Below are 144,179 nucleotides of genomic sequence, written 5' to 3'. Positions count from 1 at the left end.
AAATAAAGAAAGACCCACTGAGAATAGCGGCGAGGTATCCCAAGAGAAGGCACCCGATCGGAACATCATAGATATTCGTTCGAATCAGGGAAACCAACTCTCCCCAATAATCTACACTCAAGACGATGTACAACCTTTACCATCTATAGAGGAGGTGCACCCTCAACCCTATCAATACACAGGAACAACTATACTCTATTGGAATGTGGCAGGCCTAACTAATAAGATCAACAACGAACTCTGGGTGAATTTCATCGGGGATTTTCCCTGTATTTGTCTTCAGGAGACCTGGACACTAAATCCAGTTCACATAAATGGGTATAAGACATTCCATACACCAGCTGTACAGGTTAATCACGGCAGGCCAAAGGGAGGCTTATGCACATATATCTCAAACAAGGCACGGCTAAATAACCCAAAAATGCAAATTACAAAAACCTATTATCAAATGATTGAATGTAACTTGGATCAGAACACGCACCTAATACTCATCAACTTCTATAATAATGCAATCCACAGAGAAGTCCCCAAAATTTTAACAGAGATGAGTGAGGACCTAGAGGAAATATGCGCGAGCAATAGACGCGAGACCCTCATTATATGGGGGGGCGACTTCAACGTACACCTCTGCAAGGAACTTACAGGAAAGGTGTGTGGCTGGGATACCGAAGATCTTGGCCTAGGATTGCACTTCTCACATACCATTCAAGGAGAGGCAATGAATTCAGTGGCTCAAAAATATAATTTGTTTTTTGTAAATGAATTACTGACTAAAGAACTACAGCTTAAACCAACCTTCAATGGAAGGGGTGCACACACAATCATTGATTATATTTTAATGTCAACACATTTTTTACACTATTTTTCTAACTATACAATCCACGATATTGCAATAAGCGACCATTTCCCCCAAAGCTTGGAACTTTCATTAACCCCGCCCACACAGGCTAAAACCAGAGAGGTAATGATGGCAAACGATATTGAACTAGCCCCGGGTAATGGCTATACTTTGAGATGGACTCAGACTGACCCACAGGCGTTATTGAAAGACATATTACGTGAACATACCCAAGTGTTCTTAGATTGTCTTAGTGAAGACACGGACCCTGGACAACGCCTAAGTGCCTTTCAACAGATAACCTATGCTGTAAAAAACACCCTCACGGTTAGGACTGGAGGGGCAGGGGGCAAGAAAAGGGAAATCGGTTGGTTCGACCACGACTGCACGAAAGCGCACACAAGATTAAAAAAAGCCCTAAGCGCCCCCATAAGATGTCAGTCTGAAATACGCACCTGTAGACAGGCATACAAGATAGCCACAAAAAAGAGGAAACTCGCCTTGAGAGAGAAGTCATGGGACAACCTACACAGAGCCAGTCTGACAAAAGACAACGCCCTCTTCTGGAAAACAATAAATTCTCCCGTTCTAGGGGCCAATAATACCCCCAGCATGGAAATTGCAATTTCGGAAGAGGACTGGATTACATACTTTTCTAAAATATACTGTCAACCCAATGACAGAGCTCCCCCGGACCTTTTAAAAGTCTCAGATCCTGAAGAAGTTTGACACCTAGCAGTATCACCTCAGTTTACCTTAGGGGAGGTAGTAGAAGCCATAAACACAAGCAAAGCTGGGAAAGCGCCAGGGCCTGATGGTGTCCCAATTGATCTATATAAAGCTAACATTGACTTATGGGGCCCCCTACTGACGCAGGTACTGAGGGCCATTTGCTCACAGGGCCCACCATCAACATGGCGTCATTCTATCATCATACCCATATACAAAAAGGGCGATCTTCTAAACCCAGCCTGTTATAGGCCAATCTCCCTCCTTGATACATCAGCCAAATTAGCAGGGAGAATAATTTTAAACAGACTCCAAATATGGGCGGAAGAAAATAATATTTTATCCCCAGTGCAGTATGGCTTCCGCACAGGACTAGGCACAGTGGAACAGGCTCTGAACTTAACTATTCTAGTGGGGAAGTATACGAAGACTAGAGAGGGTAATTTGCATCTGGCCTTTATAGACTTGTCCTCAGCATTTGACTGTGTCCTGCATGAAATGTTATGGGACATCCTAACAAGTATGGGAGTTGAACCAACAATAGTCCACTTTATAAGAGAACTGTATACTGGGTGTGGAGCAAGTGTAAGGTACGGGATAAGAGGGGAATGCACTAAGTCTTTTGGTATATACAAAGGGGTGCGTCAAGGCTGTGTTTTAGCACCACTACTATTTTCATTATATATAAATAACCTAGAAAATGAATTGATAAACAAATGTAAAGATCTCCCACAAATAGGTAACCGCCCCGTCCCTGCACTCCTTTACGCAGACGATGCAGTACTCATAGCCAGGACACCGCTAGCCCTCCAAAAACTCCTAACCTCCTGTATAAATTACATGACAGCCCTGGGCCTCACAGTTAACCGCTCGAAAACGTTTATAATGAACTGTGGCAGGAAACTGAGTAAGCCCTATAAAACTACTATTCAAGAGGACAAAGTGAAGATAGCTCCCACCTTCTCATATTTGGGCATAATGTTTGACAAACAGGCCACCTGGGCTCACTGTGTGAAAACAAAAAAAGACCAGATTATTAAAACAACGGCGGCTTTGAAGATTTTCTCCAAAAAACTAGGGGGAATCTCTCCGTCAAACATGGTAAAAATCTACAAAGCCAAATGTATCCCGGCGGCTACCTATGGAGCATGCATTTGGGGGGACACGAACTGCCATGCAATACAGTTGGTGGAAAATGACTTCCTGAGATATCTACTAATGGCACCAAATAGCACGTCATCATATATTAGCCATTCGGAACTTGGGGTCCACTTTGTAACTGATTTAATCAAGATACAGCCTTTATTATTATGGCACAAAGTGTGGACCTCTGAGCATACCGGACTAAACCAGGCCATACTATCCGATTGAATGAATCTAACACACTTGTATAGAGTTCCCTGGCTAAAATATATCATGACCTTTTTCAAAAATATGGGCTGCGAAGCGTATTATCTAAACCCACAATCACTGGAAAAAATAACCAGGAGAGACTTGAGGGCTCTGACTTTGAAGTATTTGGACGATCAGAGATGGGAAGTGGAATCAAAAAAACCAACAGTAATGTTTAACCAACTAATTCTGTCGACGGACTCAGTCCAGCCCTACCTAGTAAGCGTGGTAAATCCCCGACATCGATTTGTTCTCACAAGATTCCGCTTAAATATCTTCCACCGGCTAGTAACTTTTCCGATTATGTGTGACTGGAGTACAGTCTTAAGAGTATGTCCATGTGATGCGAAAGCTCCCCAATCTACAATGCATGTGGTCCTCTTTTGTAAATTTTATGATATACCAAGAAAACGCTTTTTACTGCCTTTTTTAAGATCAACTAATATGCGCAAGTGTCACGACGCGTATTTTAGCTTACAGATTTTATCCTCTATTGAAATATGTGGAATTTTAGCACATTTTTTATGTACAGTACTCTCTGTAAGGAAGTCTATGGGTGTACTGAATTAACCTTACTTGAAAATCTGCAATTCCTGGCAAACTCTTTACCCCCCCCCAAAAAAAAAAGCACTGCAATTGAACTCGTCTTTGCACCGATGTATATTTATCAAGTTTTATATATATCTGTTCTTGAATGAATTAAGGATGTGTCTTATAATCTTACTTATTTTATGTACAACCCTTCATATATATATTTATTACCAATGTGCTATTACTTGACACTTTTATGGCTCGTTGAAAGCCGAATAAAGTTTTGTTTGATTTGAATTGATTTGAAGGTGTTCTGCTGTTTCTTCCTTCAGCCTGTCCTGGAGTCGGACATGATTTATTTTTGGGCAGGAGGTCTGTTGTGTACCAAAGTTTTTGTTGTGCATCAACTTTTGTTGTGTAGCAGAGAGCGTTACAAAAATAGAGTTAGCCTTTCTTTTCCTATGCATTTCTTTTATAATCCTTTTTGTATGGAGCGTAGCCACTCGTAGTTGACCGAACGATCAGCAAATGTGGCTTGACCCTGAAGCATATTTAGGCTGCATATTGGATGGATGCATGTAGGTTCCAAAGCAATAGAGTATGTCTTCGTGATTTCATTTTTAAAATCTCCTGCTTTATCGAGGTACGCTGCATATGTATACATTATCCCTGTGGTTTTCTTCTGAGAGTTTTGAGATTGCATAAGTAAGCAGTTCAACATGATTAGGTTGATATAGTCCGCTTGCCGTAGTTTGACTATCCTGTCCTCCGCTCCAGTCTTTGTTTATCAGTGTGTAGTAATTTCTAGTTTCTCTAAGGCTTCACTCCCATCTTTTTGTTACAGGAGGGGTTATTTATGCACAGTTTCTTCCCTTACGCATGACAGTGTTCTTCCAACAATGCTTTAAATGGACGGTGTGATAGGATGTACAATTATCTCATTAATGAGTTATGTTTGCTACCCGATTTTAGACTATTGATTTAAGAATCTATATTTGTCTCCAGTTTGTTTGTTTGGGAGATCTGTTTTTGAAGTTAACAGCCATAACGTAGGGCAGTTGCTCAGGCTGCATTTTATGAGCATGGAGGTAAAAAAACCTAAAGTACAAGCAATCCAAAAGCGTGAAGTCATAACAGGTGGAGAAACACTGATAAAAGGCTTGAATCAAGTTAATTGATGCCCACATAAACACTGGAACTTTCAAGACAAGACAAGGCTTGGTATGGTTTCTTCTGGGAAGAGGAGATTGAACATATTAATTTGGTAAGATTAATTTGTGGGTGTTTGCTAGTGGAACGTGTGTAGCCTTTAGGGTGCTTGTATCAAATTACTTCGGGGCTAACTTAAGCATTCGTCTTTCAGAGGGTGATAAACTGAGTACCACTGAGTTGGGTAAAACAAGCATCCTTTTTTAATTCACTACAAAATGTTATTGTACAAACAACAGACTTCACTTGGATTGTCATCGCAACTGGATTGAATGCAACAATTTCGTTTGGAATGTGGCTTGGTTGTGAACCGGTAATTCAACTGTACATTCTTTATTCTGTCTGTCAAGTCCACACTTTCTCAATTTAATCTCCTTAATGATTTCAGTAACTTTTGCAAGCGTTCCATACAGGAGTGCACTATTCAACTGCTTGTGATGAAGAGCAATTTTCTCAAAGTACAATTTCTTACTAGGTTGCGTATTTGGTGCGGTGAACAAGAAGCATTCGCGTATGAGGGAAAGTTCTGTCACAAAATGCTGAAAAGAAGCTAAGGGATGTACCTGTAAGTTCGACAGTTTCCAGATTTTACAGGGATTGAAAGCCTGTAAATATCTGAGGTTTTATTTTAATTTTGCTTTATTGTATTGGTTAAAAACAGCTTTATTTGCTAATTAACTGTTGTCTGATTCTGTAACGATCACAACACTGTCATTCAAACACAGGTGCTGGACGACGACTTTGTAAAAACCTCATCATGTTACTGTGTTTCTTGTTCCTTGGAAGTAGTTGTTCTTTTGCAACAGGTGTGTCTTCTATCACCCGAAAAGCATGTGCTCCTCTATCCATGACAGATGCTAAGGCTTTTGTTTGTTTTGTTTTCTGCATTAAAGAAAGACTTTGTGCTGGATGTGTTTTTACACTCTCCTTAAAAACACATTTCAGAAATTATAATTGTCTGTTTTGTGTCTTTTGTGGCTTATGCAATTTAGTGCCCTGAGTAAACTATCTACATTTTTCAGCCCTGAGTGCCCAACTGATGTCTGAATCCCTAATGCTGATTTTTGTTGTCTAGGCAACCACAGATCATGCATGTGCTCCATGAAATAGGCCTGCCTCATGGATTGCGGCCTTGTTGGACCCAGAGGGGTGCCCAAGGTGCTACCCTCATTGTGGTGAAAAACAACTTCCTTCAGCAGGAGTAAAGCAGCACAAGTGCAGTGGTGACAGCATGACGAAGTGATCAGTAGGAATGAGCAGATCCTTTTTGACTTGTGTCACTGGAGTGAGGCCTACAGGCTCACTCACTTTTAAAGGTCTGCTGCTGTGGGTCAACTCACCCTTGGTCTACATCGGATTGGTGATTAATAGTGCATGCATGGATGATGCAAGTGCTGGATGTGCATGTGCCAGTACGTGGAACAGTATGGAGAATGTAGTGCTGTGCAGTGCATGCAGGATAAATTCAATGTGCTTGGTGTATTTGTACCTGTGAGAAGCACAATACATGAAGGGCACAGTGGATGTTAAATGCATATGCTGAATGTATGTGTGTGTGCCCCTGAGTGATACATTACCTAAAGGATATAGAGCTGGTCAGTGCGTGGAGGTCAAATGCATATGCTGAATGTATGTCTGCTATGAATGGTGCAATACATGAAGGATTCAGTACTGTGCAGCAGTGGATGCTGTATGCATGCACTGGGCATATGTGTGCCTATAGATGGTACAAAACATCAAAGTCCTGGGTTTCATTTTGGGAGAGCTAGGTCTACAAGGTGATTAATGAAGAGGAGTTAGAGAAATGCTCCCAGACAGGTTTGTGTATTACTGCATTCTTGTAATCTGGGTGGAACACACACACTGGGGAGGGGAGGACCAGCCTTCCCCTGTACACTTCAAAGGGAGCTCTTTGATTCAGTGAGAGATCAGAAAGAAGGGGCCTGATGGATTAAACAAATCTATAAAACAGCATCAACAATAAAACATTAAGATACAGGGGGTCATTATGACCCTGTCAGTCTTCTGACTGACAGGGCAAAGGTGGTGGTTTCATCACCAACAGGTTGGCAGTGAAGACTGCCACATTATGAGTGTGGCGAGTTGGCCTCTGCCAACCCGCCACAACTCCGATCATACCTCCAGGGCAGTCGGGCCCGCTGGGCCAGAGATGAGCATCTCTGACCCGGCGGTCCACAGCAGACCGATGGTGGTATTAGGAGCCGCCTTTCCACCAGAGTTTCCACGGCGGTAGCACCGCCACGAAAACCCTTGCGGAAAGGCTACCGGTGACAAGTAATTTCTTCCCTGTCACCGGTAGACCCCCCCCTGCAAGCACAATACCCTCCCACTTCCTCCCCCCTCCAGGTACAGCGCCCCCCATAGGTACAGCACACCCCTCCCCACATACATGCACACGCACAGACACCCACACGCACCACGCATACACTCATTCACCTACAGTTACACACGTGCATCCATACTCGCATTCACCTCAGCACTCATACATGCATTCAACCACGCATGCACACACCCATCCAAACACACATACACACACCCATACATACACGCATACACACCCAGACAAACACCCACTCTAACACACAGACAAACACGCAAACACCCACTCACACACACAACAACCCCGACCCTCCCACCCCCCTCCCCTGGCGGACAATCAACTTACCTGGTCCGGGGAGGAGCTTGTCTGGCAAGGAACGGGAACGGGCACTTCCACCTCCGGCAGCACCCTGCCATCAGGACACCACCAGGCTGTATTATTACACATAATACGGTGGGCGGTGTCCTTCTGGCGGGACAGGGCCAGTGGTGGAACCGCCCATGCACCTCCGCCCGCCAACACGACTACCGCTGGATTTCCACCCAAAGTGTGGCTGAAATCCAGCAGTACCCATAATATGGTGGGTGGAAGACTGCCAACACTGGCGGTCTTTTGGCACCCGCAGCTTTGACAGTTTCAAGGAAGACCGCCAAAGTCAAAATGAGGGCCACAATGTCTAAAACCCTATTCATAGCAATAGCAATAAAAGCAGCTTAGCCGAAAAAGACATTTGTCAGAAAGCAAAGGATAAAAACATAATAAATAATACAAAAGACTACCCAAGTTCAAATTGAGAAGCACTCCCATATTAAGGGATTTATGACATCTACAAGCACTAAGGGACTTCCGCTGGCAGGATATCATTTACACGGCTTTGTATGGTTAAATACAATTTGACCAATTTAATAAAAGTGTAACATGCAGTAGCCATTCACAATACTGCAAACGATTGCTAGGTAAACAGCTAACCATAAGAATGTATAAATGCTAGCTATAAAGTGCAAAGCAAATCACCTATTATTTACTTTGCTAGATCTTAACATACTATGGTCTAGATCCTGCCCAGAAACCTTGCAACAGCGCACGCGTAGAAGTGTCTAGGGTCAGACTTTAATATTTTCAGTGCTGCTCCGCAGTTCCTTACTCCTAGCAATAGGCAGACAGGCTTAATCCCAGTCTGCCTCAGGCATGAGTATGCAGCACAGACAAACAAAACATGGGCTACATTTTCATTGTAGCTTCAACAGCCCGGACAAATCAGTGAGGACCCTGCTTGGGTTGCTCATTTGGCAGTAAACACCTTAAGTGGTAGAGAGCCTATCCTGAACGGAGTGTGTAGCTTCCTATCTACAGGATTAGTGATACTGCCCAGGTATTGCTTATACAGTGGGCTTGGCTTAAATAGGGCAAGATCCACAGAAGGAGACCCTCTGATGCAATTTTGGGCATTTTTCTGGGCCACTTATTGCCAATATAGCTCCTTAACTTGTTCTTTTGAAGGTAATGGCTCAGAATTAGTGATTTCCAATACCCTCAACAGGCCCAAAGCAAATGGGACCTTTTTATGTTCTTGCACAAATCAATTTTGTGAAATCTGTTTAGCCTAATAACATCTTGAAATGCCTCCAAGTAATTAGCTTATTCCGGTGTGGTGCCAAGTCTCTGCATTTAGCTTTCTACCCATGTCAAGATCAAGCATGTAGGAGGGTGCACTGGGTTCTAAGGTTCTTCTAAACTTATGTGTGGTTTTATCCATATCGGAAAGATTGCAAAAGTCCCAAAGTTCAGCGCTATAGAGCGCTGCAGCCACAGCTCTAGAGTCGTAAATTTGCAATGGGAGCGCAATGCGCTTGTTTTATTATACACAATGTTTCTTCAAAATGGCGCCTGCTGTTATGTTTGAGTTTGAAGGATGCTTTGTCTACGTGGTGTTACCATGACATGCTGTAGGAAAGTACCATCTTGTCTGGCATGTTACCCCCATATTTCACTGTATATATGTTGTTTTAGTTGTATGTGTCACTGGGACCCTGCCAGCCAGGGCCCCAGTGCTCATAAGTGTGCCCTGTATGTGTTACCTGTGTTATGACTAACTGTCTCACTGAGGCTCTGCTAATCAGAACCTCAGTGGTTATGCTCTCTCATTTCTTTCCAAATTGTCACTAACAGGCTAGTGACCAATTTTACCAATTTACATTGGCATACTGGAACACCCTTATAATTCCCTAGTATATGGTACTGAGGTACCCAGGGTATTGGGGTTCCAGGAGATCCCTATGGGCTGCAGCATTTCTTTTGCCACCCATAGGGAGCTCTGACAATTCTTACACAGGCCTGCCACTGCAGCCTGAGTGAAATAACATCCACGTTATTTCACAGCCATTTTACACTGCACTTAAGTAACTTATAAGTCACCTATATGTCTAACCTTTACCTAGTAAAGGTTGGGTACTAACTTACTTAGTGTGTGGGCACCCTGGCACTAGCCAAGGTGCCCCCACATTGTTCAGGGCCAATTCCCCGGACTTTGTGAGTGCGGGGACACCATTACACGCGTGCACTACATATAGGTCACTACCTATGTGTAGCTTCACAATGGTAACTCCGAATATGGCCATGTAACATGTCTAAGATCATGGAATTGCCCCACCAATGCCATCCTGGTATTGGGGAGACAATCCCATGATTCCCCGGGTCTCTAGCACAGACCCGGTACTGCCAAACTGCCTTTCCCGGGGTTTCACTGCAGCTGCTGCTGCTGCCAACCCCTCAGACAGGTTTCTGCCCTCCTGGGGTCCAGCCAGGCTTGGCCCGGGAAGGCAGAACAAAGGACTTCCTCAGAGAGAGGGTGTTACACCCTCTCCCTTTGGAATAAGGTGTCAGGGCTGGGGAGGAGTAGCCTCCCCCAGCCTCTGGAAATGCTTTGATGGGCACAGATGGTGCCCATCTCTGCATAAGCCAGACTACACCGGTTCAGGGATCCCCCAGCCCTGCTCTGGCTCGAAACTGGACAAAGGAAAGGGGAGTGACCACTCCCCTGACCTGCACCTCCCCTGGGAGGTGCCCAGAGCTCCTCCAGTGTGCTCCAGACCTCTGCCATCTTGGAAACAGAGGTGCTGCTGGCACACTGGACTGCTCTGAGTGGCCAGGGCCAGCAGGTGACGTCAGAGACTCCTTCTGATGGGCTCTTACCTGTGTTGCTAGCCTATCCTCCTTCCTAAGTAGCCAAACCTCCTTTTCTGGCTATTTAGGGTCTCTGCTTTGGGGAATTCTTTAGATAACGAATGCAAGAGCTCATCAGAGTTCCTCTGCATCTCTCTCTTCACCTTCTGCCAAGGAATCGACCGCTGACTGCTCTGGACGCCTGCAAAACCGCAACAAAGTAGCAAAGGCGACTACTGCAACCTTGTATCGCTGATCCAGCCGCCTTCTCGACTGCTTTCCTGGTGCTGCATGCCGTGGGGGTAGTCTGCCTCCTCTGTGCACTAGAAGCTCCGAAGAAATCTCCTGTGGGTCGACGGAATCTTCCCCCTGCAACCGCAGGCACCAAAGAACTGCATCACCAGTCCTCTGGGTCTCCTCTCAGCACGACGAGCGAGGTCCCTTGAACTCAGCAACTCTGTCCAAGTGACTCCCACAGTCCAGTGACTCTTCAGTCCAAGTTTGGTGGAGGTAAGTCCTTGCCTCCCCACGCCAGACTGCATTGCTGGGAACCGCGTGTTTTGCAGCTACTCTGGCTCCTGTGCACTCCACGAAGTTTTCCTTTGTGCACAGCCAAGCCTCGGTCCACGGCACTCTAACCTGCATTGCACGACCTCCTGAGTTGTCCTCCGGTGGCGTGGGACTCTCTTGTGCAACTTCGGGTGAGCACCGTTTCACTCCACTTCGTAGTGCCTGTTCCGGCACTTCTGCGGGTGCTGCCTGCTTCTGAGAGGGCTCCTTGTCTTGCTGGGCGCCCCCTCTGTCCCCTTACATTATTGGTGACATCCTGGTCCCTCCTGGGCCACAGCAGCATCCAAAAACCCTAACCACGAGCTTTGTAGCTAGCAAGGCTTGTTTGCGGTCTTTCTGCGGGAAAACACTTCTGCACGACTCTTCACGACATGGGACATCTATCCTCCAAAGGGGAAGTTTCCAGCCCTTGTCGTTCATGCAGAATCCTCAGCTTCTACCATCCGGTGGCAGCTTCTTTGCATCCACAGCTGGCATTTCCTGGGCATCTGCCCACTCCCGACTTGATCGTGACTTTTGGACTTGGTCCCCTTGTTCCACAGGTACCCTCGTCTGGAAATCCATCCTTGTTGCATTGCTGGTGTTGGTCTTTCCTGCAGAATTCCCCTATCACGACTTCTGTGCTCTTTGGGGAACTTAGGTGCAATTTGCACCCACTTTTCAGGGTCTTGGGGTGGGCTATTTTTCTAACCCTCACTGTTTTCTTACAGTCCCAGCAACCCTCTACAAGGTCACATAGGTTTGGGGTCCATTCGTGGTTTGCATTCCACTTCTAGAGCATATGGTTTGTGTTGCCCCTATCCCTATGTGCCCCCATTGCATTCTATTGTGACTATACATTGTTTGCACTGTTTTCTATTGCTATTACTGCATATTTTGGTATTGTGTACATATATCTTGTGTATATTTGCTATCCTCATACTGAGGGTACTCACTGAGATACTTTTGGCATATTGTCATAAAAATAAAGTACCTTTATTTTTAGTATATCTGTGTATTGTGTTTTCTTATGATATTGTGCATATGACACTAGTGGTACTGTAGGAGCTTCACTCGTCTCCTAGTTCAGCCTAAGCTGCTCTGCTAAGCTACCTTTTCTATCAGCCTAAGCTGCTAGACACCCCTATACAATAATAAGGGATACCTGGGCCTGGTGCAAGGTGTAAGTACCCCTTGGTACTCACTACAAGCCAGTCCAGCCTCCTACACATGCTATCTGATAGTTTAATTCCCAGATACTCAAATGCATCCACTCCTCGCCACCCTTATACATTTTCCCTTTGAATGATTTTTGCAGATTAATTGTTAGAACTTTAGTCTTAGATGCATTTACCTCTAAGCAAGGTGTTGTCTGCAAAAAGAAGAGTGGGTACCTTTGTAGGAAAGTACCAACTTGCCTGGCATGTTACCCCCATATTTCACTGTATATATGTTGTTTTAGTTGTATGTGCCACTGGGACCCTGCCAGCCAGGGCCCCAGTGCTCATAAGTGTGCCCTGTATGTGTTACCTGTGTGATGACTAACTGTCTCACTGAGGCTCTGCTAACCAGAACCTCAGTGGTTATGCTCTCTCATTTCTTTCCAAATTGTCACTAACAGGCTAGTGACCAATTTCACCAATTTACATTGGCATACTGGAACACCCTTATAATTCCCTAGTATATGGTACTGAGGTACCCAGGGTATTGGGGTTCCAGGAGATCCCTATGGGCTGAAGCATTTCTTTTGCCATCCATAGGGAGCTCTGACAATTCTTACACAGGCCTGCCACTGCAGCCTGAGTGAAATAACATCCACGTTATTTCACAGCCATTTACCACTGCACTTAAGTAACTTATAAGTCACCTAATGTCTAACCTTCACCTGGTAAAGGTTGGGTGCTAAGTTACTTAGTGTGTGGGCACCCTGGCACTAGCCAAGGTGCTCCCACATTGTTCAGGGAAAATTCCCCGGACTTTGTGAGTGCGGGGACACCATTACACGCGTGCACTAGACATATGTCACGACATATGTATAGCGTCACAATGGTAACTCCGAACATGGGCATGTAACATGTCTAAGATCATGGAATTGTCACCCCAATGCCATTCTGGCATTGGGGAGACAATTCCATGATCTCCCGAGTCTCTAGCACAGACCCGGGTACTGCCAAACTGCCTTTCCTGGGGTTTCACTGCAGCTGCTGCTGCTGCCAACCCCTCAGACAGGTTTCTGCCCTCCTGGGGTCCAGCCAGGCTTGGCCCAGGAAGGCAGAACAAAGGATTAACTGAGAGAGAGGGTGTTACACCCTCTCCCTTTGGAAAAAGGTGTCAGGTCTGGGGAGGAGTCCCTCCCCCAGCCTCTGGAAATGCTTTGATGGGCACAGATGGTGCCCATCTCTGCATAAGCCAGTCTACACCGGTTCAGGGATCCCCCAGCCCTGCTCTGGCGCAAAACTGGACAAAGGAAAGGGGAGTGACCATTCCCCTGACCTGCACCTCCCCTGGGAGGTGCCCAGAGCTCCTCCAGTGTGCTCCAGACCTCTGCCATCTTGGAAACAGAGGTGCTGCTGGCACACTGGACTGCTCTGAGTGGCCAGGGCCAGCAGGTGACGTCAGAGACTCCTTCTGATAGGCTCTTACCTGTGTTGCTAGCCTATCCTCCTTCCTAAGTAGCCAAATCTCCTTTTCTGGCTATTTAGGGACTCTGCTTTGGGGAATTCTTTAGATAACGAATGCAAGAGCTCATCAGAGTTCCTCTGCATCTCTCTCTTCACCTTCTGCCAAGGAATCGACCGCTGACTGCTCTGGATGCCTGCAAAACCGCAACAAAGTAGCAAAGGTGACTACTGCAACCTTGTATCGCTGATCCAGCCGCCTTCTCGACTGCTTTCCTGGTGGTGCATGCTGTGGGGGTAGTCTGCCTCCTCTGTGCACTAGAAGCTCCGAAGAAATCTCCTGTGGGTCGACGGAATCTTCCCCCTGCAACCTCAGGCACCAAAAGACTGCATCACCGGTCCTCTGGGTCCCCTCTCAGCATGACGAGCGTGGTCCCTGGAACTCAGCAACTCTGTCCAAGTGACTCCCACAGTCCAGTGACTCTTCCGTCCAAGTTTGGTGGAGGTAAGTCCTTGCCTCCCCACGCTAAACTGCATTGCTGGGTACCGTGTGATTTGCAGCTGCTCCGGCTCCTGTGCACTCTTCCAGGATTTCCTTTGTGCACAGCCAAGCCTGGGTCCCCGACACTCTAACCTGCAGTGCACGACCTCCTGAGTTGTCCTCCGGCGTCGTGGGACCTTCTTTTGTGACTTCGGGTGAGCTCCGGTTCACTCTTCTTCATAGTGCCTGTTCAGGCACTTCTGCGGGTGCTGCTTGCTTCTGAGTGGGCTCTTTGTCTTGCTGGACGCCCCCTCTGTCTCCTCATGCAATTGGCGACATCCTGGTCCCTCCTGGGCCACAGCAGCATCCAAAAATCCTAACCGCAACCCTTGCAGCTAGCAAGGCTTGTTTGTGGTCTTTCTGCACGGAAACACCTCTGCAAGCTTCTTCACGACGTGGGACATCCATCCTCCAAAGGGAAAGTTCCTAGTCCTCTTCGTCCTTGCTGAATCCACAGCTTCTACCATCGGGTGGCAGCTTATTTGCACCCACAACTGGCATTTCCTGGGCATCTGCCCACTCCCGACTTGATCGTGACTCTTGGACTTGGTCCCCTTGTTCCACAGGTACTCTCGTCTGGAAATCCATTGTTATTGCATTGCTGGTGTTGGTCTTCCTTGCAGAATTCCCCTATCACGACTTCTGTGGTCTCTGGGGAACTTAGGTGCACTTTGCACCCACTTTTCAGGGTCTTGGGGTGGGCTATTTTTCTAACCCTCACTGTTTTCTTACAGTCCCAGCGACCCTCTACAAGCTCACATAGGTTTGGGGTCCATTCGTGGTTCGCATTCCACTTCTAGAGTATATGGTTTGTGTTGCCCCTGTACCTATGTGCTCTCATTGCAATCTATTGTGACTATACATTGCTTGCACTGTTTTCTATTGCTATTACTGCATAAATTTAGTATTGTGTACATATATCTTGTGTATATTTGCTATCCTCATACTGAGGGTACTCACTGAGATACTTTTGGCATATTGTCATAAAAATAAAGTACCTTTATTTTTAGTACATCTGTGTATTGTGTTTTCTTATGATATTGTGCATATGACACCAGTGGTATAGTAGGAGCTTCACACGTCTCCTAGTTCAGCCTAAGCTGCTCTGATAAGCTACCTTTTCTATCAGCCTAAGCTGCTAGACACCTCTTCTACACTAATAAGGGATAACTGGACCTGGTGCAGAGTGTAAGTACCCCTTGGTACCACTACAAACCAGGCCAGCCTCCTACATTGGTTGTGCAGTGGTGGGATAAGTACTTGCAACTACTTACCACTTTGTCATTTTGTACTTTCCATAAGAGAAAAATATACAAAACAAGTTCAGTGTATGTACACCTAACCAAAAAGTTTAGCTTTTCTTCTCTTACTCCTTTGCTAAGTGCTGAAAAGTATTTCTAAAACTTTCAAAAAGTTCTTAAAAGCTGGCACATCTGGTGAGAGATTAGCTGATGGTTCACACTCTGATTCTGGGGCACCCCCAGTAAAAGTGTTAGAAGGGAACCTTCCCAACCTGCCCCTTAGCAGGCCACCTAGCAGGGCTGGTACTGATGTGAGTTCACATCACAGTAGGGAAATTACTCCTTTAGGCCAGGTTGTTAGAGTGCCATCTGTTAGGGACAGGTCTCCCTCTGTTCATTCACACCATTCTTCTGTGTCAAGGCATGCCCAACCCACCCACCCTGAAGACAGAGTGTTAGAAAGGGAACCCAATAGATTGAGAGTGGAAGAGTCCAGGCTGAAGCTGAAAAAGCAACAGCTGGATCTAGACAGGGAAGCATTTGACTTAGAAAAAGAAAGACAGAGGTTGGGGTTTGGACCCCATGGTGGCAGCAGCAGTATTACAGATAGTAATCCTGTAAAAGAGCATGATTCTAGGAATCTGCACAAGATAGTTCCCCCTTACAAGGAGGGGGATGACATTAACAAGTGGTTTGCTGCACTTGAGAGGGCCTGTGTTGTACAGGGGGTCCTTCAAAGGCAGTGGGCTGCTATCCTATGGCTATCTTTCAGTGGAAAGGGTAGGGATAGGCTCCTTAATGTTAAGGAAAGTGATGCCAATAATTTTACAGTTCTTAAGAATGCACTCCTAGATGGTTATGGCTTAACCACTGAACAGTACAGGATCAAGTTCAGAGAAACCAAAAAGGAGTCTTCACAAGACTGGGTAGACTTTGTTGACCATTAAGTGAAGGCCTTGGAGGGGTGGTTACATGGCAGTAAAGTTTCTGACTATGAAAGCCTGTATAACTTAATCCTGAGAGAGCATTTTCTTAATAATTGTGTGTCTGATTTGTTGCACCAGTATCTAGTGGACTCAAATCTGACCTCTCCCCAAGAATTGGGAAAGAAGGCAGACAAATGGGTCAGAACAAGAGTGAACAGAAAAGTTCATACAGGGGGTGACAAGGATGGCAAGAAGAAGGATGGTAAGTCTTCAGACAAGGGTGGGGACAAATCTAAAAATGAGACTTCATCAGGCCCACAAAAACACTCTGGTGGGGGAGGTTAGCCCAAATCCTCTTCTAATCAAGTAAAGAAACCATGGTGCTATTTATGTAAAGTAAAAAGCCATTGGACAACTGATCCCAGTTGTCCAAAGAAAAGCACCAAGCCTCCCACAACCACAACCCCTACTGCGACACCTAGTGCCCCTAGTAATAGCAGTGGTGGTGGGAGCAAACCTACTAATAGCCAAACCAAGGGAGTAGCTGAGCTCACTTTTGGTAATTTAGTTGGGGTTGGTCCTGTTAGGGAGACCACAGAGGCTGTGTTAGTCTCTGAAGGTGCCATTGATTTGGCCACCTTGGTTGCTTGTCCCCTTAATATGGATAAGTACAAGCAACTTCCCCTAATAAATGGTGTTGAGGTTCAGGCCTACAGGGACACAGGTGCCAGTGTTACCATGGTAACAGAGAAACTGGTCCACCCTGAACAACACCTACTTGGTCACCAGTACCAAGTGACTGATGCTCATAACAACAATCTTAGCCACCCCATGGCTGTGTGAATCTCAACTGGGGGGGGGGGGGGGTTTACTGGTCCAAAGAAAGTTGTGGTTGCCTCAGATTTACCTGTAGACTGTCTACTAGGGAACGATTTAGAGACATCAGCTTGGGCAGAACTGGAGTTGGAGGCTCATGCAGCAATGCTGGGCATCCCTGGGCATATTTTTGTTTTAACAAGGGCTCAGGCCAAAAAGCAAAAAGGACAGGGTGACTTGGATCCTGGAACAATGGACCAAGTGCTCCCTAAAGCTAGGGTTAGTAAAGGTAAAACACTACCTACTATCCCTCCCTCTACAGTGGATTCAACTTCTGAGGAAGAATAATTTCCACCCTGTGCAGAACCTACACCAGAGGAGCTTGAAGCAGACACTGCTGAGCTTTTGGGTGGAGGGGGGCCTGCCAGGGAGGAGCTGAGTGTGGCACAGCAGACCTGTCCCACACTAGAGGGTCTAAGACAGCAAGCTGTCAAACAGCAAAATGGGGATGTCAGTGACTCTCACAGAGTTTACTGGGAGGACAACCTCTTGTATACTGAGGCAAGGGACCCTAAACCTGGAGCAGCCAGGAGATTGGTCATTCCCTTGCAATACAGAGAGTTCCTCCTAACTCTAGCCCATGACATTCCCTTGGCTGGACATTTGGGACAAATGAAAACTTGGGACAGGCTTGTTCCCTTGTTTCATTGGCCAAGAATGTCAGAGGACACAAAGGAATTTTGTAAGTCCTGTGTCACCTGTCAAGCCAGTGGCAAAACAGGTGGCACCCCTTATTCCACTGCCTGTGGTTGGGGTTCCCTTTGAAAGGGTAGGGGTTGACATAGTTGGCCCCCTTGACCCTCCTACTGCTTCAGGCAATAGGTTTATTTTGGTGGTAGTGGACCATGCCACCAGATATCCTGAAGCAATTCCTCTAAGGACCACTACAGCTCCTGCAGTGGCAAAGGCCCTCCTGGGAATCTTTTCCAGGGTGGCCTTCCCAAAAGAGGTGGTATCAGACAGGGGTAGCAACTTCATGTCTGCTTACTTAAAGGCCATGTGGAAGGAATGTGGTGTGACATACAAGTTCACTACACCCTATCATCCACAAACAAATGGACTGGTTGAGAGGTTTAATAAAACTCTCAAAGGAATGATAATGGGACTCCCTGAAAAACTCCGAAGGAGATGGGATGTTCTGTTACCTTGCCTCCTTTTTACTTACAGGGAGGTACCCCAGAAAGGAGTGGGCTTCAGCCCCTTTGAACTCCTATTTGGACACCCTGTAAGAGGTCCTCTCACACTTGTAAAGGAGGGTTGGGAACAACCTTTAAAAGCTCCTAAGCAAGACATAGTGGACTATGTACTTGGCCTAAGATCCAGAATGGCTGAGTACATGAAAAAGGCCAGTACAAACCTTCAGGCCAGCCAAGAGCTCCAAAAGCAATGGCATGACCAGAAGGCTGTTCTGATTCAGTACCAACCAGGGCAGAAAGTGTGGGTCTTGGAGCCTGTGGCCCCAAGAGCACTCCAAGACAAATGGAGTGGTCCCCACAATATTGTTGAGAAAAAGGGAGAAGTCACCTACTTAGTTGACTTAGGCACTGCCAGGAGTCCCCTTAGGGTGCTCCATGTCAATCGCCTGAAACCCTACTATGACAGGGCTGATCTCACCCTGCTCATGGCAACAGATGAAGGACAGGAAGAAGAGAGTGACCCTCTCCCTGATCTCTTCTCTTCCACAGAACAAGATGCTCTAGTAGAAGGTGTAGTTCTAGCAGATTGTCTTACTGCTGAGCAGAAAGACCACTGCATAAATCTCCTGGGTCAGTTTTCTGAACTCTTTTCTACTGTGCCAGGCACCACTTCTTGGTGTGAGCACACTATAGATACTGGAGACAGCCTGCCTGTCAAAAGTAAGATCTATAGGCAGCCTGACCATGTCAGAGACTGCATAAAACAAGAGGTTCAGAAAATGCTTGAACTGGGAGTGGTGGAGCACTCTGAAAGTCCATGGGCCTCTCCTGTGGTACTTGTACCAAAGCCTCATTCCAAAGATGGGAAAAGGGAAATTAGATTTTGTGTTGACTACAGAGGTCTCAACCAGGTAACTAAAACTGACGCTCACCCTATACCCAGGGCAGATGAGCTAATAGATACACTGGCATCTGGCAAGTATCTAAGCACCTTTGATTTGACTGCAGGGTATTGGCAGATCAAGTTATCAGAGGATGCAAAAGCAAAAACTGCATTTTCTACCATTGGAGGGCACTACCAATTCACAGTAATGCCCTTTGGTTTGAAAAATGCACCTGCCACTTTTCAGAGGTTGTTGAATACAGTCCTGCAAGGGCTGGAGGCTTTTAGTGCAGCATATCTAGATGATATAGCTGTCTTTAGCTCCAGCTGGGATGATCACCTGGTCCACCTATGGAAAGTTTTTGAGGCCCTGCAAAAGGCAGGCCTCACTATCAAGGCTTCAAAGTGCCAGATAGGGCAGGGGAAAGTAGTTTATCTGGGACACCTGGTAGGTGGAGAACAGATTGCACCACTTCAGGGGAAAATCCAAACTATCATAGATTGGGTTCCCCCTACAACTCAGACTCAAGTGAGAGCCTTCTTAGGCCTCACTGGGTACTACAGGAGGTTCATAAAGAACTATGGCTCCATAGCAGCCCCTCTTAATGACCTCACTTCAAAGAAAATGCCTAAAAAGCTATTGTGGACAGCTAACTGTCAGAAAGCTTTTGAGGAGCTGAAGCAGGCCATGTGCTCTGCACCTGTCCTGAAAAGCCCATGTTACTCCGAATAAATTAATTCTCCAAACTGATGCATCTGAATTAGGGGTAGGGGCAGTCTTATCACAACTTAATTCTGAGGGCCAGGATCAACCTGTTGCTTTTATCAGCAGGAGGTTGACCCCCAGAGAAAAGCGTTGGTCTGCCATAGAGAGGGAGGCCTTTGCTGTGGTCTGGGCACTGAAGAAGTTGAGGCCATGCCTGTTTGGCACTCACTTCATTGTTCAGACAGACCACAAACCTCTACTTTGGCTAAAACAAATGAAAGGTGAAAACCCTAAATTGTTGAGGTGGTCCATATCCCTACAGGGAATGGACTATACAGTGGAACATAGACCTGGGAGTACCCACTCCAATGCAGATGGACTCTGCAGATATTTCCACTTAGACAATGAAGACTCATCAGGTTATGGCTAGTCTTATTGTCCTTCGTTTGGGGGGGGGGGGGTTGTGTAGGAAAGTACCATCTTGCCTGGCATGTTACAGTAGCAAAGACGACTACTGCAACCTTGTATCGCTGATCCAGCCGCCTTCTCGACTGCTTTCCTGGTGGTGCATGCTGTGGGGGTAGTCTGCCTCCTCTCTGCACTAGAAGCTCCGAAGAAATCTCCCGTGGGTCAACGGAATCTTCCCCCTGCAACTACAGGCACCAAAAGACTGCATCACCGGTCCTCTGGGTCCCCTCTCAGCACAACGAGCGTGGTCCCTGGAACTCAGCAACTCTGTCCAAGTGACTCCCACAGACCAGTGACTCTTCAGTCCAAGTTTGGTGGAGGTAAGTTCTTGCCTCCCCACGCTAGGCTGCATTGCTGGGTACCGCATGATTTGCAGCTGCTCCGGCTCCTGTGCACTCTTTCAGGATTTCCTTTGTGCACAGCCAAGCCTGGGTCCCCGACACTCTAACCTGCAGTGCACGACCTCCTGAGTTGTCCTCTGGCGTCGTGGGACCTTCTTTTGTGACTTCGGGTGAGCTCCGGTTCACTCTTCTTCGTAGTGCCTGTTCCGGCACTTCTGCGGGTGCTGCTTGCTTCTGAGTGGGCTCTTTGGCTTGCTGGACGCCCCCGCTGTCTCCTCACACAATTGGCGACATCCTGGTCCCTCCTGGGCCACAGCAGCATCCAAAAACCCTAACTGCGACCCTTGCAGCTAGCAAGGCTTGTTTGTGGTCTTTCTGCACGGAAACACCTCTGCAAGCTTCTGCACGACGTGGGACATCCATCCTCCAAAGGGGAAGTTCCTAGTCCTCTTCGTTCTTGCAGAATCCACAGCTTCTACCATCCGGTGGCAGCTTCTTTGCACCCACAGCTGGCATTTCCTGGGCATCTGCCCACTCCCGACTTGATCGTGACTCTTGGACTTGGTCCCCTTGTTCCACAGGTACTCTCGTCTGGAAATCCATCGTTGTTGCATTGCTGGTGTTGGTCTTCCTTGCAGAATTCCCCTATCACGACTTCTGTGCTCTCTGGGGAACTTAGGTGCACTTTGCACCCACTTTTCAGGGTCTTGGGGTGGGCTATTTTTCTAACCCTCACTGTTTTCTTACAGTCCCAGCGACCCTCTACAAGCTCACATAGGTTTGGGGTCCATTCGTGGTTCGCATTCCACTTCTAGAGTATATGGTTTGTGTTGCCCCTGTACCTATGTGCTCTCATTGCAATCTATTGTGACTATACATTGCTTGCACTGTTTTCTATTGCTATTACTGCATAATTTTGGTATTGTGTACATATATCTTGTGTATATTTGCTATCCTCATACTGAGGGTACTCACTGAGATACTTTTGGCATATTGTCATAAAAATAAAGTACCTTTATTTTTAGTACATCTGTGTATTGTGTTTTCTTATGATATTGTGCATATGACACCAGTGGTATGGTAGGAGCTTCACACGTCTCCTAGTTCAGCCTAAGCTGCTCTGCTAAGCTACCTTTTCTATCAGCTTAAGCTGCTAGACACCTCTTCTACACTAATAAGGGATAACTGGACCTGGTGCAGAGTGTAAGTACCCCTTGGTACCACTACAAACCAGGCCAGCCTCCTACAACCTTGCATTGGCCAGGGTTGTAGCATTAGCAGAAATAGCTGCAAGAAAGCCCATTACATCTTTTAAATAGAGAGATACCCGGAAGGAGCAAGAACACACCCCTGCCTAACTCCCTTCCTGGCAGGTATTCGGTTTGTGAGCTGCCACTGTTCTCTCCAGCAAACTGGCATAATTATCCTCATGTAGCTGGATGCTGAGTGATAGTATGCTGGGGGGCATTCCCATTTGATTCAGTACATGCCAAAGCTTTTGCCTGGGGACTAGGTCAAAGCAGACTTTAGATGTACAAAGGCAACATATAAAGTGACCCTTGCCGGTAAGCACTGTTTTCCAGTAAAGAAGAAGAAAACGAAAAGCCTGGTCAACAGTGCTAGTTTTTTCCCTAAAACCAGCGTGATAGGGAGAAAGTATATGCCCTTTGTTGACCCATTTATAAATGTATGGATTTTTTGTAGTACAGCTAGACAGAAGACCTTCTGAACAGAATCTTAACAGGCTAATAGGTCTCTAGTTCGATGGGAGGCTACGATTTCCTTTTTTGTAAATGGGTATCACTTCAGCCATTTGTCATGATTCGGGGATTGGCACTCCCTTACCTATTGCGGTACTCAAGAATAGGATGTAACTAGCCCATCTAGGTTTATCAGGAATGCCACCCGGTCCGGGGGCTTCCCCCCAAATGATAGCTCTTATTGCAGATTCTAAATGAGGGAGATCAAAAGTCGACATACAATCTGTGTGAACTGTAATAGTAAGGTTCAGCTCCTCAGCGGTACTGTCGGGCAAACCATCGCCATATAAAGCTTGGAAATAGTTAACTCAAGCTATGGTAGTAATATGATTTGCTGATTGGGTGGCTGCCTCAATCCTCCCCATATAAGATAATCATAAAGAGTAGGGCTGGGGTCCCTGGGCTAACCTTTTGATGCACGTATTACGGTGGCTGCCATCCAGGTATGAACTCTAGTCAATCCCAAGGCCTGTTTTGGGTCAGCTCTGGAGACACTTCTGCTGTGATAGACGAAAGGAAGAGGGAGCAGAGAAGTGGGTACTTCGAAGGAAGCAGACCCCCAACATAAAACTTCAAAGACTCAAGCCCTAGATCATATTTGGGGCCTGGAAATGGAAAATAGGAGGTTGAGACCCCAAAAAGTGTCATCTGCCAAGCAGCCAGATGGGCTGCATGAGGAGGGGAAGCTCTGCAAGACTTCTGCCTGTGACCAGGACTAGAGACCAAGGCCTAATAGTCTCCCTGGTGGGTGAGGGGACATCACCCAGAGAATCGAAGATCACCTACCCTGGCGTAGCAGTGCCTCTCCCTACTTGCCAAGACCAGAGTACTGTGTTACTGTGTGACAAAGAGGAGAGCATTGGACGGAGTGAGGTCTAGTAAGGAGCCAGGTAGACTCCCTGTGCGAGGTGTGATGCATCATCTGCTGTACTGATTGTATCATTGTCCATGTACAAGACAGAGTCAGTGACTCCTGTATGCCAGGAAAGAGCTCCTGTAAACTTAGTCGTGTGTCTTGCAGCACTGGTCGGACTGCAGCTGAGCGGCAACCCTATATTCCAAGAGGGTCCTCCAGAGAAAGACTGCTGTGGAGAGAGGGGCCGTAGCCCTGTGGAAAGCAGAGTGGCAACCCTGTTTGCCGGGTGGGCAAATGGAGAAAGACTACTGTGCGGAAAGGGTCTGGTGTTCTGTGCGATAGTGAAGTGACAACCCTGTATGCCAGGAGAGACCACCATGGAGAGTACCAACATGCTTATTGGGCCAAAGCCAGTGGACTGTGACATGCAGTGACCCTATATGCAGGAGAGGGTCACCAGGAGTATCAAACATTGCAACTTGTTCTGCCTGCTGGAGAAGTGAGGTCTCTGTGGGAGCACTACCACCCAGAGGAGGAACCCTGGTAGCCATTCCCCATCAGGAGCCAAACAGACACTTACCCCACAGGAAACCTTCCAGTCTCTTCAGGAGCGCGTCTGTAAATGAGAGATTATACACCCACTGAGTGCAGCTGCCTGGTCCGCGTGCAGATTACTTACCTAAACTATGCTGCAGCTCCTATGCGCACCCGTGGACAGGGTGCACTCAAGAACTCTGAACACTTACCTGTTGCTACAGCAGGTAAGGCGAGTTTCAGGTCTGTCGGCCCCAGGGGAACTTGCTGCTAGTTACGCTGCAATGCTAGAACACTGCTAACTTTAATTGAGAGTCAAAGTTAATCCTGGAGTCTCAGACTGCTAGTAGAGCATACCCTGGATACTACCAATGGTGAATGGGGAATAGCCACTATTGCTAACACAAGGAGAGTGGTTCAGGGAATTGCTAAGTAAACAATAGAACCGGAACCTCAGGGAGAACGGTATATAGAAAGGTGTTAATTAATGTAGTTGTGCCACATTTCAATAGAAACTCCATATTGGGTAAAGTGGATGCTGGTTTGATCCTGCTCTATTATACACTCCTGTTTCCCCACGTTCCAACCCGTTCTGCATTTTCTCTCTCCACAGGCTCTGCAGAAGCAAAGACAAGCTGATATCATGGAATTTTTATCGTGTGTGTCTTCTGAATGAACTTTCTAGTGTTCCTAAATGTAGCAGTTCAAAGGTCTTCTGCTGTAGTTCCGTTGCTGGCCTAGTCCTGTTCATTTGTGTGAATTTTTATTGTCTAAATCTTGCATGTTACTTATAACATCTCTGGATAACAATATCACAGATGATGCTCGATGTTTTTTTAATATGGTATACTGTTATGAACGTAATAGTGACTTTGATTTCTCTTATTTGTTGAAAACGTGTTAATTATGGTAATGCTTTGACGAGACTGTTTTTCTTACTTTGTTATTCAAGACTTGTACTTAACAACCCCTTGATTTTGGGCTAGAGAGATTTTTTATATTATAATTTCCTACTAGGTATGCTGCTCGATGATTTTGCTGCTCATTTGATTAGAATCGTTGTGATTTTAACAACTCTGGATAACTTTGCATTTTGAGCCTTCGTGGTTTTTTAAATTTTGTAATAATTTTTTTTACCTTTTCCTCTGATCTAGAACTCAATTATTGAGTGATTCTAATGATTTATTTTGCTACTCTGCTAATCTAATATGGCGGAGGGTGCCTTATTTTTTCTCCATATCTTTACTGAGTCTTAAAACAATGCAACATGTCGTTCGAATTGACAAACAAAAAAACATTGCCTGCAGTATTACATGTGTAGCAGATGTCATCTGTACAGAGTCAAAGGCATTGGTCCAATGGCAATTCATCACTATAAATATGAGACATGAAGAATAAACAGTAAACTAATAAACAATATAAGGCTCACTTCTGATTTTGAGAGTGTCTTATAAATCAAGATCAACACAACTGACTGAGATAAATTTTGGGGTGATCTGAAATGTTGGGGTGTCTTGAATGTTGGGGCACAGTTCTGCTTTCACAAACATATACAGGTTGGCATAGAAAGTGGTAAAAAGCCAGGAAAGGTTGTGAATTAGAGAGAGAAAAACGATTGACAGTGAGAAAAACATAGCTAAGGGAAACAGTTAAGAAAGAGAGCGAAAGGATAGAATAAATGCTAAAATGAATAACAACCATCGGCAAAGAGACAGAGGCCTTAATTGAAGGGTTCTCTCTCCTCACTACTCCTGACTCCACTGCGCAGCCCTGAAAGGAAGAACAAAGACATCAAACGAGAGAAAGAATAACGAAAAACAAGAGAAGAAAAAGGCAGAAACAGAAGAAATACCAGTCTCTTTATCTCCCCCATGATCTGATCCCAGAAGAGGAAATCCGAAAACCTCAATCCTCTGTTTTTTTCTCAAGGCTGACCGCAAGCTTGAGAGGGCGGAAGAAGTGAGAAGAGCAGGAGTCCCACCCGAGAGACAAGGATGCAGCAAGGTTCCCGGGAGGACCTGCTGTTCAAGGGAGCTAAAGCCAGTGAATCAGAGAGGTTCCGCTATCAGTAAAAGGCCCCGTCCTAGTTTTGACTGGACTGGGAAGGTGCCAGCCTCCTCCACACTCCAGGAGGAGCGTGGCTGTTGCAGGAAGGTGCTGGGTAGGTAGTTGGGCTCAAAACTTGGCACGCCTTTATGTGGAATTACGGGCGGTCCCATGAGTAAACAAATGCAACTTCGACACCAAATTAAGGGCGCATATTTTAATTGGTCAACCGATTATAAGAATGAAAGTTTGAGGGAAAATATTTCTTCCCATTAGATCACTAGAAAGCAACGTTGCAAAGCGAATACCGAGCTGTTTATTTCAGTCTGCCTTACACATGAGGGTAAATATAGAGAAGCAGAAAGTCGATGCCAAACACTAACAGGGAATCAAACATTCAACAGTTAGCTAATTTTGTTTTGGGAATTTCTAATTCTGTGCTATTTTCTAATTTATTGTTTGTGCTACAAAGCTTGTGTGGCAATTAGCCAAAAGTAATCCAGCAGAAAGAGGGTTGCTGAGCTAAGGGAATAATTAACAGAAGGAACAGGACAGGTAGAAAGAGAGAGGGGACTTTTTATGTTCATAAAATACAGTTTGCCTGATCCATGTCCTTTTTCTGAAGACGGAAGAACTGAGGTCCAGTCTAACAAACGAAGAATAAAGGAGAGAGAGAGAGAGAGAGAGAGAGAGAGAGAGAGAGAGAGAGAAAAAAAAAAAAAAAAAAAAAAACTGGCAGAAAGCCAGGATTATAAAGTTCACAGACATAACTGGACATAAGAAATTTAGGATTTGGAATTAGAGGACCCACTTCCCATTCATCAATTTTCCCACTAACCTTCAAATAATCATGAATGTGTGAATAATGACCACTATATTCAAGCATACAGAGCTCTCCTTTCTTTGATGAAAGAACCCAACGCCTACGCTAACCCAGAATTTTGTTTAGGTAGTAAACACCATCACTTGCTTCATTTTAACTTCTCATTTCTTCTATATTCACACTAAGAAGACCTTCTTTTAACAGTATTGGGGACTTGCAATTCTCTGGAAACGTGTGTGCCTCTACAAATTCAAGTTAATGTGCCTGTAGTAGATGTTTGGTCTGTTGTCAATTTTAGAAACTGTCTAACCATGTGATAGGGCGTTAGAATACCATTCACTCAATTCCCACTTGCTGCATAATCACACTGCTAACATCTTACTTCTGCAGTTTTGTCCCCGCGTTTCTCATATCTCTGAAGGAGTGTAACTGCCTCTCTTCTGTGCCGTACACTGCACCGTACTTTCTTGGAAGTTTGACATAATTGATTGGTTATTTGCCTGATTTTTTCCTTACATTTTGTGTGCACGTTTTAATGAACTGCTCAATGTACCTGCAGAAGTCTTTCGCTCTGTTAGTAATTTTTAAAACATCTCGACCACATGAGTGGGTCACTGAATGCCATCACTTAATTCCCTTTGACTTCCCACTTGCTCTATATTCACACTATTAGCCCATACCTCCCACAGTTCGGTCCTTGGGGCGGAGTGCTCTGAGATCTCTATTAGACTATTCTTCAATAGAGTAACCTGCACACACTATAGCTTTAAAGCCTGCCATAGTGGGCTATACCGGAATGTAAGGCCCCTTCCAACCTTAAAGGGCCTTTAAAGGGAGCGGGCCTTTAGCAGCCGGTACAGCCCAGCTACGGAGGGATAAAAAGCTATTATAACATTCTGCCTCATGAGGGCAGAATGTTCTAATTAGAAAAACAAAAGCCTCTCGGAGCCTGAGGGGATTGCTCTACTCCTCAGGCTCCGAAGCCTTTGTTCACAGCTCCTGTTGTGAACGTTCTACAGTAAACAGCTGCGCGCAGGGCCAGGATGTTAGCTGTTGAACATTCACAGCAAGAGCTGAGAAAGGGGGCTGAAGCCAGACCCTGGTTGTCCCCAGGCCAGCTGGACTACTTTCTATCGTTCAGCCAAGCCAGGGACACTCAGGAGATGGGCAGCGTTCACTACTCCCTCGTATTGAAGCCCTAGTGACACTGAGCTACAGGAGGAAGGAAGGGTGAAGGCTGAGTGTGTCCTCCTGCAAGGCCTCTGCTTTTCGCTTTCCTCTGCCTAATTCGTATTTTTTCGACAGGCAGGAGGAAGAGAAAGGAAAGGGCTTAGGACATTGAAATGTTTAGGTTACTGCTGCTCCATTGTTTTCAATGGAACGCTTACCATTCCAATGTTCTAATTTCATGTACAATAGGCTAAAATGAGTGGTTATTTCCTTAACTATCATCTGCCATTCTGTATGCAAGTTATCTATGTATACTTAATAGCCTACAGTACAGCTTTGACCCATTGTCAGCTTCAGAAACCTAAACTACCTCACAATAGGATGAAGTCTCAGAAAAGTCCCTCAATTCTCTTTAACTTTCCACTTGCTTGATAATCACACAGTTACTGTGCGAGAAGTAGAGGTAAGGTACGTTTGAAACTCCCTGAATATATCAGTAGGCAACAGAACACAATCACTCACCTTTATTTGACTTTCCACTTACTCCCTAATCACACTGTTCCTATCTTACTTCAGCAGCCTTTTCCCCTGGCCGCAACTCTCTGGAGGAGTCTAACCGTGCCTCTAACAAGCAGCAGAGTGCACAGCATTTTCATGCAAATTTGACTAGTGCGTGGGTATTTCTCTGAATATTGTCTGACATTCTATATACAAGTCACAGTAGCCTGGTTAATGTATTTGCAGTACACCTTTGCTCTGTTGCAGTTTTGCAAACCACCTGATCATATGACTAGGTCTCAAAACAGCATCACTCAATTCTCTTTCGGTATCACTTCTTCTGCATTCACACTAGCATCTTCCTCCAGCAGTTGTCTGACTGGGGTATGCTGAATTTTGTAACGTGTTTCACTCTGTCTTCTACGCAGTATAGTGCACTGACCTTTTATGGAAATTCGACTTAAATGAGGGGTTACTTGCATGTTTACTATCATTCTATGTTGAAATTATAATACCAGTGCTAATGCGCCTGCAGTAAAGCTGTTCTTGGTTGGCACCACTAGAAACCACCTGACCCTATAACTTGGCATCAGAACACTGACTCGGATCACTCTAACTTCCAACATGAATAACCACAACGTTAACATCTTACTTCAAAGGTTTTGTCCCTCTGGTCCCTCAAATATCTGGAAATGTTTTACTGTCACTTTTTCATTGCAGTACAGTGGACCATACTTTAATTCGAATTCGACTAAAAGAAGTGGTTCTTTGCTTAGGAGTTCTCTGCCATTTTTTGTGGAATTTACAGTACTATAATATATATGCCTGCTGCAGTGCTTTGCACTTCAGATAACCACCCCACTATAGCATTTAACTTTATTTTTCTTTCGCTTTTCACTCATTAAATAATCATCGTCTTAACACCTTTATTCCTTGCATATGCTATAAATGTAGAGATGAATCATTGAAACTCTCCCTTACAATTTACCTTTGACTACATGCGGGAAATTGCAAGTTAAGTATAACAACTGTTGTGTAAGTTGCTCCTTTCAATTGCCTGTGAACATTATATAAATACAGCCAATGTTCATGCTGCAGCGATTTGAGTTTAAAATTTACAATGTCTCATGAGCATAGTATATAATCTCAAAAGAGAATGTGTTAATTTCCATTTATGCTGGTCTTTGCTGAAGTTGTCCTGATATTCCCTGTGAAATTTGTATTTCCATTGTCTGTTGCAGAGTTTCCAACAATTACAGTTTAATAAAGCACCACACTGCACTCAAATGCATCACTCACTATTACTTGACTATCTCCTTCATTTTTACCTCACCAAACTCTCGGCTCAACATTTCAAATGAAGAGAACACATCATTGCTGTGCTGCCCTGCACCAAAGGGAAAGGGCAGGAAAGCACCATATCTATGCAATGCAGCACATTCCTGTCCTTTCCCACTGTGCTGGTGCCATTTTGGCATTTTAGCGCCACAGCAGGAACCCTTGACACCATGGTGGAAGGGCTTCTGTGTTGTAGTCAGGATTGTTTTTGTGCAAGAAGGGACACCTTCCTGCACAAAAACAATCATGGGAGGCTTTTTTTCCTCTTTCTCTGTGTGGTAAAGAATGCACCAGAGAGAGAGAGAGGAAACAACAAGGAGAAATAAAGATATTTCTCCTTGTTGTGCTTCCCCTGGGGAGGCGTAAGGTTTTGGCGTAGACCCAGGTTTATGTGGCCTTAAAAATCTTGGGATGTGTAAAAATTCATGGGTGTTAGGTGGAAACATCCACCGCAACACGCATCCCTAACACAGAGTAAGGCAACGCAGAGATGTGTGCTGCCTTGCCTTACTCCATATCTATGTGTGCATTCGAAGCCATGCAGAGTGGCTTTACGTGGCCTCATAGATGTGGTAGGAAGATTTGCACTGCTGTTGCATCACTAAAAGTGATGCAACGGCGGCTCAAGCCTCTCATAAGTTTGGCCGTCAGGGAGAAGGAAAGAGGCAAAAGCCTCACAGGATTGTTTTTGTACAGGAAGATGTCCCTTCCTGTACAAAAACAATCCTGCCTACAACACAGACCCCCTTTTACCATGGTGCAAGGGTGCCTGCATTGGCGCTAGGCATCTAACAGGGTGCCAGCGCAGTAGGAAAGGACAGGAATGTGCCGTATTGCATACATATGGTGCATTCCTGCCCTTTCCCTTTGACAGGGCAAAAAGGTGACCAAAAAGTCATAAATCCGCCCTTGATTGACTTCATGAAAATCTAAGTGGTGCTAAAATTGCACATTCTTCTAGCTTTTGGAGAAAATCTCGGAGTTGCTTTAAGAACCTTGCAAAGCAAATCACAGATGTCTGTTCTTCTTCTCAGTAAACTGATCTCAGCTTCATAATAAATTCTACTCTCAGGTGATTCTCCTGGGTGAGGCTGTAGCATCCAATTAGAGATAGTTGTTTTTGGTGTAAACAAAGACATTTTTGAACTTGGAATAATCTAAGCCATTACACAAAAAGGAAAAGGTCCCTTTCAACTGTACATCAGTTTCCAAAGTTACCTCATCAGAACATGCACTTAGTTTATAGTCATGTCAAAAATTCACCATGCAAGCCTCATCGACAACAGACTCCCACTTTATATATTAATTGGTAGATCTTTTTATTACCTTATCAATTTGAATCATTTGCTGCACAGACTAACTTTACACTATATGGTGCTCAGTTTAAAAGGTAAAGCTGTGTTTTTCAAGAAGAGACAGCCACAATCTATTTGGTACCTTACATTGTAACTTTATTTGTAACCTACCATTTAGTTGGGCTTCACAGAAAGCAACTAATCACATTAAAATTACATGACAGTAATCAGAGATTTTTTTTATTTTCTAATTCCTAATTCTTTGTTTCCCCGTCACGCCCTTTGAGATAAGAGATCCATGATACCAGCAGAAGATTCGCATAATCATGAAAAAACATGTTTCTGCAGGGTTTCACTGTGTCTCACTAACTTTTCAAGATTCGTAATACCAATTTAAGATTTGCAAATGCTATAATTTTTATTGTCAGTGAATGGTTCATTACATCGAAGGATTCCCCATGTTTATCTCTATATTCTAAATATGATCCTTCTTATCTGTGTGCATTGGTTGTTGGCATTGCTAACGCGTCCCTTTATGTTAATTTATACACATTAGGACTCGTTTTAGGCCGATGAATCTTTTGACCCAGTGGTAAGACACCGTAGAACGAGATAACTGATCAATATGTCAAGCAATATGTCAATGATGTTATCAACATATATCACCACAATATATTTCACTTTAGACATTGGTTAAACTACCGACGCAACCATGACCTTTCAGTCATGAATAACCACACCTATGTTGAAGTTTTGTGAATTTTATTCCTTATTGATTACAATCTAATAGCAAAGTATTAATCTCAAACCATGAAGCAAAGAACATAGTCACGATATGGCAACTGTGATAAGATTTTGACAACTCAAAAGATCACAAACATGAACATCGATATATAAGGCACGTAGATCAGAATGTATAGAATATTATATACGGTTAGTTCAACATAGCACAATGTCAGTCACATCTGTTGGTGTCAGTCAAAGTGAATACCTAATCTAACCACTAATTGGCATCAGCATGTTGGACTTCATGCAAAACAATTTAGAACACCAATTTGGAAAACATCTAACTAGGGTCTCTAATCAAAAATACAGCAGTTGGTACCTAGAAAGGAAAAGCATTAAGACAAATTACGATAGCAATTGTCATAGTTACCCTCCTCGGAATGAGTCAGCATACAGGATCAGTCTTCGTCTTCAGGACATCTGTAAGAGCGCCAATAGTCTATATCATCTAAGGACAGGGGACACTTCCCTCATAAGGAGGGAAAGTGTAATGGGGCAGTCTATGGGTGAGGAAGATTTTGTCTAAGCCTCAAATCACCAAATAGAGTGACAGAGTTTCTGGATGCAATCGATATCATTCACTACCTAATGCTCTCGAGTCTCCTGTGTCATGAGTGTTTATCCCTTTTTCATAATACATTCCCCCAAAATTCTATTGGATAATCACTACACCCCACTATCTTCAACCTATCAAATTATAAATTAAGTAATGCATTTGTCATTTCATGATAAATTAGAATACTTTGATTGGTCTTTATATTTGACGTTTTCGTAGGTGGCACATCCGGGGTTACTTCATTTTCTGGCACGTTCATCAGGTCAAAAGTTCCTTTGTCCATGGTCGAATGTCCTTGGAAGTTTCCATTCTTTGTTGCAAATCGTATAAGTCTTATACTAAAACATCTAGCAAGCGGATGGGAATATAACTGTCATTGATACAATAAGCGGAGAAAAGAACAAATGCTGGGTCATGGTCTTTTGTGAGTCAGCACACTGAAGGAACAAAAAATATGCTTTAATATGAGAGTTACAGGACTACGTTTTCAACTCACGCTAACTTAAGACTCATGGATTTTAATAAACGTAATCCTTGTAGATGTTAACATATTCAATTAATCATAATACAAGTAATTATTTCTTATAATCGATATTAGTATATAAGTACTATAGCAGCTTCACACTTATAATTACGTTAAGAATACATTCAAGTGGATAATATTTTGTGATCGTTTTTGTATGCAGCATTGTTAGGTATAAGCATTTCACGTCTAATATATATATTTAAACTACGCTCTCTCAGTCTCTCCTCTGATGACGCTCGTCATCACACAAATTTCTTTTGAATCTTAATTTTTCACCTTGCGCATAATACGCATTTCAACATCTAGCCCTTTATGTGAGCTGTCCCATATTTCATTGAACATTTTCTTTCTTTCACTTTCTTCATTTCTTCTGGCTCTTTTGGTACAATTTCTTTTTACTTTGTCATTAATTTGACATACCCCCCATAATCCTAATAGACAAATCAAAACAATCAGTAAACCCATGAGAATTTTTGCAAGCACCCCATTCCAAATGTTGGTAAACCAGCTTCCAACTCGGGCAATTCCCTTTCCAAATTTCTCCCAAACACCAAGTTCCTTCAGATCCTTTAAATCTGTACTATCTCTAGTACGGTTAGTAAGCATGCTTCTGATTTTCTTACTGTTATCCGGGATAAATGTGCAACAATGACGCTCATTAAGCATTTTGCAGACTCCTCCACTCTTTGCTAAAAGAATGTCTAAAGCAAGCCGATTTTGAAGAGTCATAGCTCTTTCTGCAGCAAGTTCAGTATCCATCAGGAGTATAGCTCCTGCAAAATTTGTCAACATGTTATCCACTATAGTAGACAACTTTTGGATTTTCATGGAATTCAAGATAACCCCTACTGATGGGATTATAGCTCCAAATATATCACCAATGACAGCCGCCACTGATTCTCGTTTTTGTCTAGGGTGTTGTAATTCAGACGTTTTAGGTATTTGTTTTAAGTCATCAATTTGGTAAATCTTTGGGAATACTATTCCCAAATAACATGTCCCATACCATCCCTTAGGAAGACGGTAATAAGCATTTAGCCCACAGATATAATAGATTCCAGGAACCGCTGGATCTTGTCCATTCAGCATAAAGGTCCACTTGCTCTGAAACAAAAACACATGTCTGCATTCACTCGTTCCCACAAACAAATTATCCTGTTCAGATTTTGGCCTATATATACAAAGCCTACTTACATGTAATGCATCTATAGCTAATTTGCCTTGTGTTTTGATTGCAGTGTAAGCATAATCATTCGCATATGTACGTTTCTCTAATCCTTTTTCTAATCTTTCTTTCAGTGCTTTGCGTCTATCATCTGTGTGATCTAAAAAGCTTTTCTTTACAGGCGATAGTAAGCAAGTCAAATTATTGCGATGTGCATAAGCAGTTCCAAATGTAAGTGTTGGCTCAAAGAATCCTCTAACTATTTTTATATCATGTTCCTTAGCTAATTTATTTAAGAACTCAATCACAGGCACAAAAGAAAACACAACATCCAGATTTGAATAAAAGTATTGCACATGCTCTTGGTTATAGAACCTTGTTAGTAGCAGACTGCAACTAATCCTGTGTGTTAGAGGAAGGCTATGGTAAGTTACTCCTTCCTGCACAGATGAAGGAATCTTAGTGCACACATAACAGTCTTTCGCATCCATGGTCTCCACATATTCATTCAGCAAGCGATAGAAGACATTAGTAGAAAGTTCCCCTTTAGAATTAGTTCCCTCATGCAAGTGTCTCGCATCTTGCTCAAATCTTTCCCACGGTGTTAGTGTTGTAGTTTCAGGCTTTGAAATAGCGTTAATAGTTTCTTTTTCTATCCATGGCATTCCCACAATTACTCCCACAATTATTATTGCACACACAACACCTATTATAAGACCTAGCCAACCACACACCTTACTTCCCTTGTTACTACCTCTATTATAAGCCATGTCTGTATAGAATCAGATAGTAGAATAACAAACAAATTGAGGACGATTTAAAACTTTTCTCTTGTTCTCTGCACGTATTTACAGCGTCTTCACTCACTCCAGGACCCCTTTTGTCAAATCATGTTAGCAGCTTGTCATAATCAGATTTTCGAGGTCAATCCGGTTTAAATGTCACATTCGGTAATTTATAAAGTCTTTTTATCAGTTTTCAGTATACATTTTAACCAAGTCTTTCCTTTAGATTAATTCAGGTACCGTAGTATTGGCCTGGTACTTCTCGGTCGAAACAGAATGCTAGGAATTCTTGTTGCCACTCAGATGTTGTAGCATACGCCCATTCAGGACCTGTATATCTTCTGTTTGCGACTCTCTTTCTTTTCAGCCTTCGTTCACCTTGCTGTTCTCCTTCACTTAGGTCTTCCACTCGGGATGTATCGTTCTCCTCTATTATTGTTTCACTTGATGTGTCTCTTATCCTGAAGAGTGGTTTCTCTGGCCAGTTATCACCCTTATGCGTCTTCTTTTGACGTGTCTTTTCAGGACGCTGAACAGCACCCTCCTCCTGTAATATGGTGTTCTCACTTGATGGACCTGCAGCTGGTTCAGGAGACTCTGGTTCACTCCGATTTTTCTCTACTATTTCTCCTTCTTCTTCTCCTTCTTCCTCTGGGTCTGTACCGGGTTCGAGTTCTAACCCATATCTGTCTACTTCTGGGAGAATCTCTCCTTGATTTAGTTCTCCTGCTGCCTCTACTGAGATAGGCACTCTGGGGGTCATTCCGACCGCCAGGGCCGGGGACCACGGAAGCACCGCCAACAGGCTGGCGGTGCTTCCAGGGCCATTCTGACCGCGGCGGTAAAGCCGCGGTCAGAAAAGGGGAACCGGCGGTTTCCCGCCGGTTTTCCCCTGGCCCAGGGAATCCTCCATGGCGGCGCTGCTTGCAGCGCCGCCATGGGGATTCCGACCCCCTTCCCGCCAGCCTGTTTCTGGCAGTTTTCACTGCCAGAAACAGGATGGCGGGAACGGGTGTCATGGGGCCCCTGGGGGCCCCTGCACTGCCCATGCCACTGGCATGGGCAGTGCAGGGGCCCCCTAACAGGGCCCCATAAAGATTTTCACTGTCTGCTTTGCAGACAGTGAAAATCGCGACGGGTGCCACTGCACCCGTCGCACCCCTGCAACTCCGCCGGCTCCATTCGGAGCCGGCTTCCTTGTTGCAGGGTCTTTCCCGCTGGGCCAGCGGGCGCCCTTTTGGCGGTCGCCCGCCAGCCCAGCGGGAAAGCCAGAATGGCATCCGTGGTCTCCTGACCGCGGAGCGGGCATTTGGCGGTGACCGCATGGCGGGCGGCGACCGCCGCCCGCCGCAGTCAGAATGACCGCCTCTGTCACCTCCCTCGAACTCATTGACTGTTTGAGGGACGAGGCTGTTCTCAGTGGGCTTTCCGGTAGTCTCAGTTCCTTCTTGACTGTTTTCTGGCCCTGAGACTTCTCTTCCTGAAGCTGTCATGCCGGAAACTTCAAGTTCTTCTTCAACAGGATACGTTACCTTTTTTGTATGACTGGCATGTATCCAGTTTGGGACTCCTGCACACTTTACAGCAGTAGTAGTTGTCAGGATTACTTGATACGGCCCTTTCCAGCGTGGCTCCAGACACGACTTTCTCACATGTTTCTTGACAACCACCCAGTCACCGGCTTGTAGGGTGTGGCCTGGATCTCCAATCGGTGGCAATGTGTTAGCTTCCACCTGCTGAGAGAAAGAGCAAATCACATCAGCCAAACCTTTGCAGTAGTCCAACACCATATCATCTGTGATATTCACTAGAGCATTTGCAGGTACTGCTGGCAGCCTTATAGCTCTACCCATGAGGATCTTATGGGGGGATAGTCCCGTTTTCTTGTCTGGAGTGTTTCTCATTGACATCAGCACTAGGGGCAATGCATCTGGCCATTTCATATTGGTAGCTGCGCACATTTTTGCCATTCTCGATTTCAAAGTACAGTTCATTTGCTCTACTAGTCCTGATGCTTCGGGGCAGTAGCTACAATGCAGATTTTGTTCGATGTCAAGTGCGGCACACAGGAGTTTAATCACCTCATTGTCGAAGTGTCTGCCCCTATCTGACTCTATAGAGACCGGAAACGCGAACCTTGGTATCAGTTCCCTAAGTAGTAGTTTTGCAACCGTGAGACTGTCATTTCTGCGTGTGGGGTATGCTCCAATCCAGTGACTGAAAACGCACACAATCACTAACACATACTTCAATCCTCCACAAACAGGCATTTCAATGAAGTCCATTTGCATCTTGCTGAATGGACCGCCAGCTCTCCCAATGTGGCTCAAAGTTACCATTGTCCCTTTTCCGGCATTCATCTGTTGACAGATGATGCACCTGTGACAAATAACCTCAGCAGCATGTCTGAATTTTGGGTTGGACCAGTCGATTTTAAATGACCTGATCATTGCATCCCTCCCAAGGTGAGCATGGCATGGTACAGCCTGGCAAACTGAGACAAAGGGCTATTTGGCAAGACTAGCTTTCCTTCCTCTGAGACCCATAAATCATCAGCCCTTTGTATACATTGCATTCTCTGCCAGGAACGTTTTTCTTCTTTACTTGCACGACTTTGTAATGTTTTTAACTCGTCTAGCGTGTCAACCACCCGTAATGCAAGGTTCAAACATGTGTCATTTTCAGTTTGCGGTAACAATTCCCACTGCTTCTTGAACAATATACAGTTTAATACACAAAACCTTGCGACTTGATCTGCATAACCATTTCCCATGGACACAAAGTCTTGCGACTTAACATGACCATTGCATTTCACCACGGCAATTTCAAGAGGTAACTGAATTGCATGTAACAAATCCTTTATTTGTTCACCATTTTTCACAGGAGAACCAGAAGAGGTCATGAAACCTCTCTGTGACCAAAGTTGACCAAAATCATGTACAATTCCGAATCCGTATCTGCTGTCAGTATAGATAGTGACTCTCAAGTTCACAGCTGCGTGGCATGCCTTAGTAAGGGCAATTAATTCTGCTACTTGAGCGGAAAACACTCTCTCAAGCCAGGAGGCTTCAATGATACCAGCTATGGTACATACCGCATAGCCAGCTCTCCGTGTTCCAACAGAATCTCTTAAACAGGACCCATCAAGAAACATGATACAGTCATTTTCTTTCAACTGTGTGTCCTGAATGTCTGGACGTGGTTTGGTACATAGTTCATTTACCTCAAGACACTCATGTTCGAATTCTTCCTCATTGTTGATTTCAGTGTTTTCAACAGGAAGTAAAATTGCCAGGTTCAATACAGTACATCGCTTTAAAGAGACATTCGGTGACCCCAATATGATTGTCTCATACTTAGTGAGATGAGCATTTGTCATGTGCTGAGTTTTAGTTTGAGTCAACAAAATTTCAACTGAATGTGGAACCATCACTGTTAGGGGGTATCCCATGACTATGCCTTCACATTGCGTAAGGCTCTGACCAACTGCTGCAACTGCGCGCAAACAACTCGGTAAGGCTGCTACGGGGTCCCAGGTAGCTGAAAAATATGCTACAGGGCGATTTGCACCTCCATGGACCTGTGTCAAGACAGACAAAGAACAAGCATCACGTTCATGACAAAACAGTAGAAAAGGCTTCGTATAGTCAGGCATGCCTAACGCTGGTGCCCTGCACATGCATTCTCTCAATTCCATGAATGACTCAAGCTCTTCTTTGGACAAAGCTATGGTATATGGTTCATCCTTGATCTCTTTGCCTGTCAGTTTTATCAAGGGTTTCGAAATGATCGAGAAGTTGGGTATCCACTGGCGACAGTAGCCCACCATTCCCAAAAACATCCTGACATCTCTTTTTGTCACTGGAGGGTTCATCTGCAAAATGGCTGTTATCCTTTCTTTTGATATTCTCCTGGACCCTTTTTCAATCAGGTGCCCTAAGTATTTCACCTCTTTCTGACAATATTGTAACTTCTTAGGTGACACCTTGTGCTCATTTTTTCCCAAATGATTCAGTAAGGCAATGGTATCATATTTACAGCTGTCCCTAGTTTTAGATGCAATCAGCAAATCATCAATGTACTGCACTAGAGTCGAATTGAAGGGTAGCACCAAGGATTCCAAATCCTTTTTCAATATCTGATTAAAGATGGACGGTGATTCAGAAAACCCTTGAGGAATTCTGCACCAACTGTACACCTTATCCAGGGATTTGAAACTGAACAAAAATTGGCTGTCCTCATGAAGAGGTATCGAAAAGAAAGCTTGTGACAAGTCTATAACGGTGAACCATTCAGCATCACAGGGAACCTGGAACATGATTACCGCTGGATTGGGCACCACAGGGCAACATTTTACCACAATCTTGTTTATTTTTCTCAAATCCTGCACTGTTCGAACCTTTCCAAAGGGCTTCTTTAAACCCATTATGGGAGAGTTACACGGACTGCTCAGAACCTATTACAAGACTCCCTGTCTCAGAAAATCTGCAATTATTTGTGACACTTCGATGAGAACATCTTGTGTCATATGATATTGTGGCACCTGTGGGAACACTGCATTTGGCTTTATCTGGACTCTAACTGGTTCTACTCCTTTTATTAATCCGACTTCCTTTCCTGTCAGGTCCCACACTTTCTCTGTTATTGTCCCCTGTAACTTGACAGGTAGATCGATCATGGTAAACATCAGAAACAGGGTAATCAAAGGGTAATCCTCATTTGTTGTCCCTGTGTCCTCCTCTGAGAACTGACCTTCATCTCCCTCATCGTCACTATTCGTATGTACCTCTATTCCGTCATTGGAACAGGTAATCAAGCATTTTGTCTTGCACAGTAAGTCCCTTCCCAATAGGGATACCGGACTTGAATCACAGACTACAAACCTATGTAGCCCCTGAAAGTTGCTGATCTCAACCTGCACTGGATCAGTAATCGGGTTTGTCAGATATTGGTTTGCTACTCCGACTACCCTTATGGTACGCCCCGAAAGTGCTAATTTTGGAACCTCTGCACTCCTGACTGTAGAGCGTGTAGCTCCGGTGTCAACTAGAAACTAGACTTTGTAGCCCATCACCTTTCCTTCCACATATGGACCCCTCTGATCCACCTCTAAGGACGCTGCAAGCCTGCACTCTTCACTGTCTGAGCTATTATCTGACCACTCTCCATTCATACCATTTTCACCTCGCAATGGAAACTGTTGTACCGTATTATTTTGACTCATTACCTGGCCTGTGACCTGTTGAGGAAGCATCACCTGTTGCTGTCCCATCGGAGCCATTGGTAATTGCATTTGCTGTCTAGGTACCACAGGAATCTGCTGTTGTACTGGTTGCATTTGCGCTGGCTGTAAACACGGCATTTGCATCTGCTGCATGGGCTGTACCCCTTGCATTTGTACCAGATTGTTCTGAAAATTCGGGTTTTGATGTCTCATTTTTGTGCCTCTTACATTTTGCAATGTACCAACGTTAGCGCTTTGCTGAACGACACCATCCTGCACCATATTCGGGCACTCCTGTTTCCAGTGCCCCACGCCCCGCACGTGTGACATGGTGACATCCTTTTTGCCCCTTGCATGTCATTTTGAACCACAACCGTATTCAAATCTGGACCACGATTCACAAACCCTCGGCCTCGACCTCTGGGCTGTGTCTGAAACGCACCATTCATTTGCGGTTGTTGCTGTATCATCTGTTGTACTCCATTTCCCTGTATTCCTGCCTGTGCAGCCCTTATCTGCATCACCATCACTTTCTCTTTCAACTTTTTCTGCCTCAGTTCAATCTCATCACTACAGTATTTCGCCATACTGCAACACTTCATCAATCGGCTTTGCTTGCCAACAAATCAAATGATTCTTAATCATCTGGCTAACTTCTGGTCTCAGCCCTTCGACGAACCTGAACACAAGATGATTCATGTCTTTCGGCTCAATAGTCTCAGTACCACTGTAGTGTTTGAATGCCTTTAACAATCTCTCATAATAAGCATGTATTGATTCCTTAACTTCTTGAGAAGTCCGGTCAATTTTCTGCCAATCTGTCACCTTCGGCGATACCTTCTGTTTCAAAAATTCAATCACCTTATGATAATATTTCATCACCTCTTCATAGGGTGCTCCAGTCACCTTGTCTCTTGCCGGCTCCATCGTCGGCCAATCTACCCCTCTTTTGCACTCGAGGCACATATCAGGCGGAACAATGATCTCAAACAAGGTATTCAAGTCCTCCCAGAGACACTTCGCCAGTTTCACAAACCTATCTGTTTGCTGATACCACTCGATCGGTTTCTCTCTCAGTCTGGGATAATCATTGGTAAAGGATAAGATATCTCCTCTAGACCACGGTACACGGACTAAGACACCACCAGCTGTCTCTCTCATGGGTAATATTTTTACTGATTCCAGATCGGGTGAGGCCTTAGCTTGGTTAGACCCTGGACTGTCACCCTTCTCCTTATCTCTTTTCTTTGCCCACCTGCCTTCCCATTTTTCCAGCGCACCCCAAACTTGCGCACTTTGCAATAATTCTTTCAAATGTGCCTTCATTCCCGCAGACCTCATGTGCTCAGAATCTTTGGAGTCAAAATCCAATCTGTAACTTCTTTTCAGGTGTTTAGTGTTTTGGATATCGATATTGTATTTATCTGCCAGGTTCGCTAATCTCTGATGTACCTTGCCTACTTCTTTGGTAATCTTGGGGCATAGGAATCTTAATTCTGCTTCCGTGTATGATTCCAATCTATTTACTCCGATCGTACCTTCCACTAATTCAGCAGCTTCTGCCCCTAATCTCACATAATTCAGGTACTCGTCTTGCTTTTCCTTTTCTGGTTCAACTGTAACCACTGCAGCCTTTTGTGAAGTATAAGTCTTTTCTAGCCATTCATTTAGCTGTTGAACTGTGAAACCCTGCAGTGAGATATTCCCTGCATGTATCATCGTTGAATGTAAGGTGTTTGTACTCATTGTCTGCGGGGTTAAAACCCCTAACCCTGCTTGACGCATTGCTTCTATGGGTGCTCCCACTGGGCTAAGGTCCATTAAAGACCTCGGCTGTTCAACTGTTTGTTCTCCTGGTGCCATTATCTGGGGAGTTCCCATAGACCCTCCTCTTATCATATCTTGAGTCATCACTCCCTGATCACATACACCAGTTTTGCCCTGCGCATACAATGGCACTGGTGGACCGCCAGTAATTGGTAACGATATGGCGGCAGGTGTCTGACCCAGTCCCAGACTCCGTGGAGCAGTAACTCCATAAGTCTGTTCCAAGGTACCCGGGGCGGGTACCAATGGCGGACCAGCCACTGGGTTGTACCCTGGTACCAACTGTGGCTGCGGTTGGGGCAATAATTTTGGAGTTGACTCAATCTGCACTAACTTTGATTTCGTGTATATCGGGTCTGGCGGCACTATCAGATTTGTATTAGTCTCAAGTACTGGGACGTCTGGATAGATTCTCTGTATCTGTGGTGGAGGTTGCAACTGTATCGGTATGTCTGGTGCCATTCTGTATCGAAGCCATATCACTAGTCTGTACCGTATCAGCAACTCCCTTTTCCTGCGTCTGGTTCCCAGGGTCTATACTAGTACTTGGAGCACTGTCGCTCACCGCATAAGGTGGCGGGCGATCATGTAATAACCTGCCCATGAATTCCTCATCGTCTGAATCATCTTCCTCTTCCCAAGGTCTTTTATTCTCTTTAGATTTACCCGAGTCTTAATCTGTCTTACAGGAGGCTTTCTTTCCCTGTGTTTCTTCTCCCTATGTTATTGCTGGGAACAGTTTTAATCCATCAACAATTCCCCTTCTCCACATTTTGATCTTGTTATCCCATCTAGCCTCTGCAAAAGATTTTTCTGCCCTTCTCAATCTCCTCTGAAACTTTTCTTGCCTTTGTTTAAGAGCCATTAGATCCCAAACCGCTAAAGATTCATACTGAGCTGGCCTCGGAGGTGGTTTCTGTGTACTTAACATCCACCTCAAATTTTCAAGAACCCTCGTATTGAACGTTCCGTGTTCTGGAAACGCTAAACATCCCTCCTTCTCTGTCAATTTGCGCCACTGCTTCATCCATAAACATGGCGCAACACCTTTTTCTTCCATGACTATATAAGCTGGAGTACCCTCGAGTGGTGTAGTTTCCCCATCAGATACTACAATATATGCGTCTCCTTTCAGAGCGCTCTTAAATGCCTTCACAAAATTCATTTTGCGATTTTCTTTTATTTGTATTTTAATCAGAAGTGACTTAGTTCCCAGGACAGTCTTCACCCACCTTTCTCTGAATTCACACAAACTAAGGCAAATTATTGCGAGCACCTTAAATGACAACACAAATCTGCCGGTATACTACAGGAAGGGTAACACATTCGCTTCAGAACTTTACAGAGATTTCACTTAAAGCCTCAGCCGCTACTTTCCTCAGCCGCTACTTTCTCCTTATCAGCTCCCGCATACGCAAGTAGAATTCGACCCGCAATTTCTACTCTCGACTTGTCAATGGCTCGTCCTAGTGCACTTTAGAACTTGCCAAATCTCCATCGAAGGTTTCACACATACGTTTCAACTCAAACTTGACTTGTCAACCACACCCGATTGACCTATTAAACCGCACAGATTACAACATAAACCCAAGTGTCTCCTACACTTGTCAACATACTCCGGAGTCTTAGACCACGACGGGTCCGTACATAAACAACCAACCACGTGGATAATTTTGAACACCAAGCGCCACACTCATATGAAGTACGCCGACTTCCCTACTCTCATACTGCGGAGTACGCCCACTCCTCTTAAAACAACATTTACTTGGCCTAAATGCACACAAATCTCACAATCACCTGCAAAAAGGGATAAGCTAGCAAGTGCAAAACCCTAAACCACACACATTATGATGCCGAGAACATCCCCAACTCACTTAGGCAGGCTCCGAGATCCCGGGAAAGTCATGGTGAACTTAGAAACCCATCATATCTCCAATTTGCATTAACACAGAAAAACAAATTAAACAATAATTCTCCGTCCTAGGGCCCCCAAGGGCCAAACCGTCGCTCTGCTACCAGAACTGTTAACGCGTCCTTCTATGTCACTTTATTGCACATTAGGACTCGTTTTAGGCCAATGAATCTTGTGACCCAGTGGTGAGACACTGTAGGACGAGATAACTGATCAATATGTCAAGCAATATATCAATGATATCATCAATATTTACCACCACAATGCACTTCACTTTGGACACTTTAAAGACATTAATCAAATTGTCGACGCAACCATGACCTTTCAGTCATGAATAACCACACCTTTTGATAAAATTTTATGAATTTTATTCCCTATTGATTACAATCTACGAGCAGAAGAGTTAATCTCAATACCAAGAAGCATAAGAGCATAGTCACGATATGGCAACTGTGATAAGATTTCATTAATGCAAGAATCACAAACATAAGAACATAACACGGCGTGAACATAGATCAGAATACAATGAATATCATGTAAGTCTCAGTTCAGCATAGCGCAATGTCAGTCATCTGTCTACTTGCGTCAGTCAGAGTGAACTCCTATCCTAACCACTAATTAGCATCAGCATGTTGGGCTTCATGCAAAACAATTTAGAACACCAATTTAGAAAACATCTAGCTATGGTCTCTATCAAAATGAGCAGTTGGTACCTAGAAAGGAAAAGCGAACAGACAAATTATAAAGCGCATTGTCATAATTACCCTCCAATGATTAGGTCAGCACACAGGATCAGTCTTCGTCTTCAGGACATCAGTCAAATCGCCAGCAGTCTAAACTCGCCTAAGGGAAAGGGACACTTCCCTCATAAGGAGGAGAAGCGTAAAAGGGCAGTCTATGGGGGAGGATGGTTTAATAAGTCTCGAAGTCACCAGACAGAGTTTCTGGATAAAATCAATAGCATTCCCTACCTAGTTCTAACGACCCTTCTGTGACAAGGGTTTTTATCCCTTTTTCGTAATACCTTCCCCCAAAATTCTATTGGACATTTGCTCTACCCCACTATCTATAACCTATCAATTTATACATTAGGTAATTCCAATTGTCACCCCACGATAATTCATAACATTCTGATTAGTCTTCATAATTGATGCCTTCGGAGGTGGCACATCCGGGGTTACTTCACCATTTGGCACACCTTCTCGGGTCATGAGTTCCTTTGTCCATGGTTTAAACGTCCTTGTACATTACATTAATTTACTTTTGTTTCAACTTTGTATATAAATTCATACTAGAGCAGCAAGCATGCAGATGAGAACAAAATCCGTACTGATACATTTGTCTTTCCAAGTTGAAGAAAAAGAACATTTGCAGGATCATGGCCCTCTGCGAGTCAGCACACTGAAAAACAGGAAAATGCTTTTAATATGAGAGCTAGGCAGCTAAATCCACAACTCACGCGAACTTAAGGCCTATAGGATTTTCAATGCAATATCGTAAATGCTAATATAAGCTCGATTAATCATAACACGAACAATTTTACTCATTATTGTCATTAGTTCACATTGGTAGCTCCACATATCATAGTCGTAATTCAGATGCACGTTAAGCAAAACACTAATTATTGCCGTTTTCTATGCAACATCGTTAAGCACTGATATAAGCATTTCACTTTGGTATATGTATTATTTAAACTACGCTCTCTCAATTGCAACTTGGGAGTACGTATTTGGGTGCATGGCTCCTAAATGTTTCATCTCAGGATGTCTCCAAATAATACACTGTGGGGTGTAGGAGCATTTACTTCTATGTTCTCTCCTCTGTGGTGTGTAAATAATGTCCACATTAGTAATTCATGTGCAAAAATATCTTCTTATCCTCCCATTGAAGTTGTTGATACTTCCAATACATCATCTTGTGGAGGCTGTTCTACAGCAGATGACTGGCCTTGAATGTTTCCACCTGCTTGCTAACTGTCAAATTGTTGCCCAGACATTTTCTTTGCCAAAAGCTTTCCTCTCTCGTTCTCGGGGTAGTAAGGAAAATGGCGTTCTGCAGAGGGTGGACATTTTACAGGCTATGGAACTGGGTTTTCAAAGTGTGGAGTCTGTAACGAATCAAATGCACCTTTTCATTTATTTAGATATCCAAGGCTTCATGAGCACGTTTCCTGGGATTACAACGTTTTTAAAAAAAGTTGTGATTGGTAGGAAAACTGATTGTAATATGTTGTTTAAGTATGGAGGTCATGTAAGTGCAAGTAAAAAGTCACAGTTGTAGTGTTTCATTTTATTTTTTCCACCTTGTGGTATTCTATGTACCATTTACTGGTAGTGTGAAATCAAGGTTTACCTATCCCACCCATGCCTATTGTCAGAACCCCTTTCATAGAGCCACGGGGCAAGCAGGAGCTACTGAGCTCAGTCATGGGGGTTGAGGTCTTTTACTCCTGATGTCTCTGGGCAAAGCCTACTATGGGCTCTGAGTAACTGAACTAAGTACCCCTTCAGCACATGACTCTCAGTGGTAGCCCAGGTCGAGCAGTCCAAGGCTTGTCGGGGAGGAGGTAAGTGTAGGGCGAACCCAGGCTCACAACTCAAGGTTTGTTCAGCAATCTCAACAAATGAATGTGCAGACAAATACGGTGTACACTACATATTAGTGACACAGAGTGCAACCCATATCTATAAGGCCACTCAAAACCCCTTTGTGTGGCTTTTCATGCCCTCGTAGATGTGGTGTAAGGCAATTCAACCCAAGTCACTGAATTGCCTTACATTGCATCAAGAGGGTGTTTTTTGGGCATTGCAGTGGGTGCCTGACACAATACCCATGGGGTTGTACCAGATTTATAAGTGCCTGTACACCTGGGAATGCTTCTAAACCATACTTCCCAGGGGAGGCGGAATGAGGAGAAATATCTATATTTCTCCTCATTTATTCCTCTTTCTATGTGTCCTGCATTCTGCGACACACATAGAAAGAGGTAAAAGCCTCCATGTGTTGTTTTTGTGCAGGAAGGTGCCCCTTCCTGCACAAAAACAATCCTGTCTACAATGCAGACACCCTTGCACCATGGTGCAAGGATGCCTGAGTTGGTGCATGGCAACAAATTGTGCACTGGCACTGCCTGAAAGGACAGGAGTTCACTGTATCTCATAAATACGGTGCATTCCTGCCCTTTCAAATTCGCAAGGGGCACCACATCAAAAAGACTCGCTGTGCTGACCTACACCAATATTTTGCACATATGTCCCTAAATCTTAAAAAGTCCCACCATGGCTATTCAAAGTCAAAAGTGTCCCAACTCCTTTGGGGCTTCATTCAAATCAGATTCCCCTGCCGCGTACACAAAGGTTCTGTGACTCAAGGTGCAGTCATAGCGCTCCCCCTGGAGACGAGCCGGAAGGCCCAAGAGCATTCAGCTTTACTGGATAGAGGCTGACTTCGGCTTGCGATGTCAAGGAGTGGTAGTCTTGTCACAGCCGGCATGGGTACTGGTCTTCCATGGTGCTCTATTGTTGTGATAAGTTCTTTTGTTTCCAAAAGTAAACTTTGGATGCTACTCGAGTTCCAATGACGAAGTATTAGCTGAGTTTACAGTTGCACATTTTTAAGGGCAACGGCCCTCAGCTTCCTCTGTGGCTCTCGCTAGACATAAAGGGATTACTGGAATGCACTTGAGTTACAGTATAACAGCAGTTAAGATTCACAGTGGCCCCCACATGGAATACGGAGGTCGGGAGCCACACACTTAAGGCGGGTCACAAAACTGCACAGGGCGACGGCCCTATCTTCACCTCAGTGCTGTACCATGGTGATGGCCATTAAGATTCACCAGAGAGACATGATTATTGAAGCTAAAAAATTAAAGTTCTGGCTTAGAAAATTGTCCAGTCAGTACTGCCCTCCATGTTTAACTCTTACCACTCGGTCAACTCTGCAGACTAATGAGAGTGCAGGGATGCGAGTGCTTCATTGCGACTGATAGAGCGTTCCGTACTAATAATTTACCTGTATTTGGACGCTCTTTTAGGCCGATGAATCTTTTGACCAAGTGGGACTCTCTTCACCCGAGATCAGTCAATTTAATGTAATCAATAATCAATAACGAACATAAGCAATACCCTGATCAACATAACATTTAACAATTAATCCAGAATACATTTCGGCGAACCATGACCTTTCGGTCATGAATAACCACACCAGTTTATTCAAAGTTAATGAATTTATTTCCCTATATTAACAAAGCTAGCACAATATAAATGTGTCTCAACACCAAATGATATATTTAAATGAACATTAATAGCTGTCCATAACGGCGGAAAAGATGCAATCTATGCAGCATTTGAATAACAAGGCATTCGATAATAGCAACGCAAATCACTAAAACTATAATCTGTAATGAGCTAATTGCATACATTAGTCAGCATAACAAGGTCTCAAATTGCATCGTGCAACAAAAGGAATTCTCATCTAACCTCAAATTAGCATCGGCATGTGGGACTTCATGCAAAAGCAATTTAGCAACATTAATTTGGAAAACTCCTAGCTAGGGCTCTTATCAAAAATCAGCAGTTGGTTACCTAAAAGAAACACAATACAATTGTACAATTTCCTTTCATATTTACCAATTTCAATCAGCATTCAAGGAAGTCTTCGTCTCACAGGTACCGTTTCTCGATCAGCATGGGTACCGTTTCGATCAGCATGGGACGGGGCAATGGGGCAGGGGTGGACGGGGCAGTTGCCTCTCAGCGGCAAAATAAACTACTACTTCATGCAAAGGGATCAAATCAAAGTTAAAGTCTCTAGGGCGAGAATCTCTTAAAGTCTCTTTCTCTCGATTAGAGAAAGCATCAGAGTCTCTTTCAAAATGGCGTCGCAGCAAGGTGGGCCATAATAGCTGCAAAAAAATGGCTGCTAAAAGAAGCTGCTTTCTTCTCGTGCATCTGGTTTAAATAGACAACAGTTCAAATCCAGTAGGGTCTTCCATTGGAGGGTTCATAGGTTGGCTTCAAATTGTCCAATCAAAAACAACAGTTCTCAAGCTTTTACTTAAGCATACATTATCCTTGGAGACGGGTACGCAAGTTGCAACATTTTATACCAATTAACTCATTTTCAGAGCTTCCATTGTCCGCACCTGCAGATTGACCTTGGAGCAAAGGAAAAGATGCCAGGCTGGCACGAAACCTTAAAGATAAGCATGTGAACGATCCCAGTGGAAAAGTACAGCTTCAAGCAAAAATACACGTTTATTAGCACATTGGAAAAATACGAGCATCTAAACCGTGAGACCAGGCAACTAGGCCAAAGCCTCCACTAAAGTTATGCTAAGCTAAAACATTTCAAACAAGCAAATCATAGCACACGTTTACGATTATGTCAGATTCGTGCAATTCTAATACATCACGTTATATAAAGCACCCTTATAAATGTTGGTAAACTACTCTAAGGGCACATTTTGTCCCCGTACAATCTTTATTAGTTCGGTTAAAGTCACACCTGATTATTGCAGCACTACGTTTTATGCGCTAATAAATGTAAAACCTTCATTTCTGCGTCATCAATCCCTCCTCTGATGACTACTTGTCATCACACAAAACTATTCCCACAAATTTTATTCCATTAAAATTCTGTCAGTTCTCTTTTCCTTTTAGTTCCCCTAGTTCTTGCTTTATATTCTTCTGCCATTCTTTTCATCATTTTCTCTTCCTTCCTTCTCTTAATTCTTGCCATAATCATTATTATTCCCCTTTTTATTCCCCAAATTCCAAATATACAAATCAGTACTATTAATATTCCCTGTATTATTTTTAGTAATATTCCATTCCAAATGCCACCAAGCCAATTTCCCACTGAAGCAAGTCCTTTTCCAACCTTCTCCCACACTCCTGGTTCTTTCAATTCCTTCAAATCTGCACTCTCTTTTGTTAGATTAGCAAGCATAGTTTTAATTTTCACACTGTTATCTGGAATATACGTGCAACAGTGGCGCGCACCAAGCATTTTGCAAACGCCGCCATACTTTGCTAAAAGAATGTCTAAGGCAAGCCTATTTTGAAGAGTCATAGCTCTTTCCGCTGCAAGTTCAGCATCTATCAGGATTATAGCACCTGAAAACTTTGTCAACATGTTATCCACTATAGTAGACAACTTTCTTATTTTGATGGAATTCAACACAACTCCCAATGAAGGAATCATGGCTCCAAATATATCTCCTACCACAGCAGCTGCGGTCTCTCTTTTCTGGATACGATGGGATCCAGATGTCTTTGGAATCATCGATAGGTCATCCAGTTGATCAACCTTTGGGAACACTATACCCAAGTAACATCTCCCCCACCATCCTTTCGGAAGACGATAATAGGCATTATACCCACAAATGTAATATACACCTGGTATGACAGGGTCAAGTCCGTTCATCATGAATGTCCATTTGGCCTTAAAGATAAACGTATGTTTACACTCACTCGCTCCTACGAAAATGTTGTCATAATAAGATTCACCTCGATATATACAAAATTTCCCTACATGCCAAGCATCTAAAGCTATTCTCCCTTGTGTTTTTATTGCGGCAAAATCATAATGATCTACTGAAGTCCTCTTACTTAGCTCCTTTTCTAATTTCGCATTCATTTGTGCCCTTCTATCATCTGTGCGATCTAAAAAGCTTATTTCTACTGCAGAGAGCGAGCAGGTAAGGTTTTCCCTATGAGCGTGAGCCGTTTCAAAAGGTTGCATTGGCTCGAAAAATTCCCTCATTATTTTAGCATCCCAATCTTTAGCAATCTGGCTTAGCTGCGCTATTATAGGAACATATGCAAAGGTAACATCATAATTTGAGTAAAAATACTGTATGTTGGTTTGACCATAAAATCTAGAAGCTACTATACTACATGTAATCCCGTATGTAAGAGGCATGTGGTGATAAGTCACCCCTTCCTTTACTGATGTCGGTATCTGTGTACACACATAACAATCTTTCGCATCCATAGTCTCAACATATTCTGTTAGCAAGCGATAGAAAACATTATACGAAAGTTCCTTCTTATCATGCAAGTGTCTCTCATCTAATTCTAGTCTTTTCAATGCGGTTAGTTCAGTGACAGTAACAGGAGCAAAAGTAGAAGCCTCAATTCTCTCATTCTCACCCTTTCCACGTGTAGCAAGCACTATTCCCATTATTATTAGTACACATGCAATTATCAAGCCTATACACGCATATTTACAATATTTCACTCTACTGTTTTGTGTAGCCATGATCTGTATAGAATCAGAGAGCTAGAAGCACCTATAAAGAAACTATTTAGCAATTCAGTTACAAAGCTGAACGAGCGCAATGTTCACACAGTTTTCTTCAAGAGGCCAGTCACTTATCGGTTAGCAGCATTTGTCTCAATTCGGCAATAACTCAGTCTTTATCAGTTCAGCAAGTGTCTCATCCGGTTTAGCAATGTCTCAGCTGGTTGTATCACGTTACATTGTAGCAAGCAATGTCATTTATCACCCTTTCAATCAACAGTGTCCATAAAACTTTTCTTTTCTATTGGTATCTCTTCTTCTTCGTTCTCGAGGCTTAGAGATACAAATTCGTCAGTCCAATCGTCATTGACTGCATATGCCCATTCTGGACCGGAATATCTCCTGTTTGGTATCCTTTTCTTTTTCAATTTTGCTTCTCTTTTTAATTCTGCCTCACTGGTACTTTCCTCTTTGGCCAAGTCTTTTCCTTCACTTGAGGTTGGTACCACGACAGAGACTTCCTTTCTTTTCTCTTTCACTTTTGGCCTTTCTCCGTCGTTAAAATTTTCTTTAGTTCTTAGTTTTATTGGTGATATACTTAGGGCCTGATTCTAACTTTGGAGGACGGTGTTAAACCGTCCCAAAAGTGGCGGATATACCACCTACCGTATTACGAGTTCCATAGGATATAATGGACTCGTAATACGGTAGGTGGTATATCCGCCACTTTTGGGACGGTTTAACACCGTCCTCCAAAGTTAGAATCAGGCCCTTAGTCTCCTCTTTGCACCGTGTCCACTTGATGGACCTGCGACCTTTTCTGTGGAAGCTTGAACATTTTCGTTCTGTTCTGCCTTGCCCCCTCCTTCTGGGGAATCAATCAGGTTCTCTTTCTCCTTTTCTGTACCGTCTGCTTCTGGGAAAGCCCTCCTCTGATCACGCTCTCCTGCTTCTTCACCTCTTTCGAGCCTTTCGTCACCGTTACTTTCGTCAGGCTCTTTATCACTTTCAGCTGCTTCAGGCTCTTTGTCACCTTCAGCTGCTTCAGGCTCTTTGCTACCCTCAGCTGCTTCAGGCTCTTTGTCACCTTCAGCTGCTTCGTCGCTGTCTGAGGTTTCTCCTTGGTCTTCCCCAAGTGAGTCGGTCGTTTCGTCCTCGGAGAATATTTCTCTCTCTTCTGTTCCTGCCTGTTCGCTTTCAGTTCGGTTTTGCTCTGTCTCAGCGCTCAGCACTGTTTTATCAGGCACTGGCAGTTTCAGCGCTTCAACTTCCTCATCTGTGGGACACAACACTTTCTTTGTGTGACTGGCGTGAATCCAATTGGGAACTCCCGCACACTTCACAGCGGTAGTTGTCGTCAGGATCACTTGGAAAGGGCCTTTCCAACGGGGTTCCAGACACAACTTCCTCACGTGCTTCTTTACCACGACCCAGTCACCTGCTTTCAGTGTGTGTCCTGGACCTTGGATCGGTGGCAAGGTGGTCGCTTCCACCTGGTGAGAGAAAGAGCGAACCACGTCAGCCAGACCTTTGCAGTAGTCTAACACCATATCATCTGTAATATTCAAAAGCGCGTTTGCGGGAACTGCAGGAAGTCTCATGGCCCTGCCCATGAGAATTTCGTGCGGGGACAATCCAGTCTTTCTGTCAGGGGTGTTTCTCATTGACATTAACACCAAGGGCAATGCGTCAGGCCATTTCAAATTTGTCGATGCACATATTTTCGCCATTCTTGATTTCAATGTACCATTCATCTGTTCCACCAGTCCTGATGCTTCTGGGCGATAGCTACAATACAGTTTTTGCTCAATGTTCAGCGCTGCGCAAAGTAACTTTATCACCTCGTTATTGAAGTGACTTCCTCTATCTGATTCTAAAGAGATCGGGAATCCGAAACGTGGTATTAACTCCCTCAACAATAGCTTTGCAACTCTAAGGCTGTCATTTCTACGTGTGGGGTATGCTTCAATCCAATGACTAAAAATGCACACAATCACCAACACATACTTCAGACCCCCATGCACAGGCATCTCAATGAAGTCCATCTGCATCCTACTGAACGGGCCACTCGCCCTACCAATGTGGCTCGCGTTCACAACCGTTCCCTTCCCTGGGTTTATCTGCTGGCAAATGACACATCGATGGCAAACTGCTTCTGCAGCTTGACGGAATCTGGGGTTAAACCAATCAGTTTTGAACAATCTTATCATGGCATCTCTCCCTAGGTGAGCCTGCCCATGATAGAACCGCGCTAGCTGCGATAAGAGACCATTTGGCAAAACAAATTTTCCCTCATTTGAAACCCATAACTCATCTGGTCTCTTTGTGCATTGTGACTTAATCCAGGAAGCTCTTTCATCCTCCCCGACACTATTCTGTAATGCTTTAAGTTCATCTATTGTATCTACGACCTTCAAGGCAAATGCTTCAGCTGGTTCGAGTTCTGGTTCACTTATCGAATTCCATTCATCTCTGAGTAATATACAATTCAAGGCACAAAATCTTGCGACTTGATCCGCATATGCATTTCCCAGAGAAACATAGTCCTGTCCTTTTGTATGAGCACTACACTTTACCACTGCAACTTCGGCTGGCATTTGAATGGCGTGTAACAATTCCCTTATTCTCTCCCCGTTTGTCACTGGGGATCCTGAAGAAGTCAGGAAACCTCTCTGTGACCATAGTTGCCCAAAGTCGTGCACAATTCCAAACCCGTACTGACTATCAGTGTAAATGGTGACTTTCATCAATGTAGACAATTGGCATGCTCTTGTAAAGGCTACAAGTTCTGCTACTTGTGCAGAATAGACTCCTTGGAGCCAGGATGCTTCCAAGACACCTGTTACAGTACATACAGCATATCCTGCTTTCAAAATTCCCATCCCATCTCTTAGACATGAACCATCAACAAAAACAATTTGGTCATTTTCATCAAGCTTAGTATCCTTAATGTCAGGTCGAGGTTTTGTGCAAAATTCAGTCACCTGAAGGCAGTCATGCCCGACGTCTTCAGCGTTCTCAATTTCAGCATTTTCACCAGGAAGCAAGGTTGCTGGATTCAACGTAGTGCACCTTTTCAGCTGCACATTCGGTGAGCCCAGAATTATCGTTTCATACCTTGTGAATCTTGCTCCAGTCATGTGTTGCGTTCGGGAGCGGGTCAAAAGTATCTCAACTGAGTGAGGGACCATGACTGTTACTGGGTGTCCCATCACTATTCCTTCACTCTCAGTGAGGCTGATACCAACTGCTGCTATGGCGCGCAAACACCCTGGAAGTGCTGCTGCGACCGGATCCAAAGTAGCTGAAAAATACGCTACTGGTCTGTTTATGCCACCATGGGCTTGAGTCAGGACAGACAAGGAACATGCATCACGTTCATGACAAAACAATGTGAAAGGCTTTGTGTAATCAGGCATACCTAAAGCTGGTGCCCTGCACATGCATTCTTTCAATTCAATAAAAGCATCCATCTCATCTCCTTTCAGCTCAATTTGATCCAAGGCATCCTTCTGGGTCAGTTTCAGTAAAGGCTTTGCTAGAGTTGAGAAGTTGGGAATCCACTGGCGACAGTAGCTCACCATCCCCAAAAACTTCCTCACCTCCCTCCTCGTCTTTGGTGGACTCATTTGGAGTACACTTGTAATTCTTTCCTTCATTATTCTCCGTGACCCTTTCTCTATTTGGTGACCCAAGTATTTCACTTTCTTCTGACAGAACTGCAACTTTGAAGGAGACACCTTGTGTCCATTCCTTCCCAAATGGTTCAACAGAGCAATGGTATCGGCTGTGCAGCCACTTTCTGTCTTCGATGCAATCAGTAAGTCATCGATGTACTGTACTAGGGTTGACTCGAATGGCAATTCTAATGCTTCCAAGTCTTTCTTTAGAATCTGATTGAATATTGACGGTGACTCAGAAAACCCTTGAGGAATTCGACACCAACTGTAAACTCTGTCTAAGAATTTGAAACAAAAGAGAAATTGGCTGTCCTCATGAAGAGGCACCGAGAAGAATGCTTGTGACAAGTCGATGACTGAGAACCACTCGGCATCGCAAGGGACTTGAAACATTATCACAGCTGGATTGGGTACGACAGGGCAGCATTTAATTATGATGTCATTTATTTTCCTCAAGTCCTGTACAATTCGGACCTTTCCACTCGGCTTTATTAGTCCCATGATTGGTGAATTACATGGACTGCTTAACACTTCTTTCAATACTCCCTGTTTTACAAACTCGTCAATGAGTTGGGCGACTTTCATGAGGGTGTCTTGTGCCATGTGGTATTGTGGGGTCTGGGGAAAGATTGCATTGGGTTTTACAGTCACTTTCACTGGTTCCACTCCTTTCATCAATCCCACCTCTTTCCCTGTCATATCCCACACTTCCTTTCCGACTGTTTCCCGTAATTCAGCTGGAATATCTTCTTCAGTTATCATCGGGAAAAGGCAAATCAGAGGATACTCTTCATCGACAGTTTCCATCTCTTCCCCCTCTACACTGTCCTCTTCTTCCCCATCACTGCTCGTCTGAATTTTAATTCCATCGTTCGAACACATAATCGAACATCCCAATTTGCACAATAGGTCTCTCCCTAACAGTGCTATCGGGCTTGAGTCGCATACCACAAATTTATGTAACCCTTGATAGTTACCAATGCTGACTGGTACTGGATCTGTGATTGGGTTCGTCAGGTGCCTGTTTGCTACTCCCACTACTTGAACTGTTCTCCCTGAGAGTGGCAAATTCGGTACTTCAATGCTCTTAACAGTTGAACGTGTGGCTCCTGTGTCAACCAAGAATGAAACACGATGACCCATTACTCTTCCCTCCACGTACGGACCCTTTTGATCAACTTCCAAGGATGCTGCAAGCACACAATCTCCCTCCTCTCCTGAACTTTCACTCTCCCATACATTGTTTATTCCATTCTCACTGTGTAATGGGAACTGTTGTACTGTGCCATTTGTACTCATTACCTGACCCGAGACCTGTGGAGGAACCATCACTTGCTGCTGACTCATTGGTGCCAAAGGTATTTGCATTTGCTGATTAGGTACCATGGGAAACTGCTGTTGCATTGGCTGCATTTGCGTCATCTGCATACGGGGCATCTGCTGCGGCTGCATAGGTTGTAATCCCTGCAGCTGATTTATGGTCTGAAAATTTGGGTTTGGACCTCTCATTTTCGGTCCCCTCATTGTCTGAAATGCATTGACATCATTGTTTTGCTGACCAACACCTGCACCTTCCTGCACCACCATCGGGCACTCGCGTTTCCAATGACCGACAATTCCGCACACGTGACACGGCATCACCTTTTTCAATGCCTGCACACCATTCGGAGTCACAACAGTGTTCAAATCCGGACCATTATTCCCAAAACCTCCTCTGCCTCTGCCTCTCGCCTGTGGCTGAAACATCATATTTCCCTTCAACTGCGGCTGCGGTTGCGGTACCTGCTGTTGGAACCCTTGCAACCCTTGCAAACCTTGCAGACCTGTTATCACTGTTGTAGTACCTTGGGACCTGCAGCTGATAATTTTCTGCTGGTTTCAATATGGGCACATCTGGATATATTCTCCTAACCTGCGGTATCTGCGGGGTGAACAGTAAACTCGGGTCCTTGGATCCCGATGGCGTTTCTGAATTCGGAGTTTCATTATTCTGTACCGGTGCCGGAGGGGCAGAACTGGTACTCGGACCTTGTCCATTCTCTGCATAAGGTGGTGGACGGTCGTTCAGCAATTGCATGATTAACTCCTCATCCTCTAACTCCTCTTCTCTTCTCAACTTTTCCTCGTCCTCTCTATCTTTGGAACACCTCCTGTTTGTCTTACAGGTAACTTTCTTGCCTGTCGCCTCTTCTTCCTTAGTAATTGCGGGGAACAATTTTATCCCCTGCAACACATCTGACCTCCACACCTTCTGTGCATTATCCCACCTAGCGTCCGCTAGTGTCTTTTCTACCTTCCTTATCCTGGTCTCGAACTTATTTTGCTGTTGCTGTCTAGCCATTAGTTCCCAAATCGCTAGAGCCTCAAACTGTGCTGGCCTTGGAGGTACCTTCATATCGTACATCGCGAATCTCAAATTCTCTAGGATCCTTATATTGAATGTCCCATGGATCGGGAACGCTACGCTCCCATGTTTCTCTGTCAGCTTGTGCCATTGCTTTAGCCAAAGGCACGGAGCTACCCCTTTTTCCTCCATTACAATGTAAGCTAGTGTACCTTCGGGGGCGTCTCCTCTCCTACGCTCGCTTTAATGTAAGACTCCCCCTTCATCGCACTCTTTAATGCTTTAAAAAATTTCATTTTCTCGTCTTTTGTTTCACAAAGTTTGTTATCGATAGGTGACTTTAATTCCCGGAATACTCTTCGCTTGCCTTTCCCCTTCCAATCGAGCCCCACGGACTGCGTCCAATCCGTGCGCGACCCTTCTCACCAACCAACCTATCCCAGCGCGGCTCCTAGTGACGTCACACTCACACACTGCGGCTGACAAAGCCTTGCGGCTAATCCTCCTTCACTCGGCTCCTTTCGTAACAACTTCTGGCATGTATCGCGAGCTACCAAAAAATTATAATAAAACAGATCTGTCGGTTTACTCCGGTAAGGGTAACACAATCGCTTCAGGACCTTAGGGATTTTTCACTAGCCTCGGCAGTTATTCCATCTTTCTCAGTCCCCACGTTCGCAAGCAAATCTGAGCCACAGACTCTGCTCTCAACTTGTCAATGATCTATTCTAGTGCACTTAGAATTTTGTCAGAGCCTGAAGTCGAAGTTTTCTTTCACTCCCTTAACACACGTACCGGCTCGTTGACCACGCCCGATCAACCTACTAAACCGACCAGACCACAACATAAAACAAGTGTCTCATACACTTTTCAACATACTCTGGAGTATCTTGACCTCGCAGGGCCCGTCTCAACAACAACAACCACGTGGACCTTTTTCCGCACAAAGCGCCACATGCACATGAAGTTCGACGACTTCCCTACTCTCACACTCGGAGTCGCACCTCCGCTATTCTCTATGAAGTTCGACGACTTCTCTACTCCTACACTCGGAGTCGCACCTCCGCTATTCTCTAAAATCCTCGCAACCTGTTCACACAATCTGCGGCAATAAGCTGTGCAAGCGCAAAATCCTAACTTCACTCATACCATCACTAGTACCGCCAACGCCGATCTCACACCTCCATTCTCTCCATTCGCAAGCTCCGAGATCCCGGGAAAGTCGCGATGGACCTAGCCCATCATCATTTTCTCAATCTGTTTTACCCAAGAAAAATCTAATTCAACACCATATACCTCTCGAGCGGGGTCCCAAAAGTCTAAACCGTTAATTCAACACCATGTATGTCTCGAGTGGGGTCCCAAAAGTCTAAACCGTTAATTCAATACCATGTATGTCTCGAGTGGGGTCCCAAAAGTCTAAACCGTCCTCTGCTACCATCTACTGATAGAGCGTTCCGTACTAATAATTTACCTGTATTTGGACGCTCTTTTAGGCCGATGAATCTTTTGACCAAGTGGGACTCTCTTCACCCGAGATCAGTCAATTTAATGTAATCAATAATCAATAACGAACATAAGCAATACCCTGATCAACATAACATTTAACAATTAATCCAGAATACATTTCGGCGAACCATGACCTTTCGGTCATGAATAACCACACCAGTTTATTCAAAGTTAATGAATTTATTTCCCTATATTAACAAAGCTAGCACAATATAAATGTGTCTCAACACCAAATGATATATGTAAATGAACATTAATAGCTGTCCATAACGGCGGAAAAGATGCAATCTATGCAGCATTTGAATAACAAGGCATTCGATAATAGCAACGCAAATCACTAAAACTATAATCTGTAATGAGCTAATTGCATACATTAGTCAGCATAACAAGGTCTCAAATTGCATCGTGCAACAAAAGGAATTCTCATCTAACCTCAAATTAGCATCGGCATGTGGGACTTCATGCAAAAGCAATTTAGCAACATTAATTTGGAAAACTCCTAGCTAGGGCTCTTATCAAAAATCAGCAGTTGGTTACCTAAAAGAAACACAATACAATTGTACAATTTCCTTTCATATTTACCAATTTCAATCAGCATTCAAGGAAGTCTTCGTCTCACAGGTACCGTTTCTCGATCAGCATGGGTACCGTTTCGATCAGCATGGGACGGGGCAATGGGGCAGTTGCCTCTCAGCGGCAAAATAAACTACTACTTCATGCAAAGGGATCAAAGTTAAAGTCTCTAGGGCGAGAATCTCTTAAAGTCTCTTTCTCTCGATTAGAGAAAGCATCAGAGTCTCTTTCAAAATGGCGTCGCAGCAAGGTGGGCCATAATAGCTGCAAAAAAAATGGCTGCTAAAAGAAGCTGCTTTCTTCTCGTGCATCTGGTTTAAATAGACAACAGTTCAAATCCAGTAGGGTCTTCCATTGGAGGGTTCATAGGTTGGCTTCAAATTGTCCAATCAAAAACAACAGTTCTCAAGCTTTTACTTAAGCATACATTATCCTTGGAGACGGGTACGCAAGTTGCAACATTTTATACCAATTAACTCATTTTCAGAGCTTCCATTGTCCGCACCTGCAGATTGACCTTGGAGCAAAGGAAAAGATGCCAGGCTGGCACGAAACCTTAAAAATAAGCATGTGAACGATCCCAGTGGAAAAGTACAGCTTCAAGCAAAAATACACGTTTATTAGCACATTGGAAAAATACGAGCATCTAAACCGTGAGACCAGGCAACTAGGCCAAAGCCTCCACTAAAGTTATGCTAAGCTAAAACATTTCAAACAAGCAAATCATAGCACACGTTTACGATTATGTCAGATTCGTGCAATTCTAATACATCACGTTATATAAAGCACGCTTATAAATGTTGGTAAACTACTCTAAGGGCACATTTTGTCCCCGTACAATCTTTATTAGTTCGGTTAAAGTCACACCTGATTATTGCAGCACTACGTTTTATGCGCTAATAAATGTAAAACCTTCATTTCTGCGTCATCACGACCATAGATCATTCAAGTCTAAACAAGTGCTTATTGTGATAATACTGTGCTCTGTGCGAAGCAATTAGAAAATCACTTACCTAGGTTTCTTAAAACTATGGGTTTCATGGATCAGTGAGGGGTGGGTGTCTCATCTGTAGTTTCACAATACATCTAAAGCAGAAAAGAAAGCATTAGGCGGATTGTGCCCAATAAGCAGATATAATAATAAAACCAGCTGACAAGAGTGATGCTATTGTAATAATGCTGGTGGACATGTATGGACAGGAATGTCTAAAACTGCTTAGTGATACTAGGAATTATAAGAAACAGAATAGAGATTCCCACGCAAGGTATCATGGAGGACATTTCACACATGATTATAGAGGATGAGGAAAAGCAGTGGCTCACAAAACATGAGGCAGACTTTATGATGGAATCCAACCCAGTAGTGCCTTACTTTGACATCTTACCAAAGATTCATAGAGGAAAAATTCCACCCCCAGGCCACCCTATATTGGCGGGTATACGATCAGCACTAGAACTACTATCCAAGTTTGTAGCCCACTTTTTAAGACCATTAGTAACAAGAATGCCATCATGTGGACAAGATACTAAAGATATATTGAACATACTTGGAGACATGCATTTTGAACCCTGTACTCAACTGTTGATGACATCATGGCTCTTTATAAGAGTATGCTACAAGAGGAATTCATAAGAGTACTTGACAGTCTATTACACCTAGAGAATTTGTACTGGACTGTGCACATACAGTTCTGACTAGGAATTATTTGAGGTTAGAAGAAGATTTTTACCTACAGAGGCACCATACTTCCATGGATATTTACTTAGCTTTAGTTTCTCTGAGCGTGTATCATGTGAGTGAAATGAATGCGATGAGAGAAAGTAATTTCAAGAAAGGGAAAGGTAGATTCAGGCAAGTCTTAATGGATACATTTGGTGTATTGATTGCTCCTATTGGTGTGGTTTTGAATGGTATGTAGATCAGACTGCAAGCGTAGTAACTAAACGTAATGAAGAGATGATTGCCATCTGTACAATGGTAATACAGAGTCTCGTTGATTTAGATATTTTGCTCCTGAAGGAAGGTGGTGTGTGCCTTGTTCTGGAAGTCCAACAGAGTTGTACGTATGTGCCTGATAATAGCATACTAATTAATGATTATATTAATAACATAAATGTTTCACATATAGCTAAAACCAGTGATGGCTGGTGAAGTTTGAGGTTGGTGGGACTGGGCTTGGCTGTGGGGGCTAAGGGTGTTGGGGGGGGAGGGAGTTGGGGTTCACGTTAGAGGGCTGGTCACCATTTCCTTTACAAATCTTTTTTATTTTTTTTAAACAATGGCATAAAAGTTTGCATTTCCCAATAAAATGTTTTAAAATAAAAAACAAAAACCTATAGCTTTGATAAGCTTTTGTACAAGAACTTTCAAAAGATCTTGGAACATTTCTGGCTTAGTAGGCATGACATTGAGGGGCATATTTGTGAGCCCCTAGCGATTTTTTGTGACTTAACGCCACCTTGTGAATACGACCCCTTAACACTTTGTGAGGAAGGGGTGTGCAATGCTCACAGCAGCACCCATTGCATTTTGATTCTGCCTCAGATTTCTGAGTTTTCATAAACTTGAGGCAGCGCTAAAATCTAACGCCACCCCAGGGGTGGCATTAGCAAGGCACTACAAGGAGGAATACTTTTATTCCTCCTCTTTTTTTGTATGTGTGCTGCATTCTGCAGCACTCATAGAAAAAGCAAAATGCCAGACATGATTGTTTATGTGCAGGAAGTTGCCCCATCCTGCACATACACAATCATTTCAAAATTACGCTTTGGCACTTCTGTGTGTGCTGCATTCCGCAGCTCACACAGAAGTGCCAATTTTCCATTAGTGATTGTTTATGTGCAGGAAGGGACACCTTCCAACACATAAAAAATAAAAACCCTCAACGCAGACATCCTTGCACGATGGTGCAAGGATGCCTGTGTTGACACTAGGCAGCTCAATTTAGGACAACACAGGGGTGCGCCTTATTCAATTAAATACAGCGCATCCCTACATTGTGAAAATGATGGAGCTCGGTGCTGCCAATTTTGCCGCACTGTCGCACTCCATCATTTTCTGTTAAATATGGGCCTACATTTATTGTGCTTCACACCACATTTCTCCAGTTCCAAAATGCTAAAAATAATAGAAGTTACTATTACCAAATGTATGATACTCAACTTACCTACCCAAGTAATGGACAGGCTCTAAACCCTCTTTAAGTTTAAGAGATCTCACAGTGACGTCGCATACGATGTCCCAGACGAGACCAAACAAGGTATTCAAAGATTGTACACTTAAAGCACAAAAATTAGGGCCCAGATTTAAAAAAAATGACGCACAACAAAAAATTACCATCGCCTGAAGACATTCCCTTGCACCACCCCTGCGCCGTATTTAGAAAATGACGCACCACGTTGCGAAGGAAAGGTTAGCATAAAAAAAAATGACTCTAACCATTGCGACGCGCCGTAAAGAAAAATTATGCTAATGCTGCAAAAGTTACATTAGAAGGATTAGCACCAAGTTTTTGATGCTAATCATGTTAGCACCGTTTTTGCATCATTAGAGTAAAGAAAAGGTTGCTAGGTAGTGTAGGAGGCTGGACTGGCTTGTAGTGAGTACCTAGGGGGACTTACACCTTGCACCAGGCCCAGTTATCCCTTATTAGTGTATAGGGTGTCTAGCAGCTTAGGCTGATAGATAATGGTAGCTTAGCAGAGCAGCTTAGGCTGAACTAGGAGACGTGTGAAGCTCATACAGTACCACTAGTGTCATATGCACAATATCATAAGAAAACACAATACACAGATATACAAAAAATAAAGGTACTTTATTTTTATGACAATATGCCAAAAGTATCTCAGTGAGTACCCTCAGTATGAGGATAGCAAATATACACAAGATATATGTACACAATACCAAAATATGCAGTAATAGTATTAGAAAACAGTGCAAACAATGTATAGTTACAATAGGATGCAATGGGGACACATAGGGATAGGGGCAACACAAACCATATACTCCAAAAGTGGAATGCGAACCACGAATGGACCCCAAACCTATGTGACCTTGTAGAGGGTCGCTGGGACTGTAAGAAAACAGTGAGGGTTAGAAAAATAGCCCACCCCAAGACCCTGAAAAGTGAGTGCAAAGTGCACTAAAGTTCCCCAAAGGACATAGAAGTCGTGATAGGGGAATTCTGCAGGAAAGACACAAACCAGCAATGCAACAACGATGGATTTCCAGTCGAGGGTACCTGTGGAACAAGGGGACCAAGTCCAAAAGTCACAAGCAAGTCGGAGATGGGCAGATGCCCAGGAAATGCCAGCTGTGGGTGCAAAGATGCTGCTACTGGACAGTAGAAGCGTAGGTTTCTGCAAGAACGACAAGGGTTAGAGACTTTCCCTTTGGAGGACGGATCCCTCATGCCGTGGAGAGTCGTGCAGAAGTGTTTTCCCGCCGAAAGACCGCCAACAAGCCTTGCTAGCTGCAAATCGTGCGGTAAAGGTTTTTGGATGCTGCTGTGGCCCAGGAGGCACCAGGATGTCGCAAATTGCGTCAGGGGACATAGGGGACGTCGAGCAAGACAAGGAGCCCTCTCAGCAGCAGGCAGCACCTGGAGAAGTGCCAGAAACAGGCACTACAAGGATGTGTGAAACAGTGCTCACCCGAAGTCGCACAAAGGAGTCCCACGTCGCCGGAGGACAACTTAGAAAGTCGTGCAATGCAGGTTAGAGTGCCGTGGACCCAGGCTTGGCTGTGCACAAAGGATTTCTGCCGGAAGTGCACAGAGGCCGGAGTAGCTGCAAAAGTCGCGGTTCCCAGCAATGCAGTCTGGCGAGGGGAGGCAAGGACTTACCTCCACCAAACGTGGACTAAAGAGTCACTGGACTGTGGGAGTCACTTGGACAGAGTTGCTGGAATCAAGGGACCTCGTTCGTCATGCTGAGAGGAGACCCAGGGTACCGGTGATGCAGTTCTTTGGTGCCTGCGGTAGCAGGGGGACGATTCCGTCGACCCACGGGAGATTTCTTCGGAGCTTCTAGTTCAGAGAGGAGGCAGACTACCCCCACAGCATGCACCACCAGGAAAGCAGTCGAGAAGGCGGCAGGATCAGCGTTACAGAGTTGCAGTAGTCGTCTTCGCTACTTTGTTGCAGTTTTGCAGGCTTCCAGCGCGGTCAGCAGTCGATTCCTTGGCAGAAGGTGAAGAGAGAGATGCAGAGGAACTCGGATGAGCTCTTGCATTCGTTATCTAAGGAAATCCCCAAAGCAGAGACCCTAAATAGCCAGAAAAGAGGGCTTGGCTACTTAGGAGAGAAGATAGGCTAGCAACACCTGAAGGAGCCTATCAGGAGGAGTCTCTGACATCACCTGCTGGCCCTGGCCACTCAGAGCAGTCCAGTGTGCCAGCAGCACCTCTGTTTCCAAGATGGCAGAGGTCTGGAGCACACTGGAGGAGCTCTGGGCACCTCCCAGAGGAGGTGCAGGTCAGGGGAGTGGTCACTCCCCTTCCCTTTGTCCAGTTTCGCCGCCAGAGCAGGGCTGAGGGGTCCCTGAACCGGTGTAGACTGGCTTATGCAGAAATGGGCACCATGTGTGCCCATGAAAGCATTTCCAGAGGCTGGGGGAGGCTACTCCTCCCCTGCCTTCACACCATTTTCCAAAGGGAGAGGGTGTAACACCCTCTCTCAGAGGAAGTCCTTTGTTCTGCCATCCTGGGCCAAGCCTGGCTGGACCCCAGGAGGGCAGAAACCTGTCTGAGGGGTTGGCAGCAGCAGCAGCTGCAGTGAAACCCCGGGAAAGGCAGTTTGGCAGTGCCAGGGTCTGTGCTAGAGACCCGTGGGATCATGGGATTGCACCAACAATGGCAGGATGGCATAGAGGGGGCAATTCCATGATCTTAGACATGTTACATGGCCATATTCGGAGTTACCATTGTGAAGCTACATATAGGTAGTGACCTATATGTAGTGCACGCGTGTAATGGTGTCCCCGCACTCACAAAGTCCGGGGAATTGGCCCTGAACAATGTGGGGGCACCTTGGCTAGTGCCAGGGTGCCCACACACTAAGTAACTTAGCACCCAACCTTTACCAGGTAAAGGTTAGACATATAGGTGACTTATAAGTTACTTAAGTGCAGTGTAAAATGGCTGTGAAATAACGTGGACGTGATTTCACTCAGGCTGCAGTAGCAGGCCTGTGTAAGAATTGTCAGAGCTCCCTATGGGTGGCAAAAGAAATGCTGCAGCCCATAGGGATCTTCTGGAACCCCAATACCCTGGGTACCTCAGTACCATATACTAGGGAATTATAAGGGTGTTCCAGTAAGCCAATGTAAATTGGTAAAATTGGTCACTAGCCTGTAAGTGACAATTTGAAAGAAATGAGAGAGCATAACCACTGAGGTTCTGATTAGCAGAGCCTCAGTGAGACAGTTAGTCATAACACAGGTAACACATTCAGGCACACTTATGAGCACTGGGGCCCTGGCTGGCAGGGTCCCAGTGACACATACAACTAAAACAACATATATACAGTGAAAAATGGGGGTAACATGCCAGGCAAGATGGTACTTTCCTACACAACCCCTCCCCCCAAACGAATGACAATAAGACTAGCCATGACCTGATGAGTCTTCATTGTCTAAGTGGAAATATCTGGAGAGTCCATCTGCATTGGAGTGGCTACTCCCAGGTCTATGTTCCACTGTATAGTCCATTCCCTGTAGGGATATGGACCACCTCAATAATTTAGGATTTTCACCTTTCATTTGTTTTAGCCAAAGTAGAGGTTTGTGGTCTGTCTGAACAATGAAGTGAGTGCCAAACAGGTATGGCCTCAACTTCTTCAGTGCCCAGACCACAGCAAAGGCCTCCCTCTCAATGGCAGACCAACGCTTTTCTCTAGGGGTCAACCTCCTACTAATAAAAGCAACAGGTTGATCCTGGCCCTCAGAATTAAGTTGTGATAGGACTGCCCCTACTCCTAATTCAGATGCATCAGTTTGGACATAGAATTTTTTAGATTAACAAGGGCTTTTCAGGACAGGTGCAGAGCACATGGCCTGCTTCAGCTCCTCAAAAGCTTTCTGACAGCTAGCTGTCCACAATACCTTTTTAGGCATTTTCTTGGATGTGAGATCATTAAGAGGGGCTGCAATGGAGCCATAGTTCTTAATGAACCTCCTGTAATACCCAGTGAGGCCTAAAAAGGCTCTCACCTGGGTCTGAGTAGTAGGGGGAACCCAATCTATAATAGCTTGGATTTTCCCCTGAAGTGGTGCAATCTGGTCTCCACCAACCAGGTGTCCCAGATAAACCACCTTCCCCTGCCCTATCTGGCACTTTGAAGCCTTGATAGTGAGGCCTGCCTTTTGCAGGGCCTCCAAAACTTTCCATAGGTGGACCAGGTGATCATCCCAACTGGAGCTAAAGACAGCTATATCGTCTAGATATGCTGCACTAAAAGCTTCCAGCCCTTGCAGGACTGTATTCACCAACCTTTGAAAAGTGGCAGGTGCATTTTTCAATCCAAAAGGCATTACTGTGAATTGGTAATGGCCTCCAATGGTTGAAAATGCGGTTTTTGCTTTTGCATCTTCTGATAATTTGATCTGCCAATACCCTGCAGTCAAATCAAAAGTGCTTAGATACTTGGCAGATGCCAGTGTATCTATGAGCTCATCTGCCCTGGGTATAGGGTGAGCATCAGTTTTGGTTACCTGGTTGAGACCTCTGTAGTCAACACAAAACCGCATTTCCTTCTTTCCATCCTTGGAATGAGGTTTTGGTACAAGTACCACAGGAGAAGCCCATGGACTTTCAGAGTGCTCAACCACTCCCAGTTCTAACATTTTCTGCACCTCTTGCTTTATGCAGTCTCTGACATGGTCAGGCTGCCTATAGATCTTACTTTTGACAGGCAAGCTGTCTCCAGTATCTATAGTGTGCTCACACCAAGAAGTGGTACCTGGCACAGTAGAGAAGAGTTCAGAAAACTGATCTAGGAGATTTATGCAATGGTCTCTCTGCTCAGCAGTGAGACAATCAGCCAAAACTACACCTTCCACTAGAGCATCTTGTTCTGTGGAAGAGAAGAGATCAGGGAGAGGGTCACTCTCTTCTTCCTGTCCCTCATCAGTTGCCATGAGCAGGGTGAGATCAGCCCTGTCATAGTAGGGTTTCAGGCGATTGACATGGAGCACCCTAAGGGGACCCCTGGCAGTGCCTAAGTCAACTAAGTAGGTGACTTCACCCTTCTTTTCAACAATTATGTGGGGTCCACTCCATTTATCTTGGAGGGCTCTTGGGGCCACAGGCTCCAAGACCCACACTTTCTGCCCTGGTTGATACTGAACCAAAACAGCCTTCTGGTCATGCCATTGCTTTTGGAGCTCTTGGCAGGCCTGAAGGTTTTTACTGGCCTTTTTCATGTACTCAGCCATCCTAGATCTGAGGCCAAGTACATAGTCCACTATGTCTTGCTTTGGAGCTTTTAAAGGTTGTTCCCAACCCTCCTTAACAAGTGTTAGAGGACCTCTTACAGGGTGTCCAAAGAGGAGTTCAAAGGGGCTGAAGCCCACTCCTTTCTGGGGTACCTCCCTGTAAGCAAAAAGGAGGCATGGTAAAAGGATATCCCATCTCCTGCGGAGTTTTTCAGGGAGTCCCATAATCATGCCTTTGAGAGTTTTGTTAAATCTCTCTACCAGTCCATTTGTTTGTGGATGATAGGGTGTAGTGAACTTGTATGTCACACCACACTCCTTCCACATGGCCTTTAAGTAAGCAGACATTAAATTGCTTCCCCTCTCTGATACTACCTCCTTTGGGAAGCCCACCCTGGAAAATATTCCCAGGAGGGCCTTTGACACTGCAGGTGCTGTAGTGGTCCTTAGAGGAATTGCTTCCGGATATCTGGTGGCATGGTCCACTACCACCAAGATAAACCTATTGCCTGAAGCAGTAGGAGGGTCAAGGGGGCCAACTATGCCAACCCCTACCCTTTCAAAGGGAACCCCAACCACAGGCAGTGGAATAAGGGGTGCCTTTGGGGTGCCACCTGTCTTGCCACTGGCTTGACAGGTTTCACAGGACTTACAAAATTCTTTTGTGTCCTCTGACATTCTAGGCCAATGAAACAAGGGAACAAGCCTGTCCCAAGTTTTCATTTGCCCCAAATGTCCAGCTAAGGGAATGTCGTGAGCAAGAGTTAGGAGGAACTTTCTGTACTCCTGAGGAATCACTAACCTCCTGGCAGTTCCAGGTTTAGGATCCCTTCCTTCAGTGTACAAGAGGTTGTCCTCCCAGTAAACTCTGTGTGAGTCACTGACATCCCCATTTGCTTGTTTGACAGCTTGCTGTCTTAGACCCTCTAGTGTGGGACAGGTATGCTGTGCCACACTCAGCTCCTCATTGGCAGGCCCCCCTTCACCCAAAAGCTCAGCAGTGTCTGCTTCCAGCTCCTGTGGTGTAGGTTATGCACAGGGTGGAAATTCTTCTTCCTCAGAAGTAGAATCCACTGTAGAGGGAGGGATAGTAGGCAGTGCTTTACTTCTACTAGCCCTAGCTTTAGGGAGCACTTGGTCCATTGTTCCAGGATCCAAGTCACCCTGTCCTTTTTGCTTTTTGGCCTGAGCCCTGGTTAAAGCAAAAATATGCCCTGGGATGCCCAGCATTGCTGCATGGGCCTCCAACTCCACATCTGACCAAGCTGATGTCTCTAAATCATTCCCTAGTAGACAGTCTACAGGTAAATCTGAGGCAACCACAACTTTCTTTGGACCAGTAACCCCCCCCCCCAGGTGAGATTTACAACAGCCATGGGGTGGCTAAGTGTGTTGTTGTGAGCATCGGTTACTTGGTACTGGTGACCAAGTAGGTGTTGTTCAGGGTGGACCAGTTTCTCTACTGGCTCCAGTGTCCCTGTAGGCCTGAACCTCAACACCATTTATTAGGGGTAGTTGCTTGTACTTATCCATGTTAAGGGGACAAGCAACCAAGGTGGCTAAATCAATAGCCCCCTCAGAGACTAACACAGCCTCTGTGGTCTCCCTAACAAGACCAACCCCAACTAAGTTACCAAAAGTGAGCCCAGCTACTCCCTTGGATTGGCTATTAGTAGGTTTGCTCCCACCACCACTGCTATTACTAGGGGCACTAGGTGTAGCAGCAGGGGTTGTAGTGGTAGGAGGCTTGGTGCTATTCTTTGGACAACTGGGATCTGTTGTCCAATGGCCTTTTATTTTACAGAAATAGCACCATGGTTTCTTTTCTTTGTTTTGATTAGAAGAGGATTTGGGCCCACCACCCCCACCAGAGTGTTTTTGTGGGCCTGATGAAGACTAATTTTTAGATTTGTCCCCACCCTTGTCAGAAGACTTACCATCCTTCTTCTTATTGCCATATTTGTCAGCCCCTGTATGAACTTTTCTGTTCACCCTTGTTCTGACCCATTTGTCTGCCTTCTTTCCCAATTCTTGGGGAGAGGTCAGATCAGAGTCCACCAAGTACTGGTGCAACAAATCAGACACACAATTATGAAGAATATGCTCTCTCAGGATCAAGTTATACAGGCTTTCATAATCAGTAACTTTACTGCCATGTAACCTCCCCTCCAAGGCCTTCACTGAATGGTCAACAAAATCAACCCAGTCTTGTGAAGACTCCTTTTTGGTCTCTCTGAACTTCATCCTGTACTGTTCAGTGGTTAAGCCATAACCATCCAGGAGTGCATTCTTAAGAACTGTAAAATTATTGGCATCACTTTCTTTCACAGTAAGGAGCCTATCCCTACCCTTTCCACTAAATGATAGCCATAGGATAGCAGCCCACTGCCTTTGAGGGACATCCTGTACAACACAGGCCCTCTCAAGTGCAGCAAACCACTTGTTAATGTCATCCCCCTCCTTATAAGGGGGAACTATCTTATGCAGATTCCTAGAATCATGCTCTTTTGCAGGATGACTATGGGGAATACTGCTGCTGCCACCATGGGTTTCTAAACCCAATTTCTGTCTTTCCCTTTCCACTTCTAAGGACTGTCTATCCAAATCCAGCTGTTGCTTCTTGAGCTTCAGTCTGGTTTGTTCCACTCTCAATCTATTGAGCTCCCTTTCTAACACTCTGTCATCAGGGTGGGAGGGTGGGACATTCCTTGAAACAGAAGTATGGTGAGAATGTACAGAAGGAGAGCCATCCCTTACAGAGGGCATCCTAACAGCTTGGTTAACAGAAACATCACTTCTACTATGATGGGCTGTCACCAATTGTAAGAAGTGCTGGCAAGATTGCAATTGCAGAACTAAAGAGAAACTGGCCAGGAACCGAAAGGCAGCCCTGCAGACTGGAGATGGAAGTCCCGCACCCCAGGAGGTCCTGGATGACCTGAAGGAGATGGTTGCAGCGGTCATCCCGGAGTAGCTGGTCACTGGAATCTCAAGACAGCTCAGACTTCTAAGACGTACCACTAATGCACAGTAAGTTGCAGTGGGGGACAATCTGAAAACTAACAAATGACAGAATAGGGAGGCACATAGCAAACACTGAATGCATGCTAAAGGGTCGCATAGGGATACAATATGACCAAACACTTCTAATGCGCCCACACTTTCCCCCTATATGCACCAACCATTTCTCAACCCTCACTGTAATCCCTTCCCTGTTTCCATTGATCCACCTGCCCATGTGTAACATTGAGTGGGCACATGTGCTACGCTTGGTGCACAGATGGGTCCAACAAGAACTGTCACACTCCTCCATGTACCATTGGGGATGGGCACAAATGTGAACCTATACAACAAATTGGGCATGTCTGTGATCATAATCTGTGCTCCTGTATAAGTAGCTTCCATTTCACAATGTAGCAAGGTTGCTTGTGTAGTGGGAATGGTTGGTGTCATGCAGAAAGAAAACCTTTGTGCATAGCAACAGCTACAAGCAGTCTCACTGTCCCAGTAGGGGCTCACTTTTACAAGTGCGTAATGCAATATTAACATCATACCAATAGATGCCAATGTGGATTCAAGCTGCCCATTCCCCTTGTGCAACATTAACAAAGTCACACAATGCATGCATAGATCCACTTTGTACATCCTTCCACCACAATATGCTGCCAGATATGATATATGCAAGGAAATATCCTTTACGCAGGGAGGGTGGAACTAATGAGGCTGACAATCCGTAAAGGTTGCGCTGTGCTATCTGATAACCTCATGTGTGAGTTATGCCAAAGGCAGATGTCAAAGTGATGCAAGCATTGTAAGCAATAGACAGCCCTGTGCTTTGTTGTACTAGAGCCATCATTGTTGTGCCAATGAAGTAAAGCACCACTTTAGTGACAAAATAGATTAGTCTACTGTGGTGACCAATAATGCAATAATGTGCTTTCATGGTGTCAGTGGGTGGGGCCAGGGGCCTGCATGGAAAATGGTGGTGTGGGATCAATGCACCAAATACATTGAATGTTTGCCCTATGTGTGATGCACAATGTAATACACAGTAAACAAGTACTATCTGTAGAACTACAAACTTGTCACACACCCACATGTCACTCCCACACCACCAGTTCTTGGACTACACTTAAACAAATCCAGATTTGCACATCTTTTCAGAGGCATCGGAAGCTGGGTGGCCCACACGTGTTGCATGAGAAGATCACAAATCTACACATGGAATGCCTACTATATGCAGTGTAAGGTGTGAGAGGGGCATATGAAAAATACGCCAGGATAAGGTATGCAAGGTGCCTCACCTTGGCATGTTAAATATGACCTATCACTATCCACCACTGGAGAAGAAGTCAAAAGGAGAATAGGCTTGGGTAGAGCACTATGATATCTGTGTCTGGCTATACTGGCACATAATTACCCATTTATGAAGAAACACACAGGGCAACAGCTCAGCTTGCTCTGCTGTGCAGCATCAATTCAAATGTGCACGGATGTGTACTTGTCACAGAGAGTCAATGTATCCCTCTACTAACCTTGGTAATGCCTAAAGATATGATGGACAATACCAACTTTGCCACCCAATCTGCATGGTGTAGGAGTATCCCTCTTACCAGTCCAAATGCACATCTGCAGGAAGGAACACTCCCTGCTACAACTACTAACAGAATGCTGTCGGCCACTTGTAATAATGTACAATAAGATAATTGCAACACACATCGAAAGTAGTCCACTATAGGATTACAACAATGTCAGCTCTTAGTACCACAACTACAATGCCACCCTGATGTGGTGTCCCAATATGATGCAGCCACACATCAACAAGCCTCAGAATGTATCAGCTCCACATCCCACCCCACGTGTGTTCTCAGAATGATGGAACTGGGTGGGCTTTCCACATGAATCGCCATAGCCATTTTGAATCCTGCGTTCTGCATCCTGCACCACACAACATGACAATGAACCACCTTGTGTGTATGTCTGCAAATAGGAAGGTCTACCTTCCAGCAAAATAACACTCAGTCCAGCACTGCAGCCTTCCTTGCAGCTATGCAACAAGGAAACTTGAGATGCAGGGATGAGTGTTGCCCTGCAGGCAGGGAGAAAATCCTGTTAGCAAACATACGCATGAGGTTGTTGAATCTCACAATGGGTGGGGCAGGATGCTGGACACGCCACTCAAAGTGGCTAGGAGGATACATGTGGATAGCTCACTCCCTTCCATCACTCCAACAACACACTTAGGCCCATATTTATACTTTTTGACGCAAACCAGCGCCGGCGTTGGTTTGCGCCCAAAAATTTACAGCCAGCTAACGCCATTCCAATGCACCAGGTGGGTGCCTTATTTATGGATTGACGCTAGCCGGCGCTGCGGGCTGGTCAGAGTAAAAAAAAATGACTCTAACCAGGTAGCGCCGGCGTATCGGAAAATGGGGGTTGTGCGTTAAAAAACAGTGCACGTCAGGTTAGAGTAAAAAATCATGGCTCTAACCGTACTTGCGCCATTTTTTGACGCACAACCCCCATTGAAATGACTCCTGTCTTAGTAAAGACAGGAGTCATGCTCCCCCACCCAATGGCCATGCCCAGGGGACTTCTGTCCCCTGGGCAAGGCCATTGGGCACAGTGGCATGTAGGGGGGCCCAAGTTAGACCCCCCATGCCACTAAAAAAAATTAAACAAAATAATTACCTCAACTTACCTGTACTTACCTGGGATGGGTCACCCCATCCATGGGTGTCCTCCAGGGGTGGGTGAGGGTGGCAGGGGGTGTCCCTGTGGGCACCTGTGGACTGCTTCCATGGTCAGAGACCATGGAAATGAGCCCACAGGTCCCTTAACGCCGGCCCTCACCCAGGCGTTAAAAAACGTCGCACATCAGGCTGGGCGCCATTTTTTAAGGCCCGTCCCCTCCTGTGCGTCAAAATGACGCAGGAGTATAAATAAGCCGCATAGGCCTTAAAGTCATTTTTGGGACAGGAACGCATACCTTGCATGTCATTAACGCAAGGTGGTTTCCCGCATCCAGAAAATGACGCACACGGAGGAATTTTGACGTTCGCAGGGTCGGGCGTCATAGTATAAATATGGTGTAAGCTTTGCGCCGAATGTGCGTCAAAAGTTTTGACGCACATTTGGCGCAAACAGAGTATAAATATGCCCCTTAGGGTGGCAGATAAGTCAGTTATGTACTCAAATATCTATAAACCCAAATTCCAAGTTTTCCTGTACATCTCCACTTGTGGTGTCAGCACAAATCCTGAACAACTGCAGTGGCATGCATATGTAACATAGTCAAGTCAATGAAAGGGGTACATATGTAGTAGACCACGACTAAACATTCAAGGCGGGTGCAACACACTGGGAACTGTGGACTGGCAGATTGTGCCAATGGTGACTCCACAGAAAAGATGCTCAGGTGGCACAGTGTGCCATTAGGGGGGTCCAGAAGTGTGTGCCTCGATGTGAGGATCAGTACCATGTCACTGAGCCACCAGTAGCAAGTGAATGATGACCCATGTCAACAGCCACTACAATCAAATATTGACCTTTCACCATCCCATTGCAGAGGACAATGCCTTGCCTCCTGCTGACCTGCCTGTCCTGGATTTTATAGATGATATGGAAGACCGGCTGCCGACCATCAATTCTTACACTCTCCAGGATGTCCTGGGTTCCTTCCAGATACTATCTCCAGTCACAGGGAGGACACACAGTGTTGCGGGGTCTCCACAACAACCATCCAACTACCAATACACAGCAACAACCAGTCCTGCCACAGGCCAGGACTCTGATGACCCAGACATTACCTTTCAGAAGACAGCAGTAGGAGTCCAGCAGGAGATGGCACAGCAGGTGTTAGTTAGGAAGGAGACCATGGTGGGCAGCCTTGAGGGAGTGCAGAGGTGCCTCAGTCCAAATAAGGACAACTGTGCCATCAGAGGCACCCACTCTCTGCTACAAGGACTCCAGCACTCCCTGTTAGACATAGCAGCTGCGCTGAGGCAGAGACTCAAACAATTGCTCTCCCAAAGTGGCAGCAGCATGTTTGATAAAAAGGCTGGGGGCTATACAGAATGTCCTGGAGTCCATGCACTGGGATCTGGCCACCCTCTGTGAAAACATGGCTGCCTACCAACGTGATGTAGCTGCTGTGTTGTGAAACCAGCAGTTCCTCCTTGCTGCAGTGATGCCTTTTGCAGTACCATAAATGGCAGCTGCTGGGACCTTTGATTCCACATCTCTATCTCCTGATGTGTGTGTGTGTGCCCCCTCAACTTCAACACCAGCACCACCCATGGCACAGGAGGCACCACACACATCAGTGGATTTCACACGAAAGACCACCTGGTAACTACTGTCTGTGGCACATAGACAGTATCGCTTTCGTTCTGTGCTTAAGATCATGCCAGTATTGTGGCAGCTGGCAACGTGCCTTCTTCACTCTATCACGTTGACTTATCATGCATAGACTGTCATTGTCTCCATCCCAGCCTATTGTCAATTTGGACACATCCTCACTAATGCTCAGCTCTCATACACATTGCTCATGACATGTCCCTCACCCTTGGACATTCAATGGCTTGGGATCTCCATGGGGTCCGTGAACTGTACATTGTACATCACTGGAAACAAAACTTGCACATGTAAATAAACCACCATAATAATTTGTCCTTCTTCTTTCCATGCTCTATCAACTGTTATAAATGTATGCATTGTGTGAAGTTATGCCAATGACTACAGAACCAAAGGACATGTGTGGCTTTCTCTCCGACACAAAGGCACACACTGGGATTCAAGCACAATTAAGGTGGCTGATAGCATTGTGGACTACAACCAACTATCTGCGTCTTCAAAGCATGTAATAAACAGGTATCCATGCCAGTTGACATATGGCATGTGTAGTTCAGTACACAAGTGTCGGAAATTGTACCAGTTCAACATTGATATGAGCAACAAAATAGGCATAGGTGAGACTGTGAGGGGCATCCGTTAGTGTGCCAGTATCCATTCCCCAAATCAGGTGGAGAGCAATGTGCTAACCTTTGCAAGAATGATTGTTACAGACCTTAGCATTAACAACTGATGTTGTGTGATTACCTAAGAATTTGTATCCATACACAATCTGAGTGTCAGGAACAATGCTGAAAAGTGTATTGAATAGCTGCTGTCATACCTCTGCCAATCAGACAGGTCGTTGGGCATAGGGGGTACACATAGTCACACATGTAAACCAATACAGAATGCATACCCAAAGGCATTTGTCTAACGTGACCAGTGCAGACATGATAACACCCAGACAGTCAATCATCATGGAAACCATATTGTCGAAAACTAACAGGATTTATTAATACTAGAAAACACTACCTATTAAAAACCTAAGATACACACTATACTAACTTATCTTAATTTATCCCTACAGCTATCTATCCTAATCTAAACTTATCTTATACATGTAACAACACACAATAAACATTATCCCCCCACCCCCTTAAGAGATAATAGACGAATAGCACAACATGAACTAAAGCTACACATAGACTAAATAAACCTATTGCCTAAACATACATATATTGTTTTTTATTTGTTATTGAACATAGAGCCCCATACATAACACTCCAACAGCCACCCAAAACAAAAAAAATACCTAAATCCCACCCCCTAACTGTACTATCTCCTACAACTAACCTACTCTATGCTTCCTAACCTATGCTAGCCACCTAAAACCCACTAAAACTATTTACGATGGAAACTAGGGTAAAGGAAAGAACTGGGAAGTGGTCACTGTCCATACTCAGAGTTTCTTAAGCTTCTTCTTAATGTATTCAAACAATCTGAACTTATGGGCATTGTTTGCCTCCAGTTTGGCCAATCTTGCTTTGGCCTCTGCCATGTCCTTCCGCCTCTCTTCCCCAAAGGTAGAGCCTGTGGCAGCTGGGGGTGGCTGTTGCCTGGTTGCTGGTGTTGTATGGGCTGTGTGTCAAGTACCTGTTTATTCTTCGGAGACATAGGTGGTCATTCTGACCTCGGCGGTAAAAGGCGCCTACCGCCGGTCAGAAATCCTCCATAATTCCGCCGCGGTTGCGGTAACCCGCCACGGTCATTCTGACCCGCAGCAGCCAAACCTCCGAAAATCCGACAGCCACAACAGACCGCCAGACCAGCGGTCGGCGGAAAAGTGGAGGTGACCAAACCTCCACCGTCACGCCAACAGAAATACGCCCATGCCATTACGACCCACGAATCCACGCGGCGGTCATTCAAACGCGGTTTTCCATTGGCGGTACACACCGCCGCGGTCAGAATACACACAAACGAACAAAACTCAGCCACATTGGCCGATTTGAATTCCACACACCTGATACACATACACACACCACTCCCACACACACAATACAATATAAAACACACACCCACATCACCCACAAACCCCTACGACAAAAAATTCAGAAAGAAGCACTGAGAGACACATCAGCGAACACAGAATACCATCACACAGAGGCACACTACACCATCACCCACACAATATCCACACACAAAACAACACACACCACCACACTCAACACACTTAACTACACATACTCCACCCCACACATCATACACACCACTCCATGGCACCCCAAAGACAGCCCGCTTCTCAGACGAAGAACTCAGGGTCATGGTGGAGGAAATCGTTCGGGTAGAGCCCCAGCTCTTCGGCACACAGGTCCAATACACCAGCATTGCCCGGAGGACGGAGCTATGGCAGAGGATTGTCGACAGCGTCAACGCTGTGGGACAGCACCCCAGAAATCGGAAAGACATCAGGAAGCGATGGAACGACCTACGGGGGAAGGTGCGTTCCATGGTATCCAGGCACAACATCGCCGTGCAGAAGACTGGCGGAGGACCCCCACCTCAACCCCCACAATTTACAACATGGGAGGAGGAAGTCTTGAACATCCTGCATCCTGACGGCCTCGCAGGAGTCGGCGGAGGAATGGACACTGGTAAGTTGAAGCTTCACTACTGCTTCCCCCCCACCTGCATGCCAAATCATACCCCAACCCTCACCCCCATCCTCGAACCCCACCCTCACCCCCACCCCCATCCTCACCCCCACCCTCACCCTCACCCCCACCACCATCCTCACCCCCACCACCATCCTCACCCCCACCCCCAGCACACCTATTCCCTGCCAATGTCTCACCATCACAACCCACACATCCCAAAACCTAGGCCTGCATGCGTCCACTAAGCATGGACACCCATCACCAAAGCATGCCCAATGCATATACACATCCCCCCCACAAGCCACCCCCACCAAAGCCCCCACACACGAATGCCAGCACTTGGGGACACGGGAACCCACAGATACACCCATATGGCACACATTGAAACTATAACCATACCTCTATACCCCTGCAGGACCCGACCGCCAACACACCGCCACGGAGGGCCCAGAATTCTCCACACCCCCCACCCAAGAGGCCGTCAGCGATGACAGCAGCTCTGTCGACCTGGACACCGATGACCAGCCCGGACCATCGGGGACCTCTGGACAGTCGGTTCCCCTCAGACAGCCACAGGCCACTACAGACCCAAACCCCTCTGGGAACACCAGCACAGCTCCCACCCAGCGGGCCCATGCCTCTGTCTCCAGGGCGCGTCAATCTGCGGTGTGTCTACCACTACAGGGCACCCAGGATAACCCACCACCCCAACAACAACAGGGACCTGGGGGCAGTGGTAGTGGGCACACCGGCCAGGGGGCAGAGGCCCAGGGCAACAGGGCAACTCGGAGGGCAGCTGTGCGACAGGGGGGGGACGGGCCCAGGGAACCCACTCTCCACGAGGCCCTCACCACCATCATGGGAGCATACAACCGCTCCCAGGAGACGATGGCGACGGTACTGGCCCGGTTCCAGGAGATCCAGGTACTGCAGGAGGAACACTATCGGGGGTACAGGGAGGACATCAGAGCCCTCACCTCCACCCTGGTTACCATGGTCGGGCTGCTGCAGGACCTCATCAACACCAGGACGGACACTCAACAACAACAAAGGGCCCCTGCCACTAGCCTGGACCAAGAACAGCCAACCACCTCCGCCGACGCTAGTGGTCAGGAGGCCCCCGCACAACAGCAGCCCACCAGACCCCCACCTCCTGCAGGAGAAGAACCACCCCGCAAGAGGGCCCTGAGATCTCGCAAGAAGACAGAGTAGGATGTCAAGACCCCCGCCAGCAAAGGATACCACCTGATGTCATCCCACTGTCCCACATTGTCACCCTGTCCATCCTTGAACTGCCCATGCTCCATCTCTCCACAGGCCTCTGGACAATGCACCTGTGTGACTGTTACTCTGGACTCTGCCATGGACATTCCTTCACCATAGCCCCCACCCACTTGAAACCACCCATCCCATTTTGAGCACTGAAATAAACACCCATTTAGCACAAAACTATCTGGAGTCTGGCTGTGATTTCAAAATATTGTAATTGACATGACAGTGCAAATATGTCCTTGTACATAGTGAAGTCAACAAACAGCTGCCACAAAGCTGTAGTCCATGGGGAAACGAAGCACAGGACTCGTAGTGGGGACCCCAGATCTGAAATAGGGAGGGAAAAGCCACAACTCAGTCATCATACACTGGGGCAAATAGACAGGCAGCAGAGATGCAGGAGAGTAGTTCACATTCACTAAATTATGTTTGAATTGTTACCTGTGTCCTATTGGAAGTACTGTTCAATGATTCTGTCCCTGTTGTCTGTTTCAGCCCCGTCGTCTTCCTCCTCGTCACTCTCCACAGGTTCCACAGCTGCCACTACACCACCGTCTCGACCATCCTCCTGCAGGAAAGGCACCTGGCGGCGCAAAGCCAGGTTGTGAAGCATGCAGCAGGCCACGATGATGTGACACACCTTCTTAGGTGAGTACATTAGGGATCCACCTGTCATATGCAGGCACCTAAACCTGGCCTTTAGGAGGCCAAAGGTGCGTTCGATCACCCTCCTAGTACGCCCATGGGCCTCATTGTACCGTTCCTCTGCCCTGGTCCGGGGATTCCTTACTGGGGTCAGTAGCCACGACAGGTTGGGGTACCCAGAGTCCCCCAATAGCCATACACGGTGTCTAGCTAGCTGTTCCATCACGTAAGGGATGCTGCTATTCCTCAGGATGTAGGCGTCATGCACTGACCCAGGGAACTTGGCATTTACATGCAAGATGTACTGGTCAGCCAAACACACCACCTGGATGTTCATGGAATGGTAACTTTTTCTGTTCCTGTACACCTGCTCCCTGTCTCTTGGGGGAACCAAAGCCACATGGGTCCCATCAATGGCACCAATGACGTTGGGAATATGTCCAAGGGCGTAGAAATCACCCTTCACTGTAGCCAATTCGCCCACCTCAGGGAAAATGATCTAGCTCCTCACGTATTTCATCAGGGCAGACAACACTCTGGATAACACCTTCGAAAACATGGGCTGAGACATCCCAGAAGCAATTCCCACTGTTGTCTGAAATGACCCACTTGCCAGGAAATGGAGTACTGACAGGACCTGCACCAGAGGGGGAATCCCTGTGGGTTGGCGGATGGGGGACATCAGGTCGGGCTCCAGCTGGGCACACAGTTCATGTATAGTGGCACGGTCAAGCCGGTAGGTCAGGATAATGTGGCGTTCTTCCATTGTCGACAGGTCCACCAGCGGTCGGTACACGCGAGGATTCATCCGTCTCCTCGCCAAACCCAGCGGACGGTGCCTAGGAAGGACAACATGGAGCACAGAGTCAAGCAACCCACAGGTACGTACTCACAGCTTGCACAGTAAACGATTCTCTATGCAGTGAATGGCGTGTCTGAGTGGCTATGCAAGGCCTAGGCCTGTGTGACGCAGTTGAAATTGAGCCATGTGGACCCTCGAAATGGCGGCTGCCTGACCTGTGAAGTGTGACAATGGGATGTGAGGTCAATGCGCTGGCGTGGCACACCGCGGCAGTCGGCGGGCGAAGACCGCGGCGCGAAGCCGCATTGGTTAACATTGAAGCCTATGGGTTTCAGGAGCCAATGGCGAAGGGCGCCGGCGGTGGCGGTACGCCCCGCCGCGGTACGCACCGCCGTGGACGTGACCGCCATTTCCTATCTACTTATCCACTTGCGACTTGAACTTTCACAGGAGAGGACCTATACTGCAAGTGTTGCTGTGACCTCGGTCTGGAAGGGACAATGGCTGCTGCGACTGGGGAAAGGGCCCCTGCCTTCACTGGAGAGGAGTTGGAGAAACTTGTGGATGGGGTCCTCCCCCAGTATGCACTACTCTACGGTCCTCCAGACCAACAAGTGAGTTTAATTCAATATGGATTTGGGGCCACTGGCTGGCTTGGGGGCCTGGCGGGGGGCCTGGCGGGGATGGGGGGCATGTTGAGGCTGGCGGGGGGCCTGGCCGGGGGCCTGGCGGGGATGGGGGGCATGTTGGGGCTGGCGGGGGGCCTGGCGGGGGGCCTGGCGGGGATGGGGGGGCATGTTGGGGCTGGCGGGGGGCCTGGCGGGGGGCCTGGCGGGGATGGGGGGCATGTTGGGGCTGGCGGGGGGCCTGGCGGGGGGCCTGGCGGGGATGGGGGGCATGTTGGGCCTGGCGGGGGGCCTGGCGGGGATGGGGGGCATGTTGGGCCTGGCGGGGGGCCTGGCGGGGATGGGGGGCATGTTGGGGCTGGCGGGGGGCCTGGCGGGGATGGGGGGCATGTTGGGCCTGGCGGGGGTCCTGGCGGGGGGCCTGGCGGTGGGCCTGGTGGGGATGGGGGGCATGTTGGGCCTGGCGGGGGCCTGGCGGGGATGGGGGGCATGTTGGGCCTGGCGGGGTGCCTGGCGGGGGGCCTGGCGGGGATGGGGGGCATGTTGGGCCTGGCGGGGGGCCTGGCGGGGATGGGGGGCATGTTGGGCCTGGCGGGGGGCCTGGCGGGGGGCCTGGCGGGGATGGGGGTCATGTTGGGGCTGGCGGGGGGCCTGGCGGGGATGGGGGGCGTTGGGCCACTGGCAACGAAAATGCAGACAAACTTGAACGTGGTATTTCTCCCTCCCTGTACGTGTCACATAGGTCCGCGCCCATGAGAAGATCGGGATTTGGCGTGCCATCGCCAAGGAAGTCCGGACCCTGGGGGTCCACCATCGACGGGGCACCCACTGCCGCAAGAGGTGGGAGGACATCCGCCGCGGGACCAAGAAGACCGCCGAGTCTCTGCTGGGGATGGCCTCCCAACGTAGGCGGGGTGCCTGCCGTCAACTGACCCCCCTGATGTTCCGGATCCTGGCGGTGGCCTACCCTGATTTGGATGGGCGCGTGAGGGCAGCACAGCAGACACAAGGGGGTGAGTACAAGCATCATCTACTCTGTTGTCGCGCAGTGGAGGTATCTGGGTGGGGGAGGAGGGCTGTGGGTCCCCCTAGGCCAGGGCGATATCTGTAGGCTGGGCACCCCCGTAAGCCCCTGTGTCCCCAGCCACCACCCTCAGTAGTGTGTCAGTACAGCCATCCCTGGGCCGTGTCATCCATGGGTGCAGTTGTCAACTCTAGGCGTGTAGGGCATGTTCCACGGAATGCGTAGCGGACCCCAAGTGCGCAACTTAGTGCAGGGGGCATCTGTGTCTGTCATGTCCGCTAACTGTACTGGTGATCCATGTACTCAAAATCTCTTTATTTCTCTCTCCCTCCCCCTTTTTTGTTTGTCTTTCTGTGCTTGTGTGCATCAGCATCATCAGGCGGAGGAGAAGTGGCATCGGGGCAGGAGGGAGCTGCATCTCACATGGCCCAGGAGGGCCATGCCACAGAGTCTGACTGGACCAGTGAGACGGAGGGCGAGGGGAGCTCCACAACGGGGACGACTGGACCCTGCAGCGACACGGACACGTCCTCGGAAGGGAGCTCCCTTGCGGGGGTGGCACCATCCGTGCCCCCCGCCATTACAGGTACAGCCGCCACCCAGCGCACCATCTCCGCCCTCCCAGCAGCCCCTCAGCGTTCGCCCCGTGCCCGCTCTGCCAGGAAGCCGGGCATCTCCTTCGCCCCAGGCACCTCAGGCCCTGCCCCTGTTACCCCCGCTGCCCTCAGTGAGGAGGTCATTGACCTCCTCCGAACGCTCATTGTTGGGCAGACTACCCTTTTGAATGCCATCCAGGGGGTGGAGAGGGAGGTTCATCGCAGCAATGCGTACCTGGAGGGCATTCATTCGGGTCAGGCTGCCCATCAGCGATCGTTCCAGGCTCTGGCCTCAGCACTGACGGCAGCCATTGTCCCTGTCTCCTGCCTCCCTCTACTAACTCCCTCCTCCCAGTCTCCTGTTCCTCTGCCTGTCCCACCCACACCATCAGACCAGCCTGCACACACCTCAACACCCAAGAGCAGCTCATCCAAACATAAGCACCACAGATCACGCAGACATTCACACAAGCAACATTCCGATGCAGACATGCCAACAGTCACTACCACCTCTGTGACCCCCACCTCCTCGTCTCCCTCCTCCCTCCCTGTGACGTCTACACTCACACCTTCATTCACCTCACCATCAGCCAGTGTTTCCATCACCAGCATACCCTCCACTCCAGTCCGCACACGTGCAGTCACCACCCCCACTGCCATTTACACGTCCCCTGTGTCCTCTCCCACTGTGTCTGTCACCCCCTCTTCCACACCACACAAACGCAGCCACCCACCCACCCAACAGCCATCCACCTCACGACAGCCTCCCGCTCCTGCACCTGCACCTGCACCCAAAGACAGCAAACTTGTCTCGCCTACAACCACATCCTCTCCCTCCACTCCCATACCCACTGTACCTACCACTCTCCATTGTCCCAAGAAAATCTATCTCTCTACTGCTACCTTCTTTCCTGACCCTGAGCCCCCCCCTCCTTCTCGTCGGGGTAAAAAGAGCACCTCAGCCACCACCAGCCCTGCAGCCCCCTTGACAAGGGTGCAGGGGTATTGGAGCCCACCAGCCCGCAGGTCTGGATCTTCGCCCAGCAGCAAGGGGACAGCCAGCCCACCCCCTGGGAAGAGGAGCAGAAGGCGGAAGGGCCGCCGCCGGAGCCCGGATTCGAGGAACCGGCACAGCTGCCCCGGGAGAGCCCACCACCCCCATAGCCGCTGCCCAGGGAGGACCCAGCCCAGCTGGCCAGGAGGGCCCCACCACCCACAGCCCAGGTGGGCATTGAAGGAGCACCATCCCCGCTGCCCAGGAGGGCACCACCAGGCAATGAGCAGTTGGCCATAGAATGGCCGCCGTCTCCAGCACCGCTCCGCTGGGGACCGCCGTCTCAAGAACCGCTGAACTGGGCCCTTCAAGGCAAGAACCGCTGAACTGGGCCCCGCCGTCTCCAGCACCGCTCCGCTGGGGCCCGCCGTCTCAAGAACCGCTGAACTGGGCCCTTCAAGGCAGGAACCGCTGAACTGGGCCCTTCAAGGCAAGAACCGCTGAACTGGGCCCTTCAAGGCAAGAACCACTGAACTGGGCCCTTCAAGGCAAGAACCGCTGAACTGGGCCCCGCCGTCTCCAGCACCGCTCCGCTGGGGACCGCCGTCTCAAGAACCGCTGAACTGGGCCCTTCAAGGCAGGAACCGCTGAACTGGGCCCCGCCGTCTCCAGCACCGCTCCGCTGGGGACCGCCGTCTCAAGAACCGCTGAACTGGGCCCTTCAAGGCAGGAACCGCTGAACTGGGCCCCGCCGTCTCCAGCACCGCTCCGCTGGGGACCGCCGTCTCAAGAACCGCTGAACTGGGCCCTTCAAGGCAAGAACCGCTGAACTGGGCCCCGCCGTCTCCAGCACCGCTCCGCTGGGGCCCGCCGTCTCAAGAACCGCTGAACTGGGCCCTTCAAGGCAAGAACCGCTGAACTGGGCCCTTCAAGGCAAGAACCACTGAACTGGGCCCTTCAAGGCAAGAACCGCTGAACTGGGCCCTTCAAGGCAAGAACCGCTGAACTGGGCCCCACCGTCTCCAGCACCGCTCCGCTGGGGACCGCCGTCTCAAGAACCGCTGAACTGGGCCCTTCAAGGCAAGAACCGCTGAACTGGGCCCCGCCGTCTCCAGCACCGCTCCGCTGGGGCCCGCCGTCTCAAGAACCGCTGAACTGGGCCCTTCAAGGCAAGAACCGCTGAACTGGGCCCTTCAAGGCAAGAACCGCTGAACTGGGCCCTTCCAGGCAGGAACCGCTGGCCCTTTGGCAGACGTGGCAGGGCAGGATCTGTCTCGGGCAGGGCTGCAGGATGTCCTCTGGCCAACATGCCTCCTCCAGTGGCAGTGGGGTCTGTTATGGACTGTTTGGACTGTGGCTTTGCTCTCCCCAGGATGGCCCAGTGGGCAGGCCACCCACTGTATGGACTGTATGGACTGTGGCTTTGCTCTCCCCAGGATGGCCCAGTGGGCAGGCCACCCACTGTATGGACTGTTTGGACTCTGGCTTTGCTCTCCCCAGGATGGCCCAGTGGGCAGGCCACCCACTGTATGGACTGTTTGGACTGTGGCTTTGCTCTCCCCAGGATGGCCCAGTGGGCAGGCCACCCACTGTATGGACTGTTTGGACTGTGGCTTGGCTCTCCCCAGGATGGCCCAGTGGGCAGGCCACCCACTGTATGGACTGTTTGGACTGTGGCTTTGCTCTCCCCAGGATGGCCCAGTGGGCAGGCCACCCACTGTATGGACTGTTTGGACTGTGGCTTGGCTCTCCCCAGGATGGCCCAGTGGGCAGGCCACCCACTGTATGGACTGTTTGGACTGTGGCTTTGCTCTCGCCAGGATGGCCCAGTGGGCAGGCCACCAACTGTATGGACTGTTTGGACTGTGGCTTGGCTCTCCCCAGGATGGCCCAGTGGGCAGGCCACCCACTGTATGGACTGTTTGGACTGTGGCTTGGCTCTCCCCAGGATGGCCCAGTGGGCAGGCCACCCACTGTATGGACTGTTTGGACTGTGGCTTGGCTCTCCCCAGGATGGCCCAGTGGGCAGGCCACCCACTGTATGGACTGTTTGGACTGTGGCTTTGCTCTCCCCAGGATGGGCCAGTGGTCATGGAGTCCCCTCGTGGATCTGGCGTCGTGTACTCAAGTGGCTGAGGTGCCCCCCCTTCCCTTCCCCCTGAGGTGCCTGTCCTTTTTTCTTTCTGATGCCCCTACAGTGTTCTCTCCGTGGAGTTCTTGTCGTGGGACTGGGCCTTGCCCCTTTGCTCAGGACCCCTGTGGTCCACGGACAGTGGTTGGACTACATTTAGTAGCTGTATATATTTTGTACATAGTTTATTTATTTATTTGGATTACTGCTGTCCATTTTTCAATATATCTGCCCGTTTGAGATCTCTTCTTTTGGTCTTTGCATTATTTCGGAAGGGGGGGGGTTTGTGGGTTGTGACAGTGATCTGTGGGAATGCATTGATGTGTGTGTTGTAGTGGGTGTGGGTGGGTGGGTGTGTGCCGGTAATCTTTTCCCTCCCCTGTGTCGTAGGTGCAGTACTCACCGATGTCTTCCGCGCCGCCGGGCGTGCTCCTGGTACAGGAGCAGGTATAGGAGTGCGGGGATGACCTGCAACTCGGGTTCCATACTGCCGGAATCTCGCGTGGTGTATGTGGAGGTGAGCGTTTTCCCGTTCGTAGTCTGTTTCCGCCGTGTTTTTATCGGCGGTGCTCCCGCCCCGGAAAAGGTGGCGGATTGGTGGGTCGTGATAGGGTGGGCGGTACATTGTCTGCCGCCTGGCTGTTGGCGGGGACCGCCGCGCTGTTTGTTTGTTCCGCCGTGGCGGGCGGAGTGTTAATGCGGCGGGCTGTGTTGGCGGTTCCCGCCAGGGTCAGAATTGCATATTTTGGACCGCCGGCCTGTTGGCGGGTTGGCCGCCGCTTTATCACCGACCGCCAGGGTCAGAATGAGGGCCATAATGTTGACAAAGTTGCTTATTTCTAATTCCTTCTAGATGTTATGTTCCTCCCACTTAAATGCACATGATCGGCATCAGAACGCCCCAGAGGAAAGAGAATGGATGAAAGAGAGAGAGACAGACACTGGAGCCACAGGTCCGGATCCGAACGACTGATGATAGGTCTTGAAGAGCCACGATTTCCTATGATAAATTACATATCAAACAGTTGACAACTCGTAACCATGTATTTAATAGTCTCTGACTACTATGTGCCAGCTAGGTGTACCTGTTAGGTTCCCTCTCTAGCTTTTTTAAATAGATCTCCCTCTCTCTAGGAATTTTTAGAAAACAATGTGGATTACCTATAATTAAATAAGAACCTTGAACTTCCTATAATATCTATGACTACTCCCACTCTGACCCCAGATTGATCCACGTCACCTTAATTAAAGCCTACCTAAATGTACTTGAAGTTCTGTGGATATCTTGTTTGATGACCTTGCTGAGATTTCTGAAAATGCTGACTCATTTGACTCCATAGACATTTAAATAGGTAACAAATAATGACAACAAATTCTAAGGCAATTAGGTTTGCAGACATTCATGGGTTAATTTATGCTCTGTACTTAGAATTCCAAGGAACACACATTTGGTGTTTTTTGATCACACTGAAAACATAGGATTAATATCAAAATATCACAGTGCAATGTTTGCACCACTCTTGGAACACAGGGTTAATATCAAAAGATCACAGTGCAATGTTTGTAACACTCTGGGAACACAGGGTTTTTTAGTAGTCAATTCTCTCGATCTCTTCAACTCCTCAGAAGCAGCATCCAGGATTGAACACGAAGATCAAATGTGGAGAACCAGCAACAACTTCTCTGCAGCTGGTGACAATGACAGCAAGCAATTCACTCTGGCCAGATGCGGTTTAAATACCTGCTGCATCCAGCCACACCCAGTCTGAGTCATAGGGAGCCATACCCAGTCTGAGTCATAGGGATGCTGTGGGCTTGAGCAACATGTGTCCTATACAAGCATTGGTTCCAACAAGCATTAGTCTTTGTAAACAAGCACTGGTATCTGTAAAACATTCTTAGGGGGTTACAACAAACATTGGTCCCTGCAAAGGCAGATGATTGGCTTAGGAGTTCTTTACTGGAGCACATTCAGGTTTGCAGGCCCAACACTGGATCTGGAGGGGGTGAGACCTGCTGAGGCACCCCTGACCTTTGGCGTTGAGGTCACACCTTTTTTGGTGCTAGTTGCAGGCTGTTTCCCTGGTCGCCCATGTGGGGACACCAGCCAAGATCCCAATGACTTCTCCCTTCGGTACCTCTTGGCCACCTGTCTGGACTTCGCTTCTGTGCTAAGGTCATTGTGGCTGCTAAAACATGAGGAGAACATGTCATCAAAAACTGTGTTGGGTAGAGGGAGAAAAAGCATGCAATATAAATAGCATCTTCAGATGACACATTGTCCACCAGACATGCTACAGCAATGTTAAGACACATGTCTATACAAATCTGCCTACCTGGCATCTACGGTATCTTGTTCATATCACAGGTATAAGTGCTATCCAATGTTCCAATTTAGGGCACAGATTTAAGAGGGCTAGCGTTTCCTTGCACCACATTAGCATTATCATTATTTTGATGCTGAAGTGGCCCATCAAGGCCAAATTCCCTGTGCCATAATTACAAAGTGGCTCAAAGCATGCATTGCACCACTTTGTCAACCCCCGCGTCACATTATGCCTTGGCTGGGCATTATGTATGGAAGCCGGGGGCATTCCCCCGGTAGGGAGGACATAAAAATGGTGCAGGAGAATCTAAGAGATACCACTGCAGCATTTACAGGGAGTGCAGAATTATTAGGCAAATGAGTATTTTGACCACATCATCCTCTTTATGCATGTTGTCTTACTCCAAGCTGTATAGGCTCGAAAGCCTACTACCAATTAAGCATATTAGGTGATGTGCATCTCTGTAATGAGAAGGGGTGTGGTCTAATGACATCAACACCCTATATCAGGTGTGCATAATTATTAGGCAACTTCCTTTCCTTTGGCAAAATGGGTCAAAAGAAGGACTTGACAGGCTCAGAAAAGTCAAAAATAGTGAGATATCTTGCAGAGGGATGCAGCACTCTTAAAATTGCAAAGCTTCTGAAGCGTGATCATCGAACAATCAAGCGTTTCATTCAAAATAGTCAACAGGGTCGCAAGAAGCGTGTGGAAAAACCAAGGCGCAAAATAACTGCCCATGAACTGAGAAAAGTCAAGCGTGCAGCTGCCACGATGCCACTTGCCACCAGTTTGGCCATATTTCAGAGCTGCAACATCACTGGAGTGCCCAAAAGCACAAGGTGTGCAATACTCAGAGACATGGCCAAGGTAAGAAAGGCTGAAAGACGACCACCACTGAACAAGACACACAAGCTGAAACGTCAAGACTGGGCCAAGAAATATCTCAAGACTGATTTTTCTAAGGTTTTATGGACTGATGAAATGAGAGCGAGTCTTGATGGGCCAGATGGATGGGCCCGTGGCTGGATTGGTAAAGGGCAGAGAGCTCCAGTCCGACTCAGACGCCAGCAAGGTGGAGGTGGAGTACTGGTTTGGGCTGGTATCATCAAAGATGAGCTTGTGGGGCCTTTTCGGGTTGAGGATGGAGTCAAGCTCAACTCCCAGTCCTACTGCCAGTTCCTGGAAGACACCTTCTTCAAGCAGTGGTACAGGAAGAAGTCTGCATCCTTCAAGAAAAACATGATTTTCATGCAGGACAATGCTCCATCACACGCGTCCAAGTACTCCACAGCGTGGCTGGCAAGAAAGGGTATAAAAGAAGGAAATCTAATGACATGGCCTCCTTGTTCACCTGATCTGAACCCCATTGAGAACCTGTGGTCCATCATCAAATGTGAGATTTACAAGGAGGGAAAACAGTACACAGTACAGTGTCTGGGAGGCTGTGGTTGCTGCTGCACGCAATGTTGATGGTGAACAGATCAAAACACTGACAGAATCCATGGATGGCAGGCTTTTGAGTGTCCTTGCAAAGAAAGGTGGCTATATTGGTCACTGATTTGTTTTTGTTTTGTTTTTGAATGTCAGAAATGTATATTTGTGAATGTTGAGATGTTATATTGGTTTCACTGGTAATAATAAATAATTTAAATGGGTATATATTTTTTTTTGTTAAGTTGCCTAATAATTATGCACAGTAATAGTCACCTGCACACACAGATATCCCCCTAACATAGCTAAAACTAAAAACAAACTAAAAACTACTTCCAAAAATATTCAGCTTTGATATTAATGAGTTTTTTGGGTTCATTGAGAACATGGTTGTTGTTCAATAATAAAATTAATCCTCAAAAATACAACTTGCCTAATAATTCTGCACTCCCTGTATTTGGGCTGCTTTTAACACCTGCTCAGAGCTGGCGTTACAAGGGAGCACACCACGGGTTACAATGGGCCACTATGTACAATTCAGGGTTAGCGCCAAATTTTTCTGACTGTACGTTTCACTCCACTGCATAAGATAGGATGGGCCATGTGCAATACATGATCATGCATATGATACCCTTCACAAATCTTTAGCAAAGGATGCTGTAGACCAAGGCTGGGTTAAGATCCAGTAAGCCATGACAATGTGAGTGCAAGTATGTCCACACTCTGGTGTGTTGTAAGGGACAGACTTCATGATGCAAAGCAACACGTGTAACATATGGTTCCCCCATGCATGCAAAATGTTGGAGATGGTGTGCTGACACATTTTCATTTGTGAATTGTTCCCTTTTGTCCATACACAAATGGACTGCACCAAGCCTGGTCCACCTAGGTGTGACATGTGTGCTAAGATATTTGTATTATGTCTTAACAACATACACTCGGAATGACTCAAACTTTGTTTTTCGTGCCAGATTTACATACTTGCATACAACATGAATGGCAGGGCTGCTATCAGGTAGTGATGTCACCCTAGTCATCAGTTCTCCAGTGGTACTTTATATGCCCACACAGGCCCACTGTTGCATGTATTGAACAGGTTGACTGTGGTCACTTCAGCTCAGTTCACTGTGCACAAGCAGCAGGCCCCTGACTGTGTCAAGAGTCAATGTGCCCTTCTGTGGGGATTGAAGGAGCCTTGGGTGGGGATCTGCCATCTTCATGCTCGATCATCAGCACTGCAATGCACAGTCCCCTGCAGACATACACCTGCACATTTGGGATCCCACGGCTAAGCATGTTTTGTTACCTTTGGGGTTCTTGATGTCAGGCTTGCCCTATCATATACAGGGGATGTGAGAATGTAGCCTCTTTCTAGCATGGTTATCCCCACTTTTGGCCTGTTTGTGACTGTGTGTCAGTGTGTTAGCCAGGACCCCAGTGCTCATAGTTAAAACCCTATTTGTCAGGGTATTTGCCTGTCTCACTGGAATCCTGCTAGCCAAGACCCCAGTGCTCATAGTATGTGGCCTAATGTGTGTGTTATCAGCAGTGCTTAACTGTGTCACTGAAGTTCTGCTATCCAGAACTCCAGTGCTTATGCTCTCTGCACTTCCAAATTAGTCACTATAGTTTAGTGACTTCATATTCCAATTCCAATTGGCACACTGGACCCCTCTTAAGGGTCCCTAGTATATGGTACCTAGGTACCCAGCGCATTAGGATTCCAGGAGCTCCTTATGGGCTGCAGCATTTCTTTTGCCACCCATAAGGAACTCAGACAAACCTTTCTTCAGGACTGCCACTGCAGCCTGAGTGAAATAGTGCACACACTATTTCACAGCCATTTTCGCTGCACTTAAGTAACTTATAATTCACCTATATGTCTAAACTTCAGCTACTTAAGGCTAGGTGCAAAGTTACTAAGTGCGAGGGCACCCCTGCCCTAGCAAAGGTGCCCCCATGCTGTCCAGGGCAAATTCCCCAGACTTTGTGAGTAGGGGGATACCATTACAGGCATGCACTACATATAGGTCAATACCTATATGTAGCTTCACAATGGTAACTCTGAATATGGCCATGTGAGGGGTCTAAGATCATGGAATTGTCCCCCAATTCCAAATCTGTATTGGGGGTCAATCCCATGCATCCTGGGGCTCCACCATGGACCCCCAGTGCTGCCAAACCAACTCTCTGAGGATTCTACTGCAGCCCTAGCTGCTGCCACCTCACAGATGGGTTTCTGCCATCTGAGCAGGGTCTGAGCAGCTCATTCTCAGGAAGGCAGAACAAAGCATTTCCATTGGGAGGAGGGTGTTACAGCCTCTCCATTTGGAAATAGGTGTTACAGGCTTGGTAGGGGTAGTCTCCCAGAGCCTCTGGAAATGCTTTGAGGGGCACAGATGGTGCCCTCCTTGCATAAGCCAGTCTACACCGGTTCAGGGACCCCAAGTCCCTGCTCTGGCATGAAACCAGACAAAGGAAAGGAGAGTGATCACTCCTATGTCCACCACCACCTCAGGGGTGGTGCCCAGAGCTCCTCCAGTGTGTCCCTGACATTAGCTATCTTGTTTTCCAAGGTGTGGGGACACTCTGGAGATCTCTGAGTGGCCAGTGCCAGCAGGTGACGTCAGAGACCCCTCCTGATAGGTGCATTCATGGGTAGATAGCAAATCTCCCTTTCAGGGCTATTTAGGGTTTCCCCTCTGGGTGTTTCCTCAGATTCAGCTTGCAAGACTCCTCCATGAATCCTCTACTTCAGCTTCTGACCGTCGGATCAACCGCAGACTGCTCCAGGAACCGCTGTGACTTCAACAAAGTATCCGGGATGACTCCTGTGACTTGTAACTTCAGATTCAGCCAGCATTTGCAACAGTTTCCAAGGTGTGCACGCTCTGAGGACTCCTTGTCTTCACCCTGCACCAGAAGAACTGAAGGAGTCTCCCATGGAGTGACCGAGTCACTTCCCTTCTCCTGCAGGCACCTTCTGTGACGATGACCGGTTCTCTGGGACTCCTCTCCTGACGACGAGCATGCTCCCTGGAACACAGGTGGTCGACCAACATGACCCAGACTGTCCTAATGTCCAGCTGTCCAAGTTTGGTGAAGGTAAGAGCTTGCCTTACTAGTTTGCGACAGTACCCATGTGCACCACGTCATCTCCAGCTCTTTGGGCTTCTGTGTACTTCTTCCAAGAATCCTTTGTGCAGAGTGTAGCCCAGGTCCACAGCACTCCATCCTGCGACGCTCAACTCACCGAGTTGTTCTCCGGCAACGTGGGACCTTCTTTTGTTGTGCCTGGGACTCCTGTGGGTGTTGCCTGGTCATCTATGGGCTCTCTCCAGTGTTAGGAGCCCCCTCTGCCTCCTCAGTCCAAGTTGAGGCCCCCAGGCCCCTGCTTGGTCCAGGGAGTGCCATTTTGACTCAAACCGCGACCTTGCTTGAACCAAGGCTTATTGGAGGAATCCAGCGACGCAAACAGCCTGCATCCAACATCTCGATGTGGGTCATCACCTGCACCATACAGGAACCCGGAGCCATCTTCTTTGGTGCTGTTCTGCAGACTTCTTCTAACCGGAGAATCCTCTTTTGCACCATCTTCTAGGTTGGCAGGGGCTCCGGTCTTTCCTGGAATCTTCTGTGGCTTCTGGACTTGGTCTCCTCTCTTCACTTGTCTTCAGGTCCAGGAATCCATCATTTGTTGATTGCAGTCTTGCTTGATTTTTGCAACATCTCTTATCACGACTTGTAGTGTGTCCTGAGGAAACTTGCAGTACTTTACTCCTAATTTCCTGGGCTCTGGGGTGGGGTATTTTACTTACCTTTGGTGTTTTCTTACACTCCCAGCGCCCCTCTACATACTACACTTGCCTAGGGAGGAATTTGTGATTCGCATTCCACTTTCTTAGTATATGGTTTGTGTTGCCCCTAGGCCTATTGCATTCTATTGTATTTTCTACTGTTTGCATTATTCTATGACTATTTACTTACCTAATTTTGGTCTCTAGTGTATATATTGTGTATACTACTTACCTCCAGAAGGAGTATTGTCTCTAAGATATTTTTGGCCTTGTGTCACTAAAATAAAGTACCCTTATTTTTGGTAACACTGAGTATTGTCTTTTATTGTGTATAAGTACTGTGTAACTATAGTGGTATTACAGGAGCTTTGCATGTCTCCTAGTTCAGCCTAAGCTGCTCTGCTACAACTACCTCTAGACAGCCTAAGCTGCTAGAACACTGTCTACATTTCACTAATCAGGGATAACGGGACCTGGTACAAGGTGTAAGTCCCTTGGTTACCCACTATGCATGAGTGTACACCCCCCTTGCATACATTATGCCTGGTGCAGGCATCATGTGGCATAAAGTGTTACAAAGGTCTGTGTTTGGGAGAGTATCCCAAATTGTTTGAGAGGAGGAAATAGGGAGCAGGAATTAAGGAGATTGGAATCTAAACTCATTATCAAATATAGAACTCTTCATCCAGGAGGATTGAATTTAGATGAGGAATTATCAGTGCATTTAGGTTATGTTTTTAATTGCAATCAGAATTTCAGGTGTAAATAGGCAATTTTATATAATTTTTGCATGCATATTTTTCAATGGACAAGTTATAGGAATTGTGATTTTTTTGTTCTAAGTTGGAGGATGAATTTTCATATTTTTTCATTGTTTTATTTATTAGGGTGAAGATGAAGCTGAGATGGAAGTACTCAAATACAGGAGAGCTATTATATCCGATACCTTTTGTTGGCCAGTGAGAGTTTTTCTTTAACTTTAGAGTGAAATTAAGCTTCATGTGTTTTTGGAATCTGAGTATTTAAATATAATAGTTAAAATTGTAGTAGGATGAATACGTTGAAAAATGCATTCTTAACTTTGCAAAAAAGTTAGGCTACATAGTCACAATTGATTCAATATCATTAATTTAGTAAAACATTATAAGGTATTAAAGAAAGTAATAGTTAAAAGTATTGGATCTAGATATGTTGAGTAAGGTTTGAATGTCGTTGTTCATGGTGATAATGATAATGAAGTATATTATAATTTTATAATGATGTTGATAAAAAGGTGATTAGTCAACGTTGTTCCAAAAGTAATTGTACTATGATAAGATTTCAGATAGTTAGAGATTATATAATATAATGAGAAAGCATATAAACACCAATTTGTAAAGTCGAGTTTATAATACTATTATAAATGTCTCAAAATGGCCGACACGTTTTCTAACAATTTGCGAGTAAGTCAATATATTGAAGTTTACTCTACATAATTTACAAAGAGGAAGTGTATGGGAATCATTTGAACCCGTGAGCAAGGAGTGAAGGCTCCGAAACGTGTTGTGTATTTTTTGTTGCTGTGACATGCTGTCAAAATAAAGACGCTGTGTGGACTCGAGCCGCTGTACATTTCTTTGAGGCGTTTGTATTGTATGCTTGGAGGTGATGCGTGTGTTTGGATGTATTAGGGTTCGCTACCCTACCGCAGGCTCGCCGCTAACAAGCATCCGGAATTAAGCGACAAAACGTGGATATTTAATATATATATATATATATATATATATATATATATATATATATATACACATGTACACATATATATATATTGTAATAAATAAATAAAAAATAATATACATTTTACTCTCTCGTAAGCCTTACAATCACACTATTGCCCTCATTATGACTTTAGTGGCCTTTACCGAAAACCGCCGTGGTGACGGCTGCCAAACAAACCCCGCAGCGGTGGTAATCTGCCCTCCGTATCATGACCCACAGAGACAAAACCACCAGAAAGCAGCCATAAGTTCAACACTGCTGAGCCAACGAAGGCAGGAGAGAGTCAGTCACACCACCCTCACCGCCACACCTACAAGAAACCAGCCTCCAAATTACGACCCACGAATCACCACAACGGTCCCTCAACAGCGACAACCCATTGGCGTGTGGACTGCTGCTGTCAATTTGAACACTCCACAACAACAGAAGCCAACATTGGCCAAATTGAAAAAAACATTCCTGATACACATACACACACTGTAGACACCCACCAACAGCAATATAAAACACACCCTCACACAACCTACAATTCTTTGCAAAAGCCAAAAATCCACAACACGTTGCCAGCCCATATATCGCCAGAACTGCACACACAAACCACAGCCACCTATACACCCTACACTCATCACACACCACACATCATACAACTACACAAAACACACACAATACCACTGCAGTCAATCAGTACGTCACAGCATCCCACATACTCACACACTCTGCACCCCTACCAAACATACCACCCTCTGCAAAAAACACAATACACCGACCACACAATCTGCTTGTCCCCACAAAGGAACCCCCATTTCACTGATGAGGAGTTGTGGGTCATGGTAGATGAAATCATAAGGGTAGAGCCACAGCTGTTCGGTGCACAGTTCCAGCAAATCTCCATTGACAGGAAGATGGAGCTATGGCGGAGAATTGTGGACAAGGTGAACTCAGTGGGACCCTATCCATGCACAAGGGCCGACATAAGGAAGAGGTGGAATGACCTACAAAGGAATGTGCGTGTAATGGCATCCAGGCATCACATTGCCATCATGAAGAATGGCGGTGGACCCTCACCACCTCCCCTACAGTTGACAACATGGGAGGAGAAGGACTTGGCTGTCCTGCACCCCGACGGCTTAACTGGAATATATGGAGGGCTGGACACTGGTAAGTGGTTTCTGAACATCCCATATTTCTTTAGCCCCTCCCTTTTTTGTTGTTGGAAGTCACCATTACTTCTCTAACACCCCGTACACCTGCATGGAATGTCTCCCCACCACCCTATCTCCATTCAACCCACTCCATCCCAAACCTAGAACCACCCCCATAACCAACCTCAACAATTCTCCCCTGCATGCCCACACACTGAGAGCACACCTCTCCAAGGTCATCAGTCACACACCTGAGTAATTCATGGTCAGCATGAAGCACTACCAATCCCACAATGCATCACCAATCGCAAACCAAAGTTGGAAAACTGTCACCCATCCCATAGGGAAACCCATAAATGCTGAGTATGTATCTGAGGATTAAGATACAACTATCATACATTCCAACTGATATCCCAGCCAATGTCAGCCGGCTGCATGTGCCACTTCAACTTAGTTCACCACCAGAAGAAGGCCCCAGGGATGACAGCTACTCTGGATGTCTGGATCAGGAAGATCTCCCTGGCCCATCTGGTACCACTGGTCAGTCAGATACCACCAGCAACACCAATTCCTCCCCAGAGCACCCCACAATGGACTCCACGACAACAACAGCCACCCAACGTCCCCAAACCTCTGTCCCCAGGACATGTCAGTCAACAGTGTGCACACCTGTACAGGGACCGGAGTCAACAACGGCAAGACAAAGAAGGTGCTGGTGTCAGTGGGAGGAGGCATACAGTTCAGAGGACTCAGGCACAGGGGTCTAGGGCCAGTGGGGAGGATATCTGTGCGCCAAGGGGTGGGCCAACCCCAGGAACCGACTGCCCAGAAAGCACTGTCACATGTCCTGGGAGCATACCATAAATCCCAGGACACGATGGACCAGGTACTTACCATCTTGCAGGAGAACCAGAGGCTGCAGGGGGAACACCACCAGGAGGTCATGCAGGGGTTGCAGGCCTTCAATGCCACCATGGCCTCCATTGCAGGGGTAATCAGTGATATGGCTACCATCATGCGTGAGTACACAACACACTAGTGGGCCCCTTCCACTAGCAAGTGTACAGACCAGCCCTCCACATCTGCTGCAGCTAGTGGACAGGAAGACCTGCCACAGGACTCACAGACCACCAGCACCCCTCCCTCTGCAGCAGAAGAACCACCCCACAAATGTTTCCTGCGAGCCAGGCATCCTCCAGAGACTGTAGCCAGGACCAAAAACACTGCCAGGGAGTAAGCCTCACCAACATGTCTCCCTAGTGTGCCAATGAGACACCTTGTACACTTTGGACTACCACAGCTCCTTGGTCCCATGGTCCCATGGATACTGGACCTGTGCTACAAACTAACTGGGCCACTACACTGAAGATTTCATCCACCTTCTCCCCACTCTGTTGCACTATCCATTCATATTTGTAATCTCTTTAAACACACTTAAACACAACTGAAGGTTTTGTGCTTTTATATTATCAACATGCAATGTCTTGACCCTCATAATCCTGTGCAAATGTAATGTGAAGTGTGAATCCATCCAATATACAGTCAGCTTGGGGTATACATCACCAGTGTAAGTGCTTGCCACAAATCACCATTCACCAAACTGTGTGAAAGCAGTCTGTAGGCATTCCATGATTTCACTTTAGTGGCCACACCAACATCTGAAAAAAGGGAAACCATTTGTCATATACAAATGAGCAGTAAAGGGAAGGAAAGCAACATGCGCCCCTGTAACATAACAGTCATATTTAATATGGTCACATCAAGTTAATATTTTGCACTGTAATTAACTCCATACACTAGTAGCGACAAGAAACAACTGAAGTAAGGGCCGCAGACAGGACACTACAGTTTTCTAAAGGCCATGTGGTCAGTATGCCAATCCCTCCTCTGGTACACGTAGTCCAGGCCAAACTGTTAGGGACAATGAAGTCACAGAGCCGTGTGTAAGCACATTGAAACTCACACTACCCAGCAACAAATGCAAAGTACTGTATGGAATGAGAACACAGTTTGACATGGGCATGTATCTGACACTTCTAAACAGCTGACAGTGCATAGGCTGAATCAGCTTTTTCATAATCATCATAATACTGGCACGATTTACCACAGATGAAACAGTGTGAGGGTACAGATTACACACATTAGAGTTTAGTACATCATAGCTGCCACACAGCTCTTCATTGACATGGTGGTATGGACAGAACTACAGTCTTACCTGACTGTCTTTGGAAGTACTGATGTGTAAGATGTGTCAAGTTGTCCACATCCTCCCCCACCCCATCTCATCACTGTTATCAGTTTCCTCTGCTTCCACAGGTGCATTGTTTCCCCCCTCCTCCTGACGGAATGGCACATGTCGTCTGAGGGCCAAATTGTCAAGCATGCAGCAGGCCTCTACTATCTGGCAGACTTCTCCAGGGGAGTAGAGTAGGGACCCACATAATATTGAGGCACCTGAACATGGCTTTCAGTAGCCCAAAAGTTCTTATGATAACTCTTCTGGTCCGTCCGTTTACCTCATTGTATCGGTTATCTGCCCTTGTCCTCGGATTCCTCACTGGAGTCAACTGCCAGGATAGGTTTGGGTAGCCGGAGTCACATGGAAATAGTGAGAAACTCACATTACATGTGTACAGTAGCACAGGGGACAACTCCAGGTAACATACTATGTCATACATTGTGTGAAACATCATGCTTTTCAATGAGCCAGACGCTCTCTCTCTCTGTAGTAATGCCATCATCTGTGGGACACTGCTGTTCCTAATAATGTAGACATCATGTACAGATCCTGGAAACTTGGCTGTAACGTGGGAAATTTACTGATCAGTAAGGCACACCATCTGCTCATTTGACCTGGGAAGTACCAAAGCAAAATGGGTCCCGTCCAGTGCTTAATTTGTGCTTGTTGTTTCCGGTACTGAGCACCGGCACTTACTTTTGAGGGCCGGCGCTTATCTTTCTGCCTCAAGCACTCACTGCGAGCAAAAGACACATATGGCAAAAACGGAGGAAAAGAAAAATGAAAGAGTCACAATGGGAGAAAGCAGAAAGCTGCAAGAGTGAGCTGAGGGGGCAGGGAGTACCTTAAAATGGATTGAAGAGGACCGAGATGGCTTCAAGATTACGCTGCCTCAGTATTCGGTGTTCGCACATTTAATTGCAGCAGCCGCGTGTTTAAGAGGCGGGCTTTGAGCACCGGCACCTGTTTATTTACAAATTAAGCACTGGTCCCGTCAAAGGCCCCAATTACGTGTGGAATGTGTCCTATTAAATAGAAAGCAGCCTTAACAGTGGGCAAATCATCCCTTTGGGGGAATGTGATATAGCTGCATGTGTTTCAGCAAAGCTGTCAAAACTGTACTCAGCACATTAGAAAACATTGGTTGTGACATATCTGCAGCCAAGCGCACTGTCACTTGAGATGATCCACTGGCCAGGAAGTGGGGCACAGACAGCACCTGTACTGTAGGGGGAATAGCAGTAGGACTACAAAGAGCAGGAGTTAGATCTGTCTCCAATTGTTGACACAGTTCAGTGATCCTGGCCATGTCCAGACGATAGGTGAGTAGTACATGGCGTTCCTTCAGTGTAGCCAAGTCAAATAGGGGTCTGTACACGGGTGCATGCTTCCTCCTCCGCAGTGGTTGATATTTGTACGAACAAAACATCACAAGTGTGTGATAGCAGGAAGGATGGGAACATACATCACAGTCAATAGAGCTGATACATTTGAGCCAACCAATGATTGGGATCTGCTCTGGTGAACTCTACATACAAATGGGTTTCTGATACCATACATTCTCATCAATCTGTTATACTGCTACACAGATGTCATTGCAGTTGTGAGACGTGATAACTACTATCACATTTTACATGTTTTGTCAACTACTCTTCTGCAAGCAGTGCACTAGTATGAGTTCTCTTTGAAGAGCCAGATTCTCTCAGCAAATGTAATATGATGACATGTAGGAATTGCCTTGGTGTGTACCATCAGTACCTATGATGCACATTTTTTTGTCTAACATGATTGCAATCCTCAGGAAATGGCAGCTGCCTGCCCTGCATGGAGAGTACAGGTGGAAGTGACCTAACTCCGTTGGTGTTTGACGTCATGGCGGAGGGCGGTCTGAACCGTCGTGCAACTCCTCATTGGTTAACATTGAAGTCTACGGAGCACAGGGGCCAATGATGATCACGGCCAGTGGTGACGGTGATTGCGGGCATGACCGCCATTTTCAGGAGCCCATGTCACTTGACTCCTGGCTTCACCCTATCAAGAAATCCACTGCGTGAGCTGCTGTGTCCTGTGTCTGGAACCCACAACGGCCTGTGCTACAGAGGATAGGGCCCCAGCCTTCAAATCCGAAGAACCAGAGAAGCTTGTGGATGGGGTCCTACCCCTGTATGGACAGTTCTATGGGCCTCCAAATCAAAAGGTGAGCACCTTTTATGAATTTTGGATGCAACATAGCTGTATGTTGATGGATGTGTGTGCATGCAGTGCGCCCTTTAGAGAGTGTTGTTTGCTGCAAGCAATAAGGACACAAAGGTATGAGTGATGTGTAAGATGATTACGAGATCAATGTAGTTTGTGGTCCATTGCAGGAACTGTATGTAGTGTGTAGTTAATGTTTTCCTTCTGTGTTTCCTCTGCAGGTCAGCGCCCATCAGAAGAAAAGGTTATGGCGTGCCATTGCCAAGGACGTGCGGACCCTGGGCGGAGCACCCACTGCAGAAAGCTGTGGGAGGACCTGAGACGCTGGGCCCAGAAGACTGCGGAGGCCCAGCTGGTGAAGTCCTTCTAACGAGGGAGGGGTGCCCGTCGGACCCTGACCCCCCAAATGGCCCACATACTAGCGGTGGCCAAGCCAGAGTTGGATGGGCGCTTGAGGGCAGCACAGCAGCCACAAAGGGGTGAGTACTCACTGTGTACATTTGTTTCCTAATGCCTGGCATGGTCTTTAAATGCCAAGGTAATAGTCAGTGTATGCCTCAGTATGCCCTTGTAAGTATTTTCTCTTTGTCTGCCTTGCTATAATGAGTGTCATGTACAATTAGTATCAGTCATTTGCTAGGATTTCTGCTTCAGTAAGGGCCTACATCCTGACTCACCACTGTTAGAGTGATGCTCTGATGTCCACTGCCTATGTGGTGTGACCTGGCAGTTGCAAGTTGTGCAGACGGAACGGAGTAAGTGTAGCTGTGCCTTTGTCATCAGGCAGACATGGATTAGTGAGTCACAGTAGGTGTGCAGATGGTAGTTTCTTCTGAGTTATTTCCAGCTGTTGATCCCAGGCAATGGTGTGGTATTGTGATTGTCACTGCATAGTGTTATCTACCAGTGGATCATTTTGATGTGTATGTCATATGTGCTGTTATTGCTGTAGTTGATTCTGTGCCCCCTTTCTTTCTCCCCCACCCCCTCTACTTCTTCTGTCCTTGTGTGCATTAGCATAATCTGGTGAAGGAGCAGGGGCTCCGGCGAGTGGGGGAGCTGCAGCCCACGGGACCCAGGAGGCAGTGTCCACCGACGCCTAGGGGACTAGTGGGTTGGAGGGTGAGGGGAGCACCACGGGGAGACAGGAGCTGATGTTACTGATTCTGATTCCTCCTCTGACGGGAGCTCCCTGGTGGTGGCTGACTTTTCTGGGACCACCCCGGCTACATCATCTTCTGCCACCGCTGTTCCAGCACCACCCTCCCAGTAGCCCCCCACCCAGTTGCCTGTGCCCACTCACCCAGGAGGGTGGGAGTCTCCTTCACCCCAGGCACCTCAGTCCCTGCCCCAGTCAGCCCTGCTGCCCTCACTGAGGAGGCTATTGACCTCCTGAGATTCATCTCTGTAGGGCAGTCAACCATAGTGAATACCATCCAGGGGCTGGCATCTCAGATGCAGGAATGCAATACCTACCTGGAGGGCATCCACGTTGGCTTGGCTGGCCTACAGAGATCGTTTCAGGCTCTGGCCTCCTCTTTGATGGCAGCCCATGTATGTAGTTCTTCTGCCCCCCCTCCATCTACCTGTACCCAGTCCTAGAGCCCTCTCCCCCACCCAACCCAAGCTCACAATCAGATCAGCATGCACCCACGCCACGATTCGCTTAGTTAGGGCATGGCATATTTGTAAATATCTGAATATTTGAGAGGGTTGCATCTGGTATTCAGTTTGGAGGTGTGTAATGCCATGCTGTTGGCGTCCCACACGTCCCTCCCATGTACTAATGCCCTTCAGTTCCCATTGCCTAAAATACCTTCAGTGTTGTGACTTAGGTCCTCATTATGACCTTGACATGCGGCTTCAGCAGCCCGCCAAGATCTGACCGCCGGGCGGCCGCCAATGCGGCCGCACCCCGGCCACGGTCATTATGAGAAACTGGGTTCCCGCCCGCCGGCCCAGCGGGGATCTCGGCCGCAGCATAGGAGCCGGCTCCAAATGGAGCCGGCGGTGTTGCGGCAGTGCGACGGGTGCACTTGCAGCTGTCAAGCTTTTCACTGTCTGCTATGCAGACAGTGAAAAGCTGCATGGGGCCCCCAGGGGCCCCGCGACTCCCCGTACTGCCAGCCTTTTCCTGGCAGTTCAAACCGCCAGGAAAAGACTGGCGGTAGGGGGACTCGTAATCCCCTGGGCAGTGCTGCTAGCAGCGCTGCCCTGGCGGGTTACTACTGCCGGGGCCAGAAGCGCCGTGGTCGTAATGAGCAGGGAAGCACCGCCAGCCTGTTGGCGGTGCTTCCGTCATTTCAGCCCTGGCGGTCTTGTACTGCCAGGGTTGTAATGACCCCCATAGTGTAGTCATGTACCAAGCCATAGTGGTGTTCCTGGGGTCAGTCACCCTTTTCAACCCATCTCTCTACGTAGCTCACTTCACAAGACTAATGATAAACATGCGGCTGGGGAAGCATCTCCCCTCAGTTTCCCGTCCATAAAGAATGTGCAAGTAGCCTTTCTCTCCTACCTTTCCATATCCATTCGAAACGTTGGATGCGTCAGTGGTGCAAAGGTCCAATCATTAGTTTCCTATAAATGTGCTGCTTCATAATATTATTTTATGATAGGGAGGGGTATATCTCCTTTATAAGTATAACGCTGTAGGTTAGCCAGTGCTATTCATGGAGCACTGCCCTGCCATAAAAGAGTTCATAGAAGAGTATCAACCTCACAAACGAATTGGGCAGATAATCTATAGGGAGTATTTTGTAAGATCTAAGGAAATCTAGGGAGTGCCACCATTTTGAATAGTGCCACCTTTCCCATCAGGGAAAGTGGCAAATCTTCCCAATGCTTGACATCCCTCCCAAGGTTCTGCAACAAGGATGCAATGTTATCAGCATAGTCTCAGACTTAAATATCAAAAGTCCCAGGTATTTAAAGTGTGTCCATTCAATCTGTAATGGCAGTGGAAGTGCCCGTCTCACCTCCCACTTGCCTATGCAGAAAATTAAGGATTTATCCCAGTTAATATACAGGCCTGAGTATTCCCCAAAGATAGTGCATATTTCCCTAATTCTATCTATAATTCTGTCCGGATCTGCCAAATCTAATAATACATCATCAGAGTACAATGAGATGTGCTCTTCCCACAATGAATCCTACCTCCAGCCTTCTGTTTTTGCATCCCGCCTCACCCATTCCGCTAAGAATTCTGTTGTTAACACAAACAACAACGGTGACCAGGGGCATCCCTGGTGAATTCCCTTCATTATTCCGAATACATTAGAATAACAAGTTACTTACCTTCGGAAATGCCTTATTTGGTAGAGACAATAGATGCAGATTCCTTACCTGTGAATTTCCCCGGCGGTGTCAGACTGGATCTGGAGATTTGTCTTGAGCAGTCCCTCTGCACACTGTTAGGCGGGGTCGATCGGCTCTGTGTCCGTCGCAGGTGTCATCAGCGATGGATATGATGTTGTGGTTCCTATGCAGGCGCCGCGCTGAAGTCAGTTTGTTTTCACGACTTCCCATGCCAGAAGTATAAAGCCACGAAGAACACTGACGACTGGTGATTCAAAACTAAGGTCCTCAAGGGGTAGTCCCTGTCCCTAGAAGTCAGTTTTCAGAGTGGGAAGGATGGGTGGGTCGGTAAGGAATCTGCAACTAGATATTGCATCTACCAGATAAGGCATTACTGAAGGTAAGTAACTTGTTCATCTGATAGTGACTTCTAGTTGCAGATTCCCTACCTGTGAATAGATATCCAAGCAATACCATCCGTGGAGGTGGGACTGTGAACCAAGATCATAATAGAAAGTCCTGCAGGACCAAACAAGCAAAGTACCCACCCCTAACGACCTTCCTGTCCAGGCAGTAGTGTTTGGTAAATGTGTGCAAGGATGCCTATGTTGGTGCCTGACAGATGTCAAGGACTGGAACTCTGCACGCTAACGCAGAGGTCGCAGCTATAGCTCGAGTAGAAGGAGCACTCAAATCCTCAGGAGGTTGCTTTTTGGCCAGTGCAATGCAGATCTTAATGCAGAGTACGACTCATCTGGAGATGGACATTTCTGCACTGCCTGACCTTTCTTCGTGTCCACATAAATGACAAAGATTTAATCATCCATCCGGAACTCTTTTGTACGATCAAGGTAGAACACCAATGCTCTTTTTGGGGGTGGAGTTTCTCCTCTTTCTTAGAAGGATTTGCAGGTGCATAAAAAGTAGGCAAGGAGATGGATTGGATTACATGAAAGGGCATAACCACATTTGGCAGATTGGAGACCCTAGTGCAAAGCACCACTTTGTCAGGAAAGACCGAAAGGTAGGGAGGCTTAGATGACAATGCCTGCAGTTCACTCACCCTATGGGCACATGTAATAGCCACAAGCAAGACCGTTTTCAAAGTGAGAAGCCTGAGAGGACAATTATGGGGAGGCTCAAAAGGAGAGCACATGTCAAAACCAAATTCAAATCCAATTGGGGCATAATGGATGGGGATGGAGGAAAAGGGTGTGTAAGGCCTTTGAGGTACCTATGTACAAAAGCGGTATTAAACATGGAAGGTTAATTAGGCAACCTCAAAAAAGCTGAAATAGCAGACAAATAATCTTTGAGAGTGCCCATAGCGGAGCCCTGTTGGGCCAAGGAAAGGATAAACAATAGGACCTCAGAAGAAGGGGCAGAGAGGGTGTCAACAGACCTTTCTATGCACCATGAAACAAATTTCTTCCAAAGACAGGCATATACCATCTTGGTGGAGGAATGCCTGGCTGCCAAAATGATGTTAGAGACTTTGTAAGGAAGGTCAAAAGCTGCCAATTGTCCTGCTTAATCTCCATGCAAGAAGGTGGAAAGTGGATAGGTTCAGAACCCTCCACTGCTGCTGCAGCAGAAGATCCTCCCGAAGGGACAGTCTGATCGGAGAATCGATGGACATGCTCAGAAGCTCTGGATACCAGACTCTCCGAGCCCAGTCTGGAGCCACAAGATTTACTTGGTCCTGGTTGTTCTTGATCTTCTTGAGAACTCTAAGCAGACGTGGTATGGGGGCAAAGGCGTACAGGATGCCTGAGTTCCAGTTGAGAGAAAAAGCATCTCCATGAGATTGCCGCCTTGGAAACTCCAATGCACAAAACCACTGATAGATCTAACTAAGGCTCTCCCCACTGCTGAAAGAGACCTTGCACCACCTCTGGATGGAGACGCCATTCATGATCACTGAGGCATGTTTGGCTAAGTTTGTCTTCTCTGGCTTTCAGAGAGCCCGCCAGATGATGAACCAACAGGGATATTCTCTACTGTCCCAGCCACATCCAGAGGCGCAGAGCCTCTTGACAAAGGGTCCACAACCCATCCACCCTGCTTGTTGCAGTACCACATGGCAGTTGTGTTGTCCGTGAACAACTGCACAATTTTCCCCTTAATAGAGGAAAGAAATGCTTTCAATGCTAGCCAGATCGTACGGAACTCCAACAGGTTGATGTGGAGTCCGAATCCTGCCAGAGTCCAGATGCCTCTGATCTCCACCTCTCCCCGATGGCAGCCCCATCCCAGGAGTATCACATCTGTCACTACTGCCAGATCTGTTTGGGGAAAGGAGAGGGATCTGCTTTTGACCCAGTCGCTGTTTGTTAACCACCACTGCATATCTTGTACAGTTCCCCAGAGATCGGACCTTTTAGGACAGAGTCCCCTGATGCTACACCCACTGGAACTTCAGATCCCACTGCAGAACTCAGATATGCAATCTGGCATGTGTCATCAGCAGGACGCAGAAGGCCATGAGGTCCTGCAGCCTCAGAGTCATTCTCACTGAAATCCAGGAGAGAGGCTGAAACATTGTTATCATAGCCTGAATAACCTGGAATGGCCGATCGAGAGGATAAGCCCGAAACTGCACTGCGTTCAGAACAGCTCAGATGAAAGGAAGCATTTGAGAGAGAGTCAGGTGTGACTTCAGCATGTTTATAGTGAACCCCAGTGAATGCAGGAGGTCCACCATAGTCTGGATGTGGAAGACGACAGCCTGGGGCAAGCCCCCTTCAACAACCAGTCGTCGAGATAGAGTCAGACTTAAACCCTAATCTGCTCAGATGAGTTGCAACCAACTCCATCACCTTGGTGAACACTCAAGGGATACTGCTAAGGCCAAAGGGAAGCACAGTGAACAGAAAGTTCTCATGGCTCACCGTGAACTACAAGTAACGTTTGTGGGCAAGCAGGGCAGGAATATGGAAATAAGAGCCCTGCAAGTCCAGTGCCATCATCCAGTCTCCTGGATCTAGGGCAGATAGAACCTGAGCCACAGTGAGCATTTTGAACTTCTCCTTTTCGAGGAAGAGATTGAGGGACCAAAAGTCGAGGATAGAGTAGAGGCCCTTGTCCTTTTTGGGTACCAGAAAGTAGCCGATATAGCAACCACGACCTACTTCTGGCAAGGGAATGTCTTGATGGCTTTGGTGGCCAAAAGAGCTGTAACTTCGTTGTATAGAAGGGATAAGTGATCCTCCGTCATTCAATCGTAGGATGGTGGCATGGATGGAGGGGTAGTCTCAAAGGGAAGAGAAAAGCCCCTTTGGACTATCTGCAGAACCCATTTGTCTGATGTGATGGATTGCCATCGGAGCAGGCGATGGCGTATCCTGCCTCCGATTGGCCCTAGTTGGGCAGTCAGACTAGGAAGGCTTAAGGACTGCTGCAGAGAAGGGGGTCGGACAAGCCAGACAATTGGCTCCCCTATCCACAGGGTCAGTGGATCCCATGCCCTTGCCAAAGCAAAGGCTGGGCAGAATGTGATACACGGTGGCTGGCCGGGAATGGATGTGGTTGCAAGCCCCTTCTGCAGTTATGAAAGGGGCAAAAGGCAGGCTGAGGGGGGGACAAGGGGCCACTGAAAGGCCCATGGACCTGGCTCTAGCATGAGAATCCTTGAAGCGCTCAAGCAGCGAGTCAAAGTAGCCTGGACATCCCCTGAAAAGTCATACATTCTCAGCCAGGCATGGCACCTCATGGACACGCTCGACAAAATTGCTCTGCCCAGTGAGTAGATCCTGTCCAGCCACAACGGATGGGGAACTTTGCTGCATCTCCCCCATCGGCAACTGCCTGAGAGAGTACAGTCCGGCTCTCCTCCAGGACCTGTGGTAGCACTTTTGCAACCATATCCCACAGAGTGTGGGAGTAACGGCCCAAAAGGCATGCGGTGTTCATGGACCGCAATGCTAGGTTAGTGGAAAAAAAAATCTTCTTCCCAGGTGTACCCAGGCTTTTAGATTCCCTATCCAGGGGTAAGGAAAGGAACACACCATGGGAAATAGAGGCTTGGATAACTAAGTTCCCAGGGGTGGGGTGTTGCACCAGAAAACCTGAGTCCCTTGGAGTGAGGTGATGGTAACAGGCAATTGTGAGGTTCACAGGAGGCCCTGTGCAGGGTTTGGACTAGGTATCCACTAGGGCATCCTTGAGGGCTTGATTAAAGGGGAGCATGAGTTCTTTAGGTTGGAGCACCTCTGTCAGGAGGTTAGTCCTGATGTTCACCGAAGGCAACTCAAGGTCCAGGACCTCAGCTGCTCTTCTCACCACCATGCAATAGGAAGCTGTAGCCACATTAGAGGGAGAAGGCATGCCAGTATCTGTAGAAGTATCCAGTCCACTGGCTTCACCCAAGTCTGTACACCTGTCCAGAGGTTCTTGGATTCTGGCATTCTTCATCATAATCCAGCCCATAAGAAAGGGACTTACAATCCAATATAGGAGGTAAGGCTCCTGCTGGCATTGGAGTTGTGCCGTACGATGCCTATCCAGCTCCATGTCAGATTCAGGAATAAGAATGGGGATGGTGCCTCTCATGGGCACCGGGGGCGCAGGTAGCATCGGTGTTGGGACCGACGTTGCGGAAGGTCAGTGTGGTACGGCTGACATTGGTCCAGATCCAAGACAGAATCCATGGATGCCCCTTCCAAAAGGCCCCTTCCAACTCTGCAGGGCCCGAAGGTTCTCTGGCGGTGAAGGACTGCCCAAAAATGACATGGCATCATAGAACTCTTTTAATTGGACAAGGGTTGCTACGGCTCCCAGAAACTCGGGGAGATGCAGAGCCGGCCCAGGCACAGGCTGCGTAGAATGAGGGCTAGGACGTAGATGGTCCCTTATCTTACTGGCTGACGGGTGAGAAGAAGTTGAAGAATGCTTCAACTTCTTAGATTTCTTCTTGTGCCTCGACTTACCCCATGCCCGAGGACTTGGAATGGAATGATAATTATGCAGGACTCTGCGACCAATCCCGGGACCTTTTAGTGTTTATATATATATATATATATATAATGTGCGTGTGTAGATTAAAGTGATGTTATAGTTAGGTGAAAAAATCAGTTTTAGATTTAATACATTTTAAATATTTCTAAGCACTATAAGATCTCGACTTGCATGGAGTCAAGCGTCAGGTCACCATCAGCTTCAGGGATTGATAACTCAAAGTGTTTGGATGCATGGCCCTACATTCAGAGCACGACTTCGGGTTGTGGTCGCGCTCCAGGCACCAAAGACACACAAGGTGCAGAGCGATCATTGCCCGATGACAGGAACCACAGGGTTTGAACCCGGTCTTCCTCAATGACATCCTTGATGCTTCTGGAGTTGAAAAACTCAAAAAAATCTTTGGCACAAGTGAAAAAAAGGCCAATCAAAAAATTATGGATGGGTAGCTCTCTTCTGATCAGCGCAGGCTAGCACGAAAGAAGGAACTGATGTCAGCATGCCAGGATGGCACCTTTATAGGAACCACAATGTCATATCTTGTGCGAACAACGCTAACAGCAGACGCGGACCGTCCGACGCTACCTAACAGTGTGCAGGGGTAGTGCTCAAGAAAAATCACCGGATCTAATCTGACGCTTCTAGGCAATTAACAGGTAAGGAATCTAGAACTAGAAGTCTCTATCCAACAGAATTACGTTTACTTTCCCTTTCACTTGGTGACCCGTATATAACAAATGTATCCAATTTAGAAAATTGGGGCCAAATCCTATTTTTACTAACACTGCAAACAAACAGGCATATCCACTCAACTGAATCAAATGCTTTGTGGGTGTCTAGGGAGAACACTGAAAACGACACCTGTAAACCTTCCAGTGCTGCCTTGTTATATAATGTAAGATTAAAACATGTAGATCAGTGTGGCATAAAGCTGTTTTGATCTGGATGTACCAGATCCGGTATTACACCCCTAAGTCTATTAGACATCACCGTTGCCAGTACTTTACCCTCCAAATTAAGCAGTGAGATAGGTCTATATGAGTCCAGTTTATCAGCAGGTTTCCCCCTTTTCAAAATGGAACCACCGTCACCATTCTTAGGTCCCCCGGCAATATCCTGTTTTCATAGGCCTTATTGTACACCTTATGTAACTGGAAAGGTTTTCACTGGTAGTCCACTGGGAGCCGGGGGTTTATGCACTTGTATTTGGGCAAGTGCTGACTGTATCTCTTTTTCAGTCAAGTCTGCATCAAGTTCTAAAGCTTGGGACCTGTTCAAAATCCTACAAAGGCAGTCCTTTAAAAAATCCTGTAACTCCGTATCTGTATATTTGGGAATGTTCCTATAAAATTCCTATAAGTAATCAGCTACCGTCTCTACTAAAAGCTTGCTGGTTTGCATTTTTTGTTCTCTGCGGTTCACCGTGCTCGCTATATGTGATCCCATATTCCCCCAGTCGCTAACCATGCAAGTAACTTCCCTGCTTTATCTCCCCCTCTCCAAATGTCTTATCTCCCTTTCCAGATCTTTGCAGTCCGTGTCCCTCTTTCTCTTACCTGCTACCTCTCCCGCTATTATTTCTCCTCTTAATGTCACTTTATATGCCTCCCATAATACTGTTGCATCCGTAACTATCCTACAATTTTCTTTAAAGTAATTATCTGTGACTTTGGCCAGCCTCTCCACTTCTTCGGGTGATGTTAGGTGCCACCTCGCCATTCGCCAGGACCCCCACCATCTCACATTAATAGTGTGTTTTCTAATCTCCAGAGGAGAAAGATTTGGAGTGCCCCGTGCTTTAGATTGTGCATCTATACATCTGTAACTCATCAGTGCCGGTATTTAAATATATAATATATACGGTAATGCGTATAATGAGTCCCTAAATAATAATAGGACCTGTCTAGAGGCTTTATAGAGTGCCACACATCAGCCAATTCCAATGCCCGGGTGAATCCACTAAGTCTGCACTCATGTGTTCATACTTGTTTCATGCATGTCTTGTCCAGAAATCCATCAACATATTAAAGACTTCCCCCATTATTGTCAGGGCTTGGGGAAGGTCTGTCACCAACCTACTTTACACTTGTAGCTTTTCTCCTTAGAGTCCCGGAGGAATATACACATTAATAAGCACCATCACCTCCCCTTCTAAACAACCCAGAACCACTATATAACAACTTAATATTTCTCGCCACAGTCTAATTATTTCAAACAGAAAGAATTTTTGGGCAAGGACAGCCCCTCCCCTAGATCCCATGGTATAACCCGCATGACCCAGCACTTTCTATTTCCCCCTATTCAGCACCAGTGTCTCTGTGTAGCACATATGCATTTCCTGGAGGAAAGGCAAATCTGTTACATAACGTGAGAGGGCTGTCTGTACCAGTCCCCGCTTGATTTTGTGACCCAGCCCTTTCACATTCCAAAACAATATTGTTATACTGTTAACCCTCATGTAAAGGTGTCACCATGTCATTATCCCCATTTAATCTTACCATATGCTCGGCGACTTCCCCCACAACCTAAACCCTATACCCAAAACAAACTCAAAACTCCCACTCCCCCCAACACCCCACTCAACCTACGTTACCCCACTGTAGCTATCCAACCAGTTGCTCTCCCAATTCATGGTACGCCATTCACCACTCTAGAATAAAACAAAATACACAAAAGATAAACAGTAAACCAGTTACGTCTGAAGGGACCTGATAGCAATGGCAGCATGACAAAATCTACAAGGAACATAAGGATCCTCCCTGAGCTGGAAGGTTCATCCAAATGCTATCACATTGTCAAAAATATTGCCGGAAGTCACTGGAGTCACTACCAGCGGTGGTGTCCTCATTTCAGAGGAAAGAGACTTTGGGGGTCATTACGACCTCGACGGTCTTTTGAAAAGACCGCCGAGGCCGCGGGAGACAGAATACCGCCATTGCCATAACAATGTTACCGTCCGCTGGCCCAGGGGAAATGTCACATCAACATTGCAGCCGGCTCGTAATAGAGCCGGCGGCAATGCTGATGTGCAGCGGGTGCAGTAGCACCCGTCGCGCATTTCACTGCCCGAAATTCGGGCAGTGAAATGCACGACGGGGCTATACCTGGGGGCCCCTGCACTGCCCATGCCAAGTGCATGGGCAGTGCAGGGGCCCCCAGGGGCACCCCAAGTCCCCTTACCGCCGGCCTTTCAATGGCGGTGTGTACCGCCATGGACAGGCCGGCGGTCGCAGACTCATAATCCCCAGGGCAGCGGTGCTTGCACCACTGCCCTAAGGATTATGACCGCCAGGCGGAATCCTGGCGGGAAAATGGAGGGGCCGGCGGTATGGCCGTGGCAATTCTGCCACGGTCATAATTGCTGGTGGAACACCGCCAGCCTGTTGGCGGTGTTACCGCCAACATACCTCCGGCCGCCAGTGTCGTAATGACCCCCTTTGTCCCCTCTTCTTCCTGTTCATTCATGTCTTTCCAGAGTATCTCCCAACTCGTGCTTCCCAATAAAACCTAGTGGCGATGTAATGCTTCCACTACCTTTGCCTTTAAAAACTGACTTTTACCATAGATTTGTTAAGCCTCTCTGTAATGTGCAGTACACATGCTCAAGTAGTGTACAATGCAATGGACAGGTATGGAGCTTGAGGCCAGAGCTGAACGTTTTTCTGCCGCTGGGTGATGAGAAGTGGTTGTATAATGACCTTAACTCATTTTATGACTGGACCTCATTATACCATATGGCGTAGCAGATATACCCAACCTATCTTCTAAGACATTAAAAATCTTCTTATTGTATGGACTTGATGAGAAGATCCAAGTTTGTGCAGTGGTTGAACTCCACTAAACCAATTGGCTAGTAGTAAGGGACTGTGGAATATTGACCTTTGTTGGCTAACAAAGTGCTTTACATGTTATCCTTTCCCTGAAGGGCAGTCAGTGCAGAGAGGCTAATGCTGGGCTGATATAATCATGTAAGGAGAGTCGTAATAGAAGCCTAGCAGCTGCATTCTTTATCAATTTTAGACTATAATGGACCCTATTGGCTGACCAAGATAGACTACATAGAAGTATTCCACTGTTGGTTAAATGAAAACATTCACAATTGTGGCCTTATGAAAAATTGTAAAGAGGTGCAAAATCTTTTTCAAAACCCAAGATGAAAGAAACATGAACTGGTCACTACATTATATTGCATAACCATGTTAAGATCAGAGTCAACCTTAGAGAATATCCAGGTGGCGGCGGAGAGCCCGGGTCCCCCTGGAATAGACGGAGGTAACGGCGGGCCCCCGCCGGTAGGGAGGGCCGGAGCGGCAGGAGAAGATGGGCCCTGCCAGAGAGGCAGCTGGTTCCAGGGGGCGGCGGCGGGGGCCGAGTGGCCTGGACACGCCCTGAGGGGAGCCCCGGCGGACTTTTGGGGGCAACTCTGTGGCCCCTGACCCCTTTCTTCTTTCTTCCTTTCCCCCCCCCCTCGTGGATGCCAGGGCCTTGCGCAGTCGGCAGTGGCCCGGGGAGAGCCCACGTGCAGAGACAGAGACCATTGAGGAGCCTAGTGGCCCATGGCAGCATGATTGAGCCCCAGTGAAGGGCGTGTGCTATGGAGCACATCAGCTTGAGAGCAGAGCTGTGGGCGACCGGTGAGTCCCAGCTGGTGGTCGGGTGTGAACAGGTCCTGGGCTGCAGCCAATGTGAGGAGAAGTTGGGGATGGGCTGGGGCTCCCCGAGTTGGTTGGAAGGGTCATGGCCCGCTCGCCTACCTGGAGGTGCCCTCTGGGGCCCAGAGTGCACTGGTGAGGACTCCGCGTGAGGCTCTCTCATGACTGAATCAGTGGAGGGGGCTTGGTGGCATCAGTGCAGCCCTGAACACATACCTGATATGGGGAAGGACAAGGCGGGCAGGCAGCCTCTGGCATCGCAGCAGCGTATTTACCAATTTGCTAGACAAGGAAACTCCAGGGCGGTGGGAGACTCCGAAAAATAGGCCACAGCGGCAGAGGGGGTGAATACGATGCAGGCTATCCAATCCTCGCAGCTGGCCGTGGAGATCAAGGTCGGAAGTGAAGGAGGACGTGGGCCTCTTGCAACAGGATTTGCATAAGGCTGTGAGCCGCATCAAGGAGGTCGAGGACTGGGTCTCCCAGGCTGAGGACGAGATCGCGGACCTTAAGATCAAGGTTGCCCAGCTGCAAACTCGTACCGGTGAACTGCACCATAGAGTGGAAGATGTTGAAAATCGCTCCAGACGCAACAACCTGCGATTCGTGGGATTCCCGGAGGGTGTGGAGACAAGCTCCGGGATCGACTTCCAGGAGCGTTAGATTCGATCGTGGGTCCCGGATCAGTGGCTCTCCCTGCGGTTTGCCATAGAGTGTGCCCACAGGGCTCTGGCACCTCGGCCTCCGCCGGGTGGGCCCCGGCAGCCAATGATTGCAAGATTCCTCAACTTCAAGGACCGGGATGTAGTCCTTCAGGAAGCAAGGGCCCAGCCGTACCTTCGCTGGGACAATCATAGGATCCTGATATTCCCGGATTATACCTGTGAGGTGCAGGTCAGGCGCCGCTCGTACGAGGGAGTCAAGCAGAAGTTGCGGGCAATGCAATTGACATATATGCTGCTCTTTCCTGCGTGGCTAAAGGTCATGATGGACGGGAAATCTTTTTTTTTTGACTCGTCAGCGCCTGCACGGAAGTGGCTCATGGAGGAACACCGAGTGACCAGGAGGAGCCCCCCCAGGCTGGGGAGTGGCCCATCAGCAACTGGTCCAATTGGCTTCCTGAGAGCGCAGAGGAGCCGCAGGCACACCCGATCCTGTCGGAGAAGGAGGAGCGGTCTCCGTGGTGATTCGACAGACGATGTTCGGCCGGACATGACTCCCTCGGGGGAGCTTGTAGAGGGTCGCTGGGACTGTAAGAAAACAGTCAGGGTGTCCAAGATACCCCACCCCAAGACACAAAAAAATAGGAGTAAAGTACACCTACTACCCCAAAAGAGCACCAAAGTCGTGATAGGGGGATTCTTCAAGAACAACAAACACCAGCAGTGCACTGAAAACGGATTCCTGGACCTGAGGACCTGCAAAGCAAAGGGACCAAGTCCAATAGTTGCGACAGTGTCCGAGGGGGGCAGGAGCCCAGAAAACTAGTGCAAGGAAGCTGCCTCCGGATGGAAGAAGCTTGGAGTGCTGCAAGAAAGAAGAGGACTAGGAACTTCTCCTTCTGATTAAAGATGTCCCACGTCGCAATGAAGCTTGCAGAGGTGTTGCCACGCAGAAATACCACAAACAAGCCTTGCTAGCTGCAAGGGTTGTGGTAAAGGTTTTTGGGTGCTGCTGAGGACCAGGAAGGACCAGGATGTCGCCCCTTGGAGGAGGAGACAGAGGGGGCGCTCAGCAACTCAGAGAGCCCTCACAGAAGTACCTGAAATGGCACTTGGAAGATTTGTGGACCGGAGTCCACGCAGAGTTACAAAAGAGGGTCCCACGACGTCGGAGGCCAACTCAGCGTGTTGAGCACTGCAGGACGGAGTGCTGGGGACCCAGACTAGGCTGTGCATGAAGGAAATCCTGGAAGAGTGCACAGAAGCCAGAGCAGCTGCAAATCAAGCAGTACACAGGTTTGTAGTCTAGCGTGTGGAGGCAAGGGCTTACCTGCACCAAACTTGGACTGAAGAGTCACTGGACTGTGGGAGTCACTTGGATAGAGTTCCTGTGTTCCAGGGACCACGCTCGTCAGGATGAGAGGGGACCCAGAGGACCGGTAATGCAGTCTTTTGGTGCCTGCGTTAGCAGGGAAAGATTCTGTCGACCCACGGGAGATTTCTTCTGTGCTTCTGGTGCAGGGTGAAGGCAGGCGACCCCCAGAGTATGCACCACCAGGAAACAGTCAAGAAAGCCGGCAGGATTAGGCGCTACAATGTTGCTGGTAGTCGTATTGCTACTTTGTTGCGGTTTTGCAGGTGTCCTGGAGGTCCAGGAGTCCAGGAATCCGTTTTCAGTGCACTGCTGGTGTTTGTTGTTCTTGAAGAATCCCCCTATCACGACTATTGTGCTCTTTTGGGGTAGTAGGTGTACTTTACTCCTATTTTTTAGGGTCTTGGGGTGGGGTATCTTGGACACCCTGACTGTTTTCTTACAGTCCCAGCGACCCTCTACAAGCTCCCATAGGTCTGGGGTCCATTTGTGATTCGCATTCCACTTTTAGAGTATATGGTTTGTGTGGCCCCTAGACCTATGTTCACCTATTGCACCCTATTGTAATTCTACACTGTTTGCATTACTTTTCTGACTCTTACTTACCTATTTTTGGTTTGTGTACATATAACTTGTGTATATTACTTACCTTCTTACTGAGGGTACTCACTGAGATACTTGTGGCATATTGTCATAAAAATAAAGTACCTTTATTTTTAGTAAGTCTGTGTATTGTGTTCTCTTATGATATTGTGCATATGATATAAGTGGTATAGTAGGAGCTTTGCATGTCTCCTAGTTCAGCCTAAGCTGCTTTGCCATAGCTACCTCTATCAGCCTAAGCTGCTAGAAACACCCCTATTCTACTAATAAGGGATAACTGGACCTGGCACAAGGTGTAAGTACCTTTGGTACCCACTACAAGCCAGGCCAGCCTCCTACAATCCCCGTTTGCGGCGGTACACCCACACATCGGCAGCACACCACACTCATGCCAGAATAGACCTCTTTCTTGTTCCGGCCCTTGACGTACTTCGAGTCACAGGGGTGAATTTGCTCCCACATGGGGTCTCCAATCATGCGTCACTCTTGCTCCGATTGGATGACGTTGATTTGGGTAGACTCCCGATGTGGCGGCTCAATTCCTGGTATCTTCAAGATAGCGATTATGTCCAGGCTATAGTAGATCGACTGTCAGAATATTTTGCTTTTAAACTTGGCTCGGTGTTGTCCCCAGGTATGATTTGGGCCGCCTGCAAGGCCACTCTTCGGGGGCACACCAGGCATCTTCTTCAAGCACGGGAACAGGCGCGTAGTCAGACGGTGTCAGTGCTGGAGACCCAGGCGGTGCGTCTGGAGGGCCAACATGCTGAGGCTGAAAACGAAGCAGTCACGAGGCAGCTCGCCCTGGTTTGGCAAGAGATTAGACACGTTACCCTCGAGACTGCGAAACACGTGGCGGGCTTCTGTGGATCAGCTTTATGGATGGGGGAATAAAAATGGCAAGCTTCTGCACTGGCTAGAAACTGGCCCGATGGCGGGGGAAATTGTTCCGGAAATCGGTGACGAGTCAGGAGCGGTTGCACGATCACCTTGCGAGATTGCACAAAGCTTTGCTGCCTACTACGCGAGATTGTACGAGGAGCACCCCAGACCCCAGGTGGAGAGGGATGATCTTGGTCGCAGACATGCAAGACCTTGATGAGCCTATAGACGTTGAGGAAATTGAAAGCGCTATATCTGAGTTGGTGGCAGGTAAGACCCCAGGCCCTGATGGGTTCCCAGCTGAGCTCTACAGCAGGTTTTGGGATGTGCTTGCCCCTCACTTGCTAGCCATGTTTGAGGAGGCGGAGAAGACCGTGGGGTTCCCGCTGGGGCTCGATCAGGCCACCATTGTAGTAATTCCCAAGACGAAACCCCATTGCGGAATTGCTCGGAGTACTGTCCCAACTCCCTCCTTAACACAGGAATCAAGATATTCTCCTGCCCGCCAGATTGAGGAGAGTTTTGGCCTCACTGATACACTCGGATCAGTGTGGTTTTATGCCAAATAGGAGTACTAGGCATTGTATCAGACAACTTCATGTGGCTCTGGCTGACCGGGCCCTCTTGACCCCTCCGTTGGCACTACTTCTAGTGGATTTCGAGAAGGTGATGGATACAGTGGATTGGTCCTATCTTCGGGGGGTGCTGACAAGGGCCAGGATTGGTCCACGGTTTCGAGCGTTGGAAAAGCTCCTCTATTCTAACCCCACGGCCCAGGTGCAGGTGAATGGGGTGGTGTCGGATTTGTTTCCCATCCGTAGGGGAACTTGTCAGGGCTGCCCTCTCTCCCCATTTCTGTTTGCGCTGGCAATGGAGTTGCCGGCAAAGCTGATAAGGGAAGCTCCTTAGATTGACAGGTGGGCCTGGCCCACTGGGCAGGAAGACCGTATTGCGTTATACGCAGACGATGTACTTGTGTTCTTAGCGAATCCGGCTAGCAGCGGGCCTTGGGTGTTGCAGCTCTTAGGCCTGTTCGCTGAGGAGTCAGGTTTGGTAGTTAACCCCGGTAAGTTTCTCCTGGTTCCGCTGGGCCCAGCCAGGGACTGCTATGATTGGCAGTATAATATTCCCCTCAGGCGCAACAGTTTCCGGGACCTCGGGGTGCATGTAGCGCTCTTTCCTGAGCTGGCTTGGTTTCTTAACGTGACGCCTTTAACTCGTAGAGTCAGGGAGGACCTCCAGCGTTGGCGGTCACTAAGCCTCAACATCCTGGGTTGGATTGTGCTATATAAAATGACGATGCTTCCTCAGTTCCTTTATATGCTTCAGAACTTTCCTTACCGTATTCCCAGGAAGTGGTTCAATGAGATGGAAGCTGTTGCACGGCGGTTCCACAGGCATGGCACGCGCCCCCAACTGGTCCTCCGTACCTGTCAGGATGATGTCTATGAGCGGGGGTTGGGGATGTCCAACCTCTACCTTTACTACTTAGCATTGCATTTATTGGTCATCCATGACTGGTTGGGAGGGGGCTGGTCGGATTCTGCGTATCAGTTAGTACTCTTGATAATGGGCTTTTATGGTCTGCTGGGGATGCTCTATGGTGACTCCCCTGCTGTGTAGTTTTACGGAAGTGACTAGGGTGGTGCTGACAGGGTGGGGGCCGCGCAGCGGATGATGGGGGTGGTGGCGCTGTCTCACCCAACAGACACTGCTGTGGCAGGGACTGTGGCTGGGGGAGGTCTCAGCGCTCAAGAGGTTCCACAAATGGGACCTTATAGGTATCTCCCAGCTGGTAGATGTTTGGGCTGGCTCCCACATGAGGTCCTTTCAGGAGCTTCAGGAGCAATTTGAGATGAATAAATCCCAGTTTCATAAGTATCTGCAACTCAAGCATGCATTGCAGGTGCACATTCGGGCGGGGATGGAACTCCCTGAGTTTAGCCCTGTAGAGGCCAAGATTATGATGGCCGCTCTGGTTAAAGGGGGAGGTGTCACGCATCTACAACTCATTAGTTACTAACACAGCCCAAACACTTGATAAGCTACGAGAGCGATGGGAGTGGTGGGTGGGTCCAATAGACGATGGAGACTGGAGAGATGCGTTGATGGCCCCGTGGTCCCTGACCATGACCTCCTGTCTCAGAGTGGTGCAGACATACTTTCTTCATACGGCATACTTCACACCTGACAGTTTGCATAGAGCGGGCCTCAGGTCCCAGGCTGAATGTCCTCAATGTGCAAGCCCCAGTGCAGACTTCTTTCACATGGTGTGGACTTGTCCTCATATAACCACATACTGGCGGGCGGTGGTCAGAGAGATCTCAGGGGTTATACTGGTGGAGGTTGAGGTTGCTCCATTACTAATTCTACTGGGTGTGCATGAAGGGGTGGGTTCCAGCAGAGTGCACCAGGCATTTGTGGGGACAGCCTGCTTGGTGGCCAAGAGAGACACTGCAGCAAACTGGAAGTCGGAGTCTCTCCCTGCGATCACAAAGTGGCGTCGAGAGGTGGACTGGTGCGCTCAGCAGGAGAATTTGCTCTACGAAGCAAGGGGATGCCTGGCCATGTATACAAAGGTGTGGGGGAACTGGCATGGGGCAAGGGGCATAGCTTTATCATAGGGTGGATGTGCGCAGCTCTGCAAACGTCACAATGGTTCCTGTATGTATGTATGCCAGATTGTTATGCTCTGGATTTGCATAGTGCATTCTCCTAACTGTACTGATTGTACTAGTGACCTGTTGGGTTTTCATGCTGTTCTACATAAAACTAATTAAAATGGTTTATAAAAAAAAAAAAGATCAGAGTCGACCTTAATTTTTGGATTTCATACCCACTGGTGGGAGCTGGTTGAGTTCCCAGGGCTCATGTTCAAAATCCATGCTGCAATCGCATGGACTGAGCAGTAGCCAATATGATTTCTATCTTCTCACCATTAAGTTGGAGGTACTCGTCACACATCCAGTTGTCAACAATCAGTGCTGAAGTTTATGTCCTTAGTTATTTTCAGGACACATTGGACCAGATTTAAAGAAACGTGGTGCAGCGCGGTGCTGTGCCAAAATTGGCAGCTCCGCGCTGCGTCACTTTAGAAACGCAGAGATGTGCCGTATTTTAGGGAATATGGCGCACCCCTGCATTTCCCCCCTGCGCTGGTGCTAAATTTAGCTGCCAACGCAAGCATCCTTGCACCATCGTGCAAGGATGTCTGTGTTGAGGGGTGTGATTGTTTATGTGCGGGAAGGTGTCCTTTCCTGCACATAAACAATCGCTAATGGCGCTTTGGCACTTCTGTGTGTGCTGCACAATGCAGCACACACAGAAGTGTCAAAGCGTCATTTTCAAATGATTGTTTATGTGCAGGAAGGGACACCTTCCCGCATATAAACAATCGTTTCTGGCATTTTGCTTTTTCTATGTGTGCAGCAGAATGCAGCATGCATAGAAAAAGCACAAAACAAGGAGGAATAAAAGTATTCCTCCTCGCTGTGCCCTGCTAACGCCACCCCTGTGGGTGGCGTTAAACTTTGGCGCTGCCTCAGGTTTTTTGGTGTTTGCTTATAGCTTGTGAAATTGCAAGCTACCGCTCACCAGCATTTCTTTTTCCAGTACTTAGTTACCTCGTAAGCAAAGGTAAAGTCTGTCAAGCAGGGTGCTCATATTGAAATGGCATTTTCTGTTTTATTATTGTTGTACCATTCCAAGAGGCACCAAGGTCTGCCTGGATGCTGCATTTACCTTTTCCGTATAAGCGCAATGTCACACCACCTTGAAATGTTACAACGATATCTAGGTATAGAGAATACTATTTCAAGATTGCTTCATAGTTCTATTGCTTTCACCAATGATGATGCTGCAATCATTGACAAAGGCAATACCTACAGTCATTGAAAGCAGGAGGCCATAATTGCAGTGTCCAGATCCAAAGTGGATCCTGGACATGGAGGAAACAGGCAGGGCCTAGAGAAGACCAGTATGCGGTTCCAGCCATGAGAAAACTACAAAACACGCAGGCTGCATTTATGAAGCACGGGGGGAGAGGGAGAACAAGTAGGATCAGTGGGAAGTGACGATCGGGAACAGATAGTGAACAGGGAATACACGAGGGAAAAGATAAGGGACATGCACTCCTACTGAAGCTATGTATAGCATGAGCAGGTTAGAGTGTAATGTGCATCAATCTGTTGAAAACATGCTTCTCACATATCCTGCTAACCCAATAAGGGGTTGGAACATAGAGGATTTTCAAGTGGAGCTGCACTTTCTGAATCATCATTGGAGGCAGGAAGCACAGGATCCAATGATTTTGTGGCCTGAAGGGCCTGCCTGTAATGGCAGCATGTTGGGCGTAGATGGGGCTATATTTTGCATGTTCGATATAGGCAAACGTTGAAGCAGAAAACGTTTTTTTGTCACTTAATTACCTACTTATTTGATCGGTTATCTTTTTCTGTTTTTTTCTCCATTTTAACACTTCTCTAAACTGAGTAATGGTTGTAATACTACGGAGACTAAAGCAAAGAGTTTTTGCTGCGGCCACATAATGATCCCTGTCTCCAAACGTTTTTGACTGAAATTTTGGAGCCAGAAAGAAAGGAAAGATTTCTGTATCACAGTTTTTTTGTGATTTATGCCACAGAAGTATATTTGTTGTAAGGATTCGAGATTGAGAAGAAACAGCCTTTATGGACAATGGACATAACTGAAATATGATTCTGGCAAGAACTGAAAGCTAGTGAAACAATTATTTTGCTTTTGGTGATCGAATCAGATTTGTTCACGCCACAAATCAGTTATACTGCAGTGTTTTGCACTACTTTATGTCTGGCAAGAAGCTTCTTATTTGCTATTTTATCAGGGTTTAGTTTTAAATAGTTTTCGGCCATTCACTAAAATGTGACTAAGAAGGCTATCTGCTAGGAGGGAGGTTGGAAGTTGTACCTCACTCTGATTAGGGGATATTCCAAAATAAGTTGAGTACCATCAGCATACATAAAAAGTGTTGTTGCTCAGTTTTGCTGCAGATAAGCTAAGGGTTACATATAAATAAATATTGCAAAGTAGCAGCGAAAGAATGGAACCCTGAGGCACGCCAAAGTCTACTTCTTTAGGAGTAGAAAAATACTCAGGTGTCACTATTCTTTGTTGCCTGTGGGAAAGGAAAGGTTCTATCCTTGCTAAGGCATTCCATGTATACCAATGTCTGACAATCTGTTTAGAAAAATCTTCCGGCCAATGATATCAAATGCTGCAGAGAGGTACACTGGCTCCAAGGCTCCTGGCCTCTCATCTCCATCATTCTTCTAAGGTCACCCACGACTGATACAACAACCAGCACAGTGATGAGTCCAGGGCAGAACGTGGGTTGTCGATTGTAGGAGGCTGGACTGGCTTGTAGTGAGTACCAAGGGGTACTTGCACCTTGCACCAGGCCCAGTTATCCCTTATTAGTGTATAGGGTGTCTAGCAGCTTAGGCTGATAGATAATGGTAGCTTAGCAGAGCAGCTTAGGCTGAACTAGGAGACGTGTGAAGCTACTACAGTACCACTTAGTGTCATATGCACAATATCATAAGAAAACACTATACACAGTTATACTAAAAATAAAGGTACTTTATTTTTATGACAATATGCCAAAGTATCTTAGAGTGTACCCTCAGTGAGAGGATAGGAAATATACACAAGATATATATACACAATAGCAAAAATATGCAGTATAGTCTTAGAAAACAGTGCAAACAATGTATAGTTACAATAGGATGCAATAGGGAAACATAGGGATAGGGGCAACACAAACCATATACTCCAGAAGTGGAATGCGAACCACGAATGGACCCCAAACCTATGTGACCTTGTAGAGGGTCGCTGGGACTATTAGAAAATAGTGAGAGTTAGAAAAATAACCCTCCCCAAGACCCTGAAAAGTGAGTGCAAAGTGCACTAAAGTTCCCCTAAGGACAAAATAGTCGTGTTAGAGGGAAAATGCAAGGAAAACACAAATCAGCAATGCAACAACGATGGATTCCTGACTGAGGGTACCTGTGGAACAAGGGGACCAAGTCCAAAAGTCACAAGCAACTCGGAGATGGGCAGATGCCCAAGAAATGCCAGCGGTTGGTGCAAAGAAGCTCTTACTAGGCTGAAGAACTGTGAATACTGCAGGAACGACAAGGGCTAGAGACTTCCCCTTTGGAGGATGGATCTCCCACGCCTTGGAGAGTCGTGCAGAAGTGTTTTCCCGCCGGATGGACACCAACAAGCCTTGCTACACGCAAATCGTGCGTTTGGCGTTTTTGGACGCTGCTGGGGCCCAGGAGGGACCAGGAGGTCGCAAATTGGACCTGCAGAGAGAGGGGACGTCGAGCAAGACAAAGAGCCCTCACTGAAGCAGGTAGCACCCGCAGAAGTGCCAGAAACAGGCACTACAAGGATGCGTGAAACGGTGCTCGCCGAAGTTGCACAAAGGAGTCCCACGTCGCCGGAGACCAACTTAGAAAGTCGTGCAATGCAGGTTAGAGTGCCGTGGACCCAGGCTTGGCTGTGCACGAAGGATTTCCGCCGGAAGTGCACAGGGGCCGGAGAAGCTTGCAAAATCGCGGTTCCCAGCAATGCAGCCCAGCGAGGTGAGGCAAGGACTCACCTCCACCAAATTTGGGCTGAAGTGTCACTGGACTGTGGGGGTCACTTGGACGGTGTCGCTGGATTCGAGGGACCTCGCTCGTCGTGCTGAGAGGAGACCCAAGGGACCGGTAATGCAGCTTTTTGGTGCCTGCGGTTGCAGGGGGAAGATTCCGTCGACCCACGGGAGATTTCTTCGGAGCTTCTGGTGCAGAGAGGAGGCAGACTACCCCCACAGCATGCACAAGCAGGAAAACAGTCGAGAAGGCGGCAGGATCAGCGTTACAGAGTTGCAGTAGTCGTCTTTGCTACTATGTTGCAGGTTTGCAGGCTTCCAGCGCGGTCAGCGGTCGATTCCTTATCAGAAGGTGAAGAGGGAGATGCAGAGGAACTCGGCTGAGCTCATGCATTCGTTATCTAAAGTTTCCCCAGAGACAGAGACCCTAAATAGCCAGAAAAGAGGGTTTGGCTACCTAGGAGAGAGGAAAGGCTACTAACACCTGAAGGAGCCTATCACAAGGAGTCTCTGACGACACCTGGTGGCACTGGCCACTCAGAGCAGTCCAGTGTGCCAGCAGCACCTCTGTTTCCAAGATGGCAGAGGTCTGGAGCACACTGGAGGAGCTCTGGACACCTCCCAGGGGAGGTGCAGGTCAGGGGAGTGGTCACTCCCCTTTCCTTTGTCCAGTTTCGCGCCAGAGCAGGGGCTAAGGGGTCCCTGAACCGGTGTAGACTGGCTTATGCAGAATTGGGCACATCTGTGCCCAACAAAGCATTTCCAGAGGCTGGGGGAGGCTACTCCTCCCCTGCCTTCACACCATTTTCCAAAGGGAGAGGGTGTCACACCCTCTCTCAGAGGAAGTTCTTTGTTCTGCCATCCTGGGCCAGGCCTGGCTGGACCCCAGGAGGGCAGCTGCCTGTCTGAGGGGTTGGCAGCAGCAGCAGCTGCAGTGAAACCCCAGGAAGGGCAGTCTGGCAGTACCAGGGTCTGTGCTACAGACCACTGGGATCATGGAATTGTACCAACAATGCCAGTATGGCATAGAGGGGGCAATTCCATGATCATAGACATGTTACATGGCCATATTCGGAGTTACCATGGTGAAGCTACATATAGGTAGTGACCTATATGTAGTGCACGCGTGTAATGGTGTCCCCGCACTCACAAAGTTCAGGGAATTGGCTCTGAACAATGTGGGGGCACCTTGGCTAGTGCCAGGGTGCCCTCACACTAAGTAACTTTGCACCTAACCTTTACAAGGTAAAGGTTAGACATATAGGTGACTTATAAGTTACTTAAGTGCAGTGTAAAATGGCTGTGAAATAACGTGGACGTTATTTCACTCAGGCTGCAGTGGCAGGCCTGTGTAAGAATTGTCAGAGCTCCCTATGGGTGGCAAAAGAAATGCTGCAGCCCATAGGGATCTCCTGGAACCCCAATACCCTGGGTACCTCACTACCATATACTAGGGAATTATAAGGGTGTTCCAGTAAGCCAATGTAAATTGGTAAAAATGGTCACTAGCCTGTTAGTGACAATTTGAAAGTAATGAGAGAGCATAACCACTGAGGTTCTGGTTAGCAGAGCCTCAGTGAGACAGTTAGGCACCACACAGGGAACATATACATTCACACCTATGAGCAGTGGGGCCCTGTGTGACAGGGTCCCAGTGACACATACATATAGGCCACAAACCTATGAGCACTGGGGTCCTGACCAGCAGGATCCCAGTGACACATAACAAACATACTGAAACCATAGTGTTTTCACTATGAGCACTGAGGCCTGGCTATCAGGATCCCAGTGAGACAGTGAAAACAGTGACAAACACCCTGACATACACTCACAAACAGGCCAAAAGTGGGGGTAACAAGGCTAGAAAGAGGCTACCTTCTCACACAACCCCCCCCCAAACGAAGGACAATAAGGCTAACCTTGGCCAGTTGAGACTTTATTGTCTAAGTGGTGATAAGTAGAGAGTAGCTCTGCAATAGACTGGTTACTCCCTTTATCATCCACTATATGGTTACTTCCCTGTGGGGATGTAAACCACCCTGTTTGAAGTTTTTTAGCTAAGCAACAATGTGAAGATGTATTTTCAGGGTTTCTATCAGTAAGTTTTAGTTTAGAGCAGTGGGAATTGTCCACTGAACCTATTTGTAGTGATGGAAATGCCAGACAGGGATGCTGTCTCAGAAAAGCCATAGCTGGGCAAAAACTTTGTCCATATGGCTGGAAGAGAGAACAGGGATGCTGTTTCTCTTGGGTTGGAGCAGGGCAGGGATGCTGTCCTATCAGCTCCACACTAGGGCAGGGATGCTGTCCTAAGTGTTGTGAGGCAGTGCAGAGTTTCTGCACTAAAGTTTCTCTGGGAGGGTTGGAGGGATGCTCCATGTTAACTAAAATGGTGCTCTTTTTCTCACCAATGTTAGTTATCCCACAGAGAGGTACTTCCACCTCAGGGAGTCCAGCTTTGCCAGCTGATGATTCCCTTGGAACAGGTGCCACCCCAGGAGAGGTTTCTCCCACCACAGGAATAGTATCCTGAATGGTAGGGTGGTTAGGGGATACTGTGATACCCTTTTTACCTGTTGATGGAGAGGGATCCTGAGTTTTCAGGCCTTCTCTCCTTTGCTTTTTCATTTCACTTGAAATGAGAGGGAACAATTCCTCAGGGATGCCCAGCATGGCTGCATGGGCATAAAACTCTACATCAGCCCAACCTGAGGCCTCTAGGTCATTACCTAAGAGACAGTCTACAGGTAAGCTAGGTGATACCACCACCTGCTTAGGGCCAGTAACTCCACCCCAACTAAACTGAATTATAGCTAAGGGAAGAAACTTAGTGGAGTTATGGACATCAATAATCTTATACTGTTGTCCAATGATGTGTTGTTCAGGAGGCACTAGGTTTTCAGTCACCAAAGTGAAACTGGCACCTGTGTCCCTGTAGGCCAAGGCCTCAACACCATTTATTGAAACTGTCTGCCTGTACTTATCCATTGTAAGGGGACAAGCAGCCAGTGTGGCAAGGCCAATGCCACTAGGTGTGACAGAAACTGTTTTGGGACTGATGACATCAGTTTTCACTATGGACCCATAAGTGAACCCAACTACACCCTTTGCTTGACTGTTGCCAGCAGTCCCACCACTAGTACCACTACTGCTAGGGGCACTAGAGCTTGATGTATTAGTGGTGGTAGGCTCAGGGGGTTTACCTGGACAGGACTTATCCCCTGGCCTATGGCCTCTGTTTTTACACACAAAGCACCAAGGCTTTTTAATGTGTGCAGGTTGGGAAGAAGAGGAAGAATTTGTTTTATCCCCACCCTCTGAAGAGTGTTTAAGATTTGAAGTGGGATCTTTGGTTTTACCCTTATCCCCATGCTTATCTTGAGATTTTTCCCCATCTTTCTTCTTATTGCCATCTTTGTCACCCCCTGTATGAACTTTTCTGTTCACCCTTGTTCTGACCCATTTGTCTGCCTTCTTTCCCAATTCTTGGGGAGAGGTCAGATCAGAGTCTACCAGGTACTGGTGCAACAAATCAGACACACAATTATTAAGTATATGCTCTCTCAGGATTGTGTTATACAGGCTTTCATAATCAGTAACTTTACTGCCATGTAACCACCCCTCCAAGGCCTTCACTGAATGGTCAATGAAATCAACCCAGTCTTGTGAAGACTCCTTTTTGGTCTCTCTGAACTTTATCCTGTATTGTTCAGTGGTTAAGCCATAACCATCCAGGAGTGCATTCTTAAGAACTGTAAAATTATTGGCATCATTTTCTTTCACAGTAAGGAGTCTATCCCTACCCTTTCCACTAAATGATAGCCATAGGATAGCAGCCCACTGCTTTTGAGGGACATCCTGTACAGCACAGGCCCTCTCAAGTGCAGCAAACCACTTGTTAATGTCATCCCCCTCCTTATAAGGGGGAACTATCTTGTGCAGATTCCTGGAATCATGCTCTTTTGCAGGATGACTATGGGGAATACTGCTGCTGCCACCATGGGTATCTAAACCCAACTTCTGTCTTTCCCTCTCTATTTCTAAAGACTGTCTATCCAAATCCAGCTGTTGCTTCTTGAGCTTCAGTCTGGTTTGCTCCACTCTCAATCTATTGAGCTCCCTTTCTAACAATCTGTCATCAGGGTGGGTGGGAGGGACATTTCTAGATACAGAGGTATGATGGGAATGAACAGAAGGAGACCTGTCCCTTACAAAGGGCACCCTAACAGCTTGGCTACCAGCATAATGTGAGAGCACATCATCAGTATGATGTGATTCAACCTCTGTACCAACTATGCTAGACTGTCTAGTAATGGGCAGGCTGAGAAGTTTCTTTCCTGAACCTTTTCCTGGGGGAGTCCCTGGATCAGATTGAGAACCATTAGCTACTTTTTCTACAGATTGGGCACTTATGGCCTTATCCTGTACTCTAAGCATATTAATTAACAGTTCTAAGGAAGGATTCTTCCCTACACTCAAACCTCTCTCTATGCAGAGACTCCTTGCTCCTTTCCAGCTAAGGTGATCATATGCAAGTTTGGACAGTTCAACTTTTTTTCCTGTGCCAGACATTTTTAGAGAGAGTTAAAGTGATAGACAAAGAGAAAAAAGTTTTCAGAACTTTTTGGAAAGACAGAAAAAAACTTTTTAAACTTTTAAGAACTTTTTGAAAGTTTAGAAGTACTTTTCAGCACTTAGAAAAGAGTGAAAAGAGGAAATGCAAAACTTTTTGGCTATGTGTATATACACTGACCTTGTTTTGTATATTTTTCTCTTATGAAAAGTACAATGACAAGAGTGGTAAGTAGTCTCAAAGCACTTATCCCACCGCTGCACAACCAATGTAGGAGGCTGGACTGGCTTGTAGTGAGTACCAAGGGGTACTTGCACCTTGCACCAGGCCCAGTTATCCCTTATTAGTGTATAGGGTGTCTAGCAGCTTAGGCTGATAGATAATGGTAGCTTAGCAGAGCAGCTTAGGCTGAACTAGGAGACGTGTGAAGCTACTACAGTACCACTTAGTGTCATATGCACAATATCATAAGAAAACACTATACACAGTTATACTAAAAATAAAGGTACTTTATTTTTATGACAATATGCCAAAGTATCTTAGAGTGTACCCTCAGTGAGAGGATAGGAAATATACACAAGATATATATACACAATAGCAAAAATATGCAGTATAGTCTTAGAAAACAGTGCAAACAATGTATAGTTACAATAGGATGCAATAGGGAAACATAGGGATAGGGGCAACACAAACCATATACTCCAGAAGTGGAATGCGAACCACGAATGGACCCCAAACCTATGTGACCTTGTAGAGGGTCGCTGGGACTATTAGAAAATAGTGAGAGTTAGAAAAATAACCCTCCCCAAGACCCTGAAAAGTGAGTGCAAAGTGCACTAAAGTTCCCCTAAGGACAAAATAGTCGTGTTAGAGGGAAAATGCAAGGAAAACACAAATCAGCAATGCAACAACGATGGATTCCTGACTGAGGGTACCTGTGGAACAAGGGGACCAAGTCCAAAAGTCACAAGCAACTCGGAGATGGGCAGATGCCCAAGAAATGCCAGCGGTTGGTGCAAAGAAGCTCTTACTAGGCTGAAGAACTGTGAATACTGCAGGAACGACAAGGGCTAGAGACTTCCCCTTTGGAGGATGGATCCGCCACGCCTTGGAGAGTCGTGCAGAAGTGTTTTCCCGCCGGATGGACGCCAACAAGCCTTGCTACACGCAAATCGTGCGTTTGGCGTTTTTGGACGCTGCTGGGGCCCAGGAGGGACCAGGAGGTCGCAAATTGGACCTGCAGAGAGAGGGGACGTCGAGCAAGACAAAGAGCCCTCACTGAAGCAGGTAGCACCCGCAGAAGTGCCAGAAACAGGCACTACGAGGATGCGTGAAACGGTGCTCGCCGAAGTTGCACAAAGGAGTCCCACGTCGCCGGAGACCAACTTAGAAAGTCGTGCAATGCAGGTTAGAGTGCCGTGGACCCAGGCTTGGCTGTGCACGAAGGATTTCCACCGGAAGTGCACAGGGGCCGGAGAAGCTTGCAAAGTCGCGGTTCCCAGCAATGCAGCCCAGCGAGGTGAGGCAAGGACTTACCTCCACCAAATTTGGGCTGAAGAGTCACTGGACTGTGGGGGTCACTTGGACGGTGTCGCTGGATTCGAGGGACCTCGCTCGTCGTGCTGAGAGGAGACCCAAGGGACCGGTAATGCAGCTTTTTGGTGCCTGCGGTTGCAGGGGGAAGATTCCGTCGACCCACGGGAGATTTCTTCGGAGCTTCTGGTGCAGAGAGGAGGCAGACTACCCCCACAGCATGCACAAGCAGGAAAACAGTCGAGAAGGCGGCAGGATCAGCGTTACAGAGTTGCAGTAGTCGTCTTTGCTACTATGTTGCAGGTTTGCAGGCTTCCAGCGCGGTCAGCGGTCGATTCCTTATCAAAAGGTGAAGAGGGAGATGCAGAGGAACTCGGCTGAGCTCATGCATTCGTTATCTAAAGTTTCCCCAGAGACAGAGACCCTAAATAGCCAGAAAAGAGGGTTTGGCTACCTAGGAGAGAGGAAAGGCTACTAACACCTGAAGGAGCCTATCACAAGGAGTCTCTGATGACACCTGGTGGCACTGGCCACTCAGAGCAGTCCAGTGTGCCAGCAGTACCTCTGTTTCCAAGATGGCAGAGGTCTGGAGCACACTGGAGAAGCTCTGGACACCTCCCAGGGGAGGTGCAGGTCAGGGGAGTGGTCGCTCCCCTTTCCTTTGTCCAGTTTCGCGCCAGAGCAGGGGCTAAGGGGTCCCTGAACCGGTGTAGACTGGCTTATGCAGAATTGGGCACATCTGTGCCCAACAAAGCATTTCCAGAGGCTGGGGGAGGCTACTCCTCCCCTGCCTTCACACCATTTTCCAAAGGGAGAGGGTGTCACACCCTCTCTCAGAGGAAGTTCTTTGTTCTGCCATCCTGGGCCAGGCCTGGCTGGACCCCAGGAGGGCAGCTGCCTGTCTGAGGGGTTGGCAGCAGCAGCAGCTGCAGTGAAACCCCAGGAAGGGCAGTCTGGCAGTACCAGGGTCTGTGCTACAGACCACTGGGATCATGGAATTGTACCAACAATGCCAGGATGGCATAGAGGGGGCAATTCCATGATCATAGACATGTTACATGGCCATATTCGGAGTTACCATGGTGAAGCTACATATAGGTAGTGACCTATATGTAGTGCACGCGTGTAATGGTGTCCCCGCACTCACAAAGTTCAGGGAATTGGCTCTGAACAATGTGGGGGCACCTTGGCTAGTGCCAGGGTGCCCTCACACTAAGTAACTTTGCACCTAACCTTTACCAGGTAAAGGTTAGACATATAGGTGACTTATAAGTTACTTAAGTGCAGTGTAAAATGGCTGTGAAATAACGTGGACGTTATTTCACTCAGGCTGCAGTGGCAGGCCTGTGGAAGAATTGTCAGAGCTCCCTATGGGTGGCAAAAGAAATGCTGCAGCCCATAGGGATCTCCTGGAACCCCAATACCCTGGGTACCTCAGTACCATATACTAGGGAATTATAAGGGTGTTCCAGTAAGCCAATGTAAATTGGTAAAAATGGTCACTAGCCTGTTAGTGACAATTTGAAAGTAATGAGAGAGCATAACCACTGAGGTTCTGATTAGCAGAGCCTCAGTGAGACAGTTAGGCACCACACAGGGAACATATACATGCACACCTATGAGCAGTGGGGCCCTGTGTGACAGGGTCCCAGTGACACATACATATAGGCCACAAACCTATGAGCACTGGGGTCCTGACCAGCAGGATCCCAGTGACACATAACAAACATACTGAAACCATAGTGTTTTCACTATGAGCACTGAGGCCTGGCTATCAGGATCCCAGTGAGACAGTGAAAACAGTGACAAACACCCTGACATACACTCACAAACAGGCCAAAAGTGGGGGTAACAAGGCTAGAAAGAGGCTACCTTCTCACATCGATTATCCAAAAACGTATTGGCTTCCACACAATTTCAGAATTGTATAAATCCTATCCAAATCTAAAATGTTAGCTAAGAAAGGTAGCAATGAAATGGGCTCGAAGTTGCACATGAATGTGGAATCCACTGATGTTGTTGTAGTAAAGGTCGGAACATAGTTACATTCCAGCATGGCGGCACATAGCCAATTGAAAAGTGATTAGAATTTCTTTCCCGTTAAAAGTTACTAGTTGTTGGAAATATTTAATTGGGCATATATCTGAGGTTGAACCTGTCATTCGGCTTTGTTAAATCACAATGATCAAATTCTCCTCGGAGAGAAGAGAGAAAGTTTACGCTAGTCTGCTTAGTCTGCTCTTGATACAGAGAAAAATGTTCAGAGTAATGAGACTCATTAAGACAGGAAGGGCGATTAACTTTTTATGCTTACATTTCGGATTGTTCCTATTATATCAATAAAAAACAGAGTTTTTCACTAATAGCTAGATCAAAGGAGATTTCTGAAGAGCAAGCAATGGGTTCTTTGAGTTCCTTAACAAATCGCCGAAAAGCGCTTCAACGCCTCATCAGGCGTAGTAAGCGCTATATAAATACTATCACAATTACAATTATACAAAGCTCTCTGGAGATTGGGAGTAGTTTCTAACCAACTGGCAAAAATATATTTTTTCTCCTTTTTAATCTTAAATCGATATTCTTTCGCCAAGGCTGAGTAGCTTTTTCATTGAGGATTATAGCTTCTTCCCCAGAGTCTTTGCGCTGGTGAAGAGAAATCTGCTATTTACTAGGTCTTGGGCACACAAATGATGAATTTTCTCAAAGTTTTCGTAATTGTGTTAGGGAATCCAAAAGTACATATGTAGTGTTATTGATAGTTTGGTCTTTCCCTGTACTGAGCTTAGTACGGAGTGCTTGACCCACAATGGATTGGCAAAAGATTTTCCAAGAGCTTCCCTTAATAATTTATTAATTGGTTTGTTTTCCAAGATTTCACCTTCCTTTACACCAGAAAAGAAAAGGCAAAGTGATCAGTCCAGGTCGTCATGCACTATGCAAGAGTGCAGCAGCTGTGCCACACTGTCTTCATTCAAACTGCGAGCCGAGGCTCAAGCTTATCCTCACACTGTCTATGGAGCGATGGGAGGACCCCATCGAGGTGATGTCGTTCAGATGGGGCAGAGGTCTGTCTCTGCTGTAGCCCTATGGCTTGCAGTAGAAGGGGCGGGCAGTGTAGGTAGGCGGTGCCACAGCAGTCAGTCCAGCGAATCATGCAGCGCTGCCGACACACAATGCCCAAGCTTCCCAGGTCAAAGAGGATTACTTTAGAAGCCGTCTCAGAGTCATCAGATGATCATTGAACTACATTAGAAGTAATTTCCTCATCATCAGACATCATCAAGCTCTTGAAGTCATCAGCAAAGCTTAGAAACCAGAGACTGATGATCTGAAGATGACTTGAAAATGAGTATTTGATGACTTCACAAAATGGGATTGGTCCTGATGATTTGAGGATGAGTATCTGATTACGTCAGAAGAGGAGAATGTTCTTGATGACCTGAGGATGATTTGAAAATGATTTGTTGATTACTTCAAGAGAGCTAACATTTTGTATTCATTCAAACCTTTTTCAAACAGGTAAAGAATTTTTTTTTGATGACTTTACAGGCATATCAACCATTTAGGTTAAGCTTATCTTAAAGTAGAACGTGTGCTGAATGTTTTCAGAAATACTCACAAAGTAATTTACTATGGGAGTTGTTTTGTATTGTATGCAAAAAGAAAAAAGTACTGTTAAAATCTCTGTAAACTTGCAGGTCACATGTCCAATCCTATGAAATAGCTTACTGGGGAGAAGGGAATTAAGTTTCTTCAGGGGTCCTTCTGTAACATATAAACTACAAATTCCTCCAAGCAAGGCAGCTCAGTGTGCTTATTGTCTGCTGCATCCACTTCTATGTATCCTTTATTCTTTGGTTCCAACCACAGAAACATTACCTGCTGCAGAGATCGATTTGTACATTACAGGTGCATCTCCGTCTAGTTACAATATGTCCATGAGTTCATTATGTGATACAGATATCTGTTTTTAATCTGTGTACTACATATTTATGTAGGAGCAGCATAGTTGGACCTGCTGCAGAAAACAGTTGATAATCTGCAGGTGTCTTTCTTTTACTAAAATGATACATGTACACTAGTACAGAAATTGCTGTGTAAACTCCAGCTAGTGTTGTAGCCTTAATAAAATAGTTCAGTTCATCAATGCTCAACCTGAAGAGAGGTAATGAGATGCTAGTCTCACTCGTTCCCATTAAAAAGGCCAGTGACTGAGGGTAAGATGCAGTGATTTCCAACCTCCTCAGGTTGTCTGCTGTCTGACACAGAGGCATCTGTATCGCTAACGCTTGACTTCCAGAGAAGCAGAGTATATTTAGGTCTGTTTTGCCAGGGAATAAAAGAGTGGCATGACTTTTGGATCATTTCTGAAATGGCACATGCATGGCTCTGCTCGTTAATGGACTCTGAGAGCCAATCCACACCACTCTCTTTGCTGTCATATCAATTTGTTAGCTCGCCTGTCTCTGCTTTTATTCTAGGCCAGGCCACTGCTGTGCTGTTTCACATTAGGTGCCTTCTAATCACAAAAAAGGACTCAACACTCTTTTCTCTTGGAAATGCCCATTTCAGCACATGTAGACTGTGCATTGAAGTTGGGAAGGCAGCTGTTTTTTTATTTAAAACATCGTGACTTTAAAGAGACAGAAACAGTCGGTGGGGACCAGGTGGTCAATGTGCTTTGTTTTAAGGTGTTGTCACTGCTCTGCAGCTAATAAGCGTTCAATGGGAGGTGTGAAAGCATGATGCCCGAAGGTGGTGGAGGTGCATTTTCTAAATGGCCAGCTATACCTTAAGCATCAGCCTTGTTGCTTGGACTTGTGACTTTTCTTAAGACAGGCAGCAATTAGTAAACACCATTTCTCGTTCTTCTCCAACTCTCCTACATGCCAACCCCACCTCCAAACAAGTCTCCCTAAATGTTTGGAAAGGTCCCTCTCTTTCCTTCTTGGTTTTGTTTGGGGCTCCACTCACTGTTACGATAGAAAGATATATCTGCTTTGCCCAGAAGCACGCTGTTAGGACAATTGGGGAAGCCATGACTGCAGCACAAACTTCCTGGAACTAAACGGGTTGACTTGGACAGCAAATCCCCACTCTAAAATGTAGTGACGGCACATATAAAAATAAATTTAATAAATACATATGCAGTTATATCACATAGTATTTTAACATATAATTACATCTCTCTTAATGTATTTTTTGCTGTTTTATACAGGCAGCACGAACTTGACCTGAAGGTATTTCTGACGCCAGTTATATTATACAAGGGCACATTCATATTTTTTTAGGGTCAAGGAGTTAAAGTGATTTGCAAAGAATCACAGGATGTGTAGCTGACGCCGAGTCTCGAACCTGCTTCCCTAGTTATAAAGAGGGTAGCTCTGGCATTAGCATTCAGGATGAGCTCTGATTTTTTGCAACTATACCGACAGCTCCACTAGGAAACTGTATTATAATATTCGACAATGAGGACAGAATAGTTTTCAAGCTAAGTGCCAAAGCGATGGCAAGCTGCAGATGAAGTACTGCAGAGAGGGATGAATGTGTGTGCAGAAGTAGGGAAGAACGGAAATGTAGTTGGATGGATGGAGGGTAGCTGCACTGATGGGTGGACAGTCTGATAAGTAAGTGGACGGCTGGGGTGATGAGATGGTAATTAGGTGTGTAAATGAATGATTGGGTGGTAAGCGAGTGAATATGAATAACTCCCTTCTGTGATCGGAATCGCTTCAGTTTGCCCAGTAGGGCAGTGGTGCCGTCACCCAGAGGGTTGTCTGTTGTTTTCTCACGTTTATAGAACCATGCACCAATGTCCATTAATGGTGTCTGTATGCGTGTATTGTTCAAAAAGCGATGAACACAGATGGCGGTGGCATGAAATCCTTTAGTGCACAGTGACTAGAATGTCTCAACTTGCTGCTTAAGATGGTCCAATAAAATAAAGTACTGTCACCAAGGAATTTGTATTTTTCCTCAGCCAATGTGTCCAAGCAGCCTCCTGATTTTTAAACATCACATATTGATGCTATGGTGTTTGCCTCTATATTGCTACCTTATATCACTTAAGTAGATATAAAAAAAAGTCAGCAACATGACGTAGTGGAAACCATTTATAACTAACTAATATGGAATTTCCACTTTTAAAAAAAAAGCAATTTGTCCAAGACCACTTGCGGACAAGAAAACAAACTGTATTTGGAATTCAGGTCACTTAGAAATACTGCCTCGCTGTACAGCGCTGTCAGTGCTTAATTTGTGTTTGTTGATTCCGGTGCAGATCACCGGCATTTATTTTTGAAGGTCGGCACTTATTTTTCTAGCTCAAGCATAAAGACATATGGAAAGACGCAGGAAGAGAAAAACGAAAAAGCATCACAAAGGAAGAAAGGAGAAAGCAGCAAGAGTGAGCTGAAGGAGCAGGGAGAGGCAGTGAATGGATTAAAGCCCTGGATGGCTTCAGGAGTCTGCTGGCTCAGTATTCCATGCTCGCACCTTTAACTGCAACGGCCGCTTATTTCAGAGGAGAGTTTAGGGCACCGGCACCATATTATTTACAAATTAAGCACTGAGTGCAGTATGCAAATGTCCTACTCTGAGAATCAACAGATAGCCCCTCCTATCCTGGGTATTCAGTCAGATCACAGCCAAAAAACGGGTGTGATGGGAGTTCTTGTGAAACCATTTGATTAAGTTTTAATTTTTTTATAGTGCAAACTCTACCGAACGTATGGGAGCTATCTACATGAGCACCAGTCACTTTATTCACTGACATTCATTTTCGGTGTGCACTTGGGGGAGATTAAGTGATTTGCCCAGAATCACAGGATTCTAAGCAGACGCCGAGACTCAAGTCTGTCTCCAGCTCCAAGCGCGTAGCTCTGGCAGTGAGTCACATTTTATTGCCCTTCAGACGCAGCTGTGCATAAAAACACAAAAAAGTTTGCATTCTTATGAAGGTGATTTCATCTTCTTTCCAGGCACCAATCGTACAATATTTTAAATGATAGGCACATTCTTGCGATTGTTTGTTTTTTCCTTGTTAATCTCGTGTTTCCAATAAAGATTGTTGAAAAGAAATGGGCAAGTGCTTTCCTGCAACCACCCTTTGTTGACCTGTGTCCGCCCCAGACCATTTGGCCAATCAGCAAGGGGATGTTTTGTCCAAACCAGCCATCAGGTTCTTCGTGCTAAACTCGTGCAGCTCTTTGTCCCCGTGTTGAACACTTGCATCGGAGGGAAAATGCCGAACAATTAGAGCGGCGAATACATGGAGCTAAAACAGATGGGATCGCATCAGTTCTATTTACCTCTTTCGAAATAAAGCCGAAGGAAGGTGCAGGGTGTTAAACCGAGTGCAGCGTTGTGGCAGGAGGGAAAGGTGTATAGATAGCAGGGAAATGAACACGGTGAGTGAGGCAGGGAGCCTCTCCCTAAGCGAGAGCTTGACCAGTTTCGTTTTTTTAAATAGGAATGGATGGGAACGCCTCTTACTCCTAATCCTTTCAGCATAACTTCTTTTTCTCCCATCAATACATTTATGTTCTTTGGTTTCACACCATATCCCTCTCCCTCAGGTTTCTGTTCGTTTTCTCCACCTTTTGTTCCTCGTGCATTTTCTCTCTGTAGATCCACTTCTCTGCTGTCTGTACTAATGTGTTTTAAACTACCTTTCACATCTCTCCAACATTCCCATCGATACATCCGCTGTCTTTTTTTTTTTTTTCTTCAATTTTTGTATAGCAAGAACTCAACCCCAAGGTATTGGAGCACTTTTCATGAGCACCACTTAAGTTACACAAGGATATATTGATATGCACACGCTTTTCCTCCGTGTATGCTGGTCTCCAACCTCCATGGAGGCAATCCACTCACCACATGCACTCCCAACCCTCCACAGCCATTCACCACTGTATATTTATAACCTGTATACTCTTTCTGCATTCAGCCCTCCATAGGAATTCCCCCCACCCAATCCGTGTTTACTCGACATGTCCCGCTCTCCAAAATCCACATTCTCTTTCTATATCTTCTCCCAGTCTGTCACTCTACCTCAGGCATGTGATCTACACTCTCCTTGATCCTCTTTACCCTCTATTTATATTCTTCACCCTTTCCTCTCTTCCTTAATACATTTTCTCTCACCCCTGCATGGGCACTTTCCATTCTCAGCATTTTCCCTCCACCTCTGCTGTCCACCCTGTGTATTGCTTCCAACATATCATATGCACTCTCCCCCTCCGTGTGTGGCCAACCGCCCTCAAATACGCTCTCCATCCGCCACATGCTCTCTACTCTGTTAGCCAACTCTCCACACTCCATATGATCCACACCTACTCTATATCTGTTCTCAACACCACTTCCTTACATCTGCTGCCCCGACTACATCCATTCTTCACCATGTACATAGGCATTCAGTGGTCCACAACCACTGGATATCAGACTTTACAGCACATGTGTTTATAAGGCGTACCTGTATGACACATGTAATACAACTCATTGGCCTTTACAACACATTGTTTTAATTTGATGTACTGTTGCAACAAATTTTTGGTTGTGAAGGCTGATATATATATATATATATATATATACATACACAATCTTATATAAATGTCCAGTTGCACTCATAAATATTTATATACATATGTGTGTGTGTGTATATATATCGCTATATCTTTATTTTGTTTGTTTGGGGGAAGACCTCTCAAACCTGCCTTAAATTTTTATTCACACATTTTATACACATATACATTTATTCTTTAACCCTACCTTTACCCACCTCTAAAACCTAAAAAACCTCCCTTACTTCCATTTCCCTCTACGGAACCCTGAAACATCATACCTTTCTTTGCTTCAGGGGTTTTCAGACCTGGGGGCTGGCACCCTAGGGGGGCCTCAAATGTTCCCAGGTCAGGCGCCATGCTCTGGCCAAAGCAAGAATTATGCTGATAACAGGGCTTCGTTTTAAGCTGAAAACATGAGCAGCAGTAAACCGCTCTGTAATTGCCATCATTAACCTGTTTTATATTTATGTCCAGCTGGGAGTATGTGTCAAAAGGGAAGAGACTCCAAATATGCTTCAAAACCCCCACCTCTAGTAATCACACTGTGGATGCTTTCACACATTAGTAAGTCCTGTCTGACCAGAATAGTATTTTTGGCATCATGTATTTGATTGCATTTTTAAAACAGTAACAGATCTTAACCCAATTTAATAGAATAATTGTGAAAAATTCAGAAAGGGGCCCCATTAATGTTTTTCCACGGGGGGAGGTATCTAGGGCACGTGGAGGCAGTGTTAAGGGTCTGGCATTAAAATCTTTGAAGACCATTGCTTTACCTCTACCTGCAATTGAGTCCTAAAAAAAGCCCTTACTTACTTTACCTCCACCCAATGACAAACCGCGTAACCGATACTCAACCTTGAAACTTGAGAAACCCTTATTTTCTGTACCTCTATCCACCCTTTAACCATAAAAACTCCTAACCTCTACTCTCCCCTGAACTCTAAAATCTCCTTACTCCCCGTTAAGTCTGCCCACCCTTTGAATTCTTATTAGCCTTTTACCTCTATTTGTCCCTGAGCCATGAAAACTTCTTTCCTTGTTTTATTTCTGCCTACCCCTGAACCCAAAACATCCCTTACCTTCCTTTACCTCTACTGGTACCCACCTCTGAGCCCTAAAAATCCCTTACATCCTTTTACCTCTCCTGTCCCCTAAAACCTAAAAATCCTTTACCCCTCTACCCACCCATGAACCCTGACAAACCCTTACATTTCTTTACCTTTGCCCACCTCTGACCCCTAAAAACCTCTTACCTCCCTTTACCTCTACCCACTACTCAACCCTGATATCCCTTACTCTCTTTACCCCAACAAATCCCTGAACCATTGTAACCCCTTATATTTCTTTACCTCTACCCGACCTTAACCTGTCTCCCCTCAACCTTAAAAAACTCTTTGCCTCCTTTACCTTCCTCTGATCCTTTATTACCCCATCCCTTAACCCTTAAGCGCTCCCTTTTGAGGTGGTCTCTTTGAGACCCTTTGTTTTCTATCAGTGGGCTTAGATATTGCCCCTTACCCTTAGTTGGCTTCACTGTCACTGTCATTTGCTCACTTCTTATTGGTCAGCTGCTGAATGCTTCCTTCGTCTTTGTGTGTTCATCCCTCCCCTGCAGCATTGACACATAAATTGTCTTTGCACTGCTCATTTATGTAGGCTCTCATTTTACCAGTCCTGGCCATGTCATATCCCATTTTCTTAACTTTCAGCCACGCGGTTGTATTGCATGATTAAAATATATAAAAAGCCAATACCTTGTGTAGGCAAGACCTATTCAAGTTGATAATGCTTGTTTTTAAGTCACATAAAAATTATGTCACAAATAAAAATAGTTACCTGAGTTGTAAAATGCCTAAAAAGGTTCCTTGACATACTTACCTGCCTTGTAAAGAATTGCATTGTCATGTCCATCTTGATAAACACCTTGTTGTAAATGTTAAATGCACATGCAACATCTGTGCTCTGCATCCATTTTCCATAGCTGCACTCAAACCCCTCATCACACTGTACATGTATTCTCTGCCCTGTTCATCGTCTTTTCCGTGTCTCCTCTCCACCATCTACATGCACTGTCCACCCAAGCTCTCCACCCTGTACATCTCCTCTCCACCCTCCATTTGTGATCCCTACGTGTACTCTCCATTCTCCAGATTCTCTCATCCTCCATATGCCTATCCTTGTGCAGGGGAGTAGCTATCAGTAGTGCAGCAGACACAGTGTCACTGCATTCCAGGGAGGAATATCAAGGGTCCAATGCACCCTGATTATGGATGTTTTTCACTACCTTAACAGGGGCTAGGATGCCCGTTTTCTGTTTCTACTTTGGGACCCATGGCACTTGGGTTATGCCACAGTCTATGTGTAATATCCACTGTTCAATTCCTTTGTCCTCCCTTTGCATTCACCTTCCACATCTTTACTCCACTATATAAATCCATTCAAAACCCTCTGCACCCACACTAAGTTTCTCCTTCACTTTCCTTAATCTACATCCACTCTTTCTTGTCACTGCATAACACATCCTCCGTCCAAGCACTGCAACCATTGTGCATCAGCTACACCTTCCCTTCTCTCTTTATCCAGACTGTACACCTGCTATCCACTCTCCAAGCCTCAACTCAACTTTTCGCCGTCTACATTTGCTTTCCATGTCCACTTCCTGCAACGCTCTATTCTCTAGCAATATGCATCCTTTCTCAGTGCTTTCATTTTCAGTTGTCTTGTACACCTCTGGTCACTCTCAATATATTCGTCTACATTGGCTCTCCACATACTCATCTGCCTGCTGCATCCACTCTTCACCCTCCAACATGTGCCCTCTGCCCAGAACATTTACTCTCCATGACTTGTCTCCTCCCTCAAATCTGCTCTTCAACCTTAACATCTGCTCTCCACACGTGCTACTGATACTATATGTGCTGTCCATCCTCTGTTTACCCTCCACCATACGCATCTACTCTCCACTAAGTACACTTTTTCATTTCACTAAGTACATCTTTTGTAAACACATCGCATGGGTTGTACGCACATTCCTCACCCTGTACATTTTCTCTCCAGCCTATACATCTTCTCTGAACCCTTGACATGCTGCCTCCATCCTTTAGATATGCTCTCTACACTCAACCATTCTTCACATCTGCCCCCCAAACTATACATCCATACTTCATGAGCTCCTCACTCTGCATATCACTCTCCATGGCTACAAACCTCCACTTGTCTTTGCCACTCAGTACTTGTGCTCCTACCCTCCAGCTATTCTTTCCATCCTCCAAATATAATTACCTCTTGCTAGGTGCATTTTCCACCCCAGCCGTAACATGCTCTCCAAGTGGCCACCTAATACTTCCTTCTTCATCCTGTACATCATCTTTCCACTCTGCACATGCACACTCCACTCTGTAATCCAGAGTCCAAACCCTTCCTTCTGTAAGTTTTTCACACACCTCAGCATTCTTTGTGTGCAGATTCTGGATCCTCTTCCCACCATGTGCATCCTCACTTTACAGCCCGCATCCGCTCTTATCATGTTTCAACTCTTCTCTTCACATCTGCTTTCCATTTCCCCCATGATATTGTATATTTACTGAATCACCCCCCATCCCAACTATCTACTTGATACCAGCTACTTTGACACCAGGCACCACAAAACGTCTGTACTTTGCTGTTATCTCCACACTAGCTCTTCATCCTTCATTTTGGAACTGCACCAGCTATATATGCTTTCCACCCTGCACTTGTACCATCCATTTGTCCTTCCTCTCTATCAATTCTCTACATCTGTGCCTCCCCTTCCAAGCAGAGCTCTTTGACTCAACTGCCCAAGTTCCATGTCCTCACTTCACCCTGTACATTTGCAGTTCCAATCTGCTTTATCGATTTTACACATACCACTTCTGCTTTCTGTGCAGTAGATCCACGCTGCATTCCTTGTAAATCATTTACATCTGCTTCCTAACAGTTGACTTTTAGCCCTCTTCATTGTCTCTCCAGGCTTTCCATAGGATATCCAGCTTTTATATCACTCTCTGCATAATTTCTGTAGATAACCCTATTCGCTTGCATGCTACCAACTACATCACCTATGACTTTCAACATCTTGAAAATCCCAAAAGTGGGTAGGACTGGCCCAGGAAACTTTTATCCCATTGGCTACGGCATGCCCAGGAGTCATTCCCACCAACAAATTAGTGCCATGCATAAATGTGGCATCTCTAGGCATCCTCTTCATAACACTCCCAGACCTGAGGAAGATAAGAAGAGGACTAAAACTGCTTTCCGTACCCTGTGAAAAGCAATGAAGGAGTGGACCTGCTCTCTCTTGTACCCAGGACAAAGACATTGACTCCAAGGATTGTAAGGCTGACATGTTCAAGCCACAGGGACACAACAAGCTACAAGAGCCTTTTTCCTGCAACTGCCAAGCTGACCAGTGGCAACTGTACCTGGTCTGGACCCTGCTGTTGCCTTTTGCCTGGTACCCTGTTAGTCTCCAAGTGCCTCCCATGAGGTCCTGGGGATCTTTAGACATACTTCTGTGGTGGATTCAGATTAAAGGAGTAAATCAGAAGGTAAAATCTTTGTCCAGGACGAACCTGGTTGGTGTTCTAACCAATTCTTCATCGTGGCCAGCCTCTAATTGCACTTAAGTCGGGATCTACTGTGACATTGACTATCATGTGCGCTTTGTGCTTCTTCTTGTGCTATTCCTACTTATAAGTTTAAAAAATGTATGTCTCTGGTTCCTTTATTGGATTTTTGCATTTTGTTTATTCAATTTTACTCTATTTTCATAATTCAGTTTGTGTTTTTTATTGTTTTCCATTTCCACTTTATTACTGTTTTGGGATTGCATAAACAATTTACACATTGGGCATGGTTAAGCTTGTCTGCTCTGTCACACCTGCAAGGAGATGATGCTTTGGTTAATTTAGTGACTTTAAGGGTTCAGCCTGACAAGGGCTGTAATCGTTCTTTGAGGTGGGTGACTAATCCAATTTATTAACATTCATAATCTCTATTCATACTTACTAAGCATCTCTGAGCACATCTTCTTATCTTAAACCTTGGCTAGATCATCATTCACACTTTACCCCATCCACGTGCAATTAAAACCAAGTCTTAAGTAAAGATCACATAAATAATTATACCATTTAAATGCTGCCATTTAAAACGCTTCACATCGTAGCTCACTGTCAGGTACTTGTACAGCACACTCACTACTTACTCATCACCCACAGTACTTAACCCTTACTCACATGCAATACATATTCACCTACAGCCACTTCTGTGATATACTTGCCACTCACTCTTTCTAATGCAGTGCCACTCACAGCACTACCTGATAGGCCACTCTTATCACCACTTGCGAAGAAGTACTTACAGTACCACTCCCTGACACTCTAAACCAACAGACAGCCGCCAATGCTACTTATTCATTCCATCCATTTAATACAACACACCATTCACACTAAACACCCACAACCACTCGCTACACCTCCATTTTCCTCAGTCACTCAGTCTGTGAACATAACAGTGCATCAATGCTCGCATCACACAGTTACTGAGTATCTCTCTTAACTTCTGAACACCACTAGTTCACACCAGTCTCTAGCACACACTGATGAAATACCCACTGACCACTCTTCAGTGATTCACATTCTTCTAATTTGACCACTCAAATCCCTCAGTAGAAGCCTCTCTGTCACGCACGGTACCTGCCTGCCGAATCTAGTCTGCATGCCTGGACTCACATAAAAAAAGAAATAGGCCATAGTGGACCCCTTGAAAAGACTTCATTACCACCTCATAGGACCTCCTCCTCCCAGTCCTGTAGTGCGGCGGACCTGCCTCCGACAGGCATCTAGAACGCTAGTCACATTATTATTACCTATTAAAAACTCTGCCATGTCTGCTTATTTTCCTGTCTCGTGACAGGCGAGTGAATGTTGTTCCGTTTATACAGGACTCACATGAGTAGTTTTTATGTTGTGAATCAACTTTATATTTACCGCTCTTCTTCCACTTGTATTTTGGGGGAGTTGCGGTTCTTTAATCCTTCTCCTCTCTTGCCTTACTCCCCACGCATGTGCTTG

Source organism: Pleurodeles waltl, chromosome 7, assembly GCF_031143425.1.
Source record: "Pleurodeles waltl isolate 20211129_DDA chromosome 7, aPleWal1.hap1.20221129, whole genome shotgun sequence".
Classification (NCBI taxonomy): domain Eukaryota; kingdom Metazoa; phylum Chordata; class Amphibia; order Caudata; family Salamandridae; genus Pleurodeles; species Pleurodeles waltl.
Note: the sequence above shows the minus strand (reverse complement) of the source record.